The sequence below is a fragment of the Diabrotica virgifera genome, chromosome 6 (genome assembly GCF_917563875.1).
Source record: "Diabrotica virgifera virgifera chromosome 6, PGI_DIABVI_V3a".
In the NCBI taxonomy this organism is placed as follows: domain Eukaryota; kingdom Metazoa; phylum Arthropoda; class Insecta; order Coleoptera; family Chrysomelidae; genus Diabrotica; species Diabrotica virgifera.
The window spans coordinates 177,402,989-177,547,167 of NC_065448.1; the positions used below are offsets into that span (position 1 = coordinate 177,402,989).

General features: G+C 33.3%; 2 protein-coding genes and 2 long non-coding RNA genes across 7 annotated transcripts; 3 read left to right on the forward strand and 1 right to left on the reverse strand.

The window, feature by feature from the left end:
* Positions 1-28,533: 28,533 nt before the first annotated feature.
* Positions 28,534-30,971, reverse strand: LOC126887038 (uncharacterized). The gene is made up of 3 exons (XR_007698933.1): positions 30,731-30,971; positions 30,361-30,670; positions 28,534-29,550 (listed from the first exon to the last, which is right to left on the reverse strand). It is a non-coding gene; the product is annotated as an uncharacterized LOC126887038 (long non-coding RNA).
* Positions 30,972-31,298: 327 nt separating this feature from the next.
* LOC126887035 (zinc finger protein 227-like) lies at positions 31,299-83,232 on the forward strand. 4 transcript variants are annotated; one of them, XM_050654346.1, is made up of 3 exons: positions 31,299-31,900; positions 81,763-82,186; positions 82,316-83,232. In XM_050654346.1, exons 1-3 carry the CDS (start codon positions 31,690-31,692, stop codon positions 83,196-83,198), a joined length of 1,518 nt encoding a protein of 505 aa, XP_050510303.1. In that variant the 5' UTR covers positions 31,299-31,689; the 3' UTR covers positions 83,199-83,232. The 4 variants fall into 4 exon arrangements, with proteins under 4 accessions (XP_050510303.1, XP_050510302.1, XP_050510301.1 ...); XM_050654345.1 differs by having other exon boundaries at positions 81,763-83,232; XM_050654344.1 differs by lacking the exons at positions 81,763-82,186; positions 82,316-83,232 and adding an exon at positions 39,501-42,308 and having other exon boundaries at positions 31,300-31,900.
* Positions 83,233-101,599: 18,367 nt separating this feature from the next.
* On the forward strand, positions 101,600-104,322 carry LOC126887037 (uncharacterized). The gene is made up of 3 exons (XR_007698932.1): positions 101,600-102,100; positions 102,159-102,353; positions 104,141-104,322. It is a non-coding gene; the product is annotated as an uncharacterized LOC126887037 (long non-coding RNA).
* A 13,029-nt stretch (positions 104,323-117,351) lies between these two features.
* On the forward strand, positions 117,352-143,742 carry LOC114333626 (protein CDV3 homolog). The gene is made up of 3 exons (XM_028283545.2): positions 117,352-117,642; positions 134,145-134,539; positions 142,622-143,742. The coding sequence occupies exons 1-3, from the start codon at positions 117,469-117,471 to the stop codon at positions 142,767-142,769; spliced, it is 717 nt and encodes a 238-aa protein (XP_028139346.1). The 5' UTR covers positions 117,352-117,468; the 3' UTR covers positions 142,770-143,742.
* Positions 143,743-144,179: the final 437 nt, after the last annotated feature.

Genomic DNA, 144,179 nt, shown 5'->3' on the forward strand with positions numbered 1-144,179 from the left:
GGATGCAGAATGCACGGTAAACATGTGTGAAGAGTCTGAGAAAAAAGACAGAAAATTGATATGTGGAGAAGGGAAAGAAAAAGAATTGCGGTTGATGTTAAGAAACTACGAAAATTTGATCAATGAGGAAAACAGAGTGGCTAAAAAGTACGAACATTCATTTGAGGTGAAAAACTTGGGAAATTTTCGATCAAAGACTTACCCGATTCCATACAAGTATCGACAAGAGGTGAAAGAAGAAATAAATAAAATGTTAGAAGATCAAATCATCGAAAGATGTGATTCACCGTATGTTAACCCGATTGTGATAGTAAAGAAAAGCAATGGAGAATTGAGATTATGTTTAGATGCCAGGAATATCAACCAGCACACTGTATCACAATATGAATCACCTCTAAACATCGAGGCCATTTTTGGAAGAATCACCGGGTCACACATATTTTCGAAAATTGACTTAAAACACAGTTTTTGGTTGATACCGTTAGCTGAAAAGTGTAGAAACTACACCACTTTTTCTATTGATGGTATTGTCTACCGGTTTAAGGTAGTGCCATTTGGATTGCAGAGTGCTTGTGCTGCACTCGTCCGAGCTCTACATACCATTTTGAATCGCCATGAAGATTTCATCGTTCATTATATCGATGATTTATTAATTTTTTCACAAGATACTCAGAGTCATCTGGAACACATAGAAATAATTCTGAAAGAATTGGACACAGCGGGATTGAAATTAAACATTGAAAAATGTCAATTTTTTCAAAAAGAAGTCATTTATTTGGGTTTTCAATTGGACACCAAAACAGTAAGATTAGCCGAAGACAGAGTCAAGCTCATAGATGAATACCCAAGACCAACGAATTTGAAAACATTGAGAGGTTTTCTTGGCACGATAAATTATTTTAAAAAGCTGATTTCCGATTTGAGCCAAAAGGAAATCCCTCTGATAAAATTGCTTAAAAAAGGAATAAAATGGAATTGGAAAGAAGAACAGGAGGAAGCTTTCGAAACATTAAAACGAGAATTCGCAAAAGGAACGAAAATATACCACCCCATTTACAATTTACCTTTTATACTCCGAACTGATGCGTCCATACAAAAATTTGCAGGAGTTCTGTCTCAAATACAAAACGACCAAGAAGTGCCGATATGTTTTATATCTCGAGTGACTAAAACACATCAGAGATAATATAGTGTTACAGAATTGTAGTTTGCCAGTGTACTATATTGCGTAAACAAATTGAGGTTTTACTTATTGGGAGCAAAATTCACAATCGAAACAGACCATGCAGCTTTAGTACATATCATGAAGAATAGATTAGTAAATAATAGAATACATAGAGGCATTCTATTATTACAGGAGTATGATTTTGAGTTCCGATATATAAAAGGAAAAGACAACATAATAGCCGACGCTCTAACACGGGATGAGGACACCGGAAAAAAGGAAACAATTACTCTACAGGTGGGACTAAATAGATTAATACAAGAAGAAGGGATATATTCGTTAAATGAGATAAGGACAAACCAGGAAGACCTAGAGGAAAGAGAGAAAAGAAGAGCGGAAGTAGAAAATAACATATATTTTAAGAGAATAGACGGAAAGGAACTATATTTAGTGACACAGACATTGGCCGAAAAGATAATAAAGAAATTACATGAGGACAATGGGCATATCGGTAGCAGAAAAGTTTGGCTCGTTTTTAGGGAAAATTACATCAGCCGAAAGGATTACCGCATTGCAAAGGAAATTACCCAGAAGTGCGATGTATGTCAAAAATATAAGAGTCGAAATTTCAAAAACGAAAATGTTGCCAAAAATATTGAAGCCCGAAACAAACTAGACATTGTAGCAATAGATATGTTAAGCGATCTAATTATGACCACTAAAAGGAACAAACATATTCTGGTAATGGTGGATGTGTTTTCAAAATACGTAAAATTATATAGTTGCCGCACCACAAAGGGGGAAGAAATATTAAGAAAAATCGACAATTTTATAGCCATAGTAGGAACACCAAAAAAGATTCTACTGGACAATGCAACGTATTTCCGAAATGATCGTTTCAAGGGACAACTTCGAGAACGAGGAATAGAGACAAATTTTGTCAGCATCAGACATCCACAGAGTAATCCTTCGGAACGATTCATACAGGAAGTGACGAAATTTCTTCGCATTGCAACAGATGGTCAACATCGCCACTGGGACAGGAAAATGGCGGAAATAGAAAGGTATCTAAATACAATTCCGAGCACAGTAACAAAAGAGACCCCAGAATATATCATGAAGGGTGTACTGCCGACAAGGCCATGGGAAGACCAAGAGCCAAAAGAATATCAACAGGTGATTGAAACCGTACAGAGAAGATTACGGCGAAGCAACGAAAAATATATCCAAAGACAGGAACAAAATAGAAAAAGAAGACCAGTGACTTTCCAAAAGGGTGAAAAAGTACTCGTGAGGGCATTACGAGTATCAAATCTTCCTGGGGGCATTTGCGCAAAGTTGATGCCTGTTTTCGAAGGCCCGTACATCGTGAATAATGAAAATGGGATAAATAGTTATGAGTTGAGGCACAGGAACTCGGAAAAGATCCGAGGAATTTATAATATTCACGATGTATACAAATATCACGAATAAAAGACAGATACATGAAGTAGATAGTAAGTTAGGATATAAGACGTAGATTAAAGTAAGGAAATATACAGGGAGTTGGTTTTGCCTCAAGAAAATTTATTTAAAAATGCAGATAAATTTTATCGAATACAAGGCGGGGATTTGTTATATTTCTATTTGATATGAAAATTAAATTTTGATAATTATAAACAGAATTCAATTTAATATAAAATATTTTCAATTTTCTCAACCACGGGCATATAAATTTAGAACAACCTGTATACAACAAATTGTTATATTTAATTTTAAGAAGTGATTAGAAAAAGCTTACGGAACTCGGGACAATGCGCCGAGAATAAACAAAGTGAATGGCGCGTACCATTATCGTTGTTCGCGGAAGGTTCGATCATTAGCCTATGCTAAATAAGACTGAGTTGAAAGAGATAATAGGTCATTATCGTTGTTCGCGGAAGGTTCGATCATTAGCCTATGCTAAATAAGACTCATTTGAAGTAGATAATAGGTCATTAAATTTTGTAAATAGTAGAAAGTAATTTTAGAATGGGAATTAACTATTTTTTTTTGAAATCCATTAAGCATATTTAGAAAGATTAAAAATTGGTTTTGAGGAAGACTGCGAATGAGAGTTGGTGGTGGAAGGTTGATTTGTGAATTTGGAAGGGATATTTAGAAAGTAGGTCAATGAATGAAAAATAGAGATCAGAATGTTTTGAGCTGTCGAGAAGTGAAGTCCAGTGGTAGACGGTAGTGTACGGAGAGTGAGAAAGCCGGTGTAGTTCCGTGAGGGTGGAGTATCTATCGTGGAATGAGAGGTAGGCCAGGTTGAGAGTAAAAGAACCTCCTTGAGCCAAGAGTGTCCCGGTAGCTGATTGCAGTTTCGAAAAAGGTAGAATACAGCATCACGACAGAAGCAGGAACGAGAGCTATACGAGCTAGTTTTCAAAGGAGAACATTACTGAAAGCCAGGACGAGGTTTTGATCGCAGCCAAGGATAGCAGGAAACGGGTCTTGTGTGAAGACATTCTCAGTTCACCAGAAAAAGGTCAGTCTCATTTGTTTGGACATGAATGTATGGGTTTTTCGTATTAAATACCACATTTAAAATTGAAGAACATAATCACTAATATCAGAAAAGCTTCATTAAACTTAAATAGAATTGTTGCTAATAAATCATAATAGTTAAATGTTAATAAAAACTTTCAATTGGAAACCAAAAGGAAATAAGATTCCCATGTGTAAATGTTATGTTTAAGAATAATAAGATATAGCAAATATTAAGCAGTGATTGCCATTTAAATAAAATAAACAATATTTTGATTATAATTGTAACCCATATGTGTGTATTATTTTACTCTTTTCTTTCCTATCCCGATTAGGAACCATTGAGAAATACTTAGAAGCCACGTAAGTAAGTAATTAATTTTATAAAAAGCCCTGAGATTGAAAACATATTGATATGTGATCTGGTAAATTAATTAGATTATTATTAATGCATTGATTAAATTAAATGACGTATAAGAATATTATCTCATATCAATAATCAAGATCACATCAATATATATATATATATATATATATATATATATATATATATATATATATATATATATATATATATATATGAAAAATAGATAATTGCAGTTCAGTTAGATTCGAACCCCACCGGTGCCCCGACTAGTTTCGACTCATGTCAAGTCGTCATCAGGAGACACTAGGTAGGTGTTCGAAGCTAACTGATTTGCCGCTATTACTTCGTGAATTTATAAACTAAATCCACCAGAGTATACTTAGTACGACCTCTATATGTGAAAAGAGAAAATAATTATTCTCTTGGTAGCCCGGCGAATAGCAAAATCAAGCTTTATAACAATAAAGCTATGAAAGGCGATGTAACGGAATCCTTTTTCCGACAATACATCATGCAAACACCGTTTGGGCTAACCAATTCGTCTCTTACTGGAGAATACAGTAAAATGAAAAATAGATAATTGCATTTCAGTTAGATTCGAACCCCACCGGTGCCCCGACTAGTTTCGACTCATGTCAAGTCGTCATCAGGAGACACTAGGTAGGTGTTCGAAGCTAACTGATTTGCCGCTATTACTTCGTGAATTTATAAACTAAATCCACCAGAGTATACTTAGTACGACCTCTATATGTGAAAAGAGAAAATAATTATTCTCTTGGTAGCCCGGCGAATAGCAAAATCAAGCTTTGTAATAATAAAGCTATGAAAGGCGATGTAACGGAATCCTTTTTCCGACAATACATCATGCAAACACCGTTTGGGCTAACCAATTCGTCTCTTACTGGAGAATACAGTAAAATGAAAAATAGATAATTGCATTTCAGTTAGATTCGAACCCCACCGGTGCCCCGACTAGTTTCGACTCATGTCAAGTCGTCATCAGGAGACACTAGGTAGGTGTTCGAAGCTAACTGATTTGCCGCTATTACTTCGTGAATTTATAAACTAAATCCACCAGAGTATACTTAGTACGACCTCTATATGTGAAAAGAGAAAATAATTATTCTCTTGGTAGCCCGGCGAATAGCAAAATCAAGCTTTATAACAATAAAGCTATGAAAGGCGATGTAACGGAATCCTTTTTCCGACAATACAATATAAAGCTTGATTTTGCTATTCGCCGGGCTACCAAGAGAATAATTATTTTCTCTTTTCACATATAGAGGTCGTACTAAGTATACTCTGGTGGATTTAGTTTATAAATTCACGAAGTAATAGCGGCAAATCAGTTAGCTTCGAACACCTACCTAGTGTCTCCTGATGACGACTTGACATGAGTCGAAACTAGTCGGGGCACCGGTGGGGTTCGAATCTAACTGAAATGCAATTATCTATTTTTCATTTTACTGTATTCTCCAGTAAGAGACGAATTGGTTAGCCCAAACGGTGTTTGCATGATGTATTGTCGGAAAAAGGATTCCGTTACATCGCCTTTCATAGCTTTATTGTTATAAAGCTTGATTTTGCTATTCGCCGGGCTACCAAGAGAATAATTATTTTCTCTTTTCACATATAGAGGTCGTACTAAGTATACTCTGGTGGATTTAGTTTATAAATTCACGAAGTAATAGCGGCAAATCAGTTAGCTTCGAACACCTACCTAGTGTCTCCTGATGACGACTTGACATGAGTCGAAACTAGTCGGGGCACCGGTGGGGTTCGAATCTAACTGAAATGCAATTATCTATTTTTCATTTTACTGTATTCTCCAGTAAGAGACGAATTGGTTAGCCCAAACGGTGTTTGCATGATGTATTGTCGGAAAAAGGATTCCGTTACATCGCCTTTCATAGCTTTATTGTTATAAAGCTTGATTTTGCTATTCGCCGGGCTACCAAGAGAATAATTATTTTCTCTTTTCACATATAGAGGTCGTACTAAGTATACTCTGGTGGATTTAGTTTATAAATTCACGAAGTAATAGCGGCAAATCAGTTAGCTTCGAACACCTACCTAGTGTCTCCTGATGACGACTTGACATGAGTCGAAACTAGTCGGGGCACCGGTGGGGTTCGAATCTAACTGAAATGCAATTATCTATTTTTCATTTTACTGTATTCTCCAGTAAGAGACGAATTGGTTAGCCCAAACGGTGTTTGCATGATGTATTGTCGGAAAAAGGATTCCGTTACATCGCCTTTCATAGCTTTATTGTTATAAAGCTTGATTTTGCTATTCGCCGGGCTACCAAGAGAATAATTATTTTCTCTTTTCATATATATATATATATATATATATATATATATATATAAATATATATAGTTTTATTGATGTTCTTGAACCATACTAAGTATATATAACAAAATTGTTTTTCTTGGGCTTAGGTTCAAAGATTAGGTTTTAAATTTGGAACTAGATTTTATTTTCCATTTATACACAATCAACGTTTCGGTGGATATCTCTCACCTTTGTCAAGATTGATTCTAAAATTACAAATGAAAGACAATACATTATTTTAGAAAAATATTAAAAACTTACCAAACACGTAAAACGACACACTAACGACGATGAACAGACACAAATTAAAAATTGAGTGTTGATATCTCATTGCTTACTGTCCAAACATATTTTATAGTTAATTACAGGAGCGTATCTTTTATGTTGTGAAGGGATACAAAGTGGAAATATGTTATTTTAAGAATTTTTTATTGATGGTGTGATTTATTATTAATTAAATTAGATTAAAATAAATTCTATTTAGGTTATCCGTGTCTTTCCTATCGTTGATTGAATTTTTGTTTCTTTTTATTTCTATTGATTCGTAAATCTCCCTCTTCTTTTTGTTCTTCTCAGTTTTTAAAATTTTTGTGTTTTCGAAGTCAAATGTATGCTTCTTCCCATTCTCGTGTTTTGTCAGTGCAGTGGTGTTGTTTTTGTCGTATTTGTGGGAACGAATTCTGGATTGAAGCAGTTGACTTGTTTGCCCAATGTAGACACCATCACAGTTTGTACAAGGTATCTCATAAACAACATGTGATTTTTTGAGTTTGGGAGTTTTGGTTTTAAGTTTGGTGAAATATTTATTTAAAAGGTTGTTTCCTTTATGAGCCACTGTTATGTTATGTTGGGCTAGAAGATGCATCAGTTGTTCGGATAAACCTTTTATATATGGAAGAGTTGTATATGTAATCTTGGTTCTACTACTTTTGTTGTTGTTGGTGTTGTTATAAAATTTGTTTATTCTTGATTTAAATACCGATTCGATTAGATGTTCGGGATATGCATTACTGAGGAGGGCATTTTTTGCTTTTTTTATTGCAGTTGGTCTATATTCTGGATCTGTTAGCTTTATGGATCGATCAGCAAGACCTATAATTACCGACTTCTTCTGGGAGAATGGATGGTGAGATTTATAGTTGAGATATCGTGAAGACCATGTTTCTTTTGTGAACCACATAGTTTTAATTGTGTTATTAATACGATGTAAAGTGACATCCAGAAAATTTATTTTATTGTGCTGTTCAATCTCTATAGTAAATTTTAGCTTTGGGTGGTAGTTGTTAAAATTTTCTAAAATTTCGTTCACTTTATTTGTTGGGACAGCACATACACAGTCATCAATGTAGCGGTAGAAGAATGGTACATTAAAATCTAAGTGACTTATGACAGATTCCTCTAAATCTTCCAGAACCAGCTGGGCAATGACACTGGAAATACTCGCACCCATTGCACATCCATCTATTTGTTGGTATATTTCGTTTTTGTATAAAAAGTATGTTGAGTTTAATGTTAACTCCACAGATGATTGGAACTCTTGCAATGGGATATCAGTGTACTTCTTTATGTCATTCCACTTCTTTTTTATGATGTCAGTGGCAAGCTTTATTGGGATGTTAGTGTATAGTGAAACGACATCTAAAGATATTAATATGTAGTTATTTGGTATATGAATATTTTTAATTTTAGAAATAAGGTCATTGGAATCTTTAATGTAATATGGATTTTTATTTGTGATATTAGAAATAATATTTTTCAAGAACTTTGAAAGATTCTCGAAAGGCGATTGTATGCAGGAAACGATAGGACGTAGAGGTACATTCTTTTTGTGTGTCTTAGGTAACCCATAAATTTTTGGTGGTATAGCATTGTGTAGTTTAAGTGATTTTGCTGTATTTGGTGATATATAAGCATTTTTGTTCCATCTGTCAATAAGATCATTATTTCTTTTTTGAAACATGTTAGTGGGGTCATTTTTAAGTTGACGGTATATGGTTTCGTCTTTTAGGAGGTCATTCATTTTGTGGTCGTAATCATTATATTCCATTATGACGGTTTTATTAGTTTTGTCAGGTTTTAGTACAACTACATTAGGATTTTCCCTTAAGAAAGCTTTTGTTTTTTGAATTTTTTTATGTAATGCTTTATTTTCGAATGAATATTTATTTTTTAACTATTTAGAATGGGAAATAAGCCACAATATTATTAAAAAATGATTTTTATTAACGTTTCGACGCCCAAATCGGGTGCCGTTGTCAAAATACAAAATACTATTAATATAAACAAAAATGTTGTTGCTTAGTAAAAAAATTCTTCTAATAATTTATTTAATTTGACTCATTTATATCGGCAATTCAGATACATATGATACATTTTAAAGTAGAAGACTTTAAAATGATATTGCCAATATTTATGAGTTGCGTTCCTGGGACGACTTTACTGAAAGATAGTTCATTCGATTACATGAAATCAACCCCAACTCAAGAATATCCGTCACAAAAAAAATCGTAGCATGTGATCTGTCTTTAAAAAGACAAACACATGCAACGGTGACATTAAAATTCTCGCGTTAGAGATCTCATAGTAAATCACGAGGGAAAACCAGGAAAAACCTCGTGATACTATCCCGACATCGTAAGTATTTGGTCTTACATTTAATTTACTCTCAAAATTAATACCAAATTCTGACTTTACTATAATTTTGTTTAAATTATAAATAATATCAATAATACATGGGTATATAAGTAATACTAAAATATAAAATATGTACTAACTCGACTATTGACTTACTAATTGTGGTATTTTCTTTCTATTGACTTCCTCTTTCAGTATGGGTATCCACATCCTAACCTAAATAGAATTTATTTTAATCTAATTTAATTAATAATAAATCACACCATCAATAAAAAATTCTTAAAATATCATATTTCCACTTTGTATCCCTTCACAACATAAAAGATACGCTCCTGTAATTAACTATAAAATATGTTTAGACAGTAAGCAATGAGATATCAACACTCAATTTTTAATTTGTGTCTGTTCATCGTCGTTAGTGTGTCGTTTTACGTGTTTGGTAAGTTTTTAATATTTTTCTAAAATAATGTATTGTCTTTCATTTGTAATTTTAGAATCAATCTTGACAAAGGTGAGAGATATCCACCGAAACGTTGATTGTGTATAAATGGAAAATAAAATCTAGTTCCAAATTTAAAACCTAATCTTTGAACCTAAGCCCAAGAAAAACAATTTTGTTATATATATATATATATATATATATATATATATATATATATATATATATATATATATATATCAAGCAGTGATTCTTGAGGATGCAGTCTATTAATTAAAAATTTTTATATTTGTATATTTTTGTCAACAGATGTCTTGAAAAAGAATTAAAATAAATTCGAAAGCTTGACAGAAGTCAAAGAGTTTTCTTTGTCTTGTGGGCCAAAATAGACTGCATCCTCAAGAATCACTGCTTGATATTTGAATATACAGTCAAGAATACCATAATCTTATATATATATATATATATATATATATATATATATATATATATATATATATATATATATATATTCATATTAAACCTTTTCCGTTTCAATTTTTTTTAATAATAATGAAATATATAATTACAAAATTACAGCCTAGTAAAATATGTTCTAATTTACATTAAAATACTAAGGTATCTGAAGGTAGGTAATATCGCCAAGCTAAGGTTTAGAATTTTTTTGTTGGATAGTGGGTCATATTAAAAAAGATGTCACAACTTGAGCTATTCAATGAACTTCTTGAAATTACGTAGAATCCACTAAAATAATAATTTGGGTATTTTTTACACATTTACTGAACAATTTTAAAAAAAGTCATCTTTGGCGATATTTCCAACCCTTGTTGGCAATATCGCCAACCTATTATTTCGAATGCAATACGGTCTAACAATTGAACATTATACTTCAAAATGATATATTTGCCGAAAAATAACAATAAGTAAGTATTTAAGAACAAAAGATTTTTGTACCATAATCTGGAGTGGTTAGCAAAATGAAGTGTCATGTTTTTCTTCATCTGATGTTTCCATCTCACTTAACTCTAATACATCAGAATCACTATTGCTTGTCGATGACTCTACGGCAGAGCGCTTTTTAATTTTTCTAACCTTCGACGTAGCTGGAGAAGGTTGCCAAGGCAACCTTAAACAAGTAGGGATGGTAACGCCAAGGCGTTATTACTATCCATTGGACTTGGCGATATTACCGACATGCACATAAATTGTTTGTAATTTGGTTTTCGAAGATAAGCAAAACTATCTTAAAAATCTGAATGCATCATTTTATTCCTTAGGAAACACAGTACAAATCACCGAAATCAAATAATTTTATTCATCAATAACGCCGCTCCAATCTAATAAACACAAAAGATGTAAAATTATAAACGGTACTCCTTCTACACCGAACACTGATACTCAACTGTCATAAACACCGCTGGCGAATCTAAGGTCATCGCAAACATGATCACGTGATTTAGAATACTATGAGGAACATATCCATGTTGCCATTTATTATTTAGCAAACGTACTTTCTGAGAAATCACGAGTTGGCGATATTACCAAGCTGGCGTTATTACCTGCACATACCTTAGTTTGAGTCTTCGTCACTAAGTATATTCGTTTATTACGGGATCAGTATCAGATATGATAAACAAGTCTAAAGGCATTTTTGCTGGTCTAATAATCTTTGACTAATACCTAGCATTGCTAATAAAATAATAAATGATTGCTGCAATGTGAGAATAGGACCCTACGCCCTACAGTTTCTAATCCGTTGGCACAGTCACAATCATGGCGCAAAATACCTCCGTAGGTACCTAATTGAATTAGGTAGGTATTGGATATAACATTTGTAGGTTTTACTATTTATGTGTCTTGACCTAATTAAGCTTTAATGATATTAGGTTTGATCCTGACATACTCCAAATTGATATTTAATTATTTATATTTAATGATATTGTCATCAATCAGCTCGGCTAAGTAGCAAATGGCTTGACCTAACTTCTAGGTCCCCGAAAAAAAAACTTTTAGATCCCTTTCATTCATCTCCGGAAAATCTTCAATTTCTTGATCAGATAGTTTTACCGCAGTAGTGGGCCACCTGAACCATCTTTGTGTCTTAACCTCTAATGGTAATGTATTTTCCTTTGATTTGGAATCCAACATTCTTCGAATTATTATCTCCTGCAATCCATCATCATATTTATCACTATAAGCATTTACAAAAAGTGTTATTGAGGAAACATGTAATCTTAGCATATGAAGCAGCTTTTGGTATAAGTCTATTGTCCAATTGCTGGTGAAGGAACTTGTATTTTTTGCTAAGGATGCTATGGATTGCCTCTAAAACCCATATCAGTTTTGTGACGAAGCAAGATTCATTTGCTTCAATCGCACTTAAATTAGACCTTTTTCCTTCTAAGGCAGGCATAAGAACCTTGAATCCTTGATTTTTAGGTAGGGTATCACATCCCTAAAACCTCTATCCACGGTGCAAACATCACCTTCCTTCATGATACCAGTGATGATCCAGTTCTTATACCAACTGGATCATCCATTACTTTTCTCATAATAGTTGTGTCGTTTTTGGTAATTATTTTTACATTTTTGACGATGTAAATATGTCCCATCAAAAACCAAAGCAAGTTCATCAGAAAAGCTTTTTTACATAAACTGAAGTGTGGTTGATTATTAAATCATCCATTTAATAGGTACATAGCATTCTAGAGATATTACACAAGTATCGGTTATATTCTTCTTCTTCTTCTTCGTCTAGCCATTTACGTCCACATCTGAACATAAGCCTCTTCAAGTCTTCCTTTCCATTGTTTTTTGTTGTACGCTACTTGTAGCCAATTTTTCCCGGCAGTTCGTTTCAGATCATCTGTCCATCTCATAGGAGGTCTGCCTCTGGGTCTTTTGTGTTCGTATGGTCTCCAGGTTAGAATTGTTCTGTGCCATTTGTTAAGATCGCTCCTAGCTACATGTCCAGCGTATTCCCATTTCAATTTTAGTGATTTTTGTACCACATCGGTGACTTTGGTTTTCTGTCTTATCCATGTGTTTGTTTTTCTGTCCTTAAGTGATATGCCAAGCATTGCTCTTTCCATCGCGTGTTGAGTGGCTCTGAGTATGTTCATATTCTTTTTTGTGATTGTCCATGTTTGTGCCCCATATGTTAATATCGGAATAATGCATGCATCAAAAACTTTAGATCTAAGATGTAGTTGAATTTGCTGATTTCTGAGTATATAGTTCAGTTTGCCGAATGCTGCCCATGCTAACTTTCTTCTTCTTTTTATTTCTTCCGTTTGAATTTCCCTATTTAGTATTATTTTTTGTCCTAAGTATATATATTCTTCAACTTTTTCTATAACTTTGTTGTTTATTATTGTCATCGTTTCTTCGGAGTGCATGACTTTTGTTTTGTTTAAATTCATTTTCAGTCCTATTTTAGAAGATTCTGTGTGTAGTTCTGAAAGCATGGTTTGCAGTTCTTGTAGGTCAGTAGCTATCAGGATTATGTCATCCGCAAATCGTAGATTACTGAGATAGCGGCCATTGATGTTTATTCCCTTATATTTCCAATTTAGATTTTTAAAAACGTCCTCCAAAACTAAGGTGAACAGTTTGGGTGATAGAGTGTCTCCCTGTTTGACTCCCCTGTTTAATGGTACAGGGTTCGTGTATTAATTTTCATTTAGGTAGTATGTAGCTGTAGCTTGGTTCATAGTTTCTTTTATTAAGTTAATATATCTGCTGTTATATTATGTCTATTTAAATTACGAACCAGCCTTACAACTAAAGGTAGAAAAGGCTTAGGACTAAGTAAGTACCTAAGTAAATTACGAACTGGATCATCAAATAATCTTATTTCATCTGTTTTCCTATTAAAAAATGAAATAAAAGTTTCAGATTTTTGTGAATCGGTTATTAACTCATTTGAAAAAATTATGTTTTATCAAAATATTTTGGTGTAAAAAGTATTAAAAGAGTCACGTATAAACTAGATTATGCGCTTAAAATATGGGAGAAAATATCAAAAAGAACTTTTGTTGTATGTTGAGCATGTTTTGATTTGAAAACGGCAAACCTGACCATGTCAGTCGAAATAACAAACAAAATATCGAAAATCGTTATTTATTGATATGCAGTTTATGTGCTCAAAATATAGAGAGGGGAGTCACCAAAAAGTGTTTTTTTATTTTTCAAATTGTGAATACACGAAAATATAATTATTTCGGAATTTGCCAAAAATTACTTACATACCTAACCTAATTTTTTTTTTGAAAAATTCAAAAAATTTTATCTCAATTTTAATCCAAAAAATCTGAAAAAATCAGGATGCTTTTGAGCATGACAATGTATGTTCAAAATTTTTTTCAGATTTTTTAAAGCAAAGGATCGCTCAGTAAACGCCAAAAATATGAGGGGGCCCACTAAAAATGGATTTTTTCGAATTTTGAGGAATTTCCGGCGAGAAAATGGCAAATCTATCTTCTCTATTCAAAAGAGTGGACAAAAATACACTAAAAAAATTATTTCGCAGCTAGCCAAAAATTATTTACATTATCTACATTATCTACAACCTAAAAATTGTTTGAAAAATTCAAAAAATTTTCCTGAGCTCAATTTTTATCCAAAAAATTTGAAAAAAATTATTATGTTTTTGGGCATAACAATGTATATTCACAAATTTTTTCACAGTTTTTAAAGCAAAGGTTCGCTCAAAAAAAATTGTTTGCGAAAAAACACATTTTTTGCGATAGGGGACACCTGGGGCCACGTAGGGAGCTAAAATTTTGGTTAGGGGAGTTTTTAGATATGTACTTTCAATTGCCCTATCCCAATTAAGAATCGAGCAGAGTGCAGATTTTGCCATCTTATCCGGCTATATCCTTTGACGTGTACAAAATGTATGGTTTGTGACATGATACTATAAATAACAAGATAATATATTGCACATCCGGAAGTCGTGACGTAAATGGAGACCGGCAAGTTCGTAATGGTCCGTATTCATCCGTAATGTCCGATTACTTTGAATTGTTCGCGGTTGTATTGTATATTTTATCTTTGACAGTTATTTTGACTGGAATCTCGACACTAATTTTTTTTCGAATATGTACTTTGAAGTTTAATGTTATTTTGCTAATTGAATAATTTCATCACATAATGCATACAAATCCCATTTAACTTTAACAAGAATTTAAATTCAACTTCCGATCTCCAGTTACGTCATCAATGCGCGAACTCGGACGTATTTGCGCTACGGGAAAACACTATCTCTTTATTTATAGTATCATGGTTTGTGACACAAAGCACAATTTGACATCAAATTTTAACCACAGATCATCTAAAGTGTTCTGTGATTTTACCGTGATAATTAAGAAATTTGACGAAATAAAACATGTCCTAAATAGAACATGTTCTATTTCGTCAAATTTCTTCATTTTCTTTTTATTCGCGGCAAAATTGGATGTAAAATTGTGTTTTGTACACGTCAAATTTGACCTTGAAGAAGTTGGTCAATTTATTGTTGGTGTAATACCCGCTTTGCATCAACAATAAATTGATAAAGAAGAACGAAAGTAAATTGCAAAATACATTGTTGTTTATTGGAACAATTATTAGAGCCACTGGCGTAACTGAAGATTGGGGGGCCTCCCGCGACATTTTTTGTGGGCCCCCGTATTATAAACATTTACTAAAATATGTGTAAATGACAATATTTGGCCTTTCTTTAATAAGTCTTCGTCGGTTCGTGTTAATAGATTTTTTGGGAATAGACATGAAATCCTATTATAACTTCATGTCTCTTAATCCGACAAACCTAAACCTATTAGTAAGTTGTTGCAATATTATATCTAAATTTACATTGAAAACATTAACTTCACAACTTTTTTTGCTACAAGTTATTTTTTAAATAATTATTTTTAAATTTTTTAATTTTTGCTTACTTGTTGAAAGAACTGCACTTGGATCTGAAGAAATGTGTAGGAATCGGTACTGACTTTAATAATACCTACTTTAATAACGATAAGTTTTGAATGTCTTTATGATACTCAAAAGTGTGTGAAAAGTGCCTTAAAACAGAATATTGTAACTCTAATTTTTAAAAATTACCCCCTCACCCTCCGGTACACCTCCCCAAAAATGTTCATGGCCCCTCCCGAAAATCGGCCCTGGATCCGCCGTTGAAACTCTGCCGTTTCAGATTGCAGAAGTTTTGATGTTAGTTGAATAAAGTTACTAAGTATTTTAGATTGAATAGTAATGTTAACGGCAAATTCAAAATTATTCATATGTTCTAATAATGCATTAGCTTCTAATTTTTCATAATTTTTTGATAGCAATGAAATTTTCGTTAAAGATTTCATTACTTGTCGGAAAGCTCGACGCAAAGCCATAACATCATCATGTCTGGATGACCACCGGATTTCAAATAACATTTTTAAGGTTGGCAAACGCGATGAAATCAAAGTGATAATAGTACATATACCTATGTAGTACTTACCATCTTCTAATACTTGCACTAAAAAAACATCTAATCTCATAATTATGTCGTAAAAAAACTAACTCTTGCACCAGCAACGGCATCATTCAACACTATAGGATCAGATTATGGGATGCACATGAAGATAGGAAACTGTTTTTTCAATGTCAGTTATGCGCTTTTGGACGCCTGAATCTGAATATACACCACTCATAACGCTTGCCCCATCATACCCCTTTCCTCTGCAGTTGTGTACGGAAAGGTGCTTTGATTGTATAAATTTTAAAATTTCATTTAACAGGACCTTCTGCACTTTGGTCTAATATGCAAATAAATTCCAAAAAACTTTCAACAAGTTCTGTTTTGGAAGGTAAATTATTTTCATCGCAAGTTATTTTTACATACCGGAAAATAAAACTAAGCTGATCGTGCTTTGAGATATCTTGAGTGGTATCAAGAATTATTGAATAAAAACAATTTTTTTTAATTAAATTAATAAATTTGTTTTCAGTTTCTTGAGCCAGCAAATTTATAACTACGTTTTGTATTTGGTGGCTCAAGTAATTTGTTTAAGTTATGGTTTTTTCATCGATTAATTTAGCTAAAACAGGATCATATTTAGCTAGTAAAAGATCCACCGACAAAAAATTACCTTTTTGGGATTCACTTTCATCTAAACTACCAACATGCCCACGAAACGCTAAATTGCACCTTGCACCCGGAAAGAGTAAGAGTTACGACAATTACCCGCTTCATTACTTTCTTTCAAATATTTCGATGCTTATTAGGAAAATATGTTTTGGTCCCCAATTTAGAGAAAGTAGAAATATTAAGCTTGAAGGCTTTAAGGGGCCCCTCCTAACGCCGGGGCCCCGCCTTGCGGGCCTGTCAGCTACGCCCCTGATTAGAGCCATTTACTTTCGCACTTCTTATGTTGCACACTGCACACTAAAATATGCGTTGTTGCGATAATCCAAGACAGTCGTATATTCGTCATAGATAAATAATATATAGTAATTACCGGATATATAGTGTATATTCGTGGAATAGCCATAGCCATAGAGAAATAAAAAGAAGTGTTAGCCCATAAGTACAAAGTAAAAGTCTACACAGGGTTGCCAGATGATATTTTTTCAAAAATGGCAATTATTTTTGGCAAAAATTCCCTAGAATTTTTGCCTAAGTTTCCCACAAAGATCTCCAGACCGAGCGAGTCTCGTAAATTGCACCGCTTCGAGCCACGCTTCACGCAACCGTATTTGCGTACTTGTGTTTTGAGTTTTTTTTTTTTAATTTTATTCTGGCCTTCTCGTTCAGAACCTTTAGCCACGTAACTACATATAAAATTATTATTCTTCGTTCATAAGTATAAAATTGTCCAGTATACACTTAAAAATAAAAAATAAATAAAAAATAAAAAAAAAATAAAGCTTACAAATAACAATGCCTACGTACTATGTTAATAAATACAACTATATTAATTTTTTTTTCACTACGGTAAGAACTAAAAACATACATAGGTTACAAAATAATATAATTAATTACAGTAAATATCTCATTCATACATTACATAATACAAAAGAAATACCTATTCATTCAAACGATTAGTTTTACATTCACACTTTTAATTTAATTTTTTGAAGAAATGTCATAATTAGTTTAAAAATTTTAATGTCATCCACACTTAATAGCACATTTAAGTCTAGGGGAGTACTTAAACCTGCTTTCAGCAATTCTTGTAGCAGCCACATACCTACTTGCATTGAGATTTAAGGGACAGTTAAAAAATATATGATTTACATTAGCTATGCTAGTTCCACAGTCACATCTGCCTGTTGGGAGAACTCCGATTTTATGTAGATGCTTCGGGAAACATCCATGATCTACTTTTAATCTTAGGATGGTCGACACTGTATTTCTACTTAGTGCAACAACTTTGTAAAATTGGTTAACAGCTACTGTTAGTTGTAATTTAAACAAATTAGTGCCTGTACTTTCACCGAACTGAATCCAACGTCTATCCCATTTACATTTAATATGCTGTTTAACGTATGCAAAAAGATCACATGTGTTAAGTTCTTCAATCAATATTTGAGGGTACTTTAGTGGATTTTTAGCTATTGAATCCGCAATACTATTACGTAATATGTCTGAATGTCCCTTAACCCACACAAATTTAACACTACTAGTAATTGTTGCAATATTTTTAATATAAATATATTGCTGTTAATTGTGACTTTAAAGTTTTGTAATGCATTTAATACTGATAGTGAATCACTGCACACAACAATTTTGTTCCATTGTTTCTCACAACACCATTCAAGAGCTTTATATATAGCACATGCTTCGGCGGAAAAGATGCTGGATTGATTATTTAGAGTAAATACTTTTTTGAAATTTATTTTTGGTACAAAGTAAGCACTTGTTGTACAGTTTACTGATTTTGACCCATCTGTATAGATCGTGTTTTGAGTTGTATGGTCGTGTTCTGGTCGAGTGGAGTTATAATTTACCAAATTTAAATATAATCGTTTCTACTGATTCATAATATGTATACTATAATATAATATATTACAGTGTTTAAATATTGCTAATATTATTAAAGTTTTTAACATTGTATTTTAATATACTTTGTTTTATTAATAATAATATTACCTAAGTATTAGTCCTGTCGCCAGGGGGGTACAACGGCCTTCTTAATTCAGATGGACTTACCCAAGTTTTTTTATGTATTTTGGCCAGTAGAATACGAATTTTTTTGGGTAACAGTTGATCCGGATGTCGATAAGATTGTTATAAACAAAGAAGTTGAGGAATTACATAACAGCGATTTCTCGCAAAACAAAACATCTTTTTGTATTTTTTGGGTCACTAACCAAAAAATGTTCCTACAAGTTTTTTCGTAGGATGCATAGTTTTCGAGGTAAACGCGGCTGAACTTTCAAAAAATCGAAAAATTGTAATTTTTGAACCCGAATAACCTTTGAATAAAAAATAAAATAGCAATTCTGCTTACCGGCTTTAAAAGTTTGAGTCAAATTATATCTGTTTTGAATATTTGCATTGCTAAAAATTTATTTTTTGATTGTTAAAAAAAGCTATAAACACATAGTGTTTCCCGTGCCTAATACATGCGTTTTAATCAGTATAATAAATTTTTAGCAATACAAATAATTAAAACGATTAAAACCAATATAATTTGACTTGAACTTTCAAATGCGGTAAGCAGAATTGCTATTTTATTTTTTAATCAAAAGTTATTCGGGTTCAAAAATTGCAATTTTTCGATTTTTTGAAAGTTCAACCCCGTTTATCTCGAAAACTATGCATCCTACGAAAAAATTGTAAGAACATTTTTTGGTTAGAATGGCCCAAAAAATACAAAAAAATGTTTTGTTTTGCGAGAAATCGCTGTTATGTGATTCCTCAACTTCTTGGTTTATAACAATCTTATATCGACATCCGGATCAACTGTTACCCAAAAAATTCGTGTTCTACAAGTCAAAATACATAAAAAAAACTTGGGTAAGTCCATCTGAATACAGGAGGCCGTTGTACCCCCCCTGACGACAGGACTATATTGCACCTTGTTCAAAAAAAGTTCAAGATAAAATACCGTGGTTTTTTTATATGAAAATGCAAAGCAAAATATACAATTTGCAGAGTATGTAAATGCTTGTTTTTTGATAAAATAATACAAATTGTATGTAGGTAGGTAGAGTAGCAAAGCGTTGAGTAGTTATAGCAAAAGTAGCTACGCCATCTGAGACACGATAAGGATGAAATTAGTTTTATATTTTCTTTTCTCATGGAGCATGCAAGATGGAGAGTTTTTTAAAATACGTAACAAAGCATGTTGTTTTTTATCTATGTTGCAAATATCAAAGAATACAGTGGGAGATATGTATTCTTTACAAATATGTTGGTTTTTTTTCAAATTACAAAATATGTTGTTTTCAATACAACTACCTAATTGTTGTTATTATTTACTGAGCATTTAGAATTTTAACTAACGCTCGATTTCATAATAAAGTTAAAGTGTGTGTTACCTTAAAAAATGCAATTGTTACAGTTAAAGAAAACTTTAAATTTAAAGTCCACTTTAACTTTATTAATATAAAATCGAGCGTAAAGGCCGCGTCTCACCATCAAATAATTTGATCAAACAGTTTGAGCAAACTCGGGAAGTACGTCAAAGTGACGTCACAATTGCAGTTTTTTTGAAATTCTAAAAATCTGTGCTCTCACTATCAGTCTAGTTTGATCAAATTTTTTGAATTGAGTTGTCTAACTTGTTTGTACTTTATTTAAAATTAAAATTTTTCATTATTATCCACAATGAACACTCAGGATGTGACGTCACTAACTGTCACTTTCAGTTTGCTCAAACCAGTTTGATCAAATTATTTGATGGTGGGACGCGGTCTTAAGAAATTTTATAAACTTTGGAAAATAGCATTTCAAAAAAAGTACTGTATAAGTATGCTGTATTTTTTATTTTTTCTCAAAAAATAAAACAAAACTTATTTTAAAACATATATTATATACTGACACATAAAAAAATAAATTAATTTTGAATTAAAACTTTTGCAGCTAGCATATTGGCTTCTTCTGAGGACGGCTTTTCCAATTTTGAACTTTTCTTTCCCTTTTTAATTTTTTTTGTTGGAAAAAATTTCCTTTGGGGTATAATTTTTTTATTGAAGGGTATTCTGGATGTGGATGGAAAACCAAAATTGATATCTTTTTGATTTTTTATAGCATCTATGGTGGGTTTTATCGGGACTACATATTTTTGTACAGCCTTTAATTCTTCGAAAGAAACTAAATCATTTATTTGCCCTGTTAGCTGTAAAATTAATTTTTCCTTAGCTTCTTTCAGAGAACTTTCCTCATCTCTTCTTATTTTGCTAACCGCACCTATTAAAGCCCTTTTCTCGTCATCGCATTAAATCACCAGGTTGTCAGCATCACCTAAATAAATACATAAATAAAATAAAACAAAAGTTTAAATTATAAACCTCAACACTAAATAAATAATTTCTCACAACGGTCAAAAACCACACTTAAAAGTTTTAGAAATTCACACCACAGAATTAGCCCAATAAATGACCGTTTTGGAGTGTAATTTCCATGCAGGGGCAACTCCCACTTGCATGAAAATTTGGATTTAGGTTCTACTTACCCTCCACTTCAAAGTTGAATTTGTGCCATTGGTTGCTTTTACTTGGGGGGTGACATATACCCCTTCTCGGGGGGTGAAAAATGCGTGTTTAAAATAAGGCCGGAAATGGATAAATTGACTTATTTTAAGCACCTTTTGTTCTATAAAGTTTTTTCCGTAAGTCAATACTTTTCGAGTTATTCGCGATTTAAAATGTTGATTTTTCGACAAAAAAACTACTTTTTCAGACCGTTTTTCCCAAATAACTCAAGAAGTAAACATTTTATCGAAAAAAATATATTTAGTAAAAGTGTAGCCTATAAAATAACGAAAAAAATGGTGTACCAGTAAAATCTACAAATTGAGTAGAAGCAAAGTTGTAGCTCTCATGAAAAATACGTTCTTATTCGTCTAATTCCAAATCGAATAATTCAACGCGAAATCACCGAAAAAAGAAGCGTTTTTCGGGAAAACCTTATTAACATTTTTAAAGTATGGAAAAAAATCTTATTATCTGGTTTTACAAAAATTTACAGCATCAAAAATAAACGAGTTACACTGAAAAAAAAAAAGTTGGGTCCTTTTTTGGTAAAAAAAATCGTGAAAACCTCCCTCTATTTAGCACCCTAAATGAAATTAATCGTTTATCTTTACATTTATTTTAACTGTATGTGTATTGTTTATATGATCTGTAAGTTTGATTGGTTTGAAGTGCTTATTTTTAATAACATTTGGTTTTATACTAAAAAAAATTTTCTAAAAATTTTTGAAAAATTTCTTTTTTTTCAAAATAACTTAAAAAGTATTAGTGATAAGAAAAATCTTAGAGAGTAAAAAAATGTAGGTTTTGCTATTATAAATATGCTAGTTTCATTTTGTTTCTCCGTAAGACAAAAATTGGTTAATATATGGCTGTTCAAAATTTGCATACACTCGTGATTAGTGACCCATTCAAGCTTTCTCAATTATAACCCTTTCAAAAATAAACACTTTAAACCGGTGAGACTGAAAGATTATATAAAAATAGATAGGTAAGTAAATTGTTTGTAAAGCGGTAGCGATTAATTTCATTTGGGGAGCTAAACACGACGAGATTTTCATGATTTTTTACAAAAAAAAGAGGGCCATCTTTATTTTGAGCGTAACTCGCTTATTTTTAATGCTAAAACTTTTGTTAACAATTAAAACAAAGCTTTTTATAAACACTTTAAAAAGTTCAAATGGGTTTTTTCTGAAAAGTGCTTAATTTTTCGGTGATTTCACCTTGAATTATTCGATTTGGAATTAGACGAATAAGAACGTATTTTTCATGAGCTACAACTATGTTTTTATTTGATTGATAGAGTTTACTGATACACCATTTTTTTTTTATCTTTTATAAGCTACACTTTTGCTAAGGATATTTTTTTCGATAAAATATTTACTTTTGAGTTATTTGCGAAAACCGTCTGAAAACGTAGTTTTTTTGTCGAAAAATCAACATTTTCAATGACAAATAACCCGAAAAGTATTGACTTAAGTAAAAAACTCTATAGAACAAAAGTTGCTTAAAATCAGTCAATTTATCCATTTCCGGTCTTATCTTGAACGTATGTTTTTTCACCCCCGAGAAGGGGTGACTGTCACCCCCCAAGTAAAAGCAACCAACGGCACAATTTCAGCTTTGAAGTGGAGGATAAGTAGAACCTAACTCCAAATTTTCATGCAATTCGGAGTTGCCCCTGAAAATTACACGGTGTCGCCGAATTTGCCGTTCATTTACTGGGCTAAATCAAGTTACTCAAATCAAAGAATACTAACACACCCACTAGTGGGTGTGTTAGTATTCTTTGCTCAAATTTTCAAACACCTCACCTGACACAGTGTCTCAAGTACGATTGCGCGAAGCCGTGCAATTTACGAGACGCGCTCGGTATGTAGATCCAACTTAGAGCATGGAAAATTTTTCCCTCTCTGGAGATCTAACTGTTCTTCGAACGAAAGTGAATCCTTATTCTAATACGGTTGGTTCTCATTGAGATTTGACACCACTTGTTTTATTAGTGATTTTTGTGCGATTTCTGAGTGAAAACTAGCAATTTTTTTAACTCTTTATAGTGGTGATGTGTTCGGCTTACGGTTGTAAAAGCGACAGCAGCAGGAAAGAAGTGGGAATTACATTTTACAGGTAAATAAATATTTCTGTTATGTGTGCGTAGATGAAAATTCAATAAATACATTCTTAGATATTGCCTCTTAAAAGGTTAATAATTTGAAAATTAACACTTCAATGTACCTTATTACATAATTAAAATTACATGGTTAAGTTATAAAATGAGAAAAATTTACATGTAAAATTAAAAGTAACATAAAAAATCACCATTTTACCAGTGGTGTAGGTACGAAACGGTACGAAATAAATGAAATTATAAAATATATTGTGGCAACTTCGAAAATGGAATTAATAGCGTATATTGTTATTACATATTATTGACTTTTTTTGTTGTTAAACATTTTATTGCTTGATTTTATTTTGTTTATATGTAAAAAAATTATTTAAGAGCACAGGCGCAAATATTTTACGGCTATCTCTACTTTTTCTTTCTTTACACGGCAAATTATATGTAGTAAAGTTTTCACTGGTATGGATACGTACATAAACATTACTTGACAATGACATTGTCACCATTAACTTGAGATGACTTTTGAATGTTCTTGGATAACTGTTACTTGTATCATCGCGTAAATTATTAATTCAATTAATTAATATGATAATTTTTCACTAACTATGTATTCAGTGATTATAATAATTTATATACTATGCCATAAAAGATAATACTTAATCGAGAAAAGAGGAAAAGTGATTTTTTTAATAATATATTATTACTATGGAACGCTTAGATAAATTTTGAATATCTTTAACAACAAAATGCTTATATCACAATATATATCCTGGTGTAGTCTCTGCTTGGGATCTTCCATAAATAATAAACAATAAATAACTTTTTATTAATTTCACGTATTAAATTATTTAGCCAATACACTATCAATATTATTTAATAAACAAATCAAGATAACGAGCGATACACAATTATTGGATCAAAGCTAGCCGTGCAAAAAATTACGTATGTCTTGTTTTAATCTGAATTTTTATCAATTAATTTTGATTAACGTTATAAAACATAAAAAATCAGTCAAAACCTTTAACACAGAACTTTAATCTAAAATAAAAAGAATTAACACAATTATAAGTAACAATAATAAATAAAATCAAACAGGATGCTGTATATGTCCACCACCAACATCTCTACATAACCTAACTTTTCTTGTTAAGTTGACGTGCACTGCAAAGTTGACGTAAACTGGAAAGTAGTATATCTGAATTAAGAACAGACATGCACTGTATATCTATCTCTGTCGTTGAGAGCCACCTATGGTGACAATAATTTTGGATCAAACGTTATTATTATTCCTAAAGCCGTGTCAAATATCTAAAATTGCCGCTGTCTTGTCAGCACATTCTGTTCGACTGAGTGCGTTGTACGACAAAAATAGCGAATATTCAATTTGGAAAATATTACCACTGACATGGTGTTCATTTTTTTTTTCAATAGGGCTTTTCATGGATTGTCATTTGTTTCGAGCTTCTGTCATGTGTCACATATATATTAATATATCTACGTCATACGTCTTTGGATTGTATTATTGTTATATACCAATAACGTATGTCGTAGATATATTAATATTATGTGACACATGACAGAAGCTCGAAACAAATGACTGTGAATGAAAAGCCCTATACTGAAAAAAGTAATACTTTTGAAAAATTTAAACGCAGAATGAAAGACTAAATTATTACCGAGGGCTGAAAGTCCCTCAGAATAAATAAAAAGTTTCTTTTGAATGAGATCTTTGAAAATAAAAATCACACTAAATTGTCCCTTAGTTTTTCACCCCTGTAACTTTTTTCTCAGAATTCTAAAAATAAATCCCATTTAAATATAGTATTGGAGCCGAAATTTTGCGACCTATGTGAAATAAAGATATCTATCATAAATCAATAATTCAAAAAGTTTGCTTTCGTCAGATCCCCTAATTCCTAATCCTGTTTTATTTTGAGTGGGTATAAAAGTTTAACATACTAAAATACTGTTATTTGTTTCAATCTTTCTATGTAAGCCATAAGTCGACTTTACACTACATGATTTATCATGTGATTTGTCATATGATTTTTCCCATGACGAGCCGCATGACAATGCTTATGACAAAACGAGCCAAAGAACAATGCAAAATCATATGACGAATCACACAGTGTAAACATGTAAATTCCACTCCATGACCAAATCATATGAATCATGTAATGTAAAGTCGACTATATTGTGTAATTAATAAAAATAGAAAATTGAACTAAACCTGCGAGCAATATTATTTAATTATGTAGTTTTATATAGTTTCTTCTGGCCTACGCGATACGCCACTGGCACTCGTGTTTGGTTCTAACTTGGTTTTGGCACAGTATATAGGCACAGTATATAGGTTTATACAACAAGCAGTATAGTCACTTGCCGTGAAGTACGTTATGAAAAAATGTTCCATTTTTCCCACTGCGCATCGAGACCTTGCAGCCGGACGCAAGCGCATAACAGCGTGTGTTATACTGCTCAACATTATTTTTGATACACTGCTCGAAAATAAATAGGACAAATTTGAAATAGATTTTTCGAAATAAGGAATACTTTTCTACAATTAACGTTTACGAAGCTCTTGACAATTTATCGATAGTTTCATAAATAATTATTACTGTTGTTCTGAAGACTAAATGTATCAGCTTTAATGGATTCATTGAGATTATGTACCACTATTTTCAACTAAATTATTTTTTCTATATAAACAAAATTTTGGTCTAACAATGGGCTCTACTTTATCTTCATTGGTCTTCTTCTTCTAATACTTACTCCACTAATGAAGGTTGGCTATAACCACTGCAAATTAGTTTCATTATTAGCGAATATATTTATGGATTTCTAAAGAAATATTGTTTTCACTCAGTTTTGAAAAAAATGTGAAAGCGTTGAATTATATACGTCCGTCTGTCCGTAAACACAACTACTCAGCCATTAAACCAGATAGAATGACAAATGAGGTGTCGGATGAAAGCTTATAATCCAATAAGGATGGTACTAAAGGTGAGATATTTGGCAAAGGACTTCCAGTTTTAAAAATGCAATCGGAAATACGGTTTTAAATTCTCCGGGATAGTACAAGCGATATATTATTCGACGCGCCGTAGCAAGAGGAGTCTTCCTTCTTGTAGGTAGGCTTTAAAGACTGTTTCTTCTTCAATATTAGCCTCCTAAATTGTTTAAATTATCGCACCATCTTTTTCTTAGTCTGCAAATACTTCTTCATCCATTTGGTGACTTATCTCGTGCTATTCGTACTATCCTATCCTCTGCCATTCTACTAATGTGTTCGTTCCACTCCAGTTTCCGTTTTGTCACTCATCCATTTGTGTCTTCTACATTGCATGATCCTCTTATGTTTTCGCATCTCTCTCTATCCAACAGACTTTTCCCTGATATTCGTCTAAGTATTTTCATCTCGGTTGTTTCTAGTAGTCGTCTCGTTTTAGATGTGTCAGGTCTTGTCTCTGCCGTGTATGTCAATATAGGTCTAATTGCTGCTTTATAGATTCTTGCTTTTGTGTCTTGTCTTAGGTGTTCGTTCTTCCAGATTGTGTCATTAAGAGATCCCAGCGCTTTACTTGCTTTTAAGCTTTGTTGTCGTACTTCCTCTTCAACATCTCCGTAACTGGGTATATCTATTCCCAGATATCTAAACCTTGCTTCCTGCTTTAATATTTTCCCATCAATTTCGATTTTACCTCGTAGTGGGTATTTAGATGTCATACATGTGTTTTTTCTGCTGATATTATCATATATTGATATTGTATTTCTTGGCTGTTGTATTGAAGATGTGTGTTAATCTTTGGAGATTGTCTTCTGTCTTGGCGATTAATGCGGCGTCGTTTGCATAACCTAATATTTGGAGTTTTTTGTTCCCCATTCTGTAACTATGATCTTTACATACTGCTTCTATTATTTCGTCCATTATTAGATACATTAAAGAGCAGTGGGCTTAACGGGTTCCATTGTCTGACTCGGCTTTGTACTGGTATAAACTGTGTTAGTTTTCCATTTATCTTTGCCTGTATTCGATTATGGAAATAGATGTTTTCGATGGTTCGTATAATATTGATTGGCATGTATCTTCTATACAGTAAGTGTAAGACGTCTTCGACTTGGATGCGATCGAAAGCCTTTGTCAGGTAAAACATAGATATGCTGTCTACTACAGCTAGTCTACGCTACAAACGCATTCAATATGCTAAGGAAAATGTGGTCTTCACATCAGATGACAATTAAAACCGTGAACCGCAACGTGAAGACTGTATTACTATATGGAGCAGAAACTTGGAAAGTGTCAAGAAAATGTATTGGACAGATGCAGGTATTCATAAATAAATGCCTAAGGAAGATTCTTAACATTTACTGGCCAAACCGTATATCAAACCAAGAGCTATGGACAAGAACTAACCAGAAACCTATGTATATCTAAGATAATATGCAAAAGGAAATGGAGTTGGATGGAGCACGCACACTAAGGAGACCTGACACAGACATAGCGAGGCAAGCCCTAGAATATACACCACATGGAAAGAGAAGACCAGGTAGACCCGTAGAAATGTGGAAAAGAAGTGTTGAAAAAGAAATTAATGGTATAGGGCTTTTCATTGATTGTCATTTGCTTCGAGCTGCTGTCATATGTTGTATAATCTGTGTATAATACTAATATACACAGAGATATGTCAACAATAGATCAGGCTAGTCATATGCCACTCAATGCATCGGGGTGTAACGCTGATATCAAGTACGGTGGTCTAGCTATCTTTGTCTGTCGTGCGAGTGTGAGCGTATCTACCAAGAGGTGGGAGTAATAGAACGACAGTTACACAGAGGCGGCAGCCATCATATGCTAGAGAGAGAAAGCTGAGCGCCAGTAGAGAGAGAAAGATAGACCACCAACCCGAACTGTTCTGCGTTACTCTATTTTTCGAACTGGCCTAATCTATTCTGTTATATCTATGAATATACACGGATTATACGACATATGACAGAAGCTCGAAACAAATGACTGTAAATGAAAAGCCCTATTGGGAAAACCTGGACAGAAATAAAGATCAGTGCAAAGGATAAGACAGAATGGAGGCAGACAGTGACGCCCTATGCTCCGCATGGAGTGAAGAGGAATAAGTAATTAAGTAAGTACTGGCGTCTACGCAGGATCTTCCGGATCTGAATCCTTGTGAGAAATCTAAAAATCGAAGTACTGATGTCTTGTCAAGAGCTAATAAGAAAACTAATAAGAGGACTTTTCTATAGAGGAAAAAAATAATAATACATTCGAATTATAAATTATATTTTGAGAATTTCAATTTTACAATACCAATTTTATTTTTTACAGATATATTCCCTACAAGCATTTCAAATTCATCCTTAAAATAAAGTTTAATAGGTACATAAAATGAACTTATAAATTTCTGTTTTGAAAGGATTGTAGATACCTACTATATACCTACTTAGATCTATACCTACTCAGCATCATATTGAGAAATCACAGAATCGTAAATATACAGTAATGAGCACTCACACTAATAACCGGCAAAATATATTAACTTGTGAGATAAAAAGAGATGAAACTGGTAGAAGTGGAACTTATCGTTATAAACGAATAAATTAACATAACCTTGGATAAGAGTTTTAACCTGCTAACTCCATTTTTCACTTTGAGTGATATTGGGCTAGTTTCTGGGTCCGTGTATTTTCATACACCACCACACAAACCCGTCGACACCAATGTAGTTTGGAAATAGCTATCTCTAAACTACAGTGGAACCAGCGGGCTTGTGGGACATGGTATGAAGGTACACAGACCTAGAAACTACCCCAATATCACTCACAGTGAAAAATGGAGTTAGCAGGTTAACACTCTTAGCCGACGATAACATTACATAGTTTCCCACCTTTAGATATCTGTGACATGAGTATTTTATAAAATTCTCCTGGCACAGTGACAGTTCTCATACTCATCTGATACGTCTAAAGGTGGGAAACTATGTAATGTAATGTTAATTTATATGTTTATATCGATAATTTCTCTCAGTTTCATCTCTTTTTACTTCAGAATGCATCCCATGTTTCCCATCTTTGGCGTTATATCCCATATTTTGCCTGTTATTAGCATGCTCATCACTGCATATTGGACTTTTTACACATAGTATCTTAGAATCCCTTGGAAGTAAATAATAAATCATGTACCTAGTTTTATTTTCATCAATAAATTCATGAAAGTATGACTGATGTTGAAAATTCATTTGACATACTGGCAAATAATTGTAATTCCTTCAGAGGAGATGTCCCTAGAAAGAATAACATATGTTTTATATTAAAATATATTAAAATCATATTGATTAGCAGAATAAATAGAGTTTTTAGGTTTAATTCTCCTCAATCACATAATTTAATACCAGATAATGTCGCCCTACTTCCATATGCTAATGACATAATTTTTTATATAACAGCCTAAACCCCATTTTGGACTCCATTCACATTAACCAATATTATCAGATATTCATGAATAGTGTCACCACAATCCTCTTTAACAACATACTATTCTTTCATAGATCTGGTCGTTATCACAATATAATCCCATATATACCAAAAATTCATGCTCGAGTGAGAAATTGGAAAGACAAGCAAAGGATAGGAAAGAGTGGAAGCTGATTCTGGAACAGGCCAAGACCCACCATGGGCTGTAGAGCCAATGCTGATACCTAAAAATGAACTCAAATATTTAGTGGTCTTTTTGTCCCGCAATCTTAACTAGAATAAGCATATTGAAAATATAATTGGAAAAGCTATTAAAGGCATGGCTGTGCTGCCTAGTAAGACCCATATAGATTTTTGAAGCATCTTTATGAAACCAGCACATAAACAATTATTATAGATTTAAAAATTAGACTCACTATGGATAGGGTAGTAAGATGATACAACGAATGCAGAGGTAACCGTCTATATTTGTTATCAATGGTTTCTAGGAACATGGTTTTTCAAAATAGATGTCAATGATTTTTAGAGTTTAGATAAAGACAGTAACGTACCAAATTCATGAAAAAAATTTACACTTTCTCAGAATCATCCAACAATTAATTTGAAACATATACTCATACCTTCAATTATATATGTCATAGATTCCCTTAAGGCACTTTTCCACTGGTTGTAACTTCTCAATAGATGTGCCTACAGAATTACAAAATTATCATTCCAGTTTAAGAAAGAACACACCTTTAACTTGAATGTTTAATCTCAAGACATATTTCATTTATTTTATTTTGCATTGTTTTGCAACCCGCTTTTCAGTATTTCTGCAAAGGCCTGCTCCTCAAGATGTAAAGTGCATATTTAAAAGTTAATGTAACAATATTGAGGACTGTTCATAGAAGTTTATCACATTGAACAATTTCTTTTCATTCTGCAAACCTAAAACGACAGCACGTCAAAAATGATGTCAATGATATTAAATAGAATTTACGTTCTTACCGATTTTCATCCATGGGCAACAGGAAGAAACTCAAATTTTTATGGTGCCTGGAATTTTGCCACATAAATAAACACACATTGCCTTTGGGTTAAATTCATCATAATCCCAATTCAAAATCACCAACCTTCTTAGAAAACTGGAGAAATACCACAGTAATGCATATTAAATTCGAAGTAAACCAACTTAACAATTGCAAAATATCAGAAAACAATAATAAATAACTCTAAATAAACAACTGTTTGTTTATAAGGTTATGTTTGGAATAAACATACATAAATAAACCAGGTCTACTCACTGTTGCCAAATGTCACCAATTTAGATAGTTACTTGTGATTAATTGTTTGAATACATTCAATCAATAATTAGAAAATATTATTTTTCAAATTTTATACAAGTGTGTACGTAAAGCATTTTACCATTTATGAATTTAATTTTCAGCTTTTTGAAAAAAATCGATAATCATAATTATTTTATTATAATTTTGGAATATTCTTTATCGGAATATTTTAAATCTTGCAACAGCAACATTTTCCTCCTAGTCTACTGCGCAGTCTGCTAGGAGTTTCTGCAAGCGCAGGAACCGCATAAAAACTAGAGTGAACTAACTGATTCGTATAAGCAAAAAAACTGTGATATAGGTTTATACAACAATTTCGAATAGCAAAAAAACTGTGGTTTTGGCTTCACAGTCTTCAGTTTCGTTCTCGTTGCGGTCACTCTAGGGAGAGGGTAAAAAGTTTTCCATACTCCGAGATCCAAGTAACTTGACATGACAATCGACAAGCAAGCCATTTCCCATCCCATATCCCATCCATGATCCCCCCATCCATTTCCCTAGCTTGCTGAAGTTGAAGTGCTTGCAAAAACCGTTCTGGTTCTGAAGTTTTTAAAAATTATTTACAAAGTGACAAAGTGATTTTATTTGTGTAAACATAAACTGAAATAACTGACAAATAAAATGGAAGTAAAACAAGAAGCTAGTGAGCAAACTTGTAAAACAGATAAAACCTATGATGATGATCTTTTGGATGTCTTCAAAATTGAAGTTAAAGAAGAACATAAGACTGAAAGTGTATACGAGGATTATGTGGTAGTCTTAAAAACTGAAGTAGAACAAGATGAACATAAATTTACACCATTTGAAGAAAAGCAAACAACAAATGAAAAAAGTAAGTAAATAATAATTATTATTACAAAAACATGATATAACAGCTTAATTATTATGTTGAGGAAGTTCATTATATGCTTAGAAGTTGGGTTGGGTTGGAGCTACATATAAAATGTTTGTATTTGATTTTAAATGTTTAACACATTCCCAAGACCAAGTTGGTCCCATAGGACCAACCCTTCTAGGGTAAGAATGTGTATACAGTGGAATCTAGATTATCCGTCTCTCCATTAACCACGGTCAGGGTACATACAGAAGTTGTATTGAATACATTAGCAATAATTTTAATGCAAAAAAAAAATAAAAAAAGTTAATTTGATTTGTGATGAGGACACAAACAGCTATCCATTGCTGACAGATAAAGAAATTGAAATGGCAACAAAGGCGGACCAAACAGATTCAGAAGCTGACACAGGCTTGGAATTTGACTGTAGCTATATTGATGAACCTATTGTAACTGACAAAAATTTGCGTAAATAATCTAGAGAAGCTGCATCGCATATGCCATAATTCATCGAGTGGTATTCTCAACAAGAAGAAGCCAATAAAGTAGATTGCATGATCTTATGCTGATTAAGAAATTCAGCCGTCGCAAAATGTGAAGCAACAGTAAAACAAACACAGATTTCAGAATATTTTAAATTGATTCTATTGTACGAACACAAATCTCTCTTATATTGTCAAACAAACCATACAAATGAAATTTGAGAGTTGTACTATGAATTTTTAATTTTTTTTATTGTTCTGTTAACCGTCTTTTCGATTATCCGTCATACCCTTGGTCCGGTGCCCTGAAGGATAATCGAGGTTCTACTGTACTTGCCAACAAATCATTACAGAAAAGCCTACCTTAATCATATTACAGTAGAAGCACAAAAAATAGTTGAAATATGCACTAAAATATGCTTTTATGTATTTTATGCATGTAAATAAAAAACGCAGTAATCCTTGTATTGAAGGTAGGTATTTAATTTATTTTATGCTAAAATCACAAAAAATATTTATTGAAATGTCTATTACATACATCATTATATTCATTTATTCTTTATATTCATCATCATCATCATTCTTTATTAAGTATATTATTACTACAGTTAAAACTATATATTATTAAATTTTGTTCTAAATTTTCTACAGAAAAACTGTGCCATCTGTCTGATAATAATAAATGTTCATATGCGGAAAAACTTCTTTCTACTTCACAAGAAGTTAAAGGAGCAAACAAAATATGGTATTGTTTATGGTTCTTTCTGTAAAACTAATTTATCTTCACAATGCCCCTTCTTAATAATATTATTTATTTGAATTATTTTGGAATATCCCTCATTTTATTTAACACTGTGCAGCATTTTTGATACACTTTTTTGGTTTCCCCAAGGTGTTTAATTTTTTCATTTAATCAATTGATACCTAATTTCAATATTTTGGTCTAATGAAATGTTTCGCTTTTCTAATTTACAAATTGATTCAGAAATATTTTTTAACGGTTTTTTTTTAAAACATTCACCATTTTTTGTAGCACATCTACATCGAAACTACAAATGACGTCTCTAATTCTCTAAAGGCACATAATAGGTCTGGATCCTGCATATGAAAAAAAAATTGATTAATAGCAAGCTGAAAATTTGTTAATGGCTTAAGGGTGTCTAGTTGGATAAACTTTGATATATGGGAACACTGGAACAGGGGCAGTTTTAATTTTGGAACAGGTTAAAAATTTGGAACGGTCACACCACGAAAACGGCACATTTATTTTGTCCGACAGAACAGACTTAAACTCTCCGAACAGAGATTAAACTGTCATGCAAAAATCAGACTGCTATTTATCACGCTATCACCCATTTGGTGATTGTGCGGCACAGCATCACTTAACAACAACAAAAATTTTTCTGTGAGTATCGGTTGAGTAAAAAAAAGTTACTCAGACATTCATTTACAAATTTACAAATAGTTACATGGTTCGTTTTTTTGCAACTCCTTAACGGAAACTAATATGCTAATACCAATAAGAGGTATTTCCAAGGGATATTTTTACCTAACTCGCTAAATTGTATTACTTATGTCCTCAGATGTTTGTCCATATTGTGATATATCTGAAAATATGCATTTTTAATAAATGTATATGCATATATACCATTTATCCAAAAAATGCAAATATGCACTTAATATTCATTTTGCATATTTCCCAAACTCTAATATTACTAATAATATGTTATATTATAATATTTATGAGTTGCGTTCCTGGCACGACTTTATTGAAAGATAGTTCATTCGATTATCAATCATAGCATGTAATCTGTCTTTAAAAAGACAACCACATGCAATGGTGACAGTAAAATTATTGTGTTAGTGATTCCATAGTAAATCACGAGGAAAACCCAAGAAAAAACCTCATGCATGATCGACATTGCAAGTATTTGGTCTTACATCCAGTTTACTTTCAAAACTGACACCAAATTCTGATTTTATATGTAAGTTATTTTAAATTATAAATAATATTAATAATACATAGATATATAAATAATTCTAAAATATAAATTACAGTCGGAAAAATGAAAGAATACCTATGAACGATCATATCAAGCACATATTTTGGATTTTCTGCCTTTTTCTATAAATAACAAACGAGAGAGATAGATTATTAACTATTGTCTACAAAGCAAAAACGTTATCCAAGACATACGCAGTTACATATTTATAATTGACAGAGTGAGACGGCGATACAATTGTTCAACGTAGTTATATTAATTTAGTAGAAAATTTAAAGTCACACTTGACTATTTCTGTACTTCTAATGTCATTCTTAGAAAAACATTCAACATCACTAGAGATAATGATTGTATAAACTACTATTCGAGTAATCGTGCTGGTCAACTATAATCTGACAAATTCAATTTCTGTCACTCTGTGGCGCCCCCAAAGTTAACAAGTTTTTAAAAAGAATGTTTCAAAAAAATTATTTTTCCCTAACTGTAATGATAATTATGAAGAAACCCTGGGGAGATTAATCACAAATAAGTGGCTGATTTTTTGGAGTAGGTTTAATTTAAGGGCAATTACCCATTTTTTAATTACAGGTTGTTACATTTTAAAAAAATCCCTTCTTATACCAACTGAACCGCCTATACTAGAGTAAAAAAACTTTCAGCGATTATCCATGTACTGGTGTTATTTACAAATTTGTATAATGCATTTTTTTCCATCCCCAAAAAAGAGGAGAATTAATAAAGAAAGTGATTTTCTTGGAATCCTTCACACACCATGCCCTTTATTAAAATATAACACAATAATATAACACAATGACCTAATTTATTAAGCCACTTACCACCTGTGGGAGTCATATGTTGCCCTAAAGCCACATCCATAGGAATTTTATCCATCCTTTGGATTTTAGGATGTTTATATTTATATAAGGCTTTTAGTATATTTGTAAAAGTGTAACGGTATAATATTTTCGCTAAGAATTTTTAGGCATTCCCCTCGAGTGTAGACAACCAGTTCTACCTTTCATACGTCAATGATAACGCCAACAATTAATAAAATTGTTGAATTAGGTGTACTTAATTGACATATTCGAAACACGGTCTCTTTGGTGGAGCATGTGTTTCGTTTTGATTTTCTATTTCTCTCTAAGGCCATGGTGCACGATTTTTGACAAACGAGTCGTTGTTGGGTGTGGTTCTTTGTCGAGTCTGGTCATCGGAGCTGTTACAAAAAGTGCATGGAGTAAAAGTGCCTATTAAGGCGATCAAAAATATATGTTTTGGATACGACCATATTTTTGGTGAAATTTTTCCTACCAATTGGTGATTGCTGTGGTAAGATTCTTAAGGAAGTGCTGACAATCTTTTGTTAATAGTGAATAGGAAAAGCCAAATTATTTTCGGATAAATTTGCTCCAAACCGGACCAGTTAAAAAAAAAGGATTGCATTGAAGGAGAAATAAAAGTGGAGAAATTAATTTTAACCCTGTGTTGGAAGGAAAACAGGAAAACATAGTAGGGGATGTTTTTTTTTGAAGTCACACGCTTTCAACAGGGAGGCCATTTGAGCGTCATGGCATGTCAATTAGATGGACTGTTGGACCTAATGGTAGAATTATAAGCCCCTACATAATCCGTTGTAGATATCATAGTAATCTGTGGAGGAGATTCAGAATTAAGTTTTTACATTTAATTTTATTAATTAAGTTATAGTTATGCTTTGTTTGAACTTAATTTTTTTGGATAGTATTAAGAGGATGAACTTTATTATTTGTTCATTTTTAATTTAAACTTTATTAAGAGGATGATCTGAGTATCTATTAATTTTTTTGCCGATGTTAGTAACTTATTTTTCATGAACAGAAACATATAAATTTAGGGTGTAATAGCCAGTTATTAATTTTTCTTTTTTTTTATTGCTACATTTATTTAAAATACACAGCATTTAAGGTTTTTAAAATACGTACATCACAGTTAAAATTGTAATGGGGCAAAGGCAGGAATTTTATTGGAATCTCTTTACCATGTTTAAAACTTTTTAAATATTTAGCGCTTACCTGAAGTTCGTTCGTGTTGAGGAAGGAACATCTTCCAGTCTTTGTTACCAGCTTTGTTGTTATTTTTCTTCTTGAATTTAGTGTATGGGGGAAATATATATGTATTTGAAATAGTGGATTTTAAGTTTTAATAGTTATATTTCTTTAAGATAATTTTGTCACTTTGAATTTTTTTTTAAATAATATTTAGACGAATTTGTCACTTAAATACTACTTGTAGTCACTCTTCTTAATTATTTGAGATAGTTAATGTCACCTAATCACTTGTATAGTGTATTTGTAAGAGACAACCTCGTAACCGATGTTAGTATTACATCTTAGGGTAATAAAAGTTGTATGTGGGTATTGTTCCTTTGCTTCATTTGGGGAATAAGTTATAGTTATCCGTTTGTACTGGCTGGCAATAAAGGAAGCTGGGGCCCAGGTATATTTAATCATTCTATTTGAATCCACCCTGCCACCGGTGAGTTAGTTTGGAGCCAGTATCGTTGAAGAACGATGTTTATATGTTTGTAGCCCTATAGGGGCTTTTTAAACTAGTATACCTTTTACCAGGACAAAAATGTTTTATTAAATTTTACTATTAAATTAGCGACCGTCATCGCTTCGACGAAATAAATTTTTGAAGTGAAAATTTCTTTAGGGACGTTGTGCACTTTTTGAATGGGTGAAAAGTATTGAATTAGGGACCGTCATCGCTTCGACGAAATAAATTTTTGAAGTGAAAACTTCTTTAGGGACGTATTGCACTTTTTGGATTGGAAAAAAAAATTAAATTAGCGACCGTCATCGCGACCATTATCGCTTCGACGAAATAAATATTTGAAGTGAAAACTTCTTGAGGGACGTTGTGCACTTTTTGGATGGAGAAAAAGTATTGAATTTGCGACCGTCATCACTTCGCTGAAATAAATTTTGTATGTATATAAATTATGTGTATGTATACATAAATAGCATGGGGCATACGCATCGCGTATATGATATAGGTATAGCACTTCTTTTTGGATGGAGAAAAAGCATTGAGCTCGTAATTTATATACTATAAGAAGTTTTCACTTCTGTCGGCACTCCCACGAGTGTCTTCAATTTTTTTTAATTTGTGCTATTAATACATTAAACACATATTTTAGTCTAACGCATTAGTTTTATCTATGCATCTGTCGTATTTATCCACCATAATATATTTGTTTTCTTATTCCCGTCACCCGTCATTATATTCCTAAACCATGGTCCTGGTCATTAAACAACAATACTGAACCTTTAGAAACTTCGACATCAGTGGATACATGTTCTAGTCTAAGTTATTAGTTTTATCTATGTATATGTCCTATATACCAACTTTATGTATGTTTTGTTTTCTATACTCGTCATTGCACTTTTAAACCATGGCCCTACATACACAACGATACGCCCTTCAGAGACAGCTTTCTTCGAAACCCTATACTGAAGACTATACTTTGTCACAGATTAATTTGTGGACCGCGGTAGTGCGCTTCGAAGTTACTTTCGCCAAGAAATGTCCCTGGCGCACTGCTGGAAGAGGGGGTGAGTTTAGTTGGTAGGCGTTCGAACTAACCTCGGCAACATTCAAACGTTATAGCTTTGACGAATCCAACAGTATCTGGGCCATTTTTCCAGATCTCTTTAGATGATTCTCACCTTAGAAAAAAAACACATTTCTTCGTATGTATTGCATCGTATGTATTGCATTTGAAGAGTGGAGATATATAACGGGCCAAGTGGCAAAAATACACAATCGAGAAAAATGAGATTTTATCAGGAAACGGAACACTATAATTAACAGTGGAAGCTATCTGTTGAATTTATTTAAAGTTGTTTCCAATGCAACTGTCACTTGGCGAATAATACAGTTCACCGGCATTATTGCATAGACCATTATAATGGAAACAACAGAAATATTGATTTTTGTCACTTGGCCCGTTATATAAATCCACTCTTCATTTGGTCTTGCTCGTAGCAATCCGCAATACTGTTTCTGTGATATTAATGAATTGAAATTAATGGTATTGGTGAAGTTCAGTAAAACACAGCTAGCACAATACTTAAGAAGCAACAGTAGCGCGCAGAAAACGCGGTCCAAGATTGCGACTGTAATTTTGAATATTTTGTCGAGATATTTGGCACACATTAGTATTGGAAATTACTCTATAACTAAAAAAAATATTGCAAAAACGGAGCCTGTACCGCCATTAATAAGAACAAAAAAATACACTTTCTTCAAATAAACTTTTTTATCCCATGCCTAGATTTTGTGTCAAATTGGATTTACTAAAAATCGATTTTCTATAGCAAGAAATCGAACGTGACTGACTTGGCATCATTTAGCGCGCCTATGAGTACAACAATTTATTATTGTTTTTAATAGTATGATGTCACTGTCGTATATTGCCGACGCACTGTTGCCTCACTGTTGAAAGTTGGCAGAACTTTCGAAAACCAAAAATATTGATGACACGCTACTGGTTACTAATAACGGTTATCAAAAAAACTTGCCATGCAATTTTTTTGGCATGACATACATTGTTTTTTTTTTCAATTTTAACTATTTAGAATGGGAAATAAGCCACAATATTATTAAAAAATGATTTTTATTAACGTTTCGACGCCCAAATCGGGTGCCGTTGTCAAAATACAAAATACTATTAATATAAACAAAAATGTTGTTGCTTAGTAAAAAAGTTCTTCTAATAATTTATTTAATTTGACTCATTTATATCGGCAATTCAGATACATATGATACATTTTAAAGTAGAAGACTTTAAAATGATATTGCCAATATTTATGAGTTGCGTTCCTGGGACGACTTTACTGAAAGATAGTTCATTCGATTACATGAAATCAACCCCAACTTATTAATAGTATATTAATTTATATTAATAGTATTTTGTATTTTGACAACGGCACCCGATTTGGGCGTCGAAACGTTAATAAAAATCATTTTTTAATAATATTGTGGCTTATTTCCCATTCTAAATAGTTAAAATTGTAAAAATGCCACAAGAAAATAGCTTCAGAACAACATTGTTTTTTTTTATTTTAGGTTATTCCCAAGAGGAGAGCAAATTGGAAATGATGGAGACACTATCTAAACATTCATCTGATGAAGGAAATTATATGAGTCAACAAGATGAAGGAAAAGCATTAGATCAAAATATGACTGTTGCGACTGGACAAGGACCTTACAAATGTGAAGTTTGTTTTAAGACGTTTTCTCGAAATGAGCGTTTAAAAGAACATTTGAGAGTGCACACTGGAGAAAAACTTCTCAAGTGCGAGATTTGTTTTAAGCATTTTAGTCAAGCATGTAATTTGAAAACACATTTGAGCCTGCACACTGGGGAAAAACCATACAAGTGTGAAACTTGCTTAAAACAGTTTCTTACTTCAAGTGATTTGAAAATACATTTGAGAGTGCACACTGGGGAAAAACCATACAAGTGTGAAACTTGCTTTAAACAGTTTTGTACTTCAAGTGAAGCGAAAAGACATTTTTTAAGAGTGCACACTGAAGAAAAACCGTACGAGTGCGACATTTGTTTAAAACAGTTTCGTACTACAAGTGAATTGAAGACACATTTGAGAACGCACACTGGGGAAAAACTTTACAAGTGCGAGATTTGTTTTAAACAGTTTAGTGAGGCAGGCCGTTTGAAAACACATTTGAGAGTGCACACAGGAGAAAAACCTCACAAGTGCGAGATTTGTTTTAAACGTTTTAGTAGAGCAGATAATTTAACAACACATTTGAGAGTGCACACTGGCGAAAAACCATACAAGTGTGAAACTTGCTTAAAACAGTTTCTTACTTCAAGTGATTTGAAAATACATTTTAGAGGGCACACTGGGGAAAAACCATACAAGTGTGAAACTTGCTTTAAACAGTTTTGTACTTCAAGTGAAGCGAAAAGACATTTTTTAAGAGTGCACACTGTAGAAAAACCGTACGAGTGCGACATTTGTTTAAAACAGTTTCGTACTACAAGTGAATTGAAGTCACATTTGAGAACGCACACTGGGGAAAAACTTTACAAGTGCGAGATTTGTTTTAAGCAATTTAGTCAAACATGTAGTTTGAAAAAACATTTGAGAGTGCACACAGGAGAAAAACCTCACAAGTGCGAGATTTGTTTTAAACAGTTTAATGAGGCAGGCCATTTGAAAACACATTTGAGAGTGCACACAGGAGAAAAACCTCACAAGTGCGAGATTTGTTTTAAACGTTTTAGTAGAGCAGTTAATTTAACAACACATTTGAGAGTGCATACTGGGGAAAAACCATACAAGTGTGAAACTTGCTTAAAACAGTTTCTTAGTTCAAGTGATTTGAAAATACATTTTAGAGTGCACACTGAAGAAAAACCGTACGAGTGCGACATTTGTTTAAAACAGTTTCGTACTACAAGTGAATTGAAGACACATTTGAGAACGCACACTGGGGAAAAACCTTACAAGTGCGAGATTTGTTTTAAGCAATTTAGTCAAAAATGTAGTTTGAAAAAACATTTGAGAGTGCACACAGGAGAAAAACCTCACAAGTGCGAGATTTGTTTTAAACAGTTTAGTGAGGCAGGACATTTGAAAACACATTTGAGAGTGCACACAGGAGAAAAACCTCACAAGTGCGAGATTTGTTTTAAACGTTTTAGTAGAGCAGATAATTTAACAACACATGTGAGAGTGCACACTGGCGAAAAACCATACAAGTGTGAAACTTGCTTAAAACAGTTTCTTACTTCAAGTGATTTTAAAATACATTTGAGAGTGCACACTGGGGAAAAACCATACAAGTGTGAAACTTCCTTAAAACAGTTTTGTATTTCAAGTGAAGCAAAAAGACATTTTTTTAAGAGTGCACACTGAAGAAAAACCTTACGAGTGCGACATTTGTTTAAAACAGTTTCGTACTACAAGTGAATTGAAAACACATTTACCCCAGGCTGTGGGTGAAAAAACGTGATATAATTCAGGAATTTTTGAAACCTATAAGGTGTTGTAAAGGACGATGCCAGGAATAACTTCTACTAAAATGTAACCAAAAATATTGTGCGCTTTTTTTTATTGCGATTTTCATTTGTTAAATTCGCAATTTTTAATGATTTTTATTTTTCCGCTTAGGATATTGATTTTAGAGAAAAACTTTTTTATAGAAAGTTGTAGTAAATTAAAAAACCTACAATTTGAGGTATGGTAAGTTTAATTTCGTTCCGTTCCGTTTTTTACAATTGCATTATTTATTGTACAAATAATTTTTTTTTTAATTTTTTAAAGCTTTAAAATGAAGATCTTTCAATTCCAAACAAAAAATAATTGTAAACCAGATTAACGAATTTGTTGCTTAGATATTATTAATTGTTTATCCCAAGAGGTCAAATGTCGAAGGCTATAACTTTTTGAAAAAAAATCGTAGAGAGTTGGTGAAACATCCAATCTTCTTCTAAAGAGTTATATTTTCATATTCTGATGTACATAAATGCGTATAACATTTTTAAACCTCTAATTTTTGGGTTTGAAAATAAGGGGCAAATTTCGTTATAAACATTTAGAGCTGAAACGGCTCTGTACATTCTATAAGTTTTTAACTTACAGATTATTGTTGCTGAAGATGAAACGAAGATTTATAAAAAAAAATAAAAAATTTCTACGACCAACTGAAGCCGAGATAACTTTTGGGTTTGAAAATAGGGGGCAAATTTCGTTATAAACATTTAGAGCTGAAGCGGCCCTATACATCCTATGAGTTTCTAACTTACAGATTATTGTTGCTGAAGACGAAAGGAAGATTTATAAAAAAATAAAAAATTTCTACAACCAACTGAAGCCGAGATAATTGTTTTTTGTTTCTTAAAACGTAGTGCCTTTATTTATAACAATTAAGAAATTATTTTACAGTCATGACTAAAGAAAGACTATATTATCTTAAAATAAAAATTATTATAAAATATAATTACATTTAATTATTAAAAATTATTTTTAAGATCGGTGCTTTTGTGAGCGGCCGAATTCTGCAAATCGCCCGGCTCGCTTCAAATCCGCGCGCTCGGAAAATTTTTACGTAACTTGTATTAAATTTTATCAGAAAACAATTTAATAATATTACCATTATAATATACAGTCTATTTACCACTGTATTTGTTTTTCTTGATAAACTTTTATATGTGAAATCCAAAACGAATAGTCACTACAAGAAGAAAAAGTTTTATATTGTATATTATAGTAAGAAGTAATAATATTATTATTATATTTATATAACAATGAAAAAATTAAAAATATAGTTATATATTTCATATATATGTATCATTTTTGTAATATTATTTCTTCAGAAATGAAATTTCACATATAAAAGTTTATCAAGAAAAACAAATACAGTGGTAAATAGACTGTATATTATAATAGTAATATTATTAAATTGTTTTCTGACAAAATTTAATACGTAAAAATTTTCGGAGCGCGCGGATTTGAAGCGAGCCGGGCGATTTGCAAAATTCGGCCGTTCACAAAAGCACCGATTTTAAAAATAATTTTTAATAATTAAATGTAATTATATTTTATAATAATTTTTATTTTAAGATAATATAAGTCTTTCTTTAGTCAATGACTGTAAAATAATTTCTTAATTGTTATAAATAAAGGCACTACGATTTAAGAAAAAACAAACAATTATCTCGGTTTCAGTTGGTTGTAGAAATTTTTTTATTTTTTTATAAATCTTCGTTTCGTCTTCAGCAACAATAATCTGTAAGTTATAAACTCATAGGATGTACAGGGCCGCTTCAGCCCTAAATGTTTATAACGAAATTTGCCTCCTTATTTTCAAATCCAAAAATTATTTCGGCTTCAGTTGGTCGTAGAAATTTTTTATTTTTTTATAATCTTCATTTCATCTTCAGCAACAATAATCTGAAGTTAAAAACTCACAGGATGTACAGGGCCGCTTCAGCTCTAAATGTTTATAACGAAATTTGCCCCCTTATTTTCAAACCCAAAAATTAGAGATTTAAAAATGTTTTACGCATTTATTTACATCAGAATATGAAAACATAGCTCTATAGAAGGAGATTGGATGTTTCACCAACTCTCTACGATTTTTTTCCAAAAAGTTATAGCCTTCTACATTTGACTTCTTGAGATAAACAATTTATAATATCTAAGCAACAAATTCGTTAATCTGGCTTTACATTTTTTTTTATGTTTGGAATTGAAAGATCTTCATTTTCAAGCTTTAAAAATAAAAAAAAAATATTTGTACAATAAATAAAGCAATTGTAAAAAACGGCCATTTTGGACCTTTCGCAGGCTGTTTTGCAATAACCAATTAACAAAATTAAACTTACCATACCTCAAATTGTAGGTTTTTTAATTCACTACAACTTTCTATTAAAAAGTTTTTTTTAAAATCAATATAGGTACAGTGGAACCTCGATAACTCGGATTAATCGGGACCGCGGCCGATTCGGGTTATCGAAAATCCGGGTTAGCCGGAGAGCATGGTAAAAATTAATAAAATACGGTATACTTATAGATAAAGTCCGTTATAATTAAAGTAACATGAAATATGCACAGTACACATCTAACTTACCTATAGTTGTATAGAGTATAGTATAGACAGTATAGATAGAGTATTGTTCATTTCTAGGTAAAAAAAACTCAGTCAGTTTCGGTTGTGTCAATTTCGTCTGCCATCGGAACAATGTTATGTTATTTAAGAACAGTGGCTCTTTCATTGTTTAAAAGACCATTGTTTAAAAAATAATTTTTTAAAAGACAGTTGGAAATAAATAAAGGAATAACAGGTGCCTGTTGTTTGCGATAGCCCCAGATAATTAACATCGCTCTGCCGCTGCCGGCGTGTGCCATGAGTCATTTTTACTATCGTATAGTTCAAATTACACAAATACCCATTATCTCTCAAATATTATATTATGGTCGAAGCCGTTTTATCAATGAAACTCGATATTTTTAAGACATTCCAGAAGAGGCTACAGATAAAATGTTTTAACATAATACATACATTTTTATTGTTGAAATGTTTGTCTGATGAAAATCGGTTCGGGTTAGCCGGACTTCCGGGTTATCGGGGGCCGACTTATCGAGGTTCCACTGTACTAAGCTGCAAAATTAAAAATCATTAAAAATTGCAAATTTAACAAATGAAAATCACAATAAAAAAAAGCGCACAATATTTTTGGTTACATTTTAGTAGAAGTTATTCCTGGCATCGTCCTTTACAACACCTGATAGGTTTCAAAAATTCCTGAATTATATCCTGAAATCGACCTATTTTTCACCCACAGCCTGGGGTAATTTGAGAACGCACACTGGGGAAAAACTTTACAAGTGCGAGATTTGTTTTAAACAATTTAGTCAAACATGTAGTTTGAAAAAACATTTAAGAGTGCACACTGGGAAAAAACAATTCAAGTGTGAGATTTTTTTTAAACAGTTTAGTGAGGCAGGCCATTTGAGAGTGCACACAGGAGAAAAACCTCACAAGTACGAGATTTGTTTTAAACGTTTTAGTAGAGCAGATAATTTAACAACACATTTGAGAGTGCACACTGGGGAAAAACCATACAAGTGTGAAACTTGCTTAAAACAGTTTCGTTTTGCAAGTAATCTGAAATTACATTTGAGAGTGCACACTGTGGGAAAACCATACAAGTTTGAAACTTGCCTCAAACAGTTTCTTACTACAAGTGAATTGAAAACACATTTGAGAGTGCACACTGAAGAAAAACCTTATAAGTGCGAGATTTGTTCTAAGCAGTTTTCTCAGAATGGTCATTTGAAACGCCATTTGAAAGTACATACTAGAAAAGATCTTAACGGGAACACGTCAATATAATAATATAAGTGAATCGGTAAGTAAAAGAATAGTACATCTCCAAAACTTTTATTTTAAGAAAATAAAAAAAAACATTTAAACAAAAAACTAGTAGTTTTTTGATATTGTAATACATTGTAAAAGTGTAGCTTTTGAGCTTATTTATTAAGTTAATAGCCAAATAAAATTTATTGAAACAAAGTCCAAACAAAGATATTTGCAAAAATGTATCGTGTATATGTACTGTTCTTTCACTTAATTACAAAAAAAAACACAATTCTGAAACTACATTTATTGGTTTTGTTTAGAAATGGATTTTTTTCTGGATCTGGTATTATCACAAGATTCCTCTACTGAGGTCAAACAAGCAGACTATCTTTTGGTTCCTCCAGTTGTTCACCCACCACTATGTATTAAGTTAAATATTGGTGTTGTAGAGGGTGAAGATGGTCTCGAGTTTGATGGATTCTATAGAGATTTTAACTGTGCAAATTTTCAAAGATATTATAATGTTTCTGAATCAATTTAACTGGGACTTTTTACTTTTAAATAAGCCTCTTGAAACTATGTTAAACATTTTTTATGAAGTTATCTTTATTGCAGTGGATATATTTGTTCCTTTAAAGAAATTTTAGGGCAGAAAATTCCCGGTATGGTTCTCAGTTGAACTAAAAAATTGTATTATTCAAAAGAAAAAATTGCACAAAAGGTATAAACAAACACAGTCAGCTGATGACTATCGAGAGTTTTCTAGGTTGAGAGAACTATGCAAAAATCTGACGCAGGAATGCTATGCTCAATATGTGCACTGTACTGAAACAGCTATTAGCTTTAACATAAAAAAATTTTGGTCATTTGTTAACAATAAAAGGAAGAGCAGTTCTTTTCCAAATACACTTAAATATTTCGATAAGACTAGTTGTTCTGGGGAGGAAATATCGAACATGTTTGCTGATTATTTTTCGACAGTGTACTCACATGATAATATTAATATTCCCACTCATGAAATATCCACATCCAATAACCATATTCCACACCTTGATATTAAAATATCAGATATATTTAGTAAACTCTCTTCTTTGGATGTTAACAAAGGGCCTGGACTCCTTTATTCTTTCAAGACCTCTGTACCACATTTTCAAGCTGTCCCTCCAAACTGGAATCTTCCCCGACTACTGGAAAGACAGCTTTCTAAAGCCCATCTTTAAATCCGGTGACAAAGCCTGTGTAACAAACTATCGTCCCATCAGTATAATCAGTGCAATCCCCAAGGTATTTGAAAGTCTGGTATGTGACATTCTAACCCCTCTATTTGAACCTCTACTAGTCCAACAACAGTTTGGGTTTAGACCACGAAAATCTACAGAATTAAATCTTCTTAGTCAGGTGGACTTCTTGCTGGACACCTTGGAGAAGGGGTATCAAGTGGATACGATATACACTGACTTCTCCAAGGCATTCGACAGGGTGCAACACAATATTTTGTTGCATAAGTTAAAACTGATTGGGATTGATGAGCCTTTATTGTCATGGTTCCAAAGCTACTTATCTGATCGTAGACTGATTGTTAAAATTGGCACTTTTCTTTCTAAAATTATCCAAGTTCCATCAGGAGTGCCTCAAGGCTCACCTTGGGCCACTTTAATATTTGTTTAATATTTTCATAAACGACATAAATGAATGCTTCGCAATCAGTTTATTTTTGCTCTTTGCTGATGATCTAAAATTAAGCTGTGTGATTAAATCCCCAGAGGATTGTGAAAAACTACAGTACGATTTAAATAACTTGCTAGAGTGGTGTAAAAGAAATGGCATGGAACTTAATCCAACTAAATGTAAAACTATGACTTTTTCCCGTTCCAGAAATGCTATTGTTTTTGACTACAATATTGGTCACTATACTCTCGAAAGAACTTCCCTTTTTAAAGACTTGGGGGTCACCCTTGATACAAACTTACAGCTTTCTCATCATCTGGAGAATGTTGTTAATAAGGCTTTCCAGTTGCTTGGTTTTATTAGAAGATGCACTCAGGACTTCACAAATATTACAGCTTTAAAAACCCTCTACTGTGCCTTGGTCCGTCCCCATCTTGAGTATGCCTCCTGTGTATGGTCTCCTTTTTATGGAGTGCATACTAATGCTCTTCAGTTAGTTGAACATAAATTTTTAAAGCAAATTGCCTATAGACTCAATATCTTGGACAACTACAATGATGCAGATATTCTTAATATCCTGGGTATTGCACCGGTCACTGCTCGTCATAAGAGAAGGGATGTCATCACTTTTCACAACATCCTACATGGAAAAACTGGAACTCCAGAGCTTCTTCAAAAAAATTAATATTCATGTCCCACTAAGAACAACCAGGGCTACAGTTAGTTTCCATTACCCAATCCACCGTACTAACTATGGTCTTGACAACTTCCTCACTAGAACTGCCAGACTAGCAAACCAGCACCTTAACATTGACCTTTTTCAAACTTATAGCATGTTCCTGTGTCAGCTTTTAGTAAACATTAACTAAGACTTACTGTGCTGTAAAAATATGTAAGAATAATAATAAACTCAAAAGTGACTTGTCTGCTTATGTCTTCCGACCACACTAATAGTCTAAGAGCTGGGGGCGGATTTTGTGCGTGATAAGTAATATGGAAAAACTATATGGGGAACTGTTGAACTAGTTGCGTACATTACTTTCCCCAACGGCCGAAAACCAGAGTGGGGGCCGAGGGTAGATATAAGGGGTCAAAGTTGCGGTTTTTATTATTTTTTTTGTGACGCTCTTGATAGAGATAGTGCACCAAAATGTGGAAATAAGTAGGTCATGACGTTACTAATTAAAATCTCCCGCGGCGGAAACCTGCGTGACCGACAAAGGGTTGGGGGAAGGGGTGAATATAAAAATTATAATTGGGTTTTTTGTGACGTTTCTGATCGAGATAATGCACCAAAATTTGGGAATAAGTAGACCATGAAATAACTAAGTAAAATCTTCAGAGCCGGAAACCAGATTGGGGGACGAGGGTAGTTATAAGGGCTTAAAGTCGCGGTTTTTATTATTTTTTTTTTTTTTTTGACGCTCATGATCGAGATAGTGCACCAAAATTTGGGAATAACTAGTTCATGACGTAACTAATTAAAATCTCAAGGGGCGGAAACCTGCGTGGCCCACAAAGGGGTGAGGGAAGGGGTAAATATAAAAATTTTAATTGGGTTTTTTGTGACGTTCCTGATCGAGATAGTGCACCAAAATTTGTAAATAAGTAGACCATGACATAACTAAGTAAAATCCCCAGAGCCGGAAACCAGATTGGGGGACGAGGGTAGTTATAAGGGGTTAAAGTCGCGGTTTGTACTATTTTTTTCCTGACGCTCATGCATGATCGAGATTCACCAAAAATTTGGGAATAACTAGTTCATGGCGTAACTAAGTAAAATCTCGTAACGACGAACGCTGCGTGTCCGACAAAGGGGTGGGGGCAGAGGTGAATACATAAATTATAAGTGGTTGTTTGTGACGTTCGTGATCGAGATAATGCCCCTAAATTTGGGAATAAGTAGATTATGGCATAACTAAGTAAAATCTCCAGGGGCGGAACACTGTGTAGGGCACAACTGGGTGGGGGCAGAGGTGAATATAAAAATTATAAGGGTTTTTTGTGACGTTCGTGATCGAGATAGTACACCAAAATTTGGCAATAAGTAGATCATGTCATGACTAACTAACATCTCCAGGGGCGGAACGCTGCTTGCGTATAAAGGGGTGGTGGGTAGGGTTAAATATACAAATATAGGGTTTTTTTTGTGAATTTCGTTAACGAGATAGTGTACAAAAATTTGGGAATAAGTAGATCATGAAGAAACTAAATAAAATTTCCAGGGGCGGACAAGGGTGAATACGCAAAATTTTTGGGTTATGCTCGTCATAGAGAATATGTCCGTAACTTGCACAATTGATTCATTGTAGAATCAAAATATAAAAGGGCGGAAAGCTAGGTGGGGTCAGCTAGCTTTGTTAAAAACGGTGTCACAATATTTTCATAAAAAATGTAGAGAAAAAATTAAAAATTTTTATATTTTTTAAAAAATTTTTATAACATTGATTTTTGCAAATAATTATAATTATTGTTCTCGAAATTTTTATTATTAATTGATAGAAACAATGATGAAATTAGAAAAAAAATTGATGGTTTTTCATTGGAAAATATAATTTTATTTACATCTACAAGTATTAAGAGGCTACATCAGTGTGACATTAATATTAATTCGAGCGAAAGTTTTGCCGCTCCGTTTATCGAAAGTTTTGCGAACCTTTGGCAACAGTGCGTCAGAAGTAGGTGACACTATCAAAGACGAAAGCACAATATTGTAATAATAGGCATTATATGGAATTATGTCTTATAGGCATTATCTCGATCAGGAACGTAACAAAAAACCCCTTATAATTGTTATATTCACCCCTGTCTCTACCCCTTTGTCGGTCACGCAGCGTTCCGTCCCTGAAGATTATAATTAGTTACGTCATGGCCTACTTATTCCCAAATTTTGGTGCACTATCTCGAACAAGAGCGTCAGAAAAAAAATAATAAAAACCGCGAGTTTGACCCCTTATAACTATCCTCTTCCCCTACTCGAGATTCCGGCTTTGAGGATTTTACTTAGTTAGGTCATTGTCTACTTTTTCCCAAATTTTGGTTCTCTATCTCTATCAGGAACGTCACAAAAAACCCCTTTTAATTTTTATATTCACCCCTGTCCCCACCCCTTTGTCGGCCACGCAGCGTTCCGCCCCTGAAGATTTTAATTCGTTACGTCATGGCCTACTTATTCCCAAATTTTGGTGCACTATCTCTATCATGAGCGTCACAAAAAAAATAATAAAATCCGCGACTTTAACCCATTATAACTACCCTCGGCCCCCACTTTGGTTTCCGGCCGTTGGGGAAAGTAATGTACACAGCTAGTTCAACATATCCCCATATAGTTTTTCCATATTACTTATCACGCACAAAATCCGCTTCTATCTCTCCGACTATAATTAATGTCCTTAGGTATGATTATTTGTGTAATTTGTATTGGTAACATATTTTATTTATATTGATAATATGTATTTTTTGATTAACTATTTAAGTGGCTTATTTCCCACCTAGTGGGAAATAAGCCACAATTAAATTGAAAAAATAATTTTATTAACGTTTCGAAGCCCAAATCGGGTTTCGTTGTCAAAATACAAAATACTATTGACAATGAAACCCGATTTGTGCTTCGAAACGTTAATAAAATTATTTTTAATTAGTTAATCATAAAAATGCCACAAGGAAATAGCTTCAGAACAACATGTATTTTTTGTTCTCGATATTGTATGTAATTTATATTTTAATCTATTGTTTTTTTTTCTGTAAATGGTTGTAACCGTATATAAATAAAAAAAAGAAATATTTATTAAAAATGAGACTAATCGTCAAATACAGTTATCCTTGTTTTTCTTAACGACTTTCCAAGAGGTAATATGGTAATAGAAACCTAAATCGTTTCCAGACATATATTTTAGAATTTTCTTAATGCCTGCTATGTTTGCTTCATTGATTGGGACAGGTTCTGTATATGCTTTGTCGGTGGGAAATTGAGGATTAACATTTGGCTTTACCAACTTAAATATATGGGATAAAAGGCCTTCTATATACTCAGATGTAGTAACATAACGTGGTGCTTTACTGCAATATGTGAACTGTCTAAATTGGGACACAGTGAAACTAACTTTTTGTTGAAAAGATTTGCACGTCTTTTTATAAAAATTCTAATAGAGGTTATAGTAAACGGATTTACTTTTCTGCAACTTATCATATTCTCATATTCGTCAGGCTGGTAAACACGATCAGATCTCCCTTTAGCCCAGTAAATGAACGGGAAATTCGGCGATACCGTGTAATTTTCAGGGGCAACTCCGAATTACATGAAAATTTGGATTTAGGTTCTACTTACCCTCCAATTCAAAGTTGAAATTGTGCCGTTGGTTGCTTTTACTTGGGGGGTGACAGTCACCCCTTCTCGGGGGTGAAAAAACATACGTTCAAGATAAGACCGGAAATGGATAAATTGACTGATTTTTAGCAACTTTTGTTCTATGGAGTTTTTTACGTAAGTCAATACTTTTCGAGTTATTTGCCATTGAAAATGTTGATTTTTCGACAAAAAAACTGCGTTTTCAGACGGTTTTTCGCAAATAACTCAAAAAGTAAATATTTTATCGAAAAAAATATCCTTAGCAAAAGTGCAGCTTATAAAAAACCCAAAAAAATGGTATATCAGTAAAATCTATCAATCAAATAAAAACAAAGTTGTAGCTCATGAAAAATATGTTCTTATTCGTCTAATTCCAAATCGAATATTTCAAGGTGAAATCACCGAAAAATTAAGCACTTTTCGGGAAAAACCCATTTAAACTTTTTTAAAGTGTTTATAAAAAGCTTTGTTTTAATTGTTAACAAAAGTTTTAGCATTAAAAATAAGCGAGTTACGCTCAAAATAAAGTTGGTCCTCTTTTTTTTAAATCATGAAAATCTCGCCGTGTTTAGCTCCCCAAATGAAATTAATCGCTACCGCTTTACAAACAATTTACTTACCTATCTATTTTTTATAGGATCTGTCAGTCTCACCGGTTTAAAGTGTTTATTTTTGAAAGGGTTATAATTGAGAAAGCTTGAATGGGTCACTAATCACGAGTGTATGCAAATTTTGAACAGCCATATCTTAACCAATTTTTGTCTTACGGAGAAACAAAATGAAACTAGCATATTTGAAATAGCAAAACCTACATTTTTTTACTCCTTAAGATTTTTCTTATCACTAATACTTTTTAAGTTATTTTGAAAAAATTAAATTTCTCAAAAATTTTTAAAAAATGTTTTTTACTGTAAAACCAAATGTCTTCAAAAATAAGCACTTCAAACCAATCAAACTTACAGATCATATAAACAATACACATACAGTTAAAATAGATATTAAAGCCAAACGATTAATTCTATTTAGGGTGCTAAATCGAGGGAGGTTTTCACGATTTTTTTTACGAAAAAAAGAGGCCAACTTTTTTTTCAGTGCAACTCGTTTATTTTTGATGCTCTAAACTTTTGTAAAAAACAAATAATACCTTTTTTTTCGATACTTTAAAAATGTCAATAAGGTTTTCCCGAAAAACGCTTCTTTCTTCGGTGATTTCGCGTTGAATTATTCGATTAGGAATTAGACGAATAAGAACGTATTCTTCATGAGCTACAACTTTGCTTCTACTCAATTTGTAGACTTTACTGGTACACCATTTTTTTCGTTTTTTTATAGGCTACACTTTTGCTAAAAATATTTTTTTCGATAAAATATTTACTTTTTAAAAACGGTCTGAAAACGTAGTTTTTTTGTCGAAAAATCAACATTTTAAATCGCGAATAACTCGAAAAACTGACTTACGTAAAAAAACTTTATAGAACAAAAGGTGCTTAAAATAAGTCAATTTATCCATTTCTGGAACTATTTTAAACACGCGTTTTTCACCCCCCAAGTAAAAGCAACCAACGGCACAAATTCAACTTTGAAGTGGAGGGTAAGTAGAACCTAAATCCAAATTTTCATGCAATTCGGAGTTGCCCCTGGAAATTACACTCCAAAAGGGTCATTTATTGGGCAGCTTATTAGTATCTTAACTGTCCCGAAATCACGATCACAAGGTAAAAACGAGTGTCCGCGGATCAGTTTAGATTAATTTGTATTTTTTTTTAGAAAAATTATTTTTGATTGAATATTTTCACGGCCATCTAATAAAATTTCACGAATTTTTTGTTGCAATTAATGTTTGGCTGAAAGAATTATGATTAACTCACAAATTAAAGCAGTCAGGTATAAGGAATGCTTAAGAATTAAAAAAGTACCATAAAATATCATTTCATTCTACTTCTCTTCTTCACATGCCATATCAGAATTATCCGACGTTGGCGATCCCCATTGCTAAGACTTCTGGATCTTCTGCAATATGGAATATAGCCCGATCAGGGAACACACAATTTTAAGAAAACCTCCAAAAAAAATAAAGGAATGATGAAAATTTGGGAATAGGTAGTTGATATTGTCTATTATTAAATAAGAAAAAGTTTGAAATTCTACATCCCCTCCATTTTACAAAAATTGGAAAATACAGGGTGAAAAATATTTTCTCGGAGGTGAAAAAATATACATTTAAAATAAGTCCGGAATTGGATAAAATGACCCATTCTAAGCAACTTTTGTCCTATAGAGTTTTTTACTAAGTCAATACTTTTCGAGTTATTTGGGAGTGAATATGTTCATTTTTAACAAAAAAAAGTGTTTAAAAAAAGGTTTATTTTTGTTTTTTAAAAAAACTTCTAACATTAAAAGTAAGTGAGTTACGCTTAAAATATTGTTGATGCCTTTTATTTTTTGGTATAAAAATGGCGAAAATCACCCCCTAATTAGCTTCTCAAATAAAAATAATCGTTACCGCTTCACAAGTAACTTTACTTATGTATTGTTTATATTATCTAAAAGTTTCATTGGTTCAAAGTGCTCAGGTTTAAAAAAAATTGGGTTTAAAATAAAACTTTTTTTTTAATTTTGAAAAAAAATGGAATTGTTTGTGGAATTAACTTAAAAATTATTAGTAATACCAAAATTCTAAAAGAGTAATAAAATGTACGTTTTGCTTTTCTGAATATTTCTGATTTTTTCTTTTCTTGTTAGACAAAAATTTGTTATGCTATGGCTGCTCAAAATTTGCCTACACTCGTGATAGTTACTCGTTCACGCCATTTTAACTACAGCTTTTTCAAAAATAAGCACTTTGAACCGATGAAACTTACAGATCATATAAATAATACATAGAAAAAGTAACTTGTGAAGTGGTAATAATAAAATTTATTGGTGATGCTAATTAAGGGGTGACTTTCGCGATTTTTTTTCCAAAAACGCTGGACGGAAGGGCCGCCCGAGAACTTTATCGCACCGATCTATTATCGTTATCGTACTAGATACTGGCATTCTATAAAAATAACAAAGTTACTCGTTATTTTATGGTTCTACGCATCTTTAATTCCTGCATTTGAGAAAATGTTCGATGCCATATTTCGGGGACACACTATAGATGTATAGATTATTGCATAAATGAATAAAATATTATGATCATACTTTCATTTCAAATTAGTTCATTTTTCTGAGAAATTAATTCTTTACAATATTTGCATTTTATTCTATTTCTATTACGCCACTCAATGCGCGAGATTAAGAACAAGATATTACCTCCGAATTCTATCCAACTGCATGGATTTTAATGAAATTTTGGGAGTAGCCCAATCTCCTAATTCAATGTCTATCCTATAATATACTATGGCGCTTTTATCATAGGGGCGGGTCCCACACTTCTCGGGGGTGGAACATTTTTATTTTCGAATTACATGGAGAAAAAGGAAGATTTTTAAGAAAATTTAAAAATGCATTCTATAATTTGATCACATTTTTTTACAAAAAACCATTTATTTTAAACCCGTTCAACTTTTTGAAGGTGGAAATAACACTGTATTAAAAGGTATTGCAAAAAAGACAATGCATTTAAATTCTGGTGGATGAGGGCTTAAATGTATGTACTTCTCATTTTTCCTTAAAGTACATTAGTCATATATTTTTTGCACCATATCTCGTTTAGTTTTAATGTAACCGACATTTAACGGTGCTCGTTTTAAAGACCTTTTCAAACACTACAAAAGGCGTTGGTAGCATTATACACCTAAAACCTACCATTCCTCTGTTATTTTGAAGTTGAATACACTAATTTGAGCATACACCAAAAAACAAACTCTTTTCACCTACCATCTCTTTTGTATTATAAATAGAACATTTACGAAGGAACGAATCTCTTTGTTATTTATAATTTAAAAAATGTTTTATAGTGTTTTTAGTTCGATACATAGTTTTTAAGATATTGACAAAAACCGTTCGAAAAGGTGTAATTTTTCAATGAAAATGGCCAATTTTCAACTACGCATAACTCAAAAAGTATTGAGTTATAAAAAAAAGTATAGACCAGTTTTTGCTTAGAAATAGGTTCTCTAGCCACTTCCGTGCTTATTTTGAACAACAAATTTTCCACCCCCCTTAAAGGGGTGGGAACCGCCCCAAGATAAAAGCGCCATAGTATATAGGGTAGATTTTGTTTCTTGAGCTATTCCCTACTTACTGTGAAAATATAAAGTACATCGATGTAGTAAGATAGAATTCGGAGCCAAATACCCTCATCGACTGCCCTATAATAATGCTCTGCTATGATCGCCTAAGAGAGGACACACACAAGATTATAGCAAAATTTCTATTTACTGTAACTTTTCGAGTTTTTGAGCTATAGCAACGACTTTTATGTCATTGGAAAGGTAATTTTGCGTTCTTTGAAAATCCGTAAAAATATACAGGGCGTATCTAAAAAAATTAAGATTTTTTTCATTTCCGGTTCAACCGGAAGCCATATTTTGGGTAAAATTTTTTGTGATAATAGATAATAAAGTACCATATATTTCTGCAAAATTTCAAATTTTAGTTTGTTACAAAGGAAGTTACGGGCACTCGAATATTTTTTTATAAAAAATTCGTAACTCCCCTCCTATGGGGAGTTAAGAAATCTGACTAATGTCATTCAATTTAACGATAGGATATCAAAAAATAAACAAATTCCTTGGAGCCATTTTTGAGAAAATTTAGTTCAAAGTTATGTCAAAGGACATCGCATACATCTTATGGAAAATATAATGTCACTCAAATTCAATAAAATTTATACCAATAGATTCGTTTTAAATTAACGATCAAATCTTATCATTGCGCCAACTCTCTATTTTCAAAAAGAGCAGAAATTGATATAAATAAATCGGAAATCAAATGGGTAGGTACATAAGTTAGAGAGAGAAAAAATATTGTAAAATACCCAGATTTTCGGTACTCCATAAATCAGCGGATTAGTTTCACTAATCCGCTTAGGCCCAGCGGGATTTAAGCTATTATGAATAGCACTCAGAGCAATAATGATTGTAAACTAACATTTTATGGACTCCAAAAATGTGATTTCGATCAACTTTAATTGCAATTTGCGCCGTAATTAATCATAATTAAGAGTTGGCGCGATAATAAGAATTGATCGTTATATTAAAACGAATCTAATCGTATAAATTTTATTGAATTTGAGTGACATTATATTTTCCATAAGATGTGTGCGATGTCCCCTTAAATATAGGCAACCCATAATTTTTTCTGAAAAACGATAATATTCTTCTTATAGCCCCATCTTTAGGCTATATAACGACTTTTTCAAATTAAACTTATCTTAAACAAGTTTTTAGATAGGTAGGGAAATTTGTAGGGTGGGCGGTCGGCCATGTTGGTCGCCATTTTGAATTTGGAAATGTCAAATTCCGTATTTCTATTTACCTGTCCATGAGCTAACTTTGAGTTAAATTTCATTCGTTTCGATCAAAATTTGCAAAAATGGGCCCTAAATAACCCCCCTTTGAGAGATTTTTTTAAAAGCTTAGTTTCTCGACAAAATTCTCTTAAACTTACTCATACCGAATTTCATCGAAATCGGTCCGGTAGCTTTTGCTGGGTGGTGGCGACATACGTACGTACATACTTCCGACATGTTTTTTTTTATTTGCTTTTTAGACTCAGGGGGACTCAAAACGTCGAAAAAAAGTGAAAGCTGAAAAAATTTTTTTTGCACGATCCTATAACTTTATTATACTATACTACGTATGTAGTACGATAAAGTAAAAATAAAAGGGACCAACAATATTTTGAGCGTAATTCACTTTCTTTTAATGTTACAAGTTTTTTTTTTTTAAACAAAAATAAACTTTTTTCTAAACACTTTAAAAAAGTTAAAATGAATTTTCCCCGAAAAGTGCTCCGTTTTTGGGTTATTGCACATTGAAATATTCGATTTGGAATTTGAGGAAGAAGAACCTACTTTTTTTTCATTAGCTGCAACTCTGCTTCTTCTGGGTCTACAGACCTCATATATACACCATTTTTTCAATTTTTTATAAGCAATATTTGTGCTAAGAATAGTTTTTTCGCTAAAATACTTACTTTTTGAGTTATCTCCGAAAAACCGTCCAAAAACACGTTTTATTTTGTTAAACATTAACATATTCACTCGCAAATAACTCGAAAAGTATTGACTTAGTGAAAAAACTCTATAGAACAAAAGTTGTTTAGAATTAGTCATTTTATCTAATTCCGGTCTTATTTTGTATATATGTTACAGTTCAAGTTGATTCTCAGTTAGAGTTGACTCCAACTAGTTGGAGTGTTGGCCAAAAGTGAGGCGATAAACTACCCCAGATAATTGAAATAATATTCGAGAATAATATTTCAATCAACTACGATAGCTATCGTCTACCCTAGACTAGCTCAATCTCCCAAGTTGTGAGTCCACCTTGTCCTAATCAAAAACATGAACAATGAAAATGCAGAATGGAGCAAATAAAACAATAATATTTAACTAATCATGTTTATTTTTCATAAAAGACATAATTAATGTATTAAAAAAAATAATTTACAAGACCTTGCCGAAACTTTACAGATCAGAGATTAACTGAAACGAGCAGTAAAAGTTGATTTTAAAAATTTAAATCAACTTTTACTAGTTGGAGTTGACTCTTCCTGGATCGATTCAGTAAATGTTGATTATACGAGAATCTCAAGTGCATTTTTGATGAGTGCGCGTTTCTTTGTTTTGACCGTTTCAACTATAGTGTAGGAAACAAAGGTTGAACCTTGCAAAATGGACACAAGTCCGGTTTTATTTTTTTTTCTGGTATATCAAGGGGTGCTTATTATAAGACTAACTTTTTCTGAAAAAATTTCGCCCCGGAACCTCCCTTTTCACCCCTTTAAAGGGGGTAATTTGTGGTTTTTGCGGGACGTAGCCCTTCCTGTACCTTTTACAAAAATTTTTTTTTTATAGAAATATAAAAAAGACTATATTTTCTACGATTTATTTCCGACAGCATATGTCTATCATTCACCGTTTAGCGGGGGTGGCGCCCCAAAGATGACAAGTTTTTAAAAAAGATGTTTTTAAAAAAAATATATTTTTCCCTAAGTGTAACGGAAATTACGAAGAAATCCTACGACAATTATTCATAAATAAGTGACTGATTTTTTGGTATAGGTTTTTCTTAAGGGTAATTGCCTTATTTTTAATTACAGGGTGTTACGTTTTAAAAAAACCCCTTTTTATACCATCTGAACCGTTTATGCTAGAGTAAAAAGACTTTCAGCGATTACCCATGTACTTGTGCTATTTACAAATTTCTATAATGCACCCCCATTTTTTCCCCGGAACCACCCCAAAAAAAAAGAAGAATTAATAAATAAAGTGATTTTCTTGGAATCCTTCACACACAATGCCCTTTATTAATATGCTTCATATATCATTTTGTGCACGTTATTATTACCCATGCATGGACACCAAAAGCGATTTCCTAGTGCAACCCGTGTAGCCAAAAAAAAAAATAAATAAAATGGGGGGTTGAAATTTTTTTTTGTTTTTTGCTTTTTGATCCATATGGGCATATGCTTCATCAATAGTGCTTTTCAGAAATATATATGGTTATTGCAACCTCCCTGCGGAAACCACCCTATCCTTGAAAATATACTGCAGAAACTACCCCTATCCCTTGGCGAGCATGTTTTTACGATTTTCTCATTACCTATGCATTCTTTTTAAACAAAACTTATACAAGGTTAAAGACCACTATTTACTCTAAAAATTAGGTCCTATTCATTTTTTTCGTATAAGCAACCGTTACGGCACAGTGGCGCCGTAAACTTCATATATGCTTTGGCGGGCTCCAGTTTTTGTTTTTTTTTTTTTCGTCATCTGTTCGTTTTATTGATAAAGTACTTATGTATAATAAAACAACATAGTGTAACCTACAAATTATGAACTATGCACATTTTACATTCTTTGCGCCCCAAAGCCACAGTGGTGGCCCAAAATCAATTTTTGCATATTTTCGCCACCTACACGCATTTTATTGCATTAATGCTACCTTAATAGCACAATATTCACCCTTAAGTGGTCGCTAAGCAGTGGCGGATCCAGGGGGTGATGAGGGCGATCCCCCCCTCTCAAACCAAGTGATATTATATTTAAAGATTATTAGATTATAAAAATATCCATTTATTTTTATAGAAATTTAGCCAATTGGCACCCCCCTCTTAACGATGCTGGATCTGCCACTGTCGCTAAAGCATAAAAAGTACGCCATTCTTATAAAAATAATAATATAACATAAGTATTTCTATAAAAATAAATGAATATTTTTATAATCTTTAAATATAATATCACTTGGTTTGAGAGGGGTAGGGGGGTGATCGCCCTCATCACCCCCCCTGGATACGCCACTGCTTAGCGACCACTTAAGGGTGAATATTGTGCTAATATTGTGCTATTAAGGTAGCATTAATGCAATAAAATGCGTGTAGGTGGCGAAAATATGCAAAAATTGATTTTGGGCCACCACTGTGGCTTTTGGGCGCAAAGAATGTAAAATGTGCATAGGTCATAATTTGTAGGTTACACTATGTTGTTTTATTTTACATAAGTACTTTATCAATAAAACGAACAGATGACGAAAAAAAAAACAAAAACTGGAGCCCGCCAAAGCATATATGAAGTTTACGGCACCACTGTGCCGTAACGGTTGCTTATACGAAAAAAATGAATATGACCTAATTTTTAGAGTAAATAGCGGTCTTTAACCTTGTATAAGTTTTGTTTAAAAATAATGCAGAGGTAATGAGAAAATCGTAAAAACATGCTCGCCAAGGGATAGGGGTAGTTTCTGCAGTATATTTTCAAGGATAGGGGTGGTTTCCGCAGGGATGTTGCAATAACCATATATATTTCTGAAAAGCACTATTGATGAAGCATATGCCCATATGGATCAAAAAGCAAAAAACAAAAAAAAAATTTCAACCCCCCATTTTATTTATTTTTTTTTGGCTACAGGGGTTGCACTAGGAAATCGCTTTTGGTGTCCATGCATGGGTAATAATAACGTGCACAAAATGATATATGAAGCATATTAATAAAGGGCATTGTGTGTGAAGGATTCCAAGAAAATCACTTTATTTATTAATTCTTCTTTTTTTTTTGGGTGGTTCCGGGGAAAAAATGGGGGTGCATTATACAAATTTGTAAATAGCATCAATACATGGGTAATCGCTGAAAGTCTTTTTACTCTAGCATAAACGGTTCAGATGGTATAAAAAGGGGTTTTTTAAAATGTAACACCCTGTAATTAAAAATAAGGCAATTACCCTTAAGTAAAACCTATACCAAAAAATCAGTCACTTATATATGAATAATTGTCGCAGGATTTCTTTGTAATTTCCGTTACACTTAGGGAAAAATATATATTTTTTAAAAACATCTTTTTTAAAAACATGTCATCTTTGGGGCGCCACCCCCGCTAAACGGTGGATGATAGACATATGCTGTCGGAAATAAATCGTAGAAAATATAGTCTTTTTGATATTTCTATAAAAAAAAAATTTTTGTAAAAGGTACAGGAAGGGCTACGTCCCGCAAAAACCACGAATTACCCCCTTTAAAGGGGTGAAAAGGGAGGTTCCGGGGCGAAATTTTTTCAGAAAAAGTTAGTCTTATAATAAGCACCCCTTGATATACCAGAAAAAAAATAAAACCGGACTTGTGTCCATTTTGCAAGGTTCAACCTCTGTTTCCTACACTACTACTTATTAGTATAGTCTGTAACGTCGCCCCCGTTAGGTAAATTATTCCGATTCGATTTTTTGCACAAACTTACTCAAAGAAATACATCCGTATAACAATCCTTGTAACAAATACACAGGGTGTCACGCGGTACCGCGGTCGAAAAATTGTTTAACCACTTTTTGTTAACCAAATTCACAAAAATAATTTTTATCTACTCTATCTCATATTATGTAAAAATGTAAAGGTTTTATTTTGTGAAAATTGTAAATATAGATAGCAGTACATGAAGAGTTTAAAGTGTGTCTGAAGTAACAATGTATTTTAAATGGGTTTTACTTTTTCGCACTGTTTTTTAGCACACTTTCATATAATTAAACATCCTTAACTTTCGCCTTCGGGAGGAAATCAGACACGCCCTTACAACGGCAACTGAAATGCTCACAAAAAAGCGACCACGGAAGCAAAGATGGATGACAGAGGGAATATTGGATTTAATGGATGAAAGAAGAAAATGCAAACAGCACAAAGCAATGTACAAAGCATTAAATAGAACCATTAAACAAAAAATAAAAATTGCAAAAGAAAAATGGATAACAGAACAATGTGAAGAAATCGAAAACTTATATAAAAAACATGATGACTTCCATCTGTATAAGAAACTCAAGGAATTCACAGGCACGACATACTCACAAGGACCAAATAATCTAATCAACGCAGAAGGCAAACTGATTTCAAGCCCTGAAGAACAAATAAACATGTGGGAAGACTATATAAAGGAACTCTTTTATGACATCAGAGAACCTCCTACATTAAATACTGAAAACGACGAAGTTCTTCCAATACTGAAGTCCGAACTGGAATATGCTCTACGTCAACTAAAAAACAACAAATCTGTAGGAAAAGATGAAATACCAGCTAAGCCATTGAAGTTAATCAACGAGGAAAACTTAGACCTTCTTCTTGGACTATTTAATAATGTTTACAATACAGGGACTATCCCTAAAATATGGCTTGAATCAGTCTTCATACCACTGCCTAAAAAGAAGAACGCCAAATTATGCCAGGACTTCCGCCTTATAAGTCTATTAAATAACATTCTGAAGCTTTTCTTGCGTATCATACAGAACAGAATATATTATAAAAAATATGATGAGGTCACCGGTCAAGAACAATTTGGCTTCAGGAAAGGTATAGGGACACGAGAAGCAATATTCTGTCTTCAAACTCTGGCACAAAGATACAAAGATCAGCAAGCAGACCTTTTTATCTGTTTCATAGATTTTGAGAAAGCGTTCGATAGGGTGAAGCACAAGACCTTGATAGAAAGATTGAATGATATCGGAGTCGACAAAAGAGATTCTAAAATTATAGAGGCTATTTATTGGAATCAGACAGCAATCATAAAGACCAATGGTAATACGTCAAGGCCAATTGAAATACAACGAGGTGTTAGACAGGGTTGTGTGCTATCACCCATACTTTTAACGTCTACTCTGAGGTAATATTTGCGAACTCTTTATCGCACCCTTCAGAAGGAATCAGGATAAACGGTCAGAGAGTAAATAACATCCGCTATGCAGATGACACAGTATTAATGACTGATTCGGACCATAGTCTGCAGATACTGTTGGATAGGGTTACTGAGAGTTGTGAAAAAATGGGGATGAAGATCAATACTGCGAAAACCAAAGTTATAAGAATATCAAGGAACAAAAATTTACCTCTTCCAATAAATATGTGAAACACCACCAGCTTGAATACGTAAGGCAGTACAAATATCTTGGTTGCTGGTTCAAAAATCAACTTGATTAAAAACAAGAAGTCAAGAGCGAGAATAGAGGTAGCCCTACAGGGGTTTATCAAAATGAAAAGCTTATTTTGTAACAGTAGCATTAATATCAGCCTTAGATGTCATTTTCTGCATTGCTATGTGTGGTCAATACTTTTGCATGGAACGGAGGCCTGGACACAACACAACACTGATGAACAAGTTGGACGCCTTTGAACTCTGGCTTTATAGAAGAGACTTGAAAATACCTTGGACAACTCACACCACCAACGAATATGTTCTGAGGAGAATAGGTACAGATAGGGAACTGCTAAAAATCATTAAAGTCAGAAAAGTTAGCTACCTGGGACACATAATGAGAAACGAAAAGTACCGCCTCACGCAACTGATCATCCAGGGTAAGAGTGAAGGAAAACGGGGTCCCGGTAGGCGCCAGATTTCATGGTTTAGAAATATCAGAAACTGGACCGGCCTTGATTCAACATCTTTGTTTAGAGCCGCATTGGACAGAGACAGATTTGCCAGTGTAGTCGCTAACCTCCACTAAAGGAGAAAGCACCACAAGAAGAAGATCTTTCGACTTGTCATGGTGATGACATGTGAGCTATAAATTACCTCACTCGCACTCACATTGATAGCTGCGTCAATACGCTCCTAGCGCTCATTGTTAATAATTAAAAATAACCGCTTAGTAATAAAATAATAACAAAAATTTCTTCAGTATCTTGTAGGGGGGTCGTTAAAATTTTATTTGGTGACTTTCGCACTTTCATAATAATAATTTTTAACTGAGCTATTAAGCCTTGAAAATGGTCATTTTCGTATTTTGCAAATTTTAAATCGCGTATAACTCGAGAACAACAAAATTTTACAGAAAAATCACAAAAGACCTCTTTTGCTCCGAATGACCCAAATGATGTAAAGAAAATTGTCCTAATTTTTTTTGTGAGTTTGTTTAAAAAATTGTTTAAACAATTTTTCGACCACAGTACCATCTGACACCCTGTGGATTTGTTATTTGGTCGAAGAGGACCTCTTTTTTAGTAAGTTTGTGCAAAAAAAATTGAACTGGAATAATTTACATAACGGGGGCGACGATACAGCCTAGACTAATTTGAACATATTCAGTAACATTTAGTTTCTAGGATCGGCTGTTTGTGTGAATCAGAATCAACTTTTACTAAATGGCATTGGGAAGAGTATACTTTTCCTAGTTGGAGTCTACTTTTACTAGTAAATGTTGAATATAAATCTTCATTTTATATTTATAATCAACTTTTACTGAAACCAGCCGTTAGAGTCGACTCCAACTAGTTGGAGTCAACTCCAACTGGATAATCAACTTGAACTGTAACATATATATTTTTACCTTAGAGAGAGGGGTATTCCCCTCAATTTTTGTAAAATGGAGGGGATGTATAATTGTAAACTTTTTCTTATATAATAATAGACAATTTCAAACTAACTATTCCCAAATTTTCATACTTCCTTTATTTTTTTTGGGGTCAGATTGTTCTTTGATCGGGCTAATAATTGTCCTGCTTTTGGTATCAGAGTCCATTCTCGAATGTTTTTTAACCAAGAAACTTGTTTTCTTCCTACACCTCTACGGCCCTCTATTTTGCCTTTAAGGATCAGTTGCAATATTTTATATCGACTTCCCCTCACCATATGTCCCAGATAAGACATTTTTCGATGTTTAACAGTTTTTAGCAGTTCTCTATCTTTGTTGACCCTCCTTAGTACTTCTTCATTAGTTTTCCTTGCTGTCCAAGGTATCTTCAGCATTCGTCTATGAATCCACATTTCCAATGCTTCAATTTTGTTCATGATCGATACTTTTAGCGTCCACACTTCTGCACTATACAAAAGTACGGACCAAACATAGCACTTAACCATTCTTTGTCTTAGTTCTAAACTGAGAATCATTTCATTAGAATAATAAAATACAAGGTGTTCCATTTAAGAAAACTCAGAAAGTACTCATTCACAAAAAAACGTAATTATCTTTTAAACTCTCTCTCTCTCGTTCCATCCCTCCTTGTGGAGTATTGGGCGCTTATGCGTTTCTTGGCCAAAAGTGTAAGATTGCTGTCTGGCCGGGACAGCGCATCTTCTTTTGTTTTTATTCTCTGGATAAATTGTGAACTAATTCCCTCCACTCTCTTCTATCTTTTGCTCTCTTTTTGACTTCGCCCCATCTTAGTCCAATTTTTTCGTGTTCTCTCGTTGTTGTTCTTTTCCAGCTGTTGTCTGGTCTGCCCCTCTTTCTTTTTCCCTCTGGTTGGTATTCAAGTGCTTGTCTTGCTATGCTGCTTTGGTCTTTCCTTAAAGTGTGGCCGATCCATTTCCATTTTTTTTCCTTGACTGTAGTAGATACGTTAGTTTGCTTTGTCCTTTCCCATAGTTCTGTATTAGTTATTTTATTTGGCCAGTATATTTTTAGGATTTTTCTTAGAGATTTGTTTACAAATGTTTGTAGTTTTTTAGTTGTATTTTCGTCCTGTTTCCATGTTTCTGCTCCATAGAGCAGTATACTTTTAATGCAACTGTTAAAGATTTTAATTTTTGTTGTTTCCGATATTTCGTTTGTTTGCCAAATTTTATTTAAAGCGTTGAATGCGTGTTGCGCCTTTGTTATTCTCGTCTGTATATCCTTTTTACACCCCCCGCTCCTTTCCATGACAGATCCCAGATATGTGAACTTGTCTACCTCTTCTACTTCTTTACCGTTTATCATTATTTTATTATTTGGATGGTTATTATTTTTTAGAAGTTTAGTTTTTTCTGTGTTTATTCGAAGTCCGATCGTGTCGGAGTACTGTGCCAATTTGTCAATTTTTGCTTGCATATGATTTCGGTGTTCAGTTATAAGGCAGATGTCATCTGCAAATTCGAGATCTTCTAGCTGTTTGAAAAGGTTCCACCTGATGCCTGTTCGATCGTCGATTACTTTCCTCATTACCCAATCTATCATAATAAGAAATAGGGTAGGGGATAGTACACAACCCTGTTTGACTCCACTTTCTATGGATATCTCTTCTGTTACTTCACCTGAATGTTCTAGTTTGGCTTTGTATCCTTCGTAGAAGAGTTTAATAAAGTTTATGATTTTTTGTGGTATCCCATATAATCTAAGGATTTTCCACATCTGTGCCCTATTTACACGGTCAAAGGCCTTCTCGAAGTCGATAAAACTCACATCTATATCTTTATTCCATTCATTTGTTTGTTCCAAGATAATTCTAAGGGTGCAAATGTGATCAATAGTGGAATGGTTGGAACGGAAGCCTGCTTGGTTGTTTCTCAGTTTTTTATCTAGTTCCGGCTTCAATCTTTCCAAAATGATTTTGGTCAGCACTTTGGATGTGGCACTTAGTAGTGTTATTGCACGCCAATTGTTGCATTTGCTCAGGTCTCCTTTTTTGGGTATTTTTATAATCAATCCCTCTTTCCACTCCTTTGGCAATTCTTCGTCCGTCCATATTTTATTCAAAAGTGTATGTAGCATCTCTACTGACTGCTCGGTGTCTGCTTTTATTATGTCAATGGGTATATTGTCGATTCCTGCGGCTTTGCCATTTTTTAGTAGTTTTAGAGTGTTTCCAATTTCTTCCATTGTAATTTCTCCAATATTCACTTCTAGCTCTGGTGATTCTACTTCATCTTCTATGATTTGAGTTATTTCATGCTTAGCATATATCTCTTCGAAGTATTCCTTCCATCTTTGTATTATTTCTTTCTCATTTTTTATTCTATTTCCTTGTTTATCCTTTACTTCTCGTATATTTCGTTGTGCTTTTCCTATTAAGTTTCGTATGATTGTATATTGTGTTCGTAAGTCGTTTTCTTTCGCTGCTTCTTCTGATATATTTAGCATCTCATTTATATAGTTTCTTTTATCTTTTCTGGCTTGTTTTTTTACTTCTGCGTTTTTTGCCTTGTATTTCCTTTCAAGTGCCCTCTCTTCTTCCGATCCTTCCTTTTGTAGAATTTCTTCTTTGATCTTTTTTCTTTCTTCTATCAGTAGTAGAGTGTCTTTGGTAATCCATTTTTTATTTTGTCTTCTTTTTAATCCGATTGTTTCTTTTGCTGTATTCATCATCACTTCTTTAAAATATTTCCATGTTTCTTCGACTGACTCTCCAGTTTGTTGTGATACTGTTCGGTTAATTGCCAGTTTCTCACTAAATTTATTTCTTATACATTCTTGTTTTAGGGCATCAACGTTGTACTTGTTCCTTCTGCTGATTTTTTGGTTTTTATCTCTGGCTAATTTCATTTTTAGTCTCGCTTTGATTAGCATGTGGTCTGATCCCACATCAGCACCTCTTAAGCTCCTGACATCTTGCAGCCAGCTTCTCCATTTATATTCAATTATTATGTGGTCTATTTGATTCTTGTATCTCCCTCCCGGTGATTTCCATGTTTCCTTATGTATCCGCTTATGTTTAAAGATGCTTCCGCCTATTAAAAGTTCATTTTGCTCACAAAATTCGATTAATCGATTTCCATTGTCGTTTCTCTCTCCGATTCCCTCCTTTCCCATCACATGTTCATGTCCTTTATTATCATTTCCTATTTTTGCATTAAAGTCTCCGATTACTATTTTTATATCTCTTCTATATTTATTATTAATCTTATTAAACGTTGTTTGTAGTTGCTCGTAAAATTCTTCCTTCTCATTTTCGTCGTTTTTATTTGTGGGAGCATATACATTTATTACTATTATGTTATAATATCTTGCCTTCAGTCTCGCCCAAATAATCCTTTCTGACACTGGTTCCCACTCTACTAGAGCCTTTCTCCCCTTTTGGGCTAGCAGTATTGCCACTCCCTTTTCGTGTTTGTCATTTACATCCGTATTCCCAGAATATATCATTAGCTGTTGGTCACCTACTCGGGTTGATCCACTACCATTCCATCTTGTTTCGCTTAGTCCGACAATGTCTAATTTGTACTTATCAATCTCTTGGCTTACCTGCTCCAATTTGCCGGTTTCGTGTAGGGTTCTTACATTCCATGCACCTATAAATATGTTCTCTCTTATGTCTATTTCATGTTTATCTTTCGTTTTTGCTCTATTTCTATTTTCGTCCTTGCTCAATTCCTTTTTCTGTGCCTTGTCTGTCGTGATTTGTGCTTTTGTTTGTGTATTTTCATCTTCTGTTAGTTTTTTGGATTTCCCTGGTCTTCTTCTAGCTGGTTGCTGTATTGATTCCATTTGTGTGTTTTTCCATCTATTATTAATTTATTATATTTTATTGTAACACTTTTACCCTTATTAATTTCTTCATTTGCGACTTGTCTTATTTTTTTCTGTGTTTGTAGTTCTTCTTTTGTTATGTCATTATTTATATATACTTTATTGCCTTTTATGTGTTTTAGTTTAGCTTTATTTTGCATGATCTTTTCTTTTTCAAACTTGTTCTGTAGTTTGACCAAACATGTTTTTTCTCCCAGTTTGATAACTTCTTCGATTTGAACATTGATATTCATTTCTTTTTCCATGAAGTTTCCTACAGTTTGTTTCAGTGCATTTCTATCGATTGTATCTATTGGCAAGCCTTGTATTACAACATTATTTACTTTCCTTTCCTTTTCTAGTCTTTGTACACGTATTTTCATATAGTTTAGTTCTTTTTTCATTTCTTCCTTCTCCTTGTGTTTAGTTTGGTTTTCTTGTTTAACTTTCTCCAATTCTGTTTTCAGGTCGTTTAATTCCTCCCAGTACTTTCTCTGTTCATTCTTTATCTCTTTTACTTCCGTTGTTAAATTTTTTGTTTCTGTGGTTAAGTCATGCATCATTTTAATAATTAGAAATATCAGAAACTGGACCGGCCTTGATTCAACATCTTTGTTTAGAGCCGCATTGGACAGAGACAGATTTGCCAGTGTAGTCGCTAACCTCCACTAAAGGAGAAAGCACCACAAGAAGAAGATCTTTCGACTTGTCATGGTGATGACATGTGAGCTATAAATTACCTCACTCGCACTCACATTGATAGCTGCGTCAATACGCTCCTAGCGCTCATTGTTAATAATTAAAAATAACCGCTTAGTAATAAAATAATAACAAAAATTTCTTCAGTATCTTGTAGGGGGGTCGTTAAAATTTTATTTGGTGACTTTCGCACTTTCATAATAATAATTTTTAACTGAGCTATTAAGCCTTGAAAATGGTCATTTTCGTATTTTGCAAATTTTAAATCGCGTATAACTCGAGAACAACAAAATTTTACAGAAAAATCACAAAAGACCTCTTTTGCTCCGAATGACCCAAATGATGTAAAGAAAATTGTCCTATTTTTTTTTGTGAGTTTGTTTAAAAAATTGTTTAAACAATTTTTCGACCACAGTACCATCTGACACCCTGTGGATTTGTTATTTGGTCGAAGAGGACCTCTTTTTTAGTAAGTTTGTGCAAAAAAAATTGAACTGGAATAATTTACATAACGGGGGCGACGATACAGCCTAGACTAATTTGAACATATTCAGTAACATTTAGTTTCTAGGATCGGCTGTTTGTGTGAATCAGAATCAACTTTTACTAAATGGCATTGGGAAGAGTATACTTTTCCTAGTTGGAGTCTACTTTTACTAGTAAATGTTGAATATAAATCTTCATTTTATATTTATAATCAACTTTTACTGAAACCAGCCGTTAGAGTCGACTCCAACTAGTTGGAGTCAACTCCAACTGGATAATCAACTTGAACTGTAACATATATATTTTTACCTTAGAGAGAGGGGTATTCCCCTCAATTTTTGTAAAATGGAGGGGATGTATAATTGTAAACTTTTTCTTATATAATAATAGACAATTTCAAACTAACTATTCCCAAATTTTCATACTTCCTTTATTTTTTTTGGGGTCAGATTGTTCTTTGATCGGGCTAATAATTGTCCTGCTTTTGGTATCAGAGTCCATTCTCGAATGTTTTTTAACCAAGAAACTTGTTTTCTTCCTACACCTCTACGGCCCTCTATTTTGCCTTTAAGGATCAGTTGCAATATTTTATATCGACTTCCCCTCACCATATGTCCCAGATAAGACATTTTTCGATGTTTAACAGTTTTTAGCAGTTCTCTATCTTTGTTGACCCTCCTTAGTACTTCTTCATTAGTTTTCCTTGCTGTCCAAGGTATCTTCAGCATTCGTCTATGAATCCACATTTCCAATGCTTCAATTTTGTTCATGATCGATACTTTTAGCGTCCACACTTCTGCACTATACAAAAGTACGGACCAAACATAGCACTTAACCATTCTTTGTCTTAGTTCTAAACTGAGAATCATTTCATTAGAATAATAAAATACAAGGTGTTCCATTTAAGAAAACTCAGAAAGTACTCATTCACAAAAAAACGTAATTATCTTTTAAACTACTCCGTATAATATTACAAAACCTTATATTTTGAGAAAGAAGGCATCGATCAGAATGTAAAAATATACAGGGTGTTCCATTTAAAAAATATAAGTTCGTGTCACCCTGTCAATATCTGTTGCCCTGTATATTTGAAAAAAATTTTAAATCATGGTACTATATAGAGAATTAACCTATCGGAAAAAAACAGGAAAAATTGGGAAAAAAACAGGTTTTTTTCCAGACCATTTGAAAAATTGGAAAAAATGGGAAAATTTGAAAATATTTTTTAATTGAGACTTAAGTGTAGTTAAACTAAGAGACTTTAATTGTAAGTGTCAAAACCGAAACTTCAAAGGTAGAAAGCACATTATAATTTAACCAAATTGCTCAGTGATATATTTTTATCTGAGTCTGAATCTGAATCTTCAGACCAAGCATCTGATTCAGACTCGTTCTCCGCTTCACCATCCTGAACGGATAACACAAACAACATGATTTTTGTCAGTCTCTTTTAAAAGTGGATCTGCTCTAGTATCGTAAATAAATATCTGTTTTTCGTTTATAACCGAATTTAAATGAATAGCAACAACTTATAAATTTTATCCTGTGATAACATATTTTTTTTTGCTTGTATATATACAGGGTGAGGCAAATAAAGGGCCTATTAGAAATATCTCGAGAACTAAAGGCAACAGAATCATGAAAATTGGAATAAAGGGGTTTTGAAGGATGATCTATTAAATGAAAATATTTTCATCTCTTTGCAACTTCCGGTTATACCGGAAGTTGCTTATAACTTCGTTTTTTTTTAAATGGGGCACCCTGTATATTTTTACATTTTTTGATTCTCTTCGATGTCTTCTTTCTTAAAATATGAGGTTTTGTAATATTATACAGGGTATTTTAAAAGAATTACGTTTTTTTTATTAATTTCGTAGCAAAATTAACACCCTGTAGAATTGTAGTAGTTTGACATCTAAAACTCTACTTACGTTCAAATGATTTTTAATATACTCTACTATTGTTAAGAATCATTAGTATAGCTAAATTTTTAATTTTAGTATACAGGGTTGGTCGAAACTCGGAATGAGTATTTTCTGAGTTTTCTTAAATGGAACACCCTGTATTTTAGTATTGTAATGAAATGATATTTTGTGGTACTTTTTTATTCCTTAAGCATTCCCTATACCTAACTGCTTTAATTTGTGCTTAATTGTTAATCGCACCAACAATCTTAACTAAGTAGGTATTTCGATAGCTAAACCATTATTGGTAATTTTAAGGACCAGTCTGGATTAATATGTATTTATTTCTAAAAAATTATTTGGGATTGGATTGAGTATTTTCACGGCCAACCTAATAAAATTTTACGTATTTTTTGTTGCAATTAATGTTTAGCTTGAATCACCAATAACTCACAAATTAAAGCAGTTAGGTATAGGGAATGCTTAAGAAATAAAAAAGTACTATAAAATAGCATTTCACTACAATACAAAAATACAGGGTGTTCCATTTAAGAAAACTCAGAAAATACTCATTCCGAGTTTCGACCAACCCTGTATACTAAAATTAAAAATTTAGCTATACTAATGATTCTTAACAATAGTAGAGTATATTAAACATCATTTGAACGTAAGTAGAGTTTTAGATGTCAAACTACTACAATTCTACAGGGTGTGAATGTTGCTACGAAATTAATAAAAAAAACGTAATTATCTTTTAAAATACCCTGTATAATATTACAAAACCTTATATTTTAAGAAAGAAGACATCGAAGAGAATCCAAAAATGTAAAAATATACAGGGTGTCCCATTTAAAAAAACGAAATTATAACCGGAAGTTGCAAAGAGATGAAAATATTTTCATTTAATAGATCATCCTTCAAAACCCCTTTATTCCAATTTTCATGATTCTGTTGTCTTTAGTTCTTGAGATATTTCTAATAGGCCAGTTATCTGCCTCACCCTATATATGAGGCCGTGTAAAGACCAGTTTCTTTCTGAAGATGCGGAATATGGAGGTCCATTTAAAATTAGGGAGGCAATTGGCATAAGTGGCTGCGATGTATGTACATAAACCTTGCTACCATATAACGGGATTAGTACTACATATTTGCACTATCCCATAAAGAATTTCGACTAAAAAATCCAGTTTTTGTTCTAAATTGGGCTAGATTTGCCACCACCTTCCCTAAATCTAGGTTTAGGCCCAGTCTTTTCACCTCCAAATGAATAGTTATCGGGAAGTTTATCCGGCAGATTACATGTAAATCTGTCAAATAAACTTCCCGATAACTAGGTATTCGGAGGTGAAAAGACCGGGCCTTAGTGAACAAGCCATTTCAGAAATGAAGTGTATAGCTTCCATTAGTTGGTCTTCATTCAGTTATTCTTCTTTAAAGCGAGCATCAAGAGGCTGCAAAGTGAATCAGCCTAGAACAAAATTCGTAGAATTTTTCAACATACATATTTTAGCAAGCTTTCGATAAGAGAACTAGTCTGGTTAACTTATTAGGGAATATTATTTAATATTATGTCTTTTATATAGATACCTACTTAAAGACAAAAGGCACTTCTGATGATATAGATCTATCGAATTCTACGAAATTTATCGATTTTGATACGGGATGCAGAAGTTGTTTAGTATATTGTACCAAATGTCAATTTTTCCGTATTTTTCGTGTTTTTTTCCGGAAAAAAACAGGTTTTTTTCCTGCACCCAATTTTTCCGGAAATTTTAAATCTCTAGTCCTGTATGTGCCCCAACTTTTACCTAAATAACTTTCTTTGATATATGTTACGGCAAACGAGTAAGACCGGTCGTCCATTGGAAGCGTAGTCGTGCGACTCGTAGGTAGCGCGTATACGTCCGTGTATGTGCGATCTGGAGACTGAGCGACTGGTATCATCCACTACACACTAATAGCGTGTAAAATGAATATGTACCTTTTGGAGCAACCTTAAATAATAAGGCATTTGCGATCCCGTCTTGATAAGAAAAGACGTTTGTGTTGGACAAATGAAATAGTAGAATAAAATTTACTCGAAGAATTCCATCTTCTGCATGACAATTTCCTAAATAATCAAAGGTAATACCACGAGTCCTCTAAATTTTATCGATAAATTTTTTTGTTTTCACGAAAACTTCTTTATTTGGTAAAATTACGCAAACCAACCGAATGGTAAAATCACGAGTCCGAAGGACGAGTGATTTTATCCATTTCGGTTTGTTTGAGTGATTTTACCCTAAATAAAGAAGTTTAAGTATGAAAACGAAAAAATTTATCAAGCAAAATTTAGAGGACGAGTGGTATTTGAAAAGATTATTTTGTGAACCAATATCGAATCCATTTATGTGATAACGCTGGTTTGTTGAAATCGGCAACAAAATAGAAGAATTAGTTCTGTGTTCTGTGTACGGTTTACATCGGTTCTGTTTGACGTTTATGAAAAGTTTAGAAATATTTATTTTGAAAATAAAAACTGTAGAAAATCTGAGTATATCGTGGTTAGTGTTTTTAAAATATCTATGTATCAGGGCTGTTCATAAATTAAGTTAGTAAACACAGGTATGTACGTATTATGTGAAATTTAGGGTACCTTAAGTTTTATCAGGGAAGAGACTGTTTTATCAAGTAAGAGGCTGTTTTATCAGTATTACACTCAATGATTGGCTAGAACGACGCGTGGTGATTGGCTGAAAAAGCAAAAACGTCAGAATTTGACAGGTGAAAAAAATAATCAGCAAAATTGCTTTGATTATTATCGGATGAGTCAAAAGTAACAAAGGTAACCTGAAAAAGAAATAAAAAAAGTACCTACTCAATAGCACAGAGGACATAAAAAACTTTGTGTAATTATTATTGCGCCTAATTGGTATTAGCCTACATAACACAGTTACTGGGTATCTTAAAAGTTCGCGAAATATTGTGGTAAACCAGGATTAATATCACCGGAAGATGAGGTAGACGTTTCAATTGTTCATGAGAGTCCATTTGTTTTGTTGGTCTAACGCGAGGGTGCTGGTGTTATAAAGAATTGGGTTATGCGAGGACCTGTTGTGTAAATTTTCTTCATCAATTAGAACTTGCTGAAGTTTATGCCTTAAATTCAATTGGCGGTGTCCTGGAACATTTTTTTCTCTTCCTCTGGCGCTTTATCTCCTGATTTGTAGACCTTTTTATATTCTCTTCGAAATCAGCGCCCAGTCCTTTCTACTTTTTATTTACTTCGTTCACGAATAGCAGTAAGCAATTTTTCGTTGTCAGTTTTCATATAAAACATTAACACAATACCTGCGCAGATAAACGCATACCAGTGTAGCATCACATGCGATTACAAGCGACTAATCCCATTCAAGGGGGATCGGTCGCCAGTCGCTTGTGGCCAGTCGAACCCAATCGCTCAAGGTCGTTTGCAGTGGACGTTGTTTAGTTACATTTCATTTGTTAGGGTTAGTCGTTTGTATACGGGCGTATACGCGCTACCTGTGAGTCGCGCGACTACGCCTCCAATGGACGACCAGCCTAATTGGACTTTGTCACACTAATGCCCCACACTAGTTGGTTTTATTTTAGATTATTCCCAAAAGGAGAGCAAATTGGAAATGTTGGAGACCCTACCTAAACATTGATCTGATAAAGGAAATTGCATGAGTCGACAAGACGAAGAAAAAGCATTAGACCAAAATACGAAAGTTGGGAATGGACAAAGACCTTACGAATGCGAAGTTTGTTTTAAGACGTTTTCTCGAAATTATCATTTAAAAAATCATTTGAGTGTGCACACTGGGGAAAAACCTTACAAGTGTGAAATTTGTTTTAAAAAGTTTAGTGATTCAAGTGATTTGAAAAGACATTTGAGAGTGCATACTGGAGAAAAACCTCACAAGTGTAAAATTTGTTTTAAGCAGTTTAGTCAAGCAGGTTCTTTGAAAACACATTTGATGGCACACACTAGAGAAAAAACTCACAAGTGCGAGATTTGTTTTAAAAGTTTTAGTACTGCAGGTACTTTGAAAACACATTTGAGAGTGCACACTGAAGAAAACCATACAAGTGTGAAACTTGCTTAAAACAATTTTCTATTGCAAGTGAAATGAAAATACATGTAAGAGTGCACACTGGAGAATCCCCTTACAAGTGTGAGATTTGTTTTAAGCAATTTAGTAAGACAAGCAGTTTGAAAGAACATTTGAGAGTGCACACTGGGGAAAACCTCACAATAATTTGAAAGTGCATTTGAGATTTTATACTGGAGTAAAACCTCACAAGTGTGAAATTTGCTTAAAACAGTTTTGTACTACAAGTGAATTGAAATCACATTTGAGAACGCACACTGGGGAAAAACCTTACAAGTGCGAGATTAGTTTAAAGCAGTTTATTCAGCATGGTCGATTGAAAGATCATTTGAGATTGCACACTGGAGTAAAACCTCACAAGTGCGAGATTTGTTTTAAACAAGTTTTGTACTGCAAAGGAATTTAAAATACATTTAAGAACGCACACGGAGAAAAACCTTACAAGTGCGAGATTTGTTTAAAGCAGTTTTCTCAGAATGGGCATTTGAAAGTACATACTAGAAAAGATCTTAGAAATATATCTCAGCGCCAAGAAGGCTCTGACCATTCCCACAAGGTGCGGCAAAAGGATATCCAGTCCCCACCGTAGTAGGGCTGGATATATGTAGTCAGGCCCTGGTGACTTAAAAGGGATGAAGCACGATATGACCCATGTTACCTTTTCTTCACTAATTAATGTTCTGGCAAAATGCCAGTCATTCGGTGTGGGTATGATTATTACTTCCATCCAGTTCGGTGCTTTTGAGGCACTAGAACCGGGGAAGTGTGTTTTCATCAGAATCTCAGCACTTTCGCAAAGGTTGGAAGTTTTACTTCCATCTTCCTTCGTTAATATGCCGATGTGGATCTTTTTAGAGCGCTTTTTGTAGCCTAAAAGCCTGTGTAGCCTAGAAACCCCTAATACTGTGGTTTAACTCAAAAGTTTAGAAATTTATTGATTTTTAATCAAATCTTTTTTACATACTTTGATGTATAAATTTTACAGTACCTAATATTATGATCATAAACAAATAAATCATTTTTTTTATATGAAGGTACCTAATACTGTGTGTCTCTTTAAAGTTAAATATTTATTATATTTGTGATACAAAAATAACCAATGTAATGTAAAATGTACTACCTGTAAAAAAATGGATAAACTAACATATATATCTATGAAATATTTATTAGAATAGGAAACCCTAATATTTTATTGATAAACATAATACCTGCATAAAATGGACGTTAATATTAAGATAGGTATTAGAAATATTAAAAATACTCCATGTAATTAATAAAAATTATACAATAGCAGTATAAGAGAACAAATTTTACTTAAAATCTGTGACCTATACGAGGTAATATAAAAATCATTTAATTAAAATGATTTTAAAAAGTTTTTTCATAAAAAAAAATATTTGGAGAATGTTTTAATATGATCTGGTAGCTTATTAAAGTCACTAAAACTTTTAACAATAAAATATTTCATTAAACCATGCCTATTCGTACTATAAATATATATCTGGTTGATCTGTTCTAGTGTTGAAATGTTCATGCAAATCTGAATTAAAATGAACAAATTCATCAAAATAAGATGGAGACATAAAAACTAGTAGATCAATCAAGTTAGTAAAAAATAAGCCGTTTTTCGACATAATTGAAAAGACGATGTTTGACAGTTGAAATATGTAGTATGAGATATTACAAAAAGGCTACCATCTTGGGATTCATCAATTTTTTAGTGGAACAATTTTTAAATAAACAATCAAAACGTCAAACTTAGTTTTGTGCTCAGAACTTAAAAACTTGTTTTTTTAGAGATTTGACGTCCACAGGTAACTTTTTTAGAACAAAAAGATACATCGAATGAGATACGCTAAATGAAAATCGGTTAATAAACAAAAAAGTTATTGCAAAACGGACGACAAAATCACTGTATTTGAATTTTGTTAATAACAATTTTATTGTTTATTAAAATATGTTTAGATATACCTAAACTTGAGGGCATTATGGTGTTTGAATGGTGTGCAAAAAATGGTCCAGATCTGTTAAATAGTTTTCGCAAAATTGAATTTGTTTATAAATTTTTTTGAAAAACGAGCTAATTTCTGAGTGGTCCAGTTAATATGGCTGAATGTATCTCAATAATCCGGGGCTCATTTTCTTTGTTAAGAGTTATACTAATAGTCTATGAAAAAAAAGTAAAAAAAATTACATGTACGTACATAAAATTATTTGTTAATAAATAGCAGTTTTTAAGCTTATAAACAATTACAATAATTTCGTAGAAATTAGATCAAATTAAATGGCAATAAAAAATACGGAAAGCAGGTTAAAATACACAACTTCTAAAAAAAATTAGGTCCTACGACCCTTGGGGTCTGTGATAGCCCCTTTTTTTTTTGAAAAAATCACTGTTACGTTAAATAACAACACTAAGATCTGAAATTAACCAATCTTTTATAAGAAAAGTCAAAGTTTTTAGCAAGAAAAAATGTTAAAAATTGTTTAAACTGTAGTGTTATAAACAAAGAGTATTTTGCGTTGCGACTAAAGTAAAAAAAATAATGGGCGTAGCCGAATGAGAATAAATTCGCGGACTACCATTTGCTAGCGCTAGACCGTTGCAGCACATTTTTAACATTGACAGTATACCGGATTTGAAGCTTAATATTATATTTATATATTTTGGTAGAAACTTGAATTTTATGAATATTATTATGTTGCACATTTATTTAGTAAAATTATATTTTAAATAAATAAATTTAAAAAATAACAATAAAAAGTCCACTTCAAAAAAGGTTTATACATCCCCTTAGCTGCTTTGTTTTGGATAATTTTGCAATGAAAATAAGATAAATGTTATTATTTTAATGTGGTATCATAGATAAAAAAAATAGTAAACTTGGTACAGTAGAACTCGATTGGTAGGTATAGGCCATTTTTTCTTCTCTATTTTGAATCCGTGTGTAGTCCAGGCTGTGTCGTCGACCCCGTTAGATAAATTATTCCGATTCGTATTTTTTGCACAAACTTACTCAAAAAAAGTTCCTTATAACAAATCCAGAGGGTACCAAGAGCTACCGCGGCCGGAAAATTGTTTAAACAATTTTTTCATTAGTTTTATGTTTACTTATAAAAGTTGGGTGGCAAACTGTTTAGTTTATAATTTTAATCAACGCAGCATTAAAACATAGGTCCTGAAGAAGTTTTCTGGAAAATTTCAAGTCAAAATATGCAACAGAAAAAAAGTTACGCGACCTTATAGACGACTGGTACTCCCCCAAAAAAACGCTCATTTCTCGAAATATCAAGAACGCTGTAGTGAATGGGTAATTTTAGTATTACTTTATGTTTTTGATGGTGCTAAAAACGAAAATGAGTTTTATTTTGAATTTTAGATGGGGAAAAATTGTCAAAAACGCAATTTTACCCTAAAAATAAAAAATAATGAAATCACGTTTTTTATAAATTGTTACACCACTTTTTTTCTATAAAACATTTTGTTCTCTGTACTATAGACTCTAGATTTTAACGTAAAATTAATTAAACAGCTAAATTTAAAATTTTGTCACTCAACTTTTGCGATTAAACTTTGCAATTCAAGAATCTGCACCTTTTACTTCAAACAATTTATAACTTTCTTTATAGCAAGACAGAAATATTGAATATTGAAGCAGGTCCCATTGTCTTCAGAAAGGTGAGAAATATATACTATAAAAATTTCAGAAAAAAATATTACAATGGAACAGAGTTGTAGCAAGTTAAACGCAAAAAAACGTGATTTTTTTTATTTTTAGGGTAAAATTGCGATTATGATAATGTTCCCCCACGTAAAATTCAAAACAACCCTAATTTTCGTTTTCAGCACCATCAACAATATAAAGTATGACCAAAATTAGTATCAGTACCTATCTCGAGAAATAAGCTTTTCTGGGGTGTGCCGCTCGTCTATAAAGTCTCATAACATTTTTCCTATTGCGTATTTTAAATTATTTTTTTTTGGAAAACTTCTTCATGAATTATATTTTATTTCTGTGTTAGTTAAAATTATAAACTAAAAAGTTTGTCACTCAACTTTTTCAAGTCAACATGAAACTAACGAAATCTGACGACAAAATGTTTAAAAATTAACAACTTCTCTTTTAATGTGTTATTTTGGACAAATCCCATTGTTATCTAAATGCTTCAAAGATAACACAGTAAAATTTTCAAAAGGAAATATTTACAGCGACCAAAAATACAGTGAGTTAAAATTGAAAAATCATCAAAATTGATTTTTCGCATTTTTGCATAAAATTAGATTTTTGAACATGTTCCACTAATTCTAGAAAAAAATAAACTCGATATTCGGATTCAGAGACATCGAAAACATAAGGAATGATGAAAATTTGTCATTCACCTTAAAGTTGATTTTTGTGGTCGGTATAACGTAATTTTAGGAGTTGCTGCCGTTCGCCAACCGCGCCCACTATTTAGTCAGTCGACTACGCCCGATATTTTTTACTTTAGTCGGAACGCAAAATACTCTCTGTTTATAACACTCCTGTTTAAACAATTTTTAACATTTTTTCTTGCTAAAAACTTTGACTTTTCTTATAAAAGATTGGTTAATTTCAGCTCTTAGTGTTGTTAATTAACGTAACAGTGATGTTTTCAAAAAAAGGGGCCATCTCAGACCCCAAGGGCCGTAGGACCTAAAATTTTTTTTTAGAAGTTGTGTATTTTAACCAGTTTTTCCGTATTTTTTATTGCCATTTAATTTGATTTAATTTCTACGAACTTATTGTAATTGTTTATAAGCTTAAAAACAGCTACTTATCAACAAATAATTTTGTGTACGTATATGTAATTTTTTTTTACTTTTTTTTTCATAGGCTGTTAGTATACATCTTAACGAAGGAAATGAGTCCGGATTATTGAGATACATTCAGCCATATTAACTGGACCAGCCTCAGAAATTAGCTCGTTTTTCAAAAAATTTTATAAACAAATTCAATTTTGCGAAAACTATTTAACAGATCTGGACCATTTTTTGCACACCATTGAAACACCATAATGCCCTCAAGTTTAGGTATATTTAAACATATTTTAATAAACAATAAAATTGTTATTAACAAAATTCAAAAACAGTGATTTTGTCCGTTTTGCAATAACTTTGTTGTTTATTAACCGATTTTGATTTAGCGTATCTCATTCGATGCATCTTTTTGTTCTAAAAAAAGTTAACTGTGGACGTCAAATCTCTAAATAAACAAGTTTTTAAGTTCTGAGCACAAAACTAAGTTTGACGTTTTGATTGTTTATTTAAAAAATGTTCCACTAAAAAATTGATGAATCCCAAGATGGTAGTCTTTTTGTAATATCTTATACTACACATTTCAACTGTCAAACCTCGTCTTTTCCGTTATGTCTAGTATAAAAACCTAACTTGATTGGCCTATAGGTTATAGTTTTATGGACTAGTTCTAAATTCGTCATCGGTGTAAATCAATCCTGAACTGATTCTGAACCGCTCTTGCGGTTTGGTTGAACCCGAGTACTAAGGGAATTAGTAACTAATCCTGGACTAGTCCAGGATCGTTACCGCGGCCGAAACTAATGACTACGAAGCTTGCGCAATCTCCTCACCACCGCGGCCGCAACATCCCTCGTCAACAAACCTGTTTCTAAAATATGGAAGAGTGGGGCAACTTTCTATAGATACTTGAAACTTATTTTCTTCTAAATGCCATGTGATCGTGTGCGTACAATACGTACTTGCCTTAAATCCCTTACATTTTTGAATTTTATAAAATTAGAGATCAAAAATGTCATTGATCATTGAAGGTCATTGTATTGTAATTGTTTTGCTTTGAGAACGTCCTTTAGCTCTTTGTGGCGGACTTTATCGAAAGCCTTGTTGTAATCTATGAAACAGATGTACATATCTTGGTTCACATCCAAGCATATCTGAATTAGTAGTACGTTGAATGCAAAGAGAGCTTCACGGGTACCTACGCCTCTACGGAGTCCAAATTGGGTTTCTTCAATGTCCATATCAAGTCTTTGGTAAATGCGTTTATGAATGATTATTAAAAACATTTAAAGTGTTTGAGACATCAGGCTTATGTAGCGGTGGTCGGTGCATTCTCTAAAATTTTTCTTTTTTGGGAGAAAAATAAATGTTGATGTCAACCATTCATTGGGTATGTCACCCGACTGATAAATTTGATTAAAGAGCTTTAAGAGGACATCCATGTACTCAATTTCTATTATTTTAGGGATATCAATAGGTAGTTGATCTGGCCCCGGGCTTTTTCCGATTCTGGTGTTCTTTAGTGCATACAATATTAAATTTTCTTCCTTTGTAATTTTTACACTTGTTTCTTTGCCCTCGAAAAATATGTCTTGTAGGTTATATCACACTTAATTATATTCATATATTTATACTTATACTCACATATTTATATTACAGTTGGTTTGTATTTTAGGTTATTCCCAAGAGGAGAGCAAATTGGAAATTATGGAGACCCTACCTAAACATTCATCTGATGAAGGAAATTGCATGAGTCAACAAGATGAAGGAAAAGCATTAGACCAAAATGCGAAAGGTGCGAATGGACAAAGACCTTACGAATGCGAAGTCTGTTTTAAAAAGTTTTCTCAAAATTATCGTTTAAAAAATCATTTGCGAATAAACACTGGGGAAAAACCATACAAGTGTGAAATTTGTTTTAAAAAGTTTAGTGATTCAGGTGATTTGAAAAGACATTTGAGAGTGCACACTGGAGAAAAACCATACAAGTGTGAAATTTGTTGTAAGCATTTTAACCAAGCAAGTACTTTAACAACACATTTAAGAATGCACAGCGGAGAAAAACCATACAAGTACAAGTGTGAAGTTTGTTGCAAACAGTTTATCCATGCAAGTACTTTAAAAGCACATTTGATGGCACACACTGGAGAAAAAACTCTTAAGTGCCGCAAGTGCGAGATTTGTTTTAAAAGTTTTAGTACTGCAGGTACTTTGAAAACACATTTGAGAGTGCACACTGGAGAAAAACTTCACAAGTGTGAAATTTGTTTTAAGCAATTTAGTCAAGCAGGTCATTTGAAAACACATTTGAGAGTGCACACTGGAGAAAAACCTCACAAGTGTGAAATTTGTTTTAAGCAATTTAGTCAAGCAGGTCATTTGAAAACACATTTGAGAGGGCACACTGGAGAATCCCCTTACAAGTGTGAGATTTGTTTTAAGCAATTTAGTACGACAAGCAATTTGAAAGAACATTTGAGAGTGCACACTGGAGAAAAACCTCACAAGTGTGACATTTGTTTTAAGCAGTTTGTTACGGCAAGTAATTTCAAAGTGCATTTGAGAACACACACTGGAGTAAAACCTCACAAGTGTGAAATTTGCTTAAAACAGTTTTGTACTACAAGTGAATTGAAATCACATTTAAGAACGCACACTGGGGAAAAACCTTACAAGTGCGAGATTTGTTTAAAGCAGTTTGCTCAGAATAGTCCATTGAAAGAACATTTGAGAGTGCACACTGGAGAAAAACCTCACAAGTGTGACATTTGTTTTAAGCAGTTTGTTACGGCAAGTAATTTCAAAGTGCATTTGAGAACACACACTGGAGTAAAACCTCACAAGTGTGAAATTTGCTTAAAACAGTTTTGTACTACAAGTGAATTGAAATCACATTTAAGAACGCACACTGGGGAAAAACCTTACAAGTGCGAGATTTGTTTAAAGCAGTTTGCTCAGAATAGTCCATTGAAAGATCATTTGAGATTGCACACTGGAGAAAAACCACACAAGTGCGAAATTTGTTTTAAACAGTTCTGTACCTCAACTGAATTGAAAAGACATTTAAGAGTGCTAGTCCTGTCGCCAGGGGGGGTACAACGGCCTCGTTAATTCAGATGGACTTACTCAAGTTTTTTTTATGTATTTTGACCCGTAGAACACGAATTTTTTGGGTAACAGTTGATCCGGATGTCGATAAGATTGTTATAGACCAAGAACTTGAGGAATCAAATAACAGCGATTTTTGGCAAAACAAAACAATATTTTGTATTTTTTGGGCCATTTTAAGTAAAAAATATTTCTACAAGTTTTTTCGTAGGATGCACAGTTTTCGAGATAAACGCGGTTGAACTTTAAAAAAATCGAAAAATTGCAATTTCTGAACCCGAATAACTTTTGATTAAAAAATAAAATAGCAAGTCTGCTTACCGCATTTGAAAGTTTAAGTCAAATTATATCGGTTTTGATTATTTGCATTGGTAAAAATTTATTTTTTTATTGTTTAACAAAGCTATAAACACGTAGGGTTTCCCGTGCTTTTACATGCGTTTTACCGCATGTAACGTAGAAATAGTCTTGATTGCACTAGACCTATTCTACCTACTCGTTCGATTTTAAATGAGAAATCATAGAAACATCACTCACGCACTAGTTGTTTGTAGCTTTGTTTAACAATAACACAATAAATTTTTAGCAATGCAAATAATCAAAACCGACATAATTTGACTTGAACTTTCAAAGGCGCTAAGCAGAATTGCTATTTTATTTTTTAATCAAAAGTTATTCGGGTTTAAAAATTGCAGTTTTTCGATTTTTTGAAAGTTCAACCGCGTTTATCTCGAAAACTGTGCATCCTACTAAAAAACTTGTAGAAATATTTTTTGCTTAAAATGACCCAAAAAATACAAAATATTGTTTTGTTTTGCCAAAAATCGCTGTTATTTGATTCCTCAAGTTCTTGGTCTATAACAATCTTATCGACATCCGGATCAACTGTTACCCAAAAAATTCGTGTTCTACGGGTCAAAATACATAAAAAAAACTTGGGTAAGTCCATCTGAATTAACGAGGCCGTTGTACCCCCCCTGGCGACAGGACTATGCACACTGGGGAAAATCCTTACAAGTGCGAAATCTGTTTTAAACAGTTTTCTCAAAATGGTCCTTTGAAAGGTCATTTGAGATTGCACACTGGAGTAAAACCTCACAAGTGCGAGATTTGTTTTAAACATTTTAGTAAGGCAGATAATTTAAAAACACACTTGAGGGTGCACACTAGAAAAAGCCATACAAGTGTTAAACTTGCTTAAAACAATGTCGTAAGTTCAAAATTTTCACACCATATCCCCTCCCACCCGCTTAAATAAGCAAATAAAAGCAATCCTGGAGATATTGTTAAAGATGAAATAGGGTATTAAAAATCATGAAATTATATACAAAATTATGAGACAAAACAACAGTGTTCTTTATATATAAATAAATACGAAAACAACAGAAAACAAAAAATTTATTTGATAAAAAAATTAAATTTTCTTCTTAAGGTGAAACAGTAGCGATCAACAGGTAGCGAAAACGCGTTCCAAGATTGCGGCTGTAATTTTGAATATTTTTTCGAGATATTTGGCACACGTATTCGTAATATAATAAAGAATGGCGGTACAGAGCCCAATTTGAAAAATATATTAATATGTGGAAATTACTCTGTAATTAACTACAATATTAAAAAAACGAGCGTGTACCGCCATTAAGAAGAACAAAAAAATACACTTTCTTCAGATAAACTTTTTTATCCGATGCCTAGATTTTGTGTCATTTTGGAACTACTAATGAAATAAAAAATTTTAGTAGTTCCAAAATGACACAAAATCTAGGCATCGGATAAAAAAGTTTATTTGAAGAAAGTGTATTTTTTTGTTCTTCTTAATGGCGGTACAGGCTCGTTTTTTTAATATTGTATTTAATTACAAAGTAATTTCCACATATTAATATATTTTTCAAATTGGGCTCTGTACCGTCATTCTTTATTATATTGCGAATACGTGTGCCAAATACCTCGAAAAAATATTCAAAATTACAGCCGCAATCTTGGAACGCGTTTTTGCTACCTGTTGATCGCTACTGTTTCCTTTTAACAGCAAATAATGGATGTGGTGATATAATGTGAAAAAGATGAGGCCTCAGATTCAGAATCTATTTCTAGGTATCATTAGCTCATCCTGTTTATCTAAATTATGCATTTCAAGGTATTGATGAGAAGTTGTGGGATTTTGTTTTTTACGAGTTGCCAGCTCGGTCATGGATTGGTGTACGTCTAACAATTTTAAATTATGAGCAATAAAAGTTACCTTACAACCCGTTCAGCAGTAAGCCGGTTTCTTTTGGGAGTGGATATAAAACCATAAGTACTTGAATCTTCTTTCAGTCGTTGCACTGGATGAAGGCATGCTTAATATATCAATTGCTATTTTAGTTAATTTTGTTCCGAAACATGTACGTTTCCACCATTTGATTGGGTCTAGTTTTTCAATTAATTTTACAACGTATGGTTTTTCAAAAAATCCTTAGACCGATAAAGTGACAAATATGCCATTATTTCAGCCAAGTCATCACCATATTTTAAAGTTGCTAAATTAATCTATAAACTCAGTTTCCTAAACTTGTTCTTCTCTGCTTAAATGAACACCATTCTGAATAGTTACAAGTTAATATATAGCATCAAAACAATAAATACTCACACTCGTAAACACCCTAGCTAGTGGTTCATCGGTTCATGGAATTCACCAGCCCCGGCTACTTCGATTTTCGGCGATTTTATCTAAAATCGGGTGATTCCCCGGCCGGCCAAAGCGAAAAAGCATTTCATGGGCGGAGCAGCTAGTAGGTGTTTGGGCTTCAAGAATCATAATGTTTGGTATGCAAAAAATATGGGTACTAGGTGAATTGGCAAAAACAATATACATATTTTTTAAATTATAATAATTTGACTCATATCTACTTTTTATTTTTATTCCGGTCTTTGTAAACATAGAAAATTCTCACCGAGAATATTCTCTTCTTACATCACTAGGCACGCTGGAGAAAAACTTCGTAAGTGTGAGATTTGTTTTAAAAGTTTTAGTACCGCAGGTACTTTGAAAACGCATTTGAGAGTGCACACTGGAGAAATATCATACAAGTGTGAAACTTGCTTAAAACAATTTTCTATTGCAAGTGAATTGAAAATACATGTAAGAGTGTACACTGGAGAATACCCTTACAAAAGTGTGAGATTTGTTTTAAGCAATTTAGTAAGCCAAGCAATTTGAAAGAACATTTGAGAGTGCACACTGAAGAAAAACCTCAGAAGTGTGACATTTGTTTTAAGCAGTTTGTTACGGCAAGTAATTTCAAAGTGCATTTGAGAGTGCACACTGGAGTAAAACCTCACAAGTGTGAAATTTGCTTAAAATAGTTTTGTACTACAAGTGAATTGAAAATGCATTTGAGAGTGCACACTGGGAAGAAACCTTACAAGTGCGAGATTTGTTTTAAGCAGTTTGTTACGGCAAGTAATTTCAAAGTGCATTTGAGAGTGCACACTGGAGTAAAACCTCACAAGTGTGAAATTTGCTTAAAATAGTTTTGTACTACAAGTGAATTGAAAATGCATTTGAGAGTGCACACTGGGAAGAAACCTTATAAGTGCGAGATTTGTTTAAAGCAGTTTGCTCAATCAAGTATTTTAAAATGCCATTTGCTAATACATGCTAGAGTAAAACCTCACAAGTGCGAGATCTGTTTTAAACAGTTTTGTACTTCAACTGGATTGAAAAGACATTTGAGAATACACACCGAAGAAAAACGTTACGAGTGAGATATTTGTTTTAAGCAGTTTTCTCAAAATGGTCATTTGAAAGGTCATCTGAAAGTACATACTGAAAAAGATCTTAACCGTTACTAGCAAAAAACTATCTCTCTCTTGGGCTATCACTCCTAGTGGAGTATTTTGCACATCTGCGTTTCTTGGCGGATGGTGTAAGACGGCTGGTGGCCCGCTCAGCGCATCTTGTGTTTATTCTCTGGTTAATCAGCGTACCAGTTCTTTCCATTCTCCTCTGTTTCTTGCTTTGTTTTTCACTTCCAACCAACTTAAGCTGATTCTGTTGTGTTCTCTGGTTACTGTTTTCTTCCAGGTATTACCTGGTCGTCTCCTTTTCTTTGTCCGCTCAGGTTGATATTCGAGTGCTTGTTTTGTGATGTTACTAGGATCTTTCCTCAACGTATGGCCGATCCATTTCCATTTATTCTGTCTAATTGTTGTTATTATACTGGTTTGTTTCGTTCTTTTCCATAGTTCTTCTTTCGTTACTTTATTAGGCCAGTAAATTTTTAGGATCTTTCTTAAGGACCTATTTACAAAAGTCCGTAGCCTCTTTGTTGTGCTTTCGTCGTGCTTCCAAGTTTCTGCTCCGTAGAGTAATATGCTTTTTACACAAGTATTGAATACATTGATTTTTGTTGACTCTATTTCACTTGTTTGTCAGATTTTATTTAACGCATTGAAGGCGAATTGTGCCTTAGTTATTCTTGCTTGTATGTCTTTCATGCATCCTCCTTTTCTTTCCATGATTGATCCCAAATAAGTGACTTTCTCTACTTCTTCCATTTCTTTGTCTTTTATTTTATTAATTTGCGGGTTATCATTTTTTAATATTTTTGTCTTCTCTGCATTTATCCGGAGACCAATCATGTCAGAGTACTGTGTTAGCTTATCGACTTTTATTTGCATGTGGGTTCTGTGTTCTGTTAACAGACAGACATCGACAGCAAATTCAAGATCTTCAAGCTGACTAAAGAGGTTCCATCTAATGCCTATCCGATCATTTGTTACTTTCCTCATAATCAGGTAAGAGATAAGATACAACCTTGTTTAACATCGCTTGTAATAGCTATTTCTTCTGTGATCACTTCCTCGTGTTCTAGTCTAGCTTTATACCCATCATAAAACAGTTTGATCAGGTTAATAATTTTTGTTGGTAGTCCATACTGTCTTAAAATTTTCCACATTTGTTCCCTATTGACTCTGTCGAAAGTCTTTTCAAAGTCGATAAAACTTACATTTATGTAACAAACTAAGTTCTCAATCCAGTAGTACAGGAAACGACAATAAATATCGTTCTCCATACCACTAGAACTAGACTGATAATAGATGGAAACACCCTGGTTACTACCTCCACGGCTTTCAAAAATTATAAGCCATGCGGGTGCGGAGACGAACATTAAGATGAGGGATAAATTTTAACAATAACTACAATTAAGGCAGTGCATTAATTTTTTAACTGATTTCTGTGTAATTTGTTTAGGTATAAGGAATTTAAATTGATTAGTATTAATTAAATACAGTTTAAAATTTATAATTTATTATAATAAATCTTCTTTTGGTAATTGTGATTGTTATTTCTAGCAAAAACTTTGGTTGTAGAAAAAGTATAGTGTGTAACACGTGCAGAAAGGTAATTTTTCACTCGTTTGAATCTCCAGTTCTAAAGCCATTTTGAATTGACTTGCGCTCGTGCCGCAACTTTTCAAACTCGTGAAAAATTAGTACCTTTCTGCATTTGTTGCACAATATACTATTACTACCAGAGCTGTAGCAACTTTCTTACAAAAAGTTTTTCAATTATAGTCTGGTTATATTTTGGTTATAGTCTAGTCGCAACATAGGGGGTCCCGTAGGAAATTCTAGCTCGCCGTGATTTGATGGTGGTATTATAGGTTTTTTGGGTCGCTGAATCCAACGGAAGTGGTCTGGAAGCCCAAATATGGTGCGTTTAATTGTTATTAACAAATTGTGGTAAAATTAGGTATTTTCAGGGATTATTAGAAGCCCTGTAAATAAATTGATAGTGTTAAGGTCTTCTCTGGTGTATTTTTGGTCGCTGAATCGAACGCGACTAGTCACGATTACTCAAAGTATGTTCTTATTTTGTTAACCGTTTATTCTTTATTATTATTTTGTTTATTCGCCGAAAAGCTCCAAATAATGCGCTATCTACAGCAAGTTTGTAGTCTTTTTCATAGTATTTTTATACGCTAAATCGATTTCCACTAGTGATAGCTTAAACCACGTTCCGACTTTGTTATTAATAAATTATTGCAAAAATTATGGTTTATAGGTTTACTCACGGTTTTTGCTCTAAATTTTAAAAAACCACTTGGATTGTCATGAAATCTGGCATATACGTAGCTAACATGTCAAACAAATTGTGCCGATGTGTGCTTTTACCCTGGGGGTGAGTTTCACGCCTTTACGGGGTTGAAAAAATAAACTTTTAAAACAAGTCCGGAAGTGGATAAACTGATTAATTCTAAGCAACTTTTGTTTTATACAGTTTTTTACTAAGTCAATACTTTTCGAGTTATTTGCAAGCGAATATGTTCATTTTCAACAAGAAACCCACGTTTTAGACGGTTTTTCGCAAATAACTCAAAAAGTAAGTGTTTTTTCAAAAGAAGTTTTGTTAGTAAAAATATAGACATTATAGACTATAAAAAAGTGAAACATGGTGTATGTGTGAGGTTCGTAGAAGCGGAGTTGTCGCTAACGAAAAACAGGTTGTTATTCGTCAAATTCCAAATCGAATATTTCAACATTAAATCACTTTTTAAGGAAAACTCATTACGACTTTTTTAAAGCTTTTAAAAAAACTTTACTCTGATTTTTTGAAAAAGTATCTATTATCAAAAATAAGCAAGTTACGCTCAAAATAAAGTTGGTCCTCGGGAAAATCACCCCTTAATTAGCATCTCAAATGAAATTAATCGTTACTGCTTCATAAGTTGCTTTACTTATGTTGTGTTTATATGATCTGTAAGTTTCATCAGTTCGAAGGTGCTTATAAGACCACCAAAAACGTGTTTTTTTTGTTGAATAATGAACATATTGACTCGCAAATAACTCGAAAAGTATTGACTTGGTGAAAAAAATGTATGGAACAAAAGTTGCTTAGAATTAATCAGTTTATCCACTTCCGGACTTATTTTAAAGTTTTCTTTTTTCACCCCCAAAAAGGGGTGAAACACACCCCCAGGATAAAAGCACGCATCGGAACAATATCACTTGTTTTGTTTGACATGTTAGCTACGTCTATGGTAAATTTCATATCAATCCAATTGGTAAATTCCGAGCAAAAACCCTGAGTAAACGTACTACATATAAACCGTTATGTTTGAAATAATTTATTAATAACAAAGTCGGAACGTGGTTTAAGCTATCACGACTAGTGGCAATCGATTTAGCGTATAAAAATACTATGAAAAAGACTACAAAGATGGACAAAGACCTTACGAATGCGAGATTTGTTTCAAGCAGTTTAACTATATAAGTAATTTGAAAAGACATTCGAGAGTACACACTGGAGAAACCCCTTACAAGTGTGAGATTTGTTGTAGGCAGTTTAGCCAAGCAAGTACTTTAACAGCACATTTAAGAATGCACAGCGGAGAAAAACCATACAAGTGTGAAATTTGTTTTAAACAGTTTAACCAATCAAGTAATTTGAAAACACATTCGAAGGTACACACTGGAAGAAAACCATCGTCATCCTAAGGGGACAAACATAGTTGCAGCGGTTTCCGCTTAGCTACGGGCAAACCGCGCGAATCTCAGCGGTTATCGCTCGCATGATTAGTAACACAGGGAAGACGCGTAAAAGCGAGAAAAATCGTTCAAATTTGTCAGTTGCGTCTACAACTTATTAGGCCAGGGTAATAAGACAAAAATATAACATGTTCGTGACACTTCGACAGTAAGGGTACTGAAGCGTTTTTTCGACATTTTAATACCTATAAGAACAAATTGTAACTATTTCCTACGTAGGATCTGCCGGCCATTTTTATTTATAAACAATTTAGTATCAAAAAACGGCTTTTTTCCTTTTTTTTCAAATCAATGGATAACAGTAAAACTTATGGTTTTTTTAATACAAACATCTTCGAGAGCATGGAAAAAGCTTTAAAATGACGTATCATAAAAGTTGACATATCATTTGTTGTTGAGATAATTGCGAAAAAAGGTCAAAATTGCAAAAAAAATAATTTCGCAGTAACTATTGTAAAAATTAGTGTATACCTTTGAAATTTTTGTCAAATAGTGCAGCCGATATGAGATAGAAGTGCATTTAATGATAGAAGTATATAATTTGGACCACATATACTACACATTAAAGGTTCAAATTTAGATATGAGGCCATTTCAGATTTTTCCTTTTACAAAAATGGCGGGCATTCAAAATTGCGACTATACATTGTGACTATGCTTCTTTTGATAGAAAAAAAAGGTGATAAGTCCTTGATAATATACATTTATAACATTTATTCTAACGTGACATTTTAGTTAAGTCTGACAGTTGTCACATTTTATTTGCAATTTGGCATAAAAACAAATCAATTGTTTGAACTTGCATTTATAAACTGGTATTTTCTTTGATTTGTATAATCTTATAAATTGTACAGATTATATTCGTAGATATATTATATATTTCGTAAATAATTTTTTTTAGATTATAGCGCCATCTATCGACAACTAGAATAAATGTTACAAATGTCTGTAATCACAGACGTGCCTTTTTTCTGTCACATACAATTTAATGCGTTAGAAAGAAATCGGAAAACTGGACGCACTGAAAGATGTCTATGAGAAAAAGAATAATAGCACGATTACTTTTGACCGAGGCGTCAGGTTTCAACCAACTTTGGTATACAGGTTATTTTTTTATGTATAAAATCGAGGTTTTGAACCGCAAGAATAGGTTTACCAAAAGTTGTATTTTTCCTGGTTTTTATGTAAAAATATGTTGTTATTTTTTCAATTCTTTCACCCTCTGTATGTATTAATTTTTCAAAAAGATCCCAGACCTATGTTTTGTCTCAAAAGATACCAATGACAGACCACTAACAACTGCGAGAAGTGTCCTTGCAGACTTTAACTTCCCACATACTCAACATCGTCCGGTGCTTATCACCATCGGAATATCAATTCCAATAATTAGATCATATCCTCGACCCAGGTGGAATCTTAGAAAAGCAAACTGGAAGAAGTTCTCTGAACAACTAGACCGGACCTTGAGCTGGGTCCCTCCAACCAGCAAACATTATGAGAGGTTTGTGGGCGCAGTAATAAGCACTGCCAAGAAAACCATCCCTAGGGGGTATCGCAAAGAATATGTGCCTGGATGGACTGAAACATGTGAAGACTTATACACGAAGTTTCTCGAAAGTGGTGACCGAGAAATAGCCGATGAGCTTTTACACAACATCGATACAGCTAGACGCCAAAAATGGATAAAGACTGTCGAAAACCTTGACTTCAAAAAATCAAGCCGGCAGGCATGGTCCTTGTTGCGAAAAATTGGAGGAGCTAACCAGCTGGAATCCAGAGAGTCTAAAATGTCTCCTAACAAGGTTGCCTCCCATATAGTATCTCTATCCAGAGCTCCACGAGATCGAACACATACTACCAACGTGAAAAGAGACTTAAGGGCATTAAAACAAATGAACAGAACGAACTCCGAATATTCAGCAAGAATACTTATTTCTGAAATCACACATGCGCTGAAAGAAATGAAATCAGGTAAAGCACCTGGCTTTGATGGTATCCATCCAGAGTTCTTGATACACAGTGGTGCATACACGAAACAGTGGCTTGCAATGTTCTTTAATGATATACTTCAGTCAGGTAACATTCCTTTCTCACTTAAGCGAACAAAGATAATTGCAATTCCGAAACCGGGCAAATCAAACGATAAGCCAGAAAACTACCGCCCCATAGCTCTACTCAGCATGGTATATAAACTATTAGAAAAGCTTCTCCTCAACAGAATTAGTCACAGGATACTAGAAAATGTCCCCATTGAACAAGCTGGCTTCCGCCCTCATCGAAGCTGTACGGACCAAGTGCTGTCATTAACAACTTTTATAGAAGCTAGTTTTCAAAAGAAACAAAAGACAGCAACAGTATTTATAGATCTAACAGCAGCATATGATACTGTTTGGAGACAGGGATTAATATATAAACTGGCCCGCATTATCCCCTGCAGAAAGATAATTAACCTCATTGACAACATGCTGACCAACAGAGCCTTCCAGGTTATAATGGGAAAGGAGACGAGTAGACAGAACTTAACAATGGTCTTCCACAGGGTTCTGTCCTTGCCCCTTTACTTTTCAGCCTCTATATTGCTGACATGCCTGAAACCGAATCTCTGAAGTTTGGATATGCTGACGACTGGACCCTTGCAACAAGCCACCAATCTTTAGAAACTACAGAAATCACTCTCACGAATGACTTATCCATCCTCAGCGAATACCTTAAGAAATGGAGACTACAGCCAAGTACCTACTACAAAAACTGAAGTATCAGCTTTTCATCTAAACAACAAGTTGGCAAACAGAGAATTGCGAGTGTATTTTAATAACAAGCTGTTAAAACACAATAAATACCCGAAATACCTTGGGGTTACTCTAGCTAGACCATAGGTTCTCAAACTTATTTTGTCTGCCGCCCACATCGAAAATTAATTATTTTCTAGCGCCCCCCATTTTTTTTTACTTTACTACATCTTAAGAATCACAATCGCAGTCATTATTTTAATAATTAAATTATGCGTGTCATGTGAAAATAAGACTTTCTGATGAGAGTAATTTAAAACACCATTTTGTTATATTAGAAAAACTTTTATTCATGTTATTAAAACAAACATTTCAATTTGAATTTTAAAACTAATCTAATGTGAAGGATGAATCTGATGATTTTTAACAAGTTTGTTAATATCAGGCTCGAATTTACTCAAAAACAGCCGTAAGTCACCGCGTTTGGTAATCTGCAACCGATTTCTCTTTTTAGTTAGCAACGTTGTCACAGCACTAAATCCACGTTCACACAAATACGATGATGGGAATGCTATCAAAAATAGTTGAACGATGGACCACAATCCAGGGTACAATTGCGGGATTAGCCTTTGTAGCCAAAATTCTTGGTATCCATTTTTTAATTTTATTTCTATTTCCTCGTTCGTTGTCAGTTCTATGAGTTCTTCTTCCAGCTGGGGTGATCCTGCTGTGTTGACATTTGAAAAAGGATCCAACACCCAGTCCGGTATTTCCAAGTTTAAAATGTCCTGGAATCGTTCTGTGAAATTCCTGTGGAGGTTCTCCAAATGTTGGCAGTAAACAAGCAAGTCGTCGTTGTTGAAGGATACTGCTGACAAATTAGGGAAATTGTGAAACTCACGTCTGCCGATATTATACTTGTATAAGAGCAGTTTAGCTACAAAAGCAGCAATGACATTTTTTGTTTTAATCAAATTCGAGTCGTCACCTTGAAGTTGGAGATTGACATCATTAAATAATTTATATAGGTCTGTCAAGTACGCAATATCATTCTTTGAAGTGATGAGGTTGTCGTGCAATTCTTTGTATTTATTTTCCAAGAACTCTATCACAGACTCAAACAGATTGTAAAATCGAGTCAGACAGTTACCTCTTGATAACCAACGTACTTCTGTGTGAAATAGCAATCGGTTGAAATCTTCATCATTAGCAACACAAAGCTGATTAAATAATCGGTCATTTAAAGAGCTGTTTCGGATTTTATTGACTGCTGTGATGATATATTGCAGTGATTGAGAGAGACGCTCACTCAAATTTCTCGCAACCAAATGTTGTCTATGAACGACGCAATGTACAGCGAGCACATCTGGAATTTTATTTTTTAAGTACGCTATGAAGCCTTTGTGACGTCCTGTCATAGCCGGAGCGCCATCCGTAGCAGCTGATATAATATTCTTCAGTGGAATTTCTTTCTCATCACAAAATTTTTCCAGTGTATTAAATATGGTCTCTCCTTTTGTATCGGTCTCTAAATTTCTGGCAAATAATAGTTCTTGACATATTTTATCATTTTTAATAAACCTCACGTATGACAGCAACAATGCTTCACCAGTTGGTAAAGTGGACTCATCTAACTGAATTGAAAATTTAGAAGTCTTCAGATGATTGCACAACGACTCTTCAATGTTTTCAGCCATCTCATCAATTCGTCTTTGCAAGGAACTATTGCTCAAAGGAATTTTTCGGATAATATCTGCCGCTGGTTTATGGAGCACAGTAGTTATTACTTCTTTTATTGCCGGTAAAATTAAATCCTCTCCAATAGTGTGAGGTTTACCTGTTCGAGCAATTAGCAAGGAGATATTGTAGGAAGCTCGGAGTCCGTCCTCGTCTTGCTTAGAAGCCGCTGAAAAAAGTTTTGACACAGTTGGCTGAGCTGCGTGCTTCTTTTCCAAGTCTTGAAAATAAGTCACATTTTTGTCTTTTTTATCTGAATGCATTTTATTCAAATGATCTTGCAACCTTGAGGGTTTCATCGCTTCATTCGAAATTTTTTTTTGACATAGAAGGCACATAGGCGAAGATGGATTTGTAGGATTTTCAATAAATCCATATTTTATATATTCCGCGCTGTACTGCCGTTTCTTCTTTTTTGCTTCCGACATAATTTTGTCTTCAAAAAAGCCGAAGTAAAGAATCGAGTATTAAAAACTTGCTAATGACACCACTCACAGTATTCTTACTGAGCAAATTAGGCACTGTACGTACAGCACTTTATCTCGTCACTAAATTCACTTGTTTTCGTAATAACGCGATGCTCCTTGACGTCTGAGACGTTCGGTCCCTAGTAGAGCAGATTGTCGAATGACATGACTGGATGGCGTGCGCTTTTATATGAGGCAGCGGGCGGGCCTCGCCTCGGCAGCGGGCGGGGAATCGATAAAAAGCGGTATTATAACCAGTAGGTAGGTTTTCCTCTCAGAGAGCTAGAGTATTATTATATTTTCTAGAAAAAGCAGTTTTGATATTTTTGAGTATTCTTTAAAGATAATTTTTGTAATAGAATTGTGTTGTTTTTTTTGATATTTTAATAAACTAATTAATTATTGTGGTAAAAAATTAAATTAGCCATTGCCCCTGTAAACCGCTTCAACGCCCCCCAATCTTCTCTGTGCCCTTTACCGCCCCCCTAGAGGCCTCCAGCGCCCACAAGGGGGCGTTATCGCCCACTTTGAGAACCACTGCTCTAGACAGAACGCTCACATTCAGAGAACACCTGACGAAAACAGCAGCAAAATTGAAAACACGCAACAATATAATACAGAAACTCTGCGGCACTACATGGGGGTCCACAGCATCAAATTAAGATCCTCTGCTCTTGGCCTGATATTGGCTCCGTGCGTCTCCCCTCTACTTACAGTCACGTGGCACGCTGTCAGATTTTGTAAGGACGTTTTAACATTGAGTCTTATGGGATTATTTTGTTAAACTTGAATATTTTATTTTGTAGTGATAATAACCGAATACAATTGTTAGAATTCATTAGTTATTAATTTATACTGTAATTTATAGTGCAACAAAAATATTTTCTTTTTCGTTAATAAAGATTTATTGCCATAAACTGCGATAGTGAGGTTATGTATACAAAATCAAACTGATAATCAATATTGGAAAGTGAAGAATTTATATCAGATTAAGTGTGTTTTTATTTTCTGTTTATGTTAATACATAGTATCACTAGCGTGACACGGCATTTTTTTTAAATATCTCATTTAAACATATACAAAGCGTCCTTATAAAATTTCAAAAAACCGCCACCATGAGCAGGTCGGTCGATTATGCTTTGACACTTTGTTAACGCTCGGAGCGAATATCCGGTGGCAGAATACTGTGCTCCAGTGTGGCTAAATAGCAGGCATACCCACCTGGTCGACACCCAACTAAACCGTACTATGCGTATGATAACAGGCACAATTAAGCCCACCCCTACAATGTGGCTACCTACCCTTAGTAATATAGCACCACCCAACCTACGCCGCGAACATGCATTGGTTAAAGAATATAACAAAATAATGGACAGTCGCCAGCTTCTAGTCCACAACGACATCCCCGATATTCTTGGAAACCGTCTCCGATCCAGGTTACCCCCTCTACAATCTGCTCAAGCGCTGCAGCAATCCAACTTTGACTTAAATACCCGATGGAGAGAAGATTGGGAAAGTAGGACAGATCCGCATTACCATAGTCTACCGGACATCATAGGGAAACCTGGCGAATTTGAACGTCCCCGTAAGATTTGGGCAGCCCTTAATCGAATTCGAACAAACTGTGGAAGATGCGCCGACTCCCTCCACAGATGGGGTAAACTCCCCTCGCCTTCTTGTGACTGCGGCGCTGCAAGACAGACTATCAGTCACATTGTTCAGGACTGCCCACGCAGAGCATACACAGGCGACCCTATAGACTTTGTAATGGCAACCGAAGGGTCAATCGAATATATAAAAAAATTGGACATCTGTTTGTGATGCATTGTATAATGCATAAATCTAAATATATTCTGTGATATACTTAAGCCATACGCTAAATAAAATAAATTTCAAAAAGATAATACCGCCATTGAAAAGAGCGTAAAATGTTTTTTAGGAAATATTTTGAACTTTTTAGTTATGTTAATTACCATTTAATAAATGCATATCGTATCTTCGCATGTGCCTATGTGCCGCAAATTCGTGCAAATATAAGAATTATTGTGCATTTAATTGTAGAAGCAGATACTTTGGACCACATATACTACACATATAAAGGTTTAAATTTAGATATGAGGCCATCTCAGTTTTTGTTAATTTTACAAAAATGGCGGGCATTCAAAATGGCGACTATACATATTTGACAATAGCACGATAACTTTTTAACGAGACGTCAGATTTCAACCAAATTTGGTATATAGGTTCTTTTTTTGATGAATAAGATCGAGGTCTTGAACCGAAAGAATCGGTTTACCAGAAGTTGTGTTTTTACTGTTTTTTATGTTAAAAATTGTTGTTTCTTTTTTAATTCTTTCACTCTGTATATATAAATTTTTCAAAAAGATTAATATATACAGGTAGTGATATGAGTCGAGAATATTTACAAGCGAATATTCACGAACATTGAAAAGAGTATAAAATTATTTTTTAGGAAATAGTTTGAACTTTTTACTTATGTTAATTACCATTTAATAAATGCATAACGTATGTTCACATGTACCTATGGGCGGCAGATTCATTTTGAATGCCCGTCATTTTTGTAAAAGACAAAATCTGTGATGGCCTCAGATCTAAATTTGAATCTTTGTATTTGTATTATGTGTGGTCCAAATTATATGCTTCTACCATTAAATGCACAATAATTCTTTATATTATTATTTGCACGAATCTGCCGCACATAGGTACCTACATGTGAAAAAACGTTATGCATTTATTAAATGGTAATAATTACTAATACTAATTATTAATATAACTAAGAATTCACAATATGTCCTAAAAAATATTTTTACGCTCTTTTCAACGCCGGTATTACCTGTTTGAAAACTTAATATATACAGGGTGAAAGAATTGAAAAATGAACAACATATTTTTTACAATAAAATCAGGAAAAGCACAGCTTCTGGTAAACCGATTTTTTCGGTTCAAGAGCTTGATCTTATACATAAAAAAAGAACCTATATACCAAATTTCGTTGAAATCGGACTTTTCGTTTAAAAGTTATCATGCTATTAGTCACCCAGATAGCATAAGTACGTTTTATGGACATCCAATGGACGTACATCTGTGTACATTGGAACGTCCAATGGACGTCCCGCTAAGGTACAATGGACATCCGGTGGACGTCCAACGAATGTCCAGAGTTCACAAAATTGGACGTCCATAGAACGTCCGCTACAAACGTACATTGTACGTTGTATTGAAGCTTTCAGCGTACACCTTATGTACATTCAATGTACGTCTATGTACATTCAATATACGTCTTATGGACATTTGTAGGGCACTTTTCAGAAAGAAATCTAGTATCCATAATTTTGTGAATACATAGCAAAAAGCCTTTATAGGAAATAGTTCCTTATAATACTAAACTTATACTTAAAAATATTACACAAAAGACCTTTTTATTTCTCTTTACTATAACTTCATTATAATATATACTTTATTATAGGAACTAGGAACTTCATTAATGCACGACTGCACTTGCACGATAAAGAGAAAACACAAATATATCACAGGATGTATTTTCATAAAGACGAGATTCAGATAATAGAGAGTTATTGCCAAGGTCTTTTAAGTCGACCTGTAATAAAAGATCATTTATTTTGACATATAAGCATGCGCAGTATTGCGTCTTTTATTTTTGTCTTTTAATAAAATACAGGCCGCCTGTATTTAAGGAAAATTAGAGGACACCTTTATTTTAATAAAAGTTCCTTTATTTTGACATAACGTGTCAAAAATGTGAAGAAAGGTCTAACTTCACTTGTATTTTGAATTTATCTTGTCGCTTCTTTGGATTGATAATTTATGTATTGTGGGATTGATATTTGATTAAACTTTCATCATTAAAGTTGTATGTTGGGTTTTATTTATTAAAAACAACTCTAAGTAATATTCTGAGATATAGATTATTGATGTTTTGACCCAAACGAATATAGAAAAGAACATTTTATTGAAGCTTGGAGTTATTACAAGAAGTTGTAAAAAGGAATATTATGTAAATAATTTTAAATTGTTACTAATTACAATGATCAGACTTAAAATATCAGTAACTCATTTATTAAACTCAATATATTTTACATTTTTCTATAGAAATAAATATTTATTGAAGATATAAGAGATTGAAGATATAAGATCAATAAATTTTAATGAAAGTTAGGATTTGTTAAAATTCTAGATTCAAAATAGAGTTCTATTCAACAGATATATAACAACAGGTTAACAAAATAAAACAAAGGTTCAAGTATTTATTTTTGAAAATTTAATCTTTTATAGATTAGAATCTATAAAGTTTTTAATCAAAAGTATTAATACACTTTCATTTTCATGCCATCTTCTTTTGGTTCTTATCCGTTTCGAATGTTGAAAATCATATAGCAATCGTAACCTTGCTAGCTGCGATTCAAAACAGTTCCATTGATATTCTCCCTCTACCAGGTCTTCGCTTACCTTTGACTGTACCTTGCAATATGTACTGCAGCAGGGAGTAACGGTGCTGATTTATCATGTGTCCCAGATACTGCAGTTTTATGCGTTTAATGGTAAACACAATCTCCAATTCCTTCTTCATTCCTCCTTGTTCGTGATCCATTTCATGCCATCAGTATTTGTTTATTTAAACATTGCCAAAAAAATTAATAAAGACCAGCATAAAGCTTAATTCTTCTATTATCTTTTTGTATATCGGGAAGTTTATCTGACAGATTAGAGGTCTTTTCATTTTCAGATAACTAATTATTGGGAAGTTTATATAACAGTATCCTTAGTATCTGTCTTTTCAGCTCCGGATAACTAGTTAACGGGAAGTTTTTCTCTGTCAGATATCTATTAGTATCTAATCTCTCAGATAAACTTCCTGATAACTAGTTATCCAGAGGTGAAAAGAAAGAAAGAGAGGGCCATAATGGATAAAAGATCAAACGCCAATAGCATGTATGTATATATTTATAAATTTATTATTTAAAACCTGCTAATGATCATAAAATACTTAAAATCAGTCACCAATATAATATTTATATTTATTTATAAATTTATTAACAAACTGCAGTCCAATAAAAATAAAATTAGTTTAAGCGCTAGCTTTAAATATCGAACAATAATTTTAAACAAACACACACACACAATTTAGTCGCATTAGATTAGCTCCTGGTTGAAAATGTACTGCCACAGCTTCTATATAAATATCAACAGCACACTCATTTGCCAGTATTTCAACGTTTTCTGTATTATGTACTACTGCAATATGTAAAACTGAACAAGCTGATATTATTCTTTGAATAAAAGGTAACTTGCATCTCATTACATATGGTAAAATGGGAAATCTCTTCACAATACCAAATGTTCTTTCAACAACAATTCTTGAAGGGATTTGTGATGGATTATAAAAACACAACTTCTGTCTGAAAATTCTGGAATGGTGTCATTCGGTAGTTGTAGTTGAGGAATGGATATCCACTATTCCCTAATAATATATTTTCCAGAAATTCCCCATTACATATACCCATAATGCAAAAGTATTTAAAAACTCCTAAAATAGTATTTCCAATTTATTGCACTTCCATATTATTGAACGATGAGTATTATGGGATATATTATGTTGTTTTCTAAACATCTTTAAATGACAAAATAATTAAATTTAACGTTTTACTCTTCAATTATCTTATTTTAATTTTATATCGACAAATGGAATTTTATAGGTTATTTTTATATTTACAAAAATATTTCATGTCATTTGTCAAAATAAAAGATTCTTTAACTGCGTTTGCAATACCACTCTTTTAGACCCGTCCTGTATTTGTCCTTTATTAAAGTATCCTGTAATAAAGGATCCTTTATTTGTCGGTGGCAATAACTCTCTAATGACGCCCTAGGAAGCATGCACATTAAAAGAGGTTTAAGCTCACAAGAATCTACAGGTCGAGCAAGTCTCGTAAATTTCACGATTGCGAGCCACGCTTCACGCAACCGTGTTTGCGTACTTGTGTTTCGAGTTGCGTGGTCGTGCGGAGTTATATTTACCAAATTTAAATATAATCGTTTTCAAAATTAAATCAATATGTCAATATGGCTACTGGGTGTAAAAGATAAATCTTATTCTATCTGTTCTTAATGAGTTTTAGATAATTTTAGTTGTATTTCTTTGTAATTTTGTGTTGTACAAAGATTAATTTAACATTTTCTCTGGAAGTATTAATTTAGAAAGATAATATGCTTCATTGGTGTTGTGTTTTGAAGTGTGAAATGCAAAGTAATTGTGATAGTTAAATGCAAGATAAAGTTCACTTTTAAACTGAACTAAATAAGGTATCTGAGAGACAACAATGGTTAAATGCAATACAATGTACAGGTTTTACTAGCGAAATGAAAATTTTCCTGTCCTGTCTGCTGTAATCATTTTATATCTGGTAAGTTACAATTGCAACAGTAATGATTTTTGAAGATGTTAACATTTTAATCTTATAGGAAAACCAGCCGACTTAATCGATAATAACAATCTCCAGATTGGGTTCCTTCAATAAATATGGTCTATAAACACAATGAAATAAGTTCCCCAAACTCTAAAATGGAGTGGTATCAAAGGAGAATTAAAGGGAAAAATATTCATATTGAAATTATTTATAAGGCACTGGACTGTCTTAAATTCTACAATAATACTAGGTGGGTAAATTATTTTAGACATTTTTCATTAAGAGTAGATTAAGATTAAGTAGATTTTCATTCAGTAGATTTAAGACTTGTTTACACGGGTAGAGTAATGATGCAAGTACTTGATAGAGTAGAGTAACTCTACCTGTAAAAATGCTCAGCACAGTAGAATAGCTGGTAGAGTGTATAGTTGGAGTTAAAGTAGAGTGACTAGCAACCTATGGCAAAGTAACTACTCTATGACCACCACTACTGCCAAAATGTCTACTCAGCTGCACACTCTACCCATGGAACACGCTCAATTATGGCAGAATAGAGTAGGTAGGAGAGTACATGGAGGTGCTGTCATTCTGGCTGGAATTGTGTTTTGTGTAAATAGTGAAAATGAAGTTCACCGAAGATGAAACTTTAAAACTTGTAGAGCTATAATACGGCGAATGCCAGTGTTTATGGAATTTAGGTAGTGTATACTACAGAAATAAAAGTTTGCAGCAAGCTGCGGAGGATGAAATCGTCGAAAGAATGGCAAAGGGGGCTTTGGAGTAAACGAGCTTCAGCAAAAAATTAAGAATTTAAGGTGCACTTATAATCAAGAGTGTTTAAAAATACAAAAATCGGTTTCACTATACTAGCATCAGTACTATACTTGTACTCTCCTCATGTGAATGGTATCAAAGCCATTTTTGGTAGAGTACTACCACTACTCTACTCTCCTCAAAACTCTACCCATGTAAACAAGTCTTTAGAAACAGTGGAAAATGAGGTAGCTAGTAGAGTAGTAGTAGAGTAAAATATACTGGTTTAGCAAATTACAATGTTTTAAGGTAATACAGTAGCGATAAACAGGTAGCCAAAACGTGTTCCAAGATTGTCACTGTAATTTTGAATATTTTTTCGAGGCATTTGGCACATGTATTCGTAAAATAATAAAGAATGGCGGTACAGAGCCCAATTTGAAAAATATATTAATATGTGGAAATTACTCTGTAATTATACGATATTTAAAAAACGAGCCTGTACCGCCATTAAGAAGAACAAAAAAATACACTTTCTTCAAATAAACTTTTTTATCCAATGCCTAGATTTTGTGTAATTTTGGAACTACCAATGAAATAAAAAATTTTAGTAGTTCCAAAATAACACAAAATCGGATAAAAAAGTTGTATTTAAAAAAAGTGTATTTTTTTGTTCTTCTTAATGGCGGTACAAGCTCGTTTTTTTATATTGTATTTAATTACAAAGTAATTTCCACATATTAATATATTTTTCAAATTGGGCTCTGTACCGCCATTCTTTATTATATTACGAATATGTGTGCCAAATATCTTGAAAAAATATTCAAAATTACAGCCGCAATCTTGGAACACATTTTCGCTACCTGTTGATCGATACTGTTTCCTCTTAAGATAGTTTTAATAGTTATTTATGATATAAGTATTAAAAGTACAATTTTAAGACGCGCATGTGAAAGTTAACTTGAAAAAATAATTTTATTAATGTTTTGACTTCCACATCAGATGTCATTGTCAAAATACAAAATATTCATTATTATTAAGTTTGTTCTAGCAAACAGTCAAACTAGTCAAAAACCATCAGCAAACAGTTGGTCAGTAAAAGAACATAATACAGTCACCAGTGCGATCCCCTCTACTCGCGCTGGTCCACTATTCGCTGATGGTTTCAAACTGATGCTAGAACAAACCTATTATTATTATGCATATCATTATCTGTAAATAGTATTTCTTCTGATTGTTAATTGTAAAGGATAGAAAAATTACCATTTATTTTATTTTTTTTAGAATAAGCTGAGAGAAGTGGTCTACAAAAAACCATGAAGGAAACGGAATATGTGGCTACGAAAGGCAAAAGAAAGGTTTACAAAGCAAATGTGACACATCTTTTTGAAATATTTAGGAATATCAGTAAATTGCATTGAAAAAATGTATGAAAAGATTTTGTTCAATAAAAATGTTTATATTTATCAAGGATGTATTATTTGGTATGGCCACATATCGTCAGTGATGTAATAATACATCCTATCTGTTTTTTCATGAGTTTTGTAAGAGAGACTAAAAACTTGTCTTGGGGTCACCTCCTGTTTTCATATGATATTTTTTGACTTGTTTTGTAGTAAATTAAACTATCTATGAACTACAAAACAAGTCAAAACTTACATATGAACACAGGAGGTGACCTTAAAACATGTTTTTCCATCTCTCATACAAAACTCATGAAAAAACAGATAGGAGGTATTGTCACATCAGCAAGGATGTACAGTGATGAGTGCCCTAATAACCGGCAAAATATGGGCAACATATTTAGTTGTGAGATAAAAAGAAATGAAACTAGTCGAGCTGGGAAATTTAGCGAAATTAACCTTTAAATTTACGTTATATTGATCCCACCTTTACACATATCGGAGGAGTATGTCAACTAAAACTGTCACTGTGACAGTGGTAGTTTCCAAACTCGTCTGATACGTCTGAAGGTGGTACACAATCAATACAATCTAAATGTATAAGTTAATATCGCTAAATTTCCCAGCTCGACTAGTTTCATGTCTTTTTATCTCACTACTTAATACATCTTTTGTGCTATTTTGCCGGTTATTAGAGCGGTCATCACTGTATTTCTGGTATATCCAGGGAATGTCTACAAAATATATTTTGAATGTCCAGAGAACATTTGTGGACATTCATGGAATGTTCCAATAAGACATTCAGGTAATGTTTAAAATGCTGACACAGGATTTTCCTGGGATGTTCAGGGAACATGTTTTCGGGGATATTCCAGGAATTTTTCAATGTCTGTGTACCTTCTATGGACCTATATGGAATATTTTGGTGTTATTACCGCCGCACTCCACTTGCGATTTGTAATCAGGAAGATTGAACACATTGTGTCAAATACAAGTCAATCCATTTGTGACTAAATAATCATGGATTGACTTCTATTTGAAAGAATGTGTTCAATCTTCACAACTACAAATCGCAAGTGGAGTCCGGCGCTTAGGGCTACTTCCTCTTCGGTATTACGTATTATACTACAGAAATCAGGAACTTTGCTTCTAAATATATGTATGCATCTTGGCCATCAAACATATTCTTCCAAACATTTTTTAAGGGGTTACATAGGTCTTGTGGGTAAAAAAAGTGACTTTTTAAAAAAATTATATCTCGAAAACTAAAATTTATTTTTATTTATAATTGGAACATGTAAAAGTATAGTACCTACTTAAGGTAGTCTCAAAAAAAGTTTCAGCCAAAAATATTCATTTTTGTAGAGTTTAAGTTTTTTTGCGTTGGCAGCATAACTAAGTCCAGTCTCATCTGAAATTAAAAAGTTTCTTGTAGTTTATACCTCTGGCTAGAATATGAACGAAGGAATTTAAAAAAAATGAAATTTGAAGATTTTACATAAGTTTAAACACATTTTTGACCCCAATTTTTCTCATTTTTAAAGTAGTTTTTTTTATAAAACAAAAATGACCTCATCTAATAAAAAATCCTTTGTTCATTCACTAGCCAGAGGTATAAACTACAAGAAACTTTGATTTCAGATGAGACTGGACTTGTTATGCTGCTCACTGCAAAAAAGGGCTGTTGTCGAAAAATTGCAGTCAACTCTACAAAAATGAATATTTTTGGCTGAAATTTTTTTGAGAGTACTATACTTTTACATGTTTCAATTATAAATAAAAATAATTTTTAGTTTCCAAGATATAATTTTTTTAAAGTCACTTTTTTTACCTGCAAGACAACAACTTAACAAAATGCTGATTTCAAATTGTAACAAGTTGTTTTGCAAAGTATGCTGCCCTCTTGTATTTTCTGTGTTATCTTCATCATAAAATTACTTCATCTAAAAACTTTCTGCGATATATTCGCAATAACAAAAACAAAAAAAAATAAAACAAAAGTTTAACCACCTTCACACCACAGAATCAAGCAATCAAGTTACAAAATTTTCAAACACCTCACCTGACACAGCGTCTCAAGTACGATTGCGCGCGACCACGCAACTCGAAACACAAGTACGCAAACACGGTTGCGTGAAGCGTGGCTCGCAATCGTGAAATTTACGAGACTTGCTCGACCTGTAGATTCTTGTTTTAAGCTCTGTTCTGTTTCCGTTCCAAACTATTTTTAGAGTCAGTACCGTTGTTGTATATTACAAGCGCGTTTGCCATTCTGTGAATTATCATAAATAAACCATCCTTCAGTATTCCACAACAATTAACAGCGATAATCCCCTAAAGGCTGTATGACACTATGCATTTTCTTGTATCATTTCTAATATCGTTTCTGATATGTCAAAAAAATGTATAGTGTCATACACAGATACAAGAAACGATATCAGAAACGATACAAGAATTTGTGTCAGGCACAGATTCTTGTACAATAACTGCGCCAATTTCTGCGCAAAGAGCAAAAACGTAAAACCTGCTGGTAAAACTTCTAAATGTCATAATGGCGGCTGAAAATGAGATCATATGATTTATGTCTTGATGAATTTATTTGTGTTTTGTAGGTATTATTTATAAATATTTTATTGATACTTAATATACCGTTTGGTATGGACTACTGTTCTACTAATAACCATATATTTAGAATAACTTTGGGTTTCATGTTGCATAATTTTTTAATAGAGGAAAATATAATAGTTCCAATTTGGATCAAACTGAAGATAATTATAATGCAAATATTTTAGCACAAATATCAAAACAAAATAAAAAAACACAAATAATCAACAGTCAACGTAAAAATTCTAGTTATTATAACATTAAAATATTTGTTTTTAAAAGTTTATAAATTTTATAAAATCCTTAAAATCAGCTGTAGACGCAGTACTACCATACCAGTAACATGACAGGGTGACAAACAAAATTTCGACCAATCACGTGCCGAATTTCATACAGTTTTCGATACAAGAACTTGCATAGTGTCATACAGGGCACAAATGTACGTACAAGAAATGATACAAGAAAATGTATACAAGAAACGATATCAGAAACGATATTAGAAATGATACAAGAAAATGCATAGTGTCATACAGCCTTAAAAGTACCTGCCTAACTAATACTACCTTTCACGACCGATAGCGCGAAGAGCGACAACGTTGTCAAGAAGATTCTCATTTAGTTTGCATTTTGGGACTTAATATAATAGTCGCGTTTTGTGTAAAATATCCATGGACCACAAATGGATGTCCAATGTACGTTGAAATCAAACGTCCGATGGACGTCCCGTAATGTACGTACATAGTACGTCCAGTTTTGGTCCATGGACGTTTGGACTTTAAATGTACGTTATATGGACGTACATCGGACGTTGTGTGCTATATGGGCATATATGTATAATCGCCATTTTGAATGCCCGCCTTTTTTTATAAAGGGCAAAATCTGAGATGGCCTTATATGTATCTAAATCTTATATCTTCTACCATTAAATGCACAATAATTCTTATAATATTTGCACGAATCTGCCACATATATTATGTAGGTACATGTGAAGATAAATTATGCATTTATTACATGGTAATTAACACATTTACGCTCTTTTCAATTCCGGTATTACCTTTTTGAAAAATTAATATATACAGGTAGTGATATGAGTCGAGAATATTTACAAGCGAATATTCACGAACATTGGAAAATTTCCGAGAATATTCGCCTATAAAAAATGGAAATATTTGACTGACTGCGAATGTTCCCGGAAACTTTCAGTGGAAATAGATCGAAATGAAAAATTTTGAGAATATTTCAGAGAACTTTCGAGAATATTTCCGAGACCTCTCCATAATATTTCCGAGAACTTTCTATAATATTTCAGTTAACTTTTAAAAATATTTCCAAGAGCCTTTTGGACATAACAGTCAGTGACATGACGTGACGTGAAAAGTAGCTTCCACGTTACGTGGAAGTAGCGCTATTTAATTCACACGACCGGCTAACCTACACCACTGCCAATTGCTTTTAGTTTCTTTTCGTGGTTGAATGATTTGTTGATTCTAATTTAAATTTAATTGAAAATTGAAATATTAGCTTTATTATTTTTATAATAAAAATATAACTAGTTCCCAAATATCTCTTGTCCGATTTAATAAAATATAGTTTCAAAACTACAATAAGGTTATATCATTTAAACTTCCTGTAAAAACAAGGTAGGGTTCAATCCTTAACTGTATAAATAGCCTTATTGCGTCTAAAAGTGCTTTACAAATGCTTATGGTCATAGAGGGAGAACATTAAAAATTTTCACGGAATATTAAACCAAACTGTCTAGATGAAATATTTTGGATAAAGTTGCAAAAAGTAGCAGTTGTGCTAACACCAATTGTGAAATGGATTACCACTGGCGAAGCGTCCATGTAACCACTGTTACCATTGGTATCAGTTAAAAATCTTGCAAATAAATATTTTATGACGATGAATAATTCTATTTACCAATATTTTTACCAATAAAAATATATTATATTATGTGGTAATAGTACCTAACTCAGTAAATAGCCAACTACTCGTAGACACGAAAATATTGGCGAGTTTATGTGACTCAGTTGCACTTTATTACACTCTGTTACCAGACTCATGTCTGGTTACAATGGTTATATACCCACGCTGGCGCTCGGGACCGGCTAGTGACTGAAAATTTTGAAGAAGCGACGGCATAAGCGCGCTGTGTATCAGTAGCGCTGTTACCATATTTAAAATTGGTGACAGTACCTATAAAACGAAGTGTGCGTGCAGTTAACCATGGATAAGTGTCGCTTCTTAATCGATCAGCTACTTGAAAAGTAATTCTCCTTGTATAATTTTGAAGAAAAAAATGAGATTAAAAATGAAAGACCTATTTTAAACAATTTTAAAAAATAATCAACATAAGTAGTTCGATATTTTAAATTTAGTTGGTACCTACAGTGAAAATCCTTGGTTATATATTATGGTTGCAAGAAAAATATACTGTATTGTTGGCCATGTCTTCTGGTTTCTACAGAAAAATTGGTGGACCAGGTTCACGATTTAAATAGTGTTAGATTTTTAAAAAGGAGACATGAAATTTCTCCGTTACCTACATGTAAGATGTATGTATACCCAATTTGATTCAGTTTGGCAAAACAAAAATCAAAAGTTCTCTTAACCAAGCTTTTAAAGCAAATATTGCTAAACATAATGAGTTTGTTAAAAAAATAGATAGGTATATCCTTAGCACATTTATAATAGATACTGTGGTCTTAGCTAAACAAAATCAACTAGCGTTTCGTGGTCATTTTGAGTGCGACAACTCTGACAATCCAGGCAATTACAGGGAATTGTTAACATTAATTGCCAAAAAAGATCAAAAATTTTGTCAACATCTAGAAACATCTGTTTTTTCGAGAGTTTCAAGTGATATACAAAATGATATTATTGAAGCTACACTCACCGGCACAAAATTCCGCCACCCAAAATTTTTGATTAAGTTTGACAATTTATAACTTTATTATTTATTGTGCTCCGATTTTCAAGATTCTTACACCAGTTTATAGGTACATGTATTCATATTGTTTGCTATTATTCCGGTAACAAAAAATTTTGCTTGCATGTCATTGTACAGGGGTGAAAGGAATCGTTGTATTTTCTCCTAATTTTAAAAAATTCTGTGGAAAAATGGAATATCTTATTTTGTTTCATAGTCCTGTCATATTTTCCCGGAGGCATCACCAACATTTTGTTTTTTGAATTATCCGAATATCTTTTTTCTTGTAAGAGCTGTACCATTTTTTGTAAATAAAAACACTGATTGACTCATACAATTGAGGTTGGATTGATAAGATTAGAATGGCCCGCATGCAGCCCAGATCTCAATGATATTGAGCATTTATGGGATGAATAAAAAAAAGCTATTTGCCGTCATCCTAGGCCTCCTGAAAATTTGGTACAGTTATGGTCCTGGTAGAGGAATATCGGGCTATTCCCCAGACAAGGAAAACACATCTTTATTAGATGCTAAACAGATTGCGAGCAGTCGTTGCTGCAAGAGGTGGACATAACCGCTATTGAATTCTTTGTTTTGTTGTTAAATTTGTTTTGTTTTGTTAATTTTAGTGCGTTTGATATTTTTAATTAAATAAACCTTCAAAGCAGTGTTTTTAATTACAGCTCTTACAAGAAAAGAGATATTCAGATAATTCAAAAAACAAGACCTTAGTGATACCTCCAGGATAATACAAAAGGAGTATGAAACAAAATCAGCCCTCCAATTTTTCCACAGAATTTTTTAAAGTTAGGAGAAAAAACAACGCTTACATTAACCCCCGTATAATGCCATCTAAGCAAAAAATTTTTGTTACCGGAATAATAAAAATTGACATCAATACATGTACCTACAAACTCGTGCAAGAATCTTTAAAATCGAAGTACAAATAATAAAGTTATAGATTGTCAAATTTAATCAAAAATTTTGGGTGGCGGAATTTTGTACCGGTGAGTGTATATATACATTTAGCCATATCTTCATTTTTTTAAATAAGATTTTTTGCATCTGGTTTTGGTAACACTTCAGAAAAAGTCACGCGTCGCCACTGTGGATAACTTTATTGGAAGCCAATATGTTTAAAATATCCCAAGTTGTCGAGGAATTTAAGTATAGGTATAGAAAATATTTTTACCGAAAAAATTCCATTACTTCCAATCAGTAAGTCTGAGGAAACGAATGCTTATCTAAATTAGAAAAAAAATATCTTTTTTATTTTAAATTATTGTAGCGTAATTACGGTTTAAAATAATACTCTCGGTTCGTTTATACGAATTTATTTATACAAGTTACAGATCGAATTTATATTATAAACTAACTCTATTTACAAAATCCGTGTCGTTATATACTCTAGCCGTCATTCCGGAACGTTCTGTCCATCTCTAGTTATGACTACGAGATTCGGTTACTTGCACGTCCTCATCGCCGCTGCATCGCGTCTTATCTCGAAACATGATATTGTTCTATCTGTGTGGAGACGGGGGCTGGTATACGAGGGTCGGTCAAAAGTTTCGTTACACTGCTCCCCTCTTAAGATCTGAACGTCCCGATCAGCAACTCTAGATGAAGGCCCAGGATGGCGGAATCTACAGAAGTGTCCAGCTCTGCATACACCCTTCAAGAAAAAAATAACAGTCTACTGTCTTTGAAGGGTATGATATCTTCGGGTTCATGCAACACACAGTAATTCGTACGCTAGTTTCTCTGAAGACCACTTCAAGCATGCTTCTCACAATCTTCCAATCCAGATTTTCTACTGCATGGCCTATTTTTGATAAAGCCAAATTTTTGATGTCATAATTACACACGATTTTCTTCAAATTAGTTAGAGCACGCCATATGTTCTCGTAGCTTGGCGTGCCCGTATAAGACTTCCTGGTCACCATATACAGCAAAGATCGAACACCATCTTCCAATCGCAGTACTCTTCCAATTTTAGGCTGCTGATTCCTTAACTCGTCCAGGCGGCCGAACTTTCTATTGAATACGGATGAGATTCCTTTAGTCATCTCGAGGTCTTGGGCAACACAGTGGGCTAGAAAGACGTTTTCTGGAACGCTAAACAGATCTTGCTGAACTTCTGTGGTTACTCCGAATCTTGGCACTCTTTCTCTCTGCGTAATTTGACATAATTTCCTTAAAACTTTGCTGTGCGGCATCTTTCATTTCCTGTTTTTAGGACTCGGGCTTCTTCTGTTTCATTAGAGCCAGCATATGGTGCAAGATGATTTATGTGAATAACTTTTGGTTTACCGTTTGGCAACTTCTTAATTCCGTATGTTACGTCATTTATTTTCTTCTTAACTTCATATGGACCTTCCCATTGTCTTTGCAGTTTAGGACACAAGCCTCGACGACGTTGTGGATTATACAGCCAGACAAGATCACCTACTTCGAAGCTTTCATTCTTGCATCGAGAATTATATTGATCTTTCATTCTGTCACTGGCTATCTGGATGTGTTGTCGGGCAAGTTCATGAATGTTGTTCATTCGTAACTTCAGGCGGTCGACGTATTCTTTGCCTGCAACATGTTCCTCGGAAGGTCTGCAGCCAAACTCTAGGTCGTAGGGCAAACGAACTTCACGACCCAACATCAGGCAGGTTGGTGTTTGACCTGTAGTTTCATTCGCGGCCGAGCGGTAGGTCATCAGGAATAAATGAATGTGTCGGTCCCAATCTCGCTGATGTTCTCACACAGTTCACATTTCCGGCACCATCTTCGTACATCATCTTTACAGTTTACCCAATAGAACCGTTCTCGAACCTTTTGTAGAGTCTTCGTAATACCAAAGTGTCCACCTGATGCACCTGATGCAATACTTCTGACACTTTACTTTTAGGTACAATCAACTGGAGCTTGGATTCTGTACCATCATCACTCTCAAAGGTTCTGTACAGAAGATCATCTTTTAGTACCAGACAATTCCATTGGCTCCAGTAGGCCACATGACTTCTGGACTACATGCACTAATGTTTTGCCAACTAGGTCTTTCACCTTGCCGCATCCAATCCAATACCCTTTTGGGCTGTTGGGGCTGCCATTGCTCATTAACTACGGTGGTTCGTCTCACGGGGCAAAATCGTTCCTCTAATTTGGCACAGTGATTACAATTGGCACTGCATGGTCGTCCCGAAATGGCATCAGCATTTGAATGAACTCTTCCGGCCCTGTGTTCTATCTCCTAATCATATTCTTGCAATCGTTCTAACCATCTTGCCATCTGGCCCTCTGGATTACGGAATTGTATGAGCCATTTTAGAGCAGCGTGATCTGTTCGAAGAAGGAACTTTCTGCCGTACAAGTATTTATGGAAATGTTCGCAAGCCTTCACTACACCCAGTAGTTCTCTTCTGGTAACGCAATAGTTTCTTTCTGGTTTCGACAAGACTTTGCTGAAATAAGCGATGACTTTTTCCTGTCCATCCTGGATTTGTGAGAGAACAGCTCCTGTGGCACTGTTGCACATCGGTATCCAAAACAAATTTTCCTGCCTGTCCCGGGTAGCTTAATATCGGTGCACTGATCAGAGCCCTTTGTAGTTGTTCGAAAGCTTTCTGACACTCTTCACTCCATGTATATTCTTTGCCCTCCTCCGTCAACTTGGTTAGAGGCTTGGAGATATTGGCAAATCCTTTGACAAATCGTCGGTAATATGTACATAGGCCAAGGAAACTTCTAATTTCATGTTTTTATTTCATGTTTAATTGCTTCAATCTTTTCAGGATCAGCTGTTACACCATTGCTCGATACAATATGTCCTAAGTACTTAACTTCTCGTCGAAACATGTGACATTTCTTCGGACTTAACTTCAAGTTCGCTGCCCTCAATCGTTGAAAGACTTCTATTAGATTCTTGGCATGTTCATCAAAGGACCTTCCAACCACAATTACATTATCCAAGTAAACCAGGCATGTTTTCCATGTTAGACCTCTTAAAACTGCCTCCATTAATCTTTCATATGTGGCAGGGGCATTACATAAACCAAACGGCATAGCCGTAAACTGCCAAAGCCCTGATCCTATCTAAAATGCGGTTTTCTCCCGATCGGCTGGCTCCATGTCTACTTGCCAATATCCACTTTTTAAATCAAGTGTGGAAAACCAACGAGAACCGGAGAGAGTATCCACTGTATCGTCTATTCTGGGCAAAGGATAACTGTTCGAGCCATTTAAATATTTGATTAATTGTTCTCCGGTTTAAAGCACCACCCTGTATTCAAAAATCGTTATAATATTAGGAGTTTCAAAAATGCTGAATGGACACATTCTTCTGCTCAGACAAATACGTTCTGTTTTGATAATGATTGCGTCATTGTGTTGTTGAATATACAAAAACCTTCGCTTATGTGATGGAAGGAGTTTACCCTTGAAATGTGTGACGAGATTTTCAGAATCGGAGCGTCGTAAAAGATTTGAGTATTCGAGAAGTATTCAGAAGAATATCACTGATATCGGTTAGATGTGCGTGGTTTTTTGCATCGCCGGTAAATAGGGAACTTTTTAAGATACCGCGAGTGGTAATAACAAGTTCGATAAGAAATACTGTAATGCACGTTTGACATTCCGGATTATGGTATTTACTAACATTTTAATTATACGCGGTGTGTTAGAACTATCCATTTTAGAGATATACGGTTAATTTTTCGTCATTTAATAATTTTGCAAGCTGTTAACTATTTTAATTTAAAGCTAATTTTAAAGCTTTTATTTCATTTCGACTCTCGGGGGTTTGTCTTAAGATCGGGTAGATTTTTAGAGGCCCTCACAATAACTATCTTTTTTTGTTACCGCATTGAGCTGGCGGTAGTCGATACAAAAACGCGTTGAACCATCTTTCTTCTTTACCAGAACTACTGGTGATGTCCATGGACTGTTCGATGGTTCAATTACCTCTTGTTTGTCCATATCCTTGATAATCTCTTACTTCATCTCTTTTCGCAAATGGAAGTCGTCTAGGCCGTTGTCTGATTGGCTGAGCGTCTCCGGTATTTATTTTATGCGTTACTATGCTTGTTTTGCCCTTATCTTTCTTATCAATAGCAAAAACATCTTGATACTCTATCAGCATAGACGTCACTTTTTCCGTTCGTTCATGATTAAGATCTTGGCATCTTTCAATGATCATCTCAACAAGCTCCTTTGGATACTTCGCCTTCGATGATTTCCCATTGGTATTCACAGAGCAAATTGAAGCCACGGGAACACACTGTCCGATCAAAGCTCTTCTACTCAGCTTGATAGCAGTTTCCCTTAAGTTCATAACTCTTACAGGGATGACATCTCGAACTCTCACCAAAGTTTTCGCCGTTAGGAACTCGACATTATCCACATCTTCGACCATCCTTAAACGTCCCTCTCGGCAGTGTCCATCAAGTCTGGTCATCAAGACTGTTGATTATTTGTGTTTTTTATTTTGTTTTTATATTTGTGCTAAAATATTTGCATAAGAATTATCTTCAGTTGATCCAAATTAGGAACTATTGTATTTTCCTCTATTAAAAAATTATGCAACATGAAACCCAAAGTTATACATAGTTTGAACTTTACTATGAGCTAAATATATGGTTATTAGTAGAACATTAGTCCATACCAAAGGGTATATTAAGTATCAATAAAAGATTTATAAATTATACCTACAAAAACACAAATAAATTCATCAAGACATAAATCATATGATCTAATTTTCAGCCGCCATTATGACATTTAGATGTGTTACCACTTTCCAGCAGGTTTTACGTTTTTGCTCTTTACGCAGAAATTGGCGCAGTTCTTGTACAAGAATCTGTGCCTGACACAAATTCTTGTATCATTTCTGATATCGTTTCTTGTATCTGTGTATGACACTATGCATTTTTTTGACATATCAGAAACGATACAAGAAAATGCATAGTGTCAAGGCCGCGTCCCACCATCAAATAATTTGATCAAACTTGACAGTTAGTGACACAAAGTGACAGTTAGTGACGTCACATCCTGAGTGTTCATTGTGGATAATAATGAAAAATTTTAATTTTAAATAAAGTACAAACAAGTTAGACAACTCAATACAAAGAATTTGATCAAACTAGACTGATAGTGAGAGCACAGATTTTTAGAATTTCAAAAAAACTGCAATTGTGAAGTCACTTTGACGTACTTCCGGAGTTTGCTCAAACTGTTTGTTCAAATTATTTGATGGTGAGACGCGGTCTTCATACAGCCTTAAGTTGAAACATCTGAATAGTTCTGCTTTTCTTCCCTTAATAACAAATATGTTTCTATCAAACAAACACTAAGCATATTAAAACAGCGTGTACCAAAATATATGTACAGTCACTGCGCACGCTAAATAATGTCACTGCGCACGCTAAATAATGACGTCACTGGCTTGATGAAGTTTATCGCGTGTACCTAACTTTTTTATTTGCGTACACGTTAGCGTGTATCTTGAAGGCCGCGTCTCACCATCAAATAATTTGATCAAACAGTTTGAGCAAACTCCGGAAGTACGTCAAAGTGACGTCACAATTGCAGTTTTTTGAAATTCTAAAAATCTGTGCTCTCACTATCAGTCTAGTTTGATCAAATTTTTTGTATTGAGTTGTCTAACTTGTTTGTACTTTATTTAAAATTAAAATTTTTCATTATTATCCACAATGAACACTCAGGATGTGACGTAGGAGCGTCATTTGAAATTTTGATAGGGGGGGCAAGCATTATTCGCTCCGAGCGTTAACAAAGTGTCAAAGCAAAATCGACCGACCTGCTCATGGTGGCGGTTTTTTGAAATTTTATAAGGACGCTTTGTGTATGTTTAAATGAGACATTTAAAAAAATGTCGTGTCACGCTAGTGATATTATGTATTAATATAAACAGAAAATAAAAACGCACTATAAATTCTTCACTTTCCAATATTGATTATCAGTTTGATTTTGTATGCATAACCTCACTATCGCAGTTTATGTCAATAAATATTTATTAACGAAAAAGAAAATATTTTGTTGCACTATAAATTACAGTATAAATTAATAACTAATGAATTCTAACAATTGTATTCGGTTATTATCACTACAAAATAAAATATTCAAGTTTAACAAAATAATCCCATAAGACTCAATGTTAAAACGTCCTTACAAAATCTGACAGCGTATCACGTGACTGTACGTAGAGGGGAGACGCACGGAGCCAATATATACAATACATTTATATACAAACATAATACAAAATTGATCTATTTTTTGTAAATTTCAGTAATTTTCAGGGCCGGGGGGGTCAAATGCCCCCCCTGCCCCCTATCAAATGACGCCCCTGATGTGACGTCACTAACTGTCACTTTCAGTTTGCTTAAACCGCTCAAACCAGTTTGATCAAATTATTTGATGGTGGGACGCGACCTTGCATAACGTAATAATTCAGTTAAATTCTTTTTAAAGCCGGACATACTTCAACTGGATGGAACGTACGGAACATACCTCATGACGGTTGACGTACAAAATGTTGATGTGACGGATAAAAGGTGACGTTTATTTGACACTTCCTTTCGGTCCGGCTCTGCATATCAAAGGTGCGAATTTAGTCATTAAATTGCCAAATTTTCCATTTGTATTCTCTAAATCATTCGTTTGGTAAGAAGATGGCAGACTTAGATGATTTCTTTGCCAAAAAAGACCGCAAGAAGTCCAAAAGTACAAAAAAATATGCTACCACTGAAGAAGTTGCCAAGAAGCTAGAAGACACTGCAAAAAAGACTGACAAATTAAAGAAAGAACGTGTTAATGAGGGCGAAGATAGTATAGTTACTGAACAAGTAAGTATCTCAAAGATAGTGTATGTAACGGTACTTGTATGTGTGTAATTAATACTTTAAGAAATGGCCAGCCATATTGAAGTTCTGAAATATAATGCCACATGTGTTAGGTTATAACCCTTAAAAACAATATAAAATCATAAATATTTGCACCGTTTACATGAAAAGAAAAACTCATCTAATTTCACTCACTGGTGGAGTTATTTTTAGAACACAAAGCTCTGGTTGTAGAACTATGCATAAAGAATGGAAAAAACAGAAACCTTGAATTAGGTGGTTGTACTTGGGTGACCTGGCGCCCAATAATATAAAAGAATAAGAAGCTATGCATTTGTTCCTTAAATAATTCTTGTAGTGCCTATTCATTTTCCAATAATCTATTGTTAGAACTCCTAACTAAGATTATTCCAGAAAAAATTGGTTAAAGTTGTTTCAGCTTGTTATTGTTTAAATGCTGGACCTATTTCAGTATTATAATTCCCTACTGCAGTTTAATCTTTAAGTATGATCAATAATTCAAGTGCTGTATATGTTTTGTTGAAGGCTATCCACTTTAGATGTTTTTCACCATTTTAATGATACTGCTAGTAATTAATTTAGTTCCAATGATTGATTAATATTTATAAACTCTGAATACTTTGCAAGCTATTCAAAGTCATACTTGGACATTCTTACAAATGTATTCAACAAATTTGGCCTTTTATAGTAATGTTTTAGTGGTAGATTTAGTAATTGTACCTACTAATTGAACCCACAACTACCAATAAATCTGAAAATTTTAATGTACAATAGTTTTGTAACTTTTGCTTTTACTAAAGGTAATAAAATACTTCTCTACATTGTACGAAAACACTTGCAAGACAATGTGGTTTGTTTATAAAATAGTTAAATTTTCCTTGATTCTTCTGTTATATTGGTTTAGTGACACCTTTGTTCTAGATTACAAACTGCAATTCTTGGTTTTTTTAACTTTGTATTCATGTATCAATATAAGTATGTGCAAGTATAAACTGCAAATAAAATCACTTAAGGGGGTTCGGCGCAAAATCTTGGTCCAATGCTATTTAAATGCATTGATTTTTTTTAATCCTCAGAACTAATAAATATTTTTGAAAAATTTAAATGCAGAATGAAATATTACATTACAGTGGAACCCCGATAAGTCAGCCCCCGATAACCCGGAAGTCCGGCTAACCCGGACCGATTTTCATCAGACAAAAATTAAACAAATAAACAATTTAACAATTTTATCAAATAAAAATGTATGTAGGCCAAATAATATTTGAGAGATAATGTGTATTTGTGTAATTTGAACACATAAGTACAATAGTAAAAATGATTCATGCACACGGCGGCAGCCAGAGCGACCGTCTCAGCTTATCGGAAAGAACAGACACCTGTCTGTATTCCTTTTTCTTTATTTATGTCAAACTGTCTTAGCATTGTTTAAAAAAGACGTGACTATTTAAAAATTCTTTTTTAAAACAATGGTCTTGTGTGTAGTACAGCCTATTAATCACTTCCGTTCTGTAATGTAATTGTGCTTCAGATTGTGTTTGCTTTGTCTACGTAATGGTAACAAAACGTAAAAATGTTGTAGTGACAATGGAAAAGAAACTAGAAACATTAGGTAGGATTGATAAAGGCGAATCTTTAAAATAAATTTATTGCAGCATCATAATATGATATTATGCTACCATAGGTCTGGATCCCGCATATGAAAAAAAAGTTGATTAATAGCAAGCTAAAAATTTATTAATAGCTTAAGGGTGTCTAGTCGGATAAACTTTGATATATGAGAACACTGGAACAGGGGCAGTTTTAATTGTGGAACAGGTCAAAAATTTGGAACGGTCAGAACACGAAAATGGCACATTTGTTTTGTCCGACAGAACAGACATAAACTCTCCGAACAGAGATTAAACTCTCATGCAAAAATCAGACTGCTATTTATCACCTGTCATAATTCCTGTCATTTGACATATTCTACATGTTCCACTCATTAAAACGCCAATTTGGTGATAAATAGCAGTCTGATTTTTGCATGAGAGTTTAATCTCTGTTCGGAGAGTTTAAGTCTGTTCTGTCGGAAAAAATACATGTGCCGTTTTCGTGGTCTGACCGTTCCAAATTTTTAACCTGTTCCACAGTTAAAACTTCCCCTGTTCCAGTGTTCCCATATATTAATGTTTGTCCGACTAGACACCCTTAAGCTAATAACAAATTTTCAGCTTGCTATTTATCAATTTTTTTTTGTACGCAGGATCCAGACCTACCATATTATGGTGTCGGTACATCTCTACAGTATGACTGAGTTTTTTACCAAGAAATGAACAAAACTCTACACTCTATGCAACTATACGTAATTTAGATGTGTACTGTGCATATGTGTTTCATGTTTTTGTAATTATAATGGAGGTTATTTATTAATTTTTACTATATTCTCTGGCTAACCCGGATTTTCGATAACCCGGATCGGCCGCGGTCCCGATTAATCCGAGTTATCGAGGTTCCACTGTATTAATGACGCGACGGCCAAAAGTCCCTTAGAATAAACAAAAAGTTTCTTTTGAATGAAATATTTAAAATTAAAAATAACACTAAATTTTCTCTTTTTTTTTCACCCCTGTAACTTATTAAAATAAACATTATAGAAGTTTTCAGAGACTTTCGGCCCTCGGGTAATAATGTAACCTTTCATTCTGCAGATATTAGATATTTAACGATGATAGATTGATATTTAACGATGTGAAGAGTAACTATAATATTGTCCTGCTTTTTGTTGAAATTAAGTAGTAATAACAGTGAATTATTAGCTGTATTTCATACCTACATGTGGCTAAAAACCTACAGTTTCAGTTGTAAGTGATTTTGTGAAGGCAGTGCAATTGTATTTCGAGAAATCGGCGCAATTATTTTGGATTCTACATAAGAGGTTCTGTTTTTGTTATCAGGTTCTGTTTTTTATTATCAGAAAGCAATTAACATCTAGAACTGTGGCCGATAAAGCTAATGGTAAATTAATTAGCTCCAACAATCGTTTTGTTAATAGTCCAGTGAAATTTTAACAATTTCGGAACTTTCATTATTGTTTTCAAGTATGGCAGGTGGATCCTGTTATAAATGCAAGACATCATGCATCTTTAAGGAATCAAGGAATGACCTATTTGGGTATCCATGTGACATCTGTAAGCGAGTAATTTGTAAAAATTGTTCTTCTATATCAGCTACTGAAATCCGAGCAGTGATAATGGTAAATAGAATTGTGCCGTTTTATTGCCCTGACTGTGCTATAAACATTGTCAATTTAACAGATTTGATAAAGAGAATGAGTAATTTGGAACTGGAGATTCAAAAAAATCAGAGAGACAACAAAGATCAATTCTTGAAACTAGAACAACGTATTTTAAAATTGGAAATATGCCATAATGATAGCGCCGAAACTGCTGTTAGAAATAACGTGATTACTTCAGACATCGATGCCCTTAAGGGGGATATTATCAACTTAAAGAGTGCAATAGAGGATCTGACCATAAATGGACTGAATACTGATGTTCCTGCCTCAAGTAGTAACAGCAAAGTTTCCGAGGATTCATTGGTTTCTGAACTCCAAGAACGATCCAGGCGATCAATCAATATCCTACTTTTTAATGTTACCGAATCCAACAATGACATGGAGGCTGCCACAGAAATTCTCAAAAAACTTCACCATGAACCTATTCCTATTCGCTCCGCCACCAGATTTGGCAAAAGGAATAAATTTGGCTGTAGGGCTTTAAAAATCACGGTTCCAAGCAGCTATGATGTTCAAATGGCACTCAAGGGTAGATCCAAATTAAAAGGTAGCAAGATCTTCATATCGAGCGATTTAACTAAACTACAAAGGGAACACGAACTCAAAATTAAGAACGAGCTGAAGACCAGAATCGATAATGGCGAAACTGATCTAAGGATCAAATACTTGAATGGAGTGCCGTCTATAGCTTCAAAAAACTGAAAAATCTAAAACTCAATACTGTTCCTCCCAATGACCACAAAATCAGTGTTTATTACCAAAATGTACGTGGCCTTCGGACAAAGCTTGGCAAGTTATTGGAAAATACTCAAGGATGCTTTTATAATGTTTTGGTGTTTACGGAGACCTGGCTAACTGAGGGAATTACCGACGCCGAGCTGAACCTAGCGGACTTTAATGTCTACAGAAGTGATAGGTCATCTTCAACCAGTGCCTATTCTAGAGGAGGAGGCGTTCTTATTGCCGTATCCAAGCAATTGAATAGTAAGCATTTGCCATCTTCACTTGATATCGAGCAACTGTTTGTAGCCATTATCAATGGTAACGAAACCATTATTCTCGGCACTGCATATTTTCCCCCAAAAAGTGACTCTGAGAAATTTTCCATCTTCAATGACAATGTTGACAACACAGTCAACAATTTCAATCCATCCCAACTATGCCTTTTGGGTGACTTTAATCTGCCTAATGCATCGTGGTCCCATGACAATTTCAGTTCATCAGCCACATTTAATCACCTTGCTACTCCTAACGAAAGAACATCCATTGAGATTATCTCAAATCTATCCTGTCTGCATAATCTATACCAGATTAACGTTTGCCCAAATACCTCTAATTCTTTATTAGATTTGATACTGGTCCAAAATAAAGATATCGCCGTTGTTGAACCTACAGACATTTTAATCTCTCCTGACCAATATCATCCCCCACTGGTGTTTGAACTACCCATAACTACCAGATATAATGAGGGACTTTTACCGGAGGGTTACTATCATGACTTTAAATCAGCAAACTTTTCTCTAATTAAAGGCTATCTCGATTGTGTCAACTGGGATACTTTAATGATTGGATGTTCAGTCGATGAAATGGTTAACATTTTATATGATATTCTGTACTCAGCTATTGACATCTATGTTCCTGTTAAAAAATTCTCTTCTAGAAAATTTCCTATCTGGTACTCTTCGGAACTAAAATCGTGTATTATTAGAAAGAAGACAGCACACAGGAGACTTAAAGAGTCCAAGCTGCCAAAAACCAGTTACCTTTACAAACAGTTCTCAGAGCTCCGATCTCAGTCCCAGATACTTGCCAAGCGTGACTATTTAAACTTTACATTGTCTACTGAAAACTCTCTTCCCGGCGGTCTGAATAAGTTTTGGTCTTTTATCAATAACAAAAGAAAATCAAATGGAATTCCTTCTGAGTTATCTCACAACGGTAAAACTAGTTCATCTGGTAAAGATATTGCGAATTTATTTGCTGATTTCTTTTCATCAGTTTACTCCTCTGTTGTTGTTGATTTCCCCGAAGACATCGCTTCTTCACCCTTAAACCTATCATCATGTAAACTATCCATCTCTGACATTTACTCTAAATTGTGTAACCTCAATCCTTCTAAAGGCCCGGGACCTGATGGCATCCCATCAAGCTTGCTCAAGTACTGTGCATTTAATTTGGCTCGGCCATTATTTCTCATCTTTAACAAGTCTTTAGCTAGTGGAAGCTTTCCAAATGTTTGGAAGACCAGTTTCCTATTGCCCTTACACAAAACAGGTGACAAAAGTCTCGTGTCCAACTATAGACCTATTAGTATCCTAAACTCTATTCCTAAACTATTCGAATCACTTGTCTGCGATTTCCTTACACCCTCCTTGAACGGTGTTCTTTTGGAACAGCAGTTTGGTTTCAGGCGCCATAAGTCAACTGAACTCAATTTGCTGACATATACTAACTTCTTACTGAACACCTTGGACGAAGGACTACAGGTGGACGCCCTGTACACCGACTTCTCTAAGGCTTTCGACAGAGTTAATCACAATATTCTATTAGAAAAATTGCAGCGATTAGGGATACATGGTTCACTTCTGCTGTGGTTTAGGGAATATCTTCTGGACAGAAAACAAATCGTCAAGCTCTACAGCTATTTTTCCTACGAAATAGTTGTCCCTTCGGGCGTACCGCAGGGATCTCATCTTGGACCTTTGTTGTTTAATGTTTTTATTAACGATATAAAAGACTGTTTCCAATATGCGAAATTTCTTTTATTTGCTGATGATGTTAAGTTTTACTGCCACATTAGGAATCCACTCGACTGTTTAAGGCTTCAGTCCGATTTGAATCGGTTGAATGAATGGTGCAGCAACAATGACATGGTTCTCAACTCCTGCAAATGTTTTCACATTTCATTCACGCGCTCGAAAAGTCCTATCTCTTTCACATACAAAATAGGTGATATAAATATCACAACAGTCACATCCATAAAAGATCTTAGAGTTACACTTGACTCTGGACTATCTTTCAATATTCATATAAGCAATATCATCTCAAAATCGCTTCAACTGTTAGGTTTTATTAAAAGATGCTCCCAAGACTTTAAGCAGTTGAGATCGTTTAAACTGTTGTACTGTGCAATGGTGAGGCCAATCGTGGAATATGCATCTTGCGTCTGGTCACCCGCCTATGAGACATACAACTGTAAGATTGAAAGGATCCAGCACCTATTCCTTAGGTTCGTCGCATTCAAAACAAACCGTAGAGACTGGAATTATATGGATCTTGAACTAGAACTTAACATTGACACCTTATCAAGCAGACGGAAAAAGAAGGACATGTACATGTTGTATAATATTATAAATTCAATTCACGACTGCCCTGAGCTCCTGGAGGAAGTAGGTTTACATATTCCCTCCAGAATCACACGTTCAAGATCTACGTTTCATACTCCCATCAGCAGAACTAACTTCACTGCAAATTCTTTCATCTCGAGGGTTTCTAGACAGGCAAATGCTTGCTCCAATTGTGTGGATTTCTTTGCGGATAGTTCGCGATTTTTAAAAACGCTAAAGGATTGCACCCTCTAGTTTTATGTTCTTAATATTTTAAACTTGTGATTATATATCTTTACCTGTTATTTTTACTTTTTGACTTGCTTTATTGTCGTAGTGTTTATTGTATCTTATTGTATTTTACGTATATTTGTAATATTTTGTTAGTTCTTCATATCTTCTGTAATGTTTTATTGTAATGAGCTTTGCTCGTAAATATATATATATAAATAAATAAATAAATAAATAAATTAAATTTTTCAAAAATACTTCTTATTAGTTTTCTCAGAATTCGAAAAAAAATGAATGCTTTTAAATAGCATTGGACCAAGATTTTGCACCTACTGCCTTAAGTAAACATATTTATTTAACCCGGGAACAGTCTCGCTCTCTTCTGTCACGTAAGCAGTCGCACGTTAGATTTATAATATTTGTATTTACTTGTTATGTTTAATTGGTTCTCACCAAACCATAAATTCCATAAAAAAAAAACTATGCATTACTACAATCTTCTTCGAGGCACTTACGAGTGGAAAGTTATGTTGCAAAATTTTTCATCAAATTGTCACGGAAAAGGATAAAATGTTAGATTTTTTCTAACAGGGCGACTGCTCCCGGGATAATACTATAATTATTGTAATTTATGTTTTATATGAATAATTCAAAAAAATTTTAATGGATTTTTTACTTTCAAAAAGGGTTACCACATTATTTTATTTATTTATTAACTGCATACATTTGCAAAAGATTTACAAAGCCACACCTTAACAACAATACCTAAATGTTTAAAATATCAAACATCTTAGAATAATACAAAAACTATAACAAACTTATTTTAAGATACTTTTTAGTAATTTTTTAAATACAGTGAAACCTTCGTTAACCGAAATAATTGGAGGGAAGGCCGTTTCGGATAACAAGAATTTCGGTTAAAAATATCACTGTTTTTTGTATTCTTATATCAAATTACATGGTATTGGAGAGATATAGCTGTAAAACATCTTTATCAAAAAAAAAACAGAAGAAAATAGCAGATTTCTTTAAAAAACACTAACATGTTCATTTTCCATAATTTTATTGCTTTTTTTAAATTCAATTTTTATTGACGAACTTTTTGTAACTGTCAGCCATTTCGGTTAAAAGGGTTTCGGTTAACGGAGGTTTTACTGTAAACTAATTCTGGGGTCAAAAATATTTATTTATCTTGGTAGGCTAATTGCACTCCGGACCAATTGAGTAATTGGTTCATTGATACCATAATTAGTGTGGTGAAATGGCACTGAAAAGATTTATGATTGTGTGTTGTTTCTACTAGGTAGTTTAAGACTAACAAGTGATAGCAATTGAGGACAATATACAGAGCGTTTCATTAAGAATTGTCCATATCATAACTGGAGAAACCTTAAAAGATAGTTTTCCGCTGTTACCAGAGGCATGCTGTAGAGATATATGTATACTTCATTTTCGCCCCTTTCCCCCCCTCACAATCGACGCCACTGTCGTAATAATCATTTCAGCATGTTTTTTTGATTCCTTGTTACTTTTTACATAAATATCATCCTTTTGTCTCATTGCAATAAAGTAAGTAGTTTTCAAGTTATTTGTGTTTAAAGATAATGGATTCCATAAAACTATGTAATGAGCGATCCACAATTATTGGGATCAATGCTAGCGATGCAAAAAATTACATATCGCTGCTTTTCATGAATAATCACACATTTAAAAAAAACGTAATTTTTCAGGAGAGGCCGTCAAAAATTAAACAAAATTATTTATACTCATAACTTTTTATTAAATTGAGATCCTTTCACATTAAATATAAACATTAGTAGGGTGTTAATCATTATTTCCTTGTGATATAAACTTTTTGTTACTTGGCCATGACAAGAACTTCAAAATAATGAAAAACATACAGCACTTCGACTTATGACAAAGTAAGTACAACAAAATTATTTTGAATAACATCACAAAGCCTAATGCGTTACTCGAGCTATTTTCAGGTTGTCTTGAAAAATGACACAAGTGGTAATAATACTTTAAGTGATATCAAGAATTTTCTAAAATAGTGACACAATTGCAGTAGAGACAATATTGATGAAAAATATTTTGTTATTATTATACATTTTCTGGTTTTATGTTAAGATTAGTACAGTGAATTTATCTAATGATTTTGTGTTGAGTTCCATTAACACACTATGTTAATCAATAATTCAAAGAAATAATAGTCTAATGTTTGGATAAATATTGCATTAATAATAAACAAGAGACAAAAACGTAACCTAAAGATACACAATTATTTTTTTCATTAATAACAACCTGTCAACACAATAATTATATCAGGCGCCTAGAAAATCAACAAACTTTTGTGTAAGGTAAAAAAAATTCTAAAAACTTAAATTTTGATACATTCTTCTAAAAAAATTTACTAAACTTAGGTAATCACTATAGTTATCAATCAACGTCAAAAACAAAATTAGTCTAAAAAATTTAAAGTAGAATGGCAATTTTTTATTAGGTAGGTATTAAATAATTAATGGGGAGCTCATTATCAGATTTCCTTAAGTACCTACAAAAATGAAATTTTTAAAGATTTTCAAAAAATTGTTTATAAAACCTTGGAACTATGTTCTTTGTAATTAAATCAAGCAATCCCTTTTTTTCTTTTCACATACTGGTATCTTTTCTCTGTATGCTTGTTTCAAAACAACATTATTATTTGCAGTCTTTCTTGTTTTCCCAATGTTGTCTATTTTAACTATTTTAAATTCCGTGTCTTCGTATGCTGTCTTATATAAGTAACAATAATTACTGTCCGAGTCATTCTTTTCCACTTTCAAAATTTTTATGTCTCCCATCTTTACTGTTTCTTTTTCTATGTTCCTGGAAAAATTTTTGCCTATGGAATTTGCCAGCTCTTTTATGTCATAAAAATTATCGTGTATCAACTCATTTACTTCATAGGCTTTGCCAGTTTTCTTTGAGTTTCTAATTATGTGAACATATTGGTCAGGTGAATATATAGGTCCTGACTTTAGAGCTTTTTTTATTCCTCTTTCGATGAGGGAGTGAACATTGTCTCCCTCATTTTGAGTATGTCCCTTAATTAGGTATTTATGAGTGATGGAGTTGATGAAATCGAGATGGTAAACTGCATACACATAAAGCGCTATAATAAACTGATTTTTCTGCTGTCCGCAGCAGTTATCAGAGTAAAAAATCAAGTCTAATTTTGAAGCGAGTTCCTCCGATTGGTTTTTTAGGCTGATCATAAATTTGAGCAGACACGTTCCAATTTCTATAGCTCCTCGTTTGCCTTCACCCTCATGCCAGACAAAACAAGCAGTGTCTTTAGACTTCAAGTTATATATCGTGAAGTTGTACACATTCAATTTTGATACGTAGTAAAAGTTTGACGCATCGCCTCTAGGACAAGGCATTGCAGCTTGAAGATCATAAACGGCTACAATACAATTATCGGGAGTATACTGTTTGTCGTCTTCTTTATTTTGTCTTGCTAGATTCTTTTCTTTTAAGTGTGTATCATACATTTTCCTCAACTCTTCCTTATCTTTTTCTACGGCATTACTAAAAGATGTGCAATCCTGACACTGATCCTTTTTCGGTTGGAAAAAGGCAATGTTAAATTCGCTGTTAAAAATTTTATAATACATTAAGTAATTGCCGCTTGGTAGATCTTTTGAATCGCAATCGAGTTCATAATCTCTATGCAACTCTGCTATAGTTTTACCTCCATCAATATAAAGCCTCTTTGTGTCGGACCGACAGTAGTGGCTTTCAATTTTAGGTATGGAGTCTATGTGGCGTCTAATACCCTCTTTTATAGCAGGATCAATAGTAAAATGTTGGCTATGTTTGCCTCGATTGTCCAGATCTAGTATTCCACATGCGTTATTCTTCTTCTTAAGTACGGTGCGGACTGTAGTATCAGTAATATCTAACGTGGCTTTAAAAAATATTTTACATACTCTAATTCGTTCATTGTTAACAGTAAAATAAAAAGCATTATTTTTTCCACGATTACTATTATGCATTTTGTACGAATATCTTGGTTCAACCACTGAAAGATGGCGTAGAATAAATTCACGTTGTCTCTGCAAGTCTCCCATGGTCCAATAGTTATCAAAAATTTGCTGGCGTTGTGTTTCTGTAATCTTTTGTACACAATTTTGTTTGCATTTTTCAGAACATGGTGCTTTTAAAGACTTTGCAGGAACTATGGTCATTTCTTTTTCTGAATTAGACAAGTAAGACTTACCAGAATTTCTCAAAATTTTCGCTTTGGCGCGTAACCAGTTATTGGGTGTAGCTTTTCGTTTCCGTTCTTTTCTCGAATTAACATTTTCATTACCTTCAATACATGGAGAAGCTATATCTGCAGAAATTGTAGACCGTGAAGCTACGGGATCAGAAGGGTTACTAAAATTGTTATTTGTAAACCTTCCAGCTACTGGTTCAGCAACACAATCGCGTGGAGTTTCATCTTCGTTGGTGCTAGATGACGAAAAACACCTCAGGATATTTTCTATTTTAGATGGCGCAACTGCTTTTGAACAAGCTTGATCTGCTTCAGAATCTGAACTGGACGAACTGCTTGAACTACAGGAGCAGCTGTTCGAACCACTTGAGCTGCTTGAACTTCTACGGTTATTTGCATCACCATTCGAATACTCGTAATCTGGGTCTTTGACACTATCATCGGAACAAAAATCCTCAAAACTTTCTATGTTGTTTGTAGATATTATGGGGGATAAGGTAGGGTGTTTTCTTTTGGTAACTTGCTTGTCAGTTGATGAGACAGTCGGTTTACTATTTTCATTTTTGTTGATATTCAGTTTAATGTTCATGTTTTGGAACATTTCAATAGTACGGCGATTCGACACTGCAAGAAAAAGTTTTCAATAAAAATAGTGAAATAGCGAAATAACTTTTTTATTTTAAGGATGCTCAACTTATTATTATGATCAATCAACATCAAAATCTCAAAAAACGATGAACATTATCAAGACGAGGTGATAGTTTTATTTATTGCACAATCGATGTAGTCAAACCAATAATAATTAATAAAGACTATTTTTTATTTTACAGAATAAACGCAACGAATGATTTTTAAAACCTTTACAAAACTCAGAATTCAGAATCAATTATTGAGAATAGTACTGTATTATGTTTAAGGTCATAAGTTTTTGATGCGAATTTTTAACGAATAGCATCTCATTTCATTATAATAGGTGAATATTTTATTATTGTTTTCGTGAATAAACAATTAAGTCCGAATAAGTGAAGTCATTTTACTTACTTTTTGACGAAGAACAGAATATCACTAGATGATGCACTTTTCTTTAAAACAAATATTAAAACTAGATTAAGTTTTTTCGTGAACAAACACACAAAACGAAAAGATATACTATTGCAGAAAGTATTCATTAATTTTAAATTGATTATTTCAAGATGTGTTGTTATTCTGCAAACAAACAATGTTATTGCCTGTAAGGACTTGAAGCAACTGGTAGTCGTCGATTGTTCATGAAAGATGGTGCCGAAAATCAACCAATCACATAATGACATTTTGTGGCGCCACGTTGCCAGTTTTCGAGATACGAATGTGAGATTTATTTACAAGATAGTAGAGACCGCTTTGGATATCGCTGTGTGCTTAACTAGAAAATGAACTATTTTGGATTGTGTGGTTATTCATGAAAAGCAGCGATATGTCTTGTTTTAATATGAATTTATCATTGGTTTATCAATTAATTTTGATCAACATTATAAAACAAAAAATCAGTCAAAACCTTTAACACAGAACTTTAATCAAAAATAAAAAGAATTAGCAAAATTATAAGTAACAATAATAAATAACATCAAACAAGATGCTGTATATGTCCACCACCAACATCTCTACATAACAAGAATAGACATGCAGTGTCTAGATATCTCTGTCGTTCAGAGCCACCTATGGTGATAATAATTTTGGATCACACGTTATTTTAAACTACATTCAATAATATTATGTGTTTAAAATACATAATCTTATTGAATCCATTACATTAAAACGCAAATAACTTGAAAACTACTTGTTCTATCGCATTGAGACAAAAGGATGATATTTACTTAAAAAGTAACCAAGAATCAAAAAACATGCTCAAATGATTATTACTACAGTGGCGTAGATTGTAAGGGGGGCAAAGGGCCGAAAAGGAAGTATATATCCCTACAGCACACCTCTGGTAACAGCGGATAACTATCTTTTAACACTAGTTAAGGTATCCTAACATGTGTAAACTGTGTGTCAAGTTTGAACAAAAAATATTAAAAGGTGCTTTAACAATGGGCTAAAATAATTTTAGAACATTTGTAATAAAACACTCCGTATCTCGGCAAGGAAGAATATTCCATTTAAGTATTTTGGGTTAAATCTTCTTATTTTGTGCAAAGGTTTCTCCAGTTACGATATGGAAAATTCTTACTGAAACACCCTGTACAGGCATCATTGTCCCCCTTGACAATGAAGCAACATTTTGTTTTAACTGCACCAATCATAAAACAATTTAAGATCTTCCTGTAATATAAACAGCTTCAATCTATTCAGGATTGAATTTTTCTAAACAGTTTTACGTCATCAGCAAACATAAGAACACTACAATTTTTTGTACTAATTTGATCAGAAACAAGCAAAACAAAACATGGCCACAATGGGAACGTTACGGCACCCCTGGTAGTGCCCTTATTTCATTTGAAATATCACTTCCAAAGTTAACTGCCTGTGTATAGCCACTAATAAATTTGGAAATCCATTGAAGAAGGGAATCCACAATACCCAAAGCTTTTAGCTTTGATAAGAGGACCATGATTAACCTGATCAAATGCTTTGAAAAAGTCAGTAATATATAGAGTCAACCTGGAATCCCTCTTCAAAGTACCAGTTATATACAGTTCGGTGCAAGTGAAAGGAATAAATTCAGTATTTCGCAAGATAATGACTTTATCGAACAATCCTGAAATAGGTCCCTTTTTATTTTTAAATTATGATTTTTTGACATATACATCACACTAGTGACGTCTTCCATCTGGGCGTGATGATGTAGGTAACCAATGATTTTTTTAAATGAGAATAGGGATCGTGTGCTAGCTCATTTGAAAGCTTATTCAAATCTTTATTCATTAATATAAACATTAAAATAATTGACACAAAAAAAAAGAATGTACATGTAATTTATTCAATTCCAAATACATTTTACTACTGTCAGAAAACAGAAAAAATATTTATTTCATAAATAAACATTGCTTTCTCTTAAATTTAATGTTCAATCTGCCACCCACCTGCCTCTTGGTAGTTTGAACATTGAATTTGAATGAAAAGCAATGTTTATTTGCGAAATAAACATGTTTTCTGACAGAAGTAAAATGTATTTAGAATTTAAAAAATATATACCTATATTCTTCCTTTTGTGTCAATTAATTTAATTAAATTTTTTTGGACACCCTGTATAAATAATTATGTTAATGTTTATATTAATGAATAGAGATTTGAACAACCTTTCAAATGAGCAAGCATAAGACCCCTATTCTCATTTTAAAAAAATCATCGATTACGTCATCACGTCCAAATGGATGACGTCACTAATATGATATAATAAATATGTTAAAAAATCATGATTTAAAAATAAAAATCAATGGGTTTAAGGAATTTTTTATACAGTCGTCGGCTTACAAAATAATTAATTTATTCCTTTCATTTGCACCATACTGTATATGATTGACATAAAAATTTGATTGGCATCTGTCGACCTCCCTCTCATAAAGCCAAATTGGTCAAAAATTAAAAATGCCTCCAAAACCCCATTTCAGTTTCTTACTAACCAAACAATCAGCAATTATGTCTAACCCCATATCAACATAAATATGTACTATTTAAAATATATTTTTACCTTTAGATTTCATCATTTGAACACTTAAGATAGACCTCAATTAAAAGATAAACATAAACAACCTTTACATAAACGTAAATAAACAATGTTTATCATAAATATAAACATCTAAGATTCTAATTGCAATCATATCCACTGTAAGATACCATTAATTAATTAAATTCACTTTAATAATAATAATCTCATATCATATCAGGGAGCTGATGGTCTTGGACTGAATAGAAATATTCTTCTAAAATGCTGTTTTGAACTTGTTTGATGTTTGGAATTTTTTGGGGATTAATGTCTACAGCTTTATTTGGATAAGCTAATGATGTTGACAGCAACACGGAATGTTTGGTTTTGGAAAGACGAAATGTATGACTAGTGAAATCGTCAATAAAATCGTAAGTCACAACTGTACCTTTTCCATGCTTATCGTATTCAAAAGGCATCAAAGACGATGGAGAGATGGTTCTTTTTTGTTGCTTTGGTACCTTTGAACCTATGCTTTCATTGGAGAGGCAGTTTCGCTTGTAATATGTTGGTCACCAATTACGATAATCTGCCATAATCTGCGATAATACCAATATCTGACGTATTTTCATTTCAAAAACGGAACAATGTGTCCCAGCCAATTCCCCAATATCCCCAATGATCCAGCCATAGGGGAATAATATTGTTCTGGCACATAAATTCTGTCCTGCTTCTGAATTTTTGATTTCAGCACCCAAAATCGCTATCATTGGGCAAAAATTATGTTTATAAATTCACAGCAAAAACTGCATATGTCCTGGACTCGTGTTGTTCTTGCACAGACCTTTAATTTTGGTTGTAGAGAGTATTTCGACATATTCTGTGCAGACTGGTGTCGTTTTTGCACACAACGTGAATTTATCTTAGAGCAATTGATTCCGCTCAAAAAGTTAGTGTCTGAAAATTGTCGACTTATGCACTTTTTGAAATGACCGATTAAAGTATTCCTTCGGCTTCATTAAAATTTTTCTGACACACAACACACCACTTGCTTCCTCAGAATTCTGTGCCCACCACAGAATCTTTTGAGGGACTGAAGATCAATGAATACCATATGGGGGACTTTTTCTTTATTCCTGTATTTTTGCATCAACTGCCTAATGAAAATTGCATCTGTTGATCTGCCCTGCATAAAGACAAACTGATTATTGAATATTTCGGTTCCTTCACGTATCTGTCTATCAATTTATTACTCTCTCCCATATTTTCATGGTGTGACTAAGTAAGCCACTACATGGCCTTGTAGTTTGTATATTGTTGTATATCTCCCTTATTTTTGTAAACAGTTACATACTAATATACTGCTTCTCCAATCGTCTGGCATTGGTCCAACTTCCATAATTCTATTACATCTTGTTCCTGTCTTTCCTAACGATGTCCACACTTCCCCAGGAATACTATCTGGTCCGACTGATTTACATCTCTTTATTTTTTGAAGTGATCCTTTTTTGTTATTTTGGTAACCACTGCTGTTACTGTCTCAGTTAACTCAACCAGTTTTCACTCACAAGTTAACACTTCATTACACATACACCCGGCAATTTTCCTCAATTCCAGAAATTCTTAAATCACGTCACATCATTTATGCCATCACAAAAGGACAAAAATATTATGTACACAATTTAATAATATTTGGTTTTATTCTAAATCAACTTAATTAATTTTAAATTAATTTAATTTAATAATACTTAAATTTCCAAGGACCAAGACGAATGGAAGGACTTCGAGGAAGAAAAGAAAGACTACACAGGGTTAAAGATAGGAAACTTAACCATCGGTCAAAATTCGGAAAGCAGTACTACGGGAGCTAAGGAAAGTACCGAACAGCAACAAGAAGATGAGCCTGGACAAGATGTAGACAAGAAATCTGGACCTTGGAAACGCATCGACGTCGGGGAAGCAGCGGAAGTGGAGAAAGTTGAATATAAACCGGAACCGATACTTCCTAATGTATCTAAGACTGGCACTTATATACCCCCAAGTTTACGATCTTCAGGACAAACCCAAGTTCAAAGTACTAGGCTGAATAGAACAAAAGCTGCTCCAGATATCCATAACGAAGAATTTTTCCCATCTCTTTCTGGTGATCATAAAAAGTAAGTCATTTTGATTTTTAAATTTAATATGGATAGTTTTTTATTGCTTGTAGTTAAAATATGTGTTATATATTTTGTTGTTTCGTTTATATCTCAATACAAGATTAAAAAACTACTTCTATTAGCGAAATATGTACATAAAAATTAAGCTCGCACGAATATGACAATCCTAAAACAGTCAGCAACCTAAATGCCCACCTCTTCATCTCACTGTAGCAATCTGGAAGACTATTCCATGCGTCGCATATAAGTGCCTCAACTCATGGTATATCTTTTAGAGCTGTCCACTTTTGTTGCGTTATGTACATACATTTCTGAACAGTAGAGATCCAGTATCAATTCAAAGTAGCTCAATGTGGAGTATTTGCTATGAACGTTTTTTTTTTTGTTTTAAAGATTAAAGATGATAAAAAATCGAAAAAATTTCTTACTTGAAAAACCTTTTATTAATTCAAAATTCAAAGTGAGTTATAGGCAATTGATAGTATATCTTTTTCGGCGAGTAGTCAAATCTAAGTATTCAAGCTTAAATAACGGGAAAACGATGCATTTTATAACATACTTGACATTAAAATTTAAGCTACAATTTTTTTTTTCAAAATTTATACTCCGAAAATTAAAAAAATGTCATTGTTTTTGTTTTAGAATAACTCAGTTAATTTTTATGATATCAGATTCATCTAAAAACCGTTTGACAGGTAATTTCAATTGCTATAAAATCGTATTAAACAATCTTTTTCAATTTATTTTTTAACAATCCCCGAATATTTTTATCCTACAAAAATAAAATAAGTAAAATATTTTTCGAAGAAAAAACTAAAATTAGAGGTTTTTTACATTTTTACGTATATCGAGTATTTTTAGAGTTATTATCAAAATAAAATGAAAACGAAAATTAAAAAAACTGATTTTTTTAAATCATTTTTTTTTCCAAAAATATGCATTTTAAACTGGTCAAAATTTTTGAGGTCATTACTTCTGCTAAAATGAAGAAATTCTTACCTATATGGATTACAGAAAAATTTTAATTTTTGTGGAAATGGCGTATGTTTTATCTTTCATTTTTTTCCTAAAAAATTCGAGAGGGTTCTCTTATTTTGATTATATCTGGCTTCGTTTTGATGCTATCAACTTCTTCTGGAGCTCATTTGCTAGGTATTCCTGAGTACTTTGACAAGTGTTTGTAAGTATATTTTTATAAATGCAACGTTTTCCCGTTATTAAGCTTGAATACTTGTACTAAGTAAGTACTAAACTTGAGTACTCACCGAAAAAATATATACATACATTCAATTACCTATAACTCACTTTAAATTAATATTAAAAGACCTTTCAAGTAAGAAATTTATTCGATTTTTTATTAGCTTCAATTTTGGTAGTAATAACTTTTTTTTAACAACTTCATACACTCCTCGCCAAAAAAATCGGGACACCTTAAAAATGGGTCATTTTTGATGTCTCGAATCTACTATACCTGTTGTCCGATTTTAGTGATTTTTTTAGTATGTTATAGCCTTATTCTTTAAAAATCTCGATGTAGTAATACTGTTGCTAAACATGTAACTGCCATTATATACCGGGTGTAACAATAATACTGTGTTTTTTCCTTTAAGTTCGGAACACCCAGTGGAATATTCTAGCATTTAAAAAATATTGAAATTAAAACTCAATTATAGCCTTAGCCTTTCTTAACATTCTGCTTTATGACTCATTCACTTATGTTGGATAATAAAAAAGTTAGGTACTTTGACAACTAGCCATGTTTGTCATCAATACAGGGTGTTTCTAAATAAGCGCGACAAATTTTAAGGGGTAATTTTGCATGACAAAATAATGACCGTTTGATTTATGAACATAATATATCTGCAAATGCTTCGTTTCCGAGATACGGGATGTTGAATTTTTTCTTACACACTGACGATTTATTTATAGCTCTAAAACCGTTTGAGATATGCAAATGATATTTGGTGGGTTTTAAGAGGTAGTTATTGCGCATTTTTTTACGTACAATTATGTATTTTATATTCACCATTGGCGTACATACGGGTCATATACCCTGTATGCACGCCAATGGAGAATATAAAATTTTTAGTTATATGTCAAAAAATGTAAAATAACTACTTCTTAAAACCTACCAAATTTCATTTGCATACCTCAACCGGTTTTAGAGCAATAAATAAATCGTCAGTTTGTAAGAAAAAATTCAACATCCCGTATTTCGAAAACGAAGCATTTGCGGACATATGTTTATAAAGCAAACTGTCATTATTTTTTCATGTAGAATTAACCCTTAAAGTTTGTCGTACTTATTTAGAAACACCCTGTATTGATGAAGAGCATGGCTAATTGTTAAAATACCTTAACTTTTTTATTATCCAACATAAGTGAATGAGTCAAAAAACATAATGTTAAGAAAGCCTAAGGCTACAATTGAGTTTTAATTTCAATATTTTTTAAATGCTAGAATATTTCACAGGGTGTTCCGAACTTTGAGGAAAAAATACAGTATTGTTGTTACACCCGGTATATAATGACATTTACATGTTTAGCAACAATATTACTACATCGAGATTCTTAAAGAATAAGGCTATAATATACTAAAAAAATCGCTAAAATCGGACAACAGGTTTAGGAGATTCGAGACATCAAAAATAACCTATTTTTAAGGTGTGTCGATTTTTTTGGCTAGGAGTGTAGTTTTTGAGTTTTTTAGGAAAAAGTGCTTTAAACATTTATTTTTTCACGAACAATTAAAATCTTTGATTTTTGATAACTCAAAAAGTGTTGATTTATTTTGATAACTTTATATAACAAATTTTGCTTAGAATTTGTCCCTCTATCGACTTTGGTTATTGTAATAAAATTATTTTCATCCCCGAGAAGGGGTGGCATTCACCCCCAGAGTAAAAGCGCAAGTTGGCACCATGTCACTTTTGTTCCTTGTGGTATCCTCTAACCAGTCACTAATTTTCATGAAAATCGATGGAGGTTAATCGAAATCGGAGGTGAAAACCTTCAGGGACTGCACTATTACCTTTGGAAAGCCATCGCACTTTATTGTAAAGGAGGTAGGAATACTGAGTTACTTACTGAGTACTCCATTTCGCTTAAGAATTATTTAAACTGATAATGATAGTGATTTTTACAAGATTCTGTTATTTAACTATGTTGATTAACAAATTCATGACCTCAACTATTTAGACCGATAATGCTTGAGCACAAGCCGCTTCTTGGTGTAAAACTTACACCAAGTAAGGTGGTTTTCGTGGTTTATTTTGTGGTTTATTTTGTGGTTTATTTTGCTCTGAAGAATCGTTGTGGTCCCTTTCTTTTTCTGTCATACTTCAGACCTGACTCAATCAATCATGGTGAAATTGCTATTGAAATGATGTTATTGTTAACGATTTTTTGTATTCAATGCATTTTTGCAAGGCATTCGCTATATACTCCGTCCCAAACCCTTTTTTTCGTGCGTCATTAATTTTGACGCCATATAGGATTTAGGGCCGGTTGTTCGAACGCTAATCAACAATGATCATTATCAAATATTTAATTACTGTCACCAAAACTGTCAATGTCAACTTTGTTTGGGTTGCTGAAAACATAATTAATTACAATTATGAGATTTATTATTAATTATGTTAATAATTATTGTTATATTAATTGATTATAGTCTCAGAATTGTAATTAATTATGTTTTTAAAGTTGACATTGACAGTAATTAATTATTTGATAATGATCATTGTTGATTAGCGTTCGAACAACCGGCCCATGTCGCAAATCATTACATGATATTTTAGTTAAATCTGACACTGGCAGTTGTCAGAATATTTATATTTATATAAACATCAATATTTATACAAATATTTGCCAGAATATTAATATTTAAAATAGTTTAATGTAAAATTAAATAAATATAATATAAAATTTCACTATACAATGCCCGAATATACCAATGACATAAAATATTTATATTTACGTAGTTGACAAATTTCTGTAGAAATTACAATTGTAGAAATTACAATTGTCATTTTACCATATTATGGTCGATTATTTTTGTGTCAAATTATATTACTCGCCCCATTTTATTGGTTATCTATTTAGATTATTGTAATCGCCAACCAATTATATATCTATAAGTATAAATCCGTTTTAATATGCAAATACCCGTCAAGGAATACATAGTTTTCTAAGTTCATTGTTAATCACAGAGGTACGTTTTTTTTTTTCTGTCGCTTCCAACTGTAGTTGGAATTGCGATAGAGAGAATTGAATAATCTGTGACGCTCTGAAAAAGGGGTTTGGGACGGAGTATATCTTACCCTCTAGTTTGTCCCGAGAGCGGTAGCAATTCTAGAAATTTTTCTTTTGGACCTTGAGAAGACATACGACCTGACAAAACGGACAACTCCAATTCTGTTTGTTTGTTTTTGAATTCACGAAACAATTCTTCAGATGCACATATGAATTAATCTTTGACATGGTATGATATGATAATACATCGGTTCAGTGCATAATTGTGAGCCCTTCAGACACTTAGACCTCCAACTGCAGGACGGTGGACCCGCCATTGTACGGCGGGTTCACCCCTATTATACGGACTAGGTCCATAAGAATATTTGACACTCACGTGGAATTTTCTCGGTGTCGTTAGGATCTGTAGCTCAAATCGTCGGAAGCCACGATTTTGAATTCGATCAGAGGTGTACCCAGGCTGGTGTAACAATATTCGCATATGGAACTAAAGAGTCGCAACCTCACATCCAAAGAGCCGCATGTGGCTCGCGACTCAGGTTGCCGACCCAGTGGCGGATACAAAAAAAACTCAAGGAGGGGGCGCTAAAGATATCTTGAGCTACCTTTACTTTTATCGTAATAAAAAAATAATCAAGTCACATGCAAAGTTTAAGAAAGCTTTATATAAACTGATTATACACATACAAGACAATGCCATCTTATGACGTAAAAAAAGTTACAATTCTGATTCTTTTCGTTAAACCGTTGATTGATAAATATACAGATTACAAAATCAACGGTTAAACGATGAATTCTATGCGTCTATTCTTCCTGGCAAATTATTTAATTACATCGTCAATAGGACAATCATTGTCAGGGTGAGTGTTCAACAGAGCTAAGCCATTAAGCTGTTCCTCCTTCATTGTCGACCTCAGCCATATCTTTGTACGCCGCATTGTTGAAAAACTTATTTCTATTGTAGCAATAGATACAGGTAGACAAGCAAGTATTTTGTACAGCGTGTGCAAAGTAGGATAGTCAGATATAAGACAAACAGACAACGCTTGTATTATAGAATTATGATCATTAAGGGCGTTTATGCTCGTTTGTTTGTATAGAAGAATATCTCCCATTAGTCTCTTTTTAACTACAAAGGGTGATTCTTCATCAAAGAATGATAGTTCAGTTAAGCACAGATTCAATAATTTATGTGCCAGATCATTATCGTCATGTTTCAGTAATTGTGAGGGTAAAATTAAGTATGTTGAATTTTAAATGATAAATATTTTCTTCAGCAAAACATTCTCTTACATCAGGTCATAACATCGTCCAGTGTTGAAATAAAAACAGTTCCTTTCCAATATGTTATAGCATCATCATTATGATCGCAGTTTTCCCTTTGTCTTTGTCTGCCTGTAAGACGAGTTACAATTTTATCTCCACGTCAACTCTTTCATAACTGCTTTCGCCTCTTCAGCAATACGAGTGAAGTGGCTATTAGCACTAATTCTCGTGCCGTCGTATACCTTGAGCGTCGAATCTAATTTTGCTTTTGCCATCGCGATGTCCAAGCTAGGGTCTTGTAAGATTTTGCTGACTGGATATATGCTCATAATGTCACTCAGTGTAAACAGCGTAATAATAAACTCACAATTACAGAGAGCTCGAAGGAGAAGATTGGCTTTGGCAGCCGTTGTTCTATCCTTCCAACACTGTATTTCTTTAAGAACTTTGCAAACGGTTTCTAGATTAGCTGCAAATTTAATAACATCATCATGTCGCTCAACCGATCCTGTTTGACAATTTGACTGCAGGGAGTGTTTTAGGTGACTCTTCAATGTTGCGAACCGCTTGCTAGACGCTATAAAAAACGATACTACTTCAATAGTAGGTACCAAGTGAGTTTCTCACACGTACATCTTTGCAACTGCGTGAAACAGCGAGGTTGAGCTGATGACTTCGACACGGTACTATTTGCGCGTTGATAGCTTTCTTTTTTATTGTAGTCACAGCTCTTTTCAATTCTGATATATTAACTGTGGGACAGCAAAAGGGGGTGGCGATACACCCATGTGTATCCGCCACTATAGCTGACCTTTGCTCTAGAACAGTAACCTTCGAAGCGTAGGCTGCACTTTTGCAGAAATGTATAATTCTATTCATTTCTAATTAAAGCAGCAAATAAAAAAGTGTACCAAAAGTAATTGACTGCAAAGTATTCTTTGTACGAAACGCATGACTGATTTTTCACTGGTATTTCTTTTAAGAATTGGTGCAGATACGCGATAGTATCTTCTTCTTCTCTTCACGTGCCATCTCCGCGACGGAGGTTGGCAATCATCATGGCTATTCTAATCTTAGATGCTGCTGCTCTGAATAGTTCGGTTGATGTGCATCCGTACCATTCCGTCAAGTTACGCAACCATGAGCTTCTCCTTGCTACACTTCTTTTGCCCTGGATTTTCCCCTGTATAATCAATTGAAGTATGTTGTATCTCTCATTACGCATAACATGCCCCAGATATTGCAGCTTTCGTGTCTTGATGGTTTCCAATATTTCCAGTCTTTTGTTGACTCTTCTCATGACTTCGTTGTTTGTTATATGCTCGGTCCATGATATCTTCAGGATTATTCTATACACCCACAGTTCAAATGCTTTTAACTTTTTAGTAGTCGACGCGTTAAGTGTCCATGCTTCTATCCCGTAAAGCAGGAACGAGAAAATATAACACCTTGCCAACCTAACTCTCAAGTCTAATTTCAGTTCTCTTGCACAAAGTACCTTTCTCATTTTATTGAAGTTTGTTCTTGCTTTCTCTATTCGAACTTAGATTTCTTTGGAGTAATCGTTTGTGTGATTAATTATTGTGCCAAGATAGTTGTATGTGCGATGTGCGATAGTATCACTGTTAGTTAATTGGTTTACATATAGAGTAAAGCACCAAACAGAACATCAGATTGTGCTGTTTTCATCAATTCGAAGGAACATCTTTAACACGTTGACGGACAGAACGTCTATATACGTTGCATTTTCCCTATTCTACTTTGCAAAATACATATAGTGTCACAACACTTGCTTATGGTTTACTGTAAAGAGACCGAAATCATTAGACCGAAAGCAGTAGATCGAACTCATTAGACCGAAAAGCACTTTACCGAAACCTCACTCGACTGAACAGCAGAAGACCGAAAAGCAGTTCTTTTTACTTGTCGCAGTAAAAGAGATAAAACTAATGTAATTACAAATAAAACTAATGTAATTACAACTAAATGTTAAAAATGGTGTTAACGTCGCTCTACCCTTAATTTATTTTTACCTTCACTAATTTGTTTAACGGATGGAAATTATTTCATATCATACTGTACAGTGTACAGAGGTACAATTTACACAGTCTATATAAAATAATACAAAAAAAATACAATAAACAAATAGACAGATATACAAAATCTTAGCATAATTTACTGCAAACTTTTTAAATTTATTTATCATTTCGGTCTAATGCTGTTCGGTCTAGTGAGGGTTCGGTAAAGTGCTTTTCGGTCTAATGAGTTCGGTCTACTGCTTTCGGTCTAATTGCCGTGTACCCTTGCTTATACATTTGACGCACTGTCAGTCAACGTGTTAAAGAAAGGTCCTGAAACTGTCACTTGTGTTTTGCTTGGTACATATCGTTGTAAATCTTCCAGTTGATTATTTATTTAGACATTTAAGTTGATTACTTACACATCTCTCTATAAGTTTCTGTACTCTGTTTAGAGAAGATGGAAGATATTTTCGATCTACAACTTGATTTATAACTGATTTGATTAGCGACGCAAATTTAATTTTTGTATTTATTTTTTCAGAAATCGTAGCGAAGGATCATTCGAAGTAGTGCAGTCCAATAGATCGACCTCACATAGACAAGCGGAACAATCCAAGATAAACTCTGCGCAAGGTCCCAGATGGAACCTCGCCAACCGTTACAATACTCTAAGTAGTAACGAGAGCTAGTGACGTTAATAATCCATAGAGACCAATGTGTACTGTGTCGAGAGAGGTGGCCAGCGATAAAAAAATGTTACTTACGATTGATTAACCAATAACTTTGAAAGAGTCGCGTCTGTTAATTTTTTAATGGAGACTTGAGTGGGCCCTCGATGTTTTCTGTTTCCAATAATAACGTATAATGATTCCCTTTGTCAAAAAGTTTATTCAGCAAATGCAGGTCGTATTCTCGAAAAAGACACTTAATGCTCATAAAAATGATTGTATCTTATTTCATAGATGGTATAATAATTATTCTTTGTCATGGTATTTATTTGAGATTTCCAAAGGATGTGGTTAAGAACTTGATCTAGTTATCGCTGTAAGGCAAATCAATTTTGTTCCAATAACGTCATTTCAGTTAAAAACGTATCACACCTCCTCTCAAATAGTGTCACAACTAAAAAAAAATAAAAACGGTTTTATTGCACCAACAGTTTAATAAAACTACAAACTATTAAAAAATGTTACGTTTATAGTTCAAGTATTTGTCGTTAGATTACCCTAGTGTCATTATAATCAACGGTGCACCGAACATAAACAGTGTCACATATCGACTTGTGCAAAGCATTTGCCCATCTAAGATGTGTATAAAGCGTCGTTTGTCGAGTTAAGGCAGTATATGTGATTACTTTATTCAAAACCATCTGCGTATGTGCTCAATAAAAGTGACACATTTATCACTTATAATAGTTTTTGAATTAAACCCTGAAAAGTTCTAGCACACATTTTAAATGGCGTTTTCTCAATATTTTGCTTTTTGACTTTTGACACTGTTTGAGCGGAGGTGCGATATTAGTTTGTCGTGTTACACCAGCAAAGCTCTTAAAACATTCAGTTTGGAAATTTTCTCAGGATTTTCTATTTTTATTTTTCTTGTAACTTAAAAACTATAGAAAATAGGAAGATTTAATAAATGCTTAAAAGATAAGCAACAACAGTTACTGCAATATTTATTTCGCTAAATTATTTTCGAAATCGGAAAATTTTGTTTTATATCTTTTGTTTTCGGATTTCGTTGGAGAAAAAGTTGAGTTTTATTGGAGGAGATTTAAGTAAATGTACCATGTAAAACTGTGTACAAACCTTTAGTTCCATGCTCTATCACCTTGGCGTGCAATCATACATATTTGCAATTGATTTATTTGTTTACGCTTGCGCAATCCTATTTTCTCTAAATTCACTTCAGGAGAGAAAACCTTCAAAAAATATTTCTAAGATGAAGGAACTTATAAAACCTATAAGAAGTATGTTCTAAGAGTAGCCTACCTTCGTTCATAACTTAGAAATGTTTTAGTCTTATATATTGTTGAAATGTTGCACTTAAAACCGCATTTTCAATTTTGGAAACACAAAAATGTCGCTGGATGTTATATC

Excerpts from the sequence above, each read along its gene's own strand:
- LOC114333626 (XM_028283545.2), top strand. The coding sequence starts at position 117,469 with ATGGCAGACTTAGATGATTTCTTTGCCAAAAAAGACCGCAAGAAGTCC. Across the intron at positions 117,643-134,144 it reads ATAGTATAGTTACTGAACAA|GACCAAGACGAATGGAAGGA; the intron begins GTAAGTATCTCA and ends TAAATTTCCAAG. Across the intron at positions 134,540-142,621 it reads CTTTCTGGTGATCATAAAAA|AAATCGTAGCGAAGGATCAT; the intron begins GTAAGTCATTTT and ends TTATTTTTTCAG.
- LOC126887035 (XM_050654344.1), top strand. The coding sequence starts at position 31,690 with ATGGAAGTAAAACAAGAAGCTAGTGAGCAAACTTGTAAAACAGATAAA. Across the intron at positions 31,901-39,500 it reads GCAAACAACAAATGAAAAAA|GTTATTCCCAAGAGGAGAGC; the intron begins GTAAGTAAATAA and ends TTTTTATTTTAG.